The following is a 118,671-nucleotide window of genomic DNA, read 5'->3' as shown; positions in this document are numbered from 1 at the left end:
GGCTAGGCGGCTCAAACTCAACAACCATGAATAGGGACCGAGCTGGTAAACCTAACTAATATAATCTAAACCTAAAAATATTGTTTTTAATACTGACAATTGAGTTCTATTAAGATAAGTCAGATAGATCAATTTTTATGATCAGCGTGATCGGACAATGACTCAACCCATTCATCAATGGCATTATGTTTTCCTCACATATCCAGCTACTACTTTTTTTCCTCGAGTTCCGGATACCATGAATCAATCGAAAGTTATTTATTCCATTCCTACCTCACCCTAGTTTTATTAGAGCCTCAGTACCTGCTCAAAAAGAGGGCCGAGTTGAGAGCAGGGGCGGAGTTAAGGGCAGCCTGGACAAGATTGAGATATGTGCGATGCGCGCTGCAGGCTAGAGATGTTCTTCTGGAGGACGACTCTGCGACAGTCATTGGATGGCTTTTACAAAATTCAGGTGGGGTCAGCGACTACCACTTGTTGGTGAGAGACGTCCAAGCCATGGTGGGGGACGAGATGATTATTCAGCCGAGACATGTGTTCAGAGAGATAAATGCGGTTGCGGATTAGGTGGCGTTCTTTGTCGCCAATCATTCAGAAAACCTTCTATAGGTGGGAAAGGTGGAGTTACCTAGTGCCCTCCGCAATGTTTTGTTTTTTGATTTTTCTGGCTGTATTCATACATGTTATGTACGATCCTTCGTTTTAGCAAGCAAAAAAAAAAAAAAAAAGGCTGAAGCCACTTAGAATCAAACCCCTGCACTCTGGTCTCTGATCTAAGCAGCAAGTGAACCTACCAAGTAAGTAAGCATTCAGTAGTAGATGTATGATATTTCACCATGGACATCTTCTCACTTCTCCCCTTTTTTTTGTTTTTGGTGTTCAGTATGCATGCCTACATTACTTGGGAGGGAAACAAATAAACCCTAGTTTCTCTGAGGTGGAAAATTTGTTAGTATCCTCGTATATTCTTATTACACATTAATTAGATAAGCTAGTTTCTTATCTTCTACATTTGGAAATAAGAGTTTTGTTGCCCAGACCCAACAGGCTGCAACCCTTCTTCCTCAAAAGGCTCCCTGCTACCTCTAGGGTAGTGGCGGCGGGAGGCTGTCAGTTATTTGACTGCATGGTTCCTGGAGCGGAACTGAGAGCTGCCTGGGCGGATCTTCGACACGCTCAGCGTGTGCTCTCAGCTAGATCAGTCATCTTGGAGGGGGACTCGGCTACGGTCATTAGTTGGATCCAGGGGGGTTAGAGGGCCGGTGCTGTCGACCATCACTTGATCCGCGATATCGGGTTGATGATGAGGGACGGAGGGGTGGTCCAGGCGAAGCATGTGTTTAGAGAAGCCAACGGGGCTACGGATTGGGTGGCCATGTATGTGGCTAACCATGCCAGTAGTACCCTAAGGGCAGGGGACAGGAAGCTGCCCTGGGAGCTCCGAGATGTTTTGTTTTCCGACTTTATTGGATGCATCCGCATACGCGTTGTATAGATCACCCGGTTTAGCCAAAAAAAAAAAAAAGGGCTCCCTGCTCAAATACGTTAAACTTTTTTCTCCTCTGAGGCTGTATTCAATTTTAATGATAAGAAATCCTTTTCGGAACTTTTCCAACAGGATACCTCTCTTGGAAAGCCCAAGGCCTCCCCACTATCATATTTAGACTTTTTTTTACATAAATATTCTCTTAAATAATAAATTTTATATAAATATATTTTAAAAATTAATATATATATATATTCGTAAAAATTTATGTTGCTATTTTATTTTTTTTATTTTATATATACATTCATATTATTTAATGCCGTTCAAAAAATTAATTATTTTAAATTAGAATAACTAAAATAAATAGACATGCAAAAAAAATTTTTATAAGATGATTGCGATGAAAAAAATTATTTTAAAATTATATTTTATTTTTAATTAAAATAAATTTAATTTATTAATAGTGCTGGAAGATCAGTGGACATTTGTGTAAAAACAGTGTTTAATAGAATACAGAAATAAATATAAATTTTAAGTAGAATACAGAAATAAATATAAATTTTAAGTAAATATTCATGTAAATTTAAATTTTTTTAAAAATATTCGTATAAAAAAATCTATTATATATATATCTCATAATATATATATATATATATATATATATATATATATATAGGGGTACACCGCTGCTTCATTCTTTCTTACGGGGTTAATATCCCTCTTCCATGGCTTCTTGATATTCTTGCTCTCGTTCGAAACCTCCACTTGCTCCCCCTTGAAAACTGCAATGGAGAACCCTAGAATAACTAACGGAGGTTTCGAAGAGAACACCATGGCCATACTCGACTCCTCCGGCATCAAAGAGGCCCGCGATATTCACGACGATCGTAATCCCTCTCCTCCTTTTCCATCTCTCATTCTTTTTTCTTGCCTGGTGACCTTTCTTTCCCCTTCTTCTCAGGGCTCTCGTTCTTGGAAGCCGTCCGATTCGCTTCTCTTGCCTCCGAGTCCCCTTTTGCTCCTTCTTGGTATCATCTCCTTCGTCCCCCTTCTCATCCCTCTCCTGTTAACTGAAAACCCTTGGATTTTAGGGGGGAATCCCATGTTTCTATTATGTCAAGAATCTTTATCAGCTTCTTTTTGTTTTTCTTCCTCCTGTTTTTCCCCTTCCGAGAAGGAGAATGTTTGATGCGATATTTCAGATTCTCAGAGACAGCAAATCTTTGGAACTGGCCATGGTCAGCTACCAGCTTCTAAACGAGTTAGACCAGGTGTTTCTTGTTTTTTTTTTAAATTTTATTTTTGATTGCAACGATGCTCAGGTGATGACGCTAAAATCTTTGTCGTTATTTTGTATAGCGTTACCCAAGAGTCTATTTTACGTGTTCAGATAAGCCCAAATCAACTTCTGGTAGAGCCGGTGAGCTTGTTGTGGTTAAAGAGGTATCAAATTGTCGTCTTTCGTTGTTATCTATTTTTCCTTAGGAAAAGTAACCAGATTGTCGTACGAGGAGTTTCTTTGAGATGTTTTATGTTTTTTCTTTTCTTTTCTTTTTTCTTTTTGTTTTGAAGATCAGTGTTTTCGATTTCTTGTAGCGATCATTTGCTGATGATCTGAGTTTGCGTTTGCAGGCATGGTCCCCGTTTATTGTTGGCCCGGAAGCTAGCCATGCCGAGGCGGTGGCTGCTGGTAAAAGTTTAGATTACTTGTTCGACTCTTCGGTGAGTTGAGTCCCATGAAGTATAAGTCTGTGATTGCAATACCTATGGGTCAAGGTCACGGTACTATCTTTTGTTATGTTTCTGGATATATTTGTGGGTCAGTGCTGTTTCATGTTGCTATGGGTTGTCAATCATCTGGATATTTGATGTCAGCTTAATAGCTTCTTTCAATCTTTTTTCCATAAATACTGCTCAGAGATGAAGTCAGTCAGTGAACTATGACAAAACTGATTTCCTTCTTTATGTTCCAGTAGATTGGTCTCTTCTCCTAGAGAGGGGTAGCTGGATAAGATAGGGCTTATCTGGAACAATGGATTGTTAATGAATTGTTGCTCAAGAACTTTGTTTGTAAGAAAAATTAAAAGAAACACTATTTATTTCTTTCCATTTCCTGCTAACTTGCTTTTCTATGGCAAGTTGATCACAGCATTCATCGAAGTGGTTAAATGATTATAAGTTGTGCTGGTAAGCCAATTCCAATGCAATGATTTCAGCACCAATACCACTTATGGGCACTCAAGCTTGGATAGGCTTACCCATTGGGAGAATGGAACATATTCTAAGTTCAGTAGTGGGTTTCAGGTATTAATGTAAGTGCATGAGGAATCAAAGTTCTCAAAAAGGATCAGATTAACTTCCTGTAAAATAGGTAGAGAAATAATATGCTGGATTGATTATGAAGCAAGTTGTGCAACCTTAGTAAAAGATTCAGGGTACTGACTGCATGGTTGTTTGGATGCTAGTCATCCAGGAAATATTAGCAGCCAGCAATAGACCAATGAGCTGGCACAGTATGAGTGTTTTATGGGCACATAAGATGAATGCAACAAAACTGAAACGTAGACAAGGACATTGTTGTGAAATAGCAACAAAGAAATGATAGGCCTAGGACATTAGTGGATGTTTCAAGGTTGCAGTAGATGAAGATAGTATCAAATGATTGGATAAGCATGATCATGTGTCTCATAGATGTAAAAGACATCTAAAATGAGAACATGCAATGGTGTATAAGAGTCCAAAGGATCTGAATTGAAAAAATTGGAGGTTTTAGGAAAACATGAAAATGCTTGCTGTAATTGTGGATAATACTCTTATGATGAATGAGAAAGAATGATTTAAGTTTGGAAGCAAATATGTTGAAGGTTTGTCGACAAGTGCTGAGTTGTAGGGGCTTAGAGCTATGCTATAGTCACCAAAATTAGAAAGTAGTCATTCTAATACAATATGTATAAGAGTCCAGGATTGTTGCCTGCTGTATGTCTTTTTCTTGCTCCTACTGACACTGGTATCTTGTTACAATAGGATCAGTGTTGTGGACAAAGCAATTACAGGTTGCTCGGGTGGGGCAATTGTCTACTTCGTTGCTTTGGCGCGCTACTCTTCTTTTCTTTTTCCAGGCAGCCTCGAAGAGGGCGGCTTTGCTTGTGCACGAAGGGTGGGAGAGGGGAAGAGTGGAGCTCCAACTAGAGTGCCTAGCCGCAAACTAAGCTTTGGTTCTATTCCAGCCAAGCAACCAAAGTCAGGGAACCCTGGTGGGAAGAGCGTCAAGGGAAGAAGTGGGGTAGAGGAATTGGTCTACTCATCAAGCTCATGAGTTGAAGACTGCAGATTCTCCCCGCCTAACCATGTCAAATACTTTTTGGGGTCTTACTCATAAATTAGGGTTATTCCAGATAATAGAATAATCAAAGCATCATTTAATTCCCCTTTCCTATCTCTCATCTTACCATTACAATTCATCCTCTTAAACGCTAATAACAGGATTTAGAGAGGGAATGAGAATGAGTAAGACAATTAACTTAGTAATTATGAGTTTATATATGCCTAAAAGAGTGAGAGTGAGAGTGGAAGCAGTCTAAATCTTTGAATCATATTTAATGAACAGAGCTACTTATCCGCTTTTTGCTGAAAGAAATTGATGACTTCTGCTGCTATTATCTTTGTGTACATAATTTTATCAGTGAAAGTTTTAGGCGCATCATCAACTTGAAGTTTGATCAAGCCCCTTTACTACTTTTGCTGTGCACCGATTTACTGTAACCTGAGGAAGATGCATTGACAAATGCAACCAATTTTTTATCTATTCCACAAAAGCAACATTTTTTAATCTATTGTACTTGCATTGTTCTACTTTGTCTGTAGATCTTCTGGTTGCATCTTTCAAGCTCTTCTCTTTTGGGGTGCATGTATCATATGTTGGTAACTTTGATCAATAGCACCTAGGAAGCATAGTTTCTGTAATCATCAAAAGTTGGAATTGTTCTTACCTTTTTCTCAGAGAGGCCTTTATTTTATCTTTCCAGGACTTCTAGGTGATATTTAGTCTTATATGATTGATATATAAAATAGTAAATTTTTCCATTCTAACAATGGGTCTTTTTTCCCCTTATTTCCAGAGATTTTCTGCCCTGGTAGAAGACATGGCTCTAGCAGTCAATAAAACCGATTTTCAATTGGCAATGAAGGCAAGTATACATGCATTCTAATGATTTCTAGAAAACTGCATGAATTTAGCACAATAAGATTTTGCTCTGGTAGAGGTCATGGCTTCGGAGTCCACATAGGTCTTTGTTTTCCAAGCCTTTCGCCTTATGTACAGAGAAATGTGGCTCTGAGATGTTTCTTCTACAAATTTGTTCTAAATTTATAATAATTTATATTTTACAAAATTGAAGCAACTGTATCAGATTTGAGTTATAAAGTTTGTGATTATTTTTGGAACTTTTTTTTTCTCAAGTCATTGCCTTTTAGAATGCTTTTAATTTTATTTATATTTGCAAACAGTCTTTAACACTTAAGTGTTTTAGTTCTGTGAGTTTTGCTATAAATGATGGCTGGAATGCAGTTAACATTGGGAAAATGTTTATATGATGTTTGTGATGCATCATAGAATAATTAAATGTTTGTGGTATTACACATTGATCTCAAATATTGAAAAATGTCTTGCATTTCCTTAAACTGCAAGTCATTATCCTAAACACTATGAGTTCCCATCTACCTCATCTTTCTCTTGAGTTCACTTCGACACACCATTGAATTTGCATGATAGATATCTGCCCCTTGCAGACTTCCGCCTTATTGCCGCATCAGCACAATGGACTTTGGGATGTGCCTAAAACTTATAATAGAAGAAAGATCTAGGAAAAGGTTTTCCAAGGAAAAAAATGTTAATTAATAGATATGATGAAATGATAAGATCCTTGCTCCAAAACGCAGTGGATATGCTGTTTTCTGTTATTTAGATGTTATATGGATTGTTATTTTGTAACTGTATTCGAACTAATATCTTTTTTTTCATGTTTTAGTCTGTAGAGTATATGCTGTTGTTCCAATATCTTGTCAATGTTCTTGAGGCAGATTTCTTACCTCGTCAGACTTTGTACAAAGGTAATAGACTTCCAGATGGTATTTGTGTTGTTCCCTTTTTTCCCATGTTCTATTTTGTTCTCTTGTATTCATTTCCTTTTTAATTTTACTGCAGAGACATCAAAATGGGTCCTTTTCAGGGAGTCTATACTAAATATGCTTCTGGTATATTCTAGTGTTTCAGAAGTCATCAGAAAATTATGAAACTATCCATCTTAACTATTTATATTAAGTGCTATGTGGTCTGTTGTGTTTTATCTCTTTTGCATAAATTATCCTGGAGTAGTTTCTAGCAATATCAGTGAAATGGATTTATTTAAATTTGTATGTATCTTGCAGGGATCACGAAAATTAAACTTCAAAACTTTAGTAAGGGATTGCATGTCCATTATGTATAGGCGATGCCATCATCATATTGCAAAGAATGTTCAAGATCTGAGATTTGTGAAAGATTCTTGTGATAAAGAAGCTCATATTTCCAATGTTTCTCTAGCAATTGCATTATCTGAACTAGAAAAAGGAACATGTGTTGCTGTGCAAAAACTTATGACGCTGGTGGGAATTGCTGTGCTTACATTTGAGACTTAATTTGGAGCTTCTGTTTAGAGACTGAACCTTTTATATCATTTTTAGATTATGGAGCTAGATTTAATAAGGAAAGAAGCAGATCTTCAAGGACTTACTACTAGAGTTGATGGCTTCAGGTGGCATAATTTCCCCCTTTCATGCTGGTGGCATTTTTGATTGTTCTATATCTAGTCTGTTGCAAATTTGATGTTTTGACCTTCGGATTTAGGGTTCCTATGTTGGAGATCATTTTGGATGAACTAACCTACAATAAAGACTATATATCCCCCTTTCTTATGGTAAGTCCAAGACCATTAACATCTCCTTTTTGCATCTTGCCTCCTATTCTTTGTCCTCAATTTACTATTGTTTGCCGATGCTTTACCTCTTAAGTTGCAATCTTCTTTGTAAGGGAGGGACTGGTTGCTTGTTATGGTTAACATTCTTATTTTTTTTTTTTGTTTTGGTGAAAAGTTAACATTCTTATTGGGAACATATTTATTTTTCCGCATCTATTAAATATTGTAATGGCTAACATGATTGTCCCTGTTTATGGGACAGCGGATGTTGGTTTTTGCTTATTGCATTAGCTTGAAATGCTTTTTGTTATGCTCAGGCCAACAAATAGGCAAGGGTTGGAATCAATGAAAAATTTCTTTAGAGACTAGTTATGGTTTTTTCTCTTTCTCTCTCACTATTCATATTGTTCTTGAGTGCTTAGTTATGCTTGTTGAAACAACAGATATGTCATTTGTGTGCTCTTCATGCTGTGGTCTATGGGGTCTTCCATGCCTTGCACTTGACCTCACCTTCTTCCTATTCATGAGAGATAAGGAGACACATAGTCGATGACTCAAACACAAAGAAAGGGTCATCTGATGTTCAAAGTTGTATATTATATTTGATAATTTTTGACTGTTCTCTTGGCTTAAGGTTCTGCGTCCACATGTGATCGCTATTCTTCTTTTTTAAAGCATCTGGATTATATATTTTTTTGCCTGAATGAAGCAGATCCTTCTCACTTCACTAGTTCGCGTGGCAGAAATTCATCAGTTGTGTGCTTAATTGTATTGAGAGGCTGCTTCATGTACATTTCGATTTGTAACCCCTAGAGATACCACTCATAATAATGCTAATGCAAACAAGCCAAATGAAAGCCATGTCAAAGAAGGCTATGCTGTCAAGAACCTTAGAGACTAGAGAAAAGGCGTGATGCAAATAAACCAGATGTGGGGTTCAAAAGACCATAGGGGCTGGCTCAAGGGCAAAAGCAGATAAGGCTACTAACAAGTAAAATTGGCTTATAAATAGTTAAGCAATTTACAAGTCAAAAGCATAATAGCCAAACAAATCATATGATCACCAGTGTTGTGTAACCTCAAAATGGGGATATTATTTGAGGAAGGTGTTTCCACTTTCCAAACCCACGAAACAACTGGTGGCCCACAAGAACTGGAAAAAGAGCCAAAATATGTCAAAAAAAGAATTGGTCTGGGTTTTGGTACTGGAAGATTGGTACAAAATTAGCTAAGAAGTCTCTTAGAGAACTAAAAGATAATGAACAAAAATAATGTGCTCTTTGCATCGTAACCAACAAAGTAGTAAATTAAAGACCTCAAGCAAGGATATGACTGTAGAAGATTCTAAATACTAAATAAGCATGATCTGTATTTAGTGCTAAATTTTGTAAATAACCATCAATCAGATTTATCAAATCAAGGAACTGATCACAAAATTTGTCATGTGATCTCAAAGCTTAACCAGCCTTTGCAGCAGGACTTGGAAATGAAGAGAAGCTAAAGTAAATACGACAAGCCCTATTTTAACCCTTTGGTGGCTTGATGATACAAATATGTAGAATAACTCCTGTCCTGTACTATCAACAGAAGCAATGTTCTGTGCTTTGAGATTGTGAAGGCCAGTTCACTGATCAGAAGCTATGGGTGAGGAGTCCTCAACAGAACATAAACAATATGTGTTTCTTTGTTCAATCTCAATGAACCGATAGGTAACCAAGTGGTCCATAACCTATAGTTTTCATTGTCGTCTGATGACACACACATCGACAGGAAAACAAGATTCTTTTCTTGAATGTTGCACTAGTGTCATGTGATGAATCTTTAAAATGTTAAAATTTAACGAAAATGATGCTTCGAACCATGAAACTCAGAGAGTGTGCATTACATCTGTTAAGGGCATGAAATCTTTGCGCAGGCATGATACAATTTCTTTACAGTGATGACTTAGTTGTCATGGTAGACTTTTGGACAAGGGCTTCCTTAGTATAATGATGGTAATAGCATTCACTTCATCAAAAAGCAGTTTTGGTCCTTGACTTTATTGAAGGATGTATGATAACATCTTTTATATGGAAAAAATCTGTTTATATCCAAATTTTGTTACATATCACTGGGTTTGCTATTAATTTAAGGGATTGGTATGTAGATTGTCTATACCTCTTATGCTCGTATGTGTTTTTTTTTTTCCTCGTGTTTTGTAGGTTTAACTTATTCCTTACATGTAAAATCAGACGAATCGTATTGATTTTAATTGCATATATTTCTCTTTTGTGCATTGACACCAACAGTGTTTTCACAAAATCTGCTGTCTTGATTTTTTATTTTTTCCTTCCTTTTTTTCTTAGTTTTGTATTTGTACTGTTGGTACACAGGTTTTCTCTGAACCTAAATGGAAGTTGGAAATAATTTTGCAGTACTTTTCAAAGTATACTACAAAGGTATGCCAACTCAATCACCTGAGTTAATATAAATAGACTGATGAGAGCCATAAGATCTTAAATGATTGCTCATGCACTATTCTGCATCTTTTTTTAAAGTGGCACTACACATGGACATGCATGCACATATTCAGTGTGTGCACATGCCTGCCTGCCCCCCTGCACACACATATGCATATCTCAAGCCTGTGTGCTGAGTTCTACTAACTTTTTTTTATTGTCATGCCATTATGGAGGTGTTAGTTTTGTTCTTATAACACTAAACTGTCTTAAATTGCTATGGTTCTTTCATCATTGCTGAGTTCAGTCAATAGAATTCGTATAATGGAACTATCATTGTTTAATAATTGAATACATCCATGGTTTGCCATACTAGCTGTACTGCCCTGTATCGGGTTTCCTGCCACATTCCGGGTGTACTACCCATACTAGATGTACCGTACCATACCGTGGTAGATTGATGCTCAGTACAGGCGGAGTGTAGGCACCATGAACCAACTTGTATTGACATTGTACTAGAATGATAACAGTATGGGTATCAAAACTAGTACTACAAACCTTGAATGCATCTCTAGTAGGATACTGCAAACTATTGTAGGCCTTCCTTCATCCATGGCCTTTTGAGCCTTGTCATATACATTCCATTTTAGTCTGAGGACCTGTATGAATGTGTGTTTAATCCAACATCGGCTATGCTCTAGGTAGATCATGGATACTTATATAAGGCCAAGGAACGTAAATAATATCTTTCAGATAGCCTTTTTAGATGAGGTCTTGTATTATATTTAGTTCATCAAACACTTATTAGGAGTGTACCGGCAAAAAGTGGAGTGCATTTACCAAAGGGATTGCGCACGCCAGTGCTTCCTCTAATGTATGGAGCACCTGTAGTAGTATATATCTTTCTCCATCCAAATGTGGACCCCCATACTTCAGGAGGCATAAATTAGCAAGATAATCAAGTTTTGCTGACATTATGTCATTTCTGTTATATCATCTATTACAATTAAATATCCATTAGGATTTCAGTCATAGTTAATACGGAAAGTTTAATTTTACTGCAACCCCAATTCCATCTCTATTAGGACGGTGCCAAATGTTTAACTGTTTACCTATATGTCTTTAATGTAGATAATGCCCGAGGAATCAACTCTATTAGTTAGATTCCTACGGATGTCAGAGATGCAATATTTGCAGAATCTGATTACAGATACTGATTTTCTCAGAGTAAATAGGATACCTGGATATAAATGTTAAAGAAATTCTGGAGATCTGAAATCAATCTTAGATCATACATTAGTGTTGTTTCGATCTTTATGATGACTTTACTGCACTAAATTGGTAATGGAGAAGATTCTGAAGGCGCATATGGGCAAGCTGGCAAAAGGAACAAGTAATGGACGATACAGATCAACCATTTGAATGGATGGTCAAATTTTGCTCGTTTTAAATCATTTAGCTGAAGACCCATCTTTTAAAACTTCAGCCAGGGGTCTTGTAGTAGATTTGATCAGGAGTGTGCTGAATGTTGTTAAGGTTATATCGGTGGCATGAGCGGTGATGCATGCCATTAGGTCTGCTTTACTGATATCTTTTGAATATGATGATTCTTATTACGATAACAAAAACAAAAATTGCCACTTATTATTAACAAACTAGTGCTTCCTTGAGTGGATAAGGTATGCTGAGACATTGCCTTTTTTCTGTTCATTTATTCCAACCATGAATTATTTTTTTTTCTAATTTATGACCTTGTTATGACAATTCAGTTGCTTTTAGCTGTAATGCCTGATAGCAGAAACTCATTGAAGCATTGTTTCCTCTACTTCTGTCTGTCACTTTAGTCTTCTGTTCGTACTCGAAGGTCAAATGAAACGTCATATGATGCAACACTGGAGTCTGTTCTGAGTTTCTTTTCGACTGCCACAAGTACAAAAAACATTGTCAAGAAAATTTCTTCAGAGGTGGCTAAACTTCTCTTGGCACATGCTTTTCAGGTAGTGGCACTATTAACTTCATTAGGAACAATTTATATTACCTTTTGCTTATAAGTTTATTTTGTATAGGCATGTTGCATTCAGAGGAGCTGCACTTTCATCTCTTCATATCTTTTTTCATGCTGCCTTTTAGACAACTTATGAATTGTTGACAATGGAAAGAAAATTTGGACCTGATTCATGAAGAGATATAAATTAGACATCGGGCTTGAAGCTTTTGTTCTTTTTCTTAATGTTTATGATTTTTGCATTTTTCAATTAGTTTTTGTATTAAGTACTATTTATTCTAATGGACTTCTACTAGACATTATTGTTCTTTTACCTTAGTGGACTATGAACATGGAGTGCAAGTGATGTATCAAGATATAGGGGCTGCACAACAAGAAGCTTCCTCCTTTTTCCCTTTTTAAACCAATGTGCAGGAGATATGTGCAAATGTGTCCATGGATTCACTGATTCGTACTCCAGGCTGCTTGGTGCTGATGTGTCCATATATATATATATATATATATGCTCTAAATCTCATGTAATGGCGTTAATTTCTAGTTTCATGGTTTTTGGAAGGCTAAGAAACTGGATGCCAGTTAGTGCTCAAATGTTATGGCTAAGAACTGGATTACGGTTAAGACTTTTTTAAAAAGATTGTTTAACTCCTCACTGGTTCAAGTGACTATTGCTGGACCTAACATGCAAAATTAGAGTACCAGATATATTGGTAACTTGGTATTTTTTGGGTTTTCCATGTGCATTTCATAAATGTAGACGTAGATTGATAGGCAACATAACACCAGGAAATATAACCTCACCGATATTATCTTTACCCACCATTCACTTAAATCTTCAGCTTGACTACTTCACAGAGTAGCATGCGATACAATGCTTCTCCTTTCCCTTTGAGTAACTTTCTTTGGTTGTTATGTCCCAAATTTGACATTATGGGTGGATGGGGGTTAGTGTGAGTTTGCATACAGTTGATATCTCCCAATGCTTCATCAGTTTCCTTATCTATAGTAATCTTTTATTCCCTCCTAATGCATTTTTCTTTCATAATTTTGGTTCTTGCAAGTCTTTTTCATGAGTCATATTACAACTTTTAGAAATATGTTTTATCTTATCGCCTTTTGTCAATGCTTTTGTTTGTTGGATGCTAGGAAGCGCTAGGCTCCCATCTTTTGCATCCATGCATTTGTGATTTGCTCTTCCCTGCTGCTTTTTATTTCCACTTCTAGATAGTATGGGCCAATGAAATAACATAATTGACAATTTGACATCAAAACTTGGTCACAAGTTTGGCAATGAGGAACAATGAGGCTATAGGAGACGGTTCGGAGTTCAGGAGAAGCTGAAAAAAATTGTCAAGAATTCAGAAAGGAATTTGGATGACTAGAATTTGAGAAAAAATAATGAAAATAATGAAGGTATGATAACTGAAATATCTGTATTCACATTCCAACAAGCATGGGAGATGTAAATACAAGGACACAAAAACCAAAGGAGAGGAAGAAAACCAGCAAAAAGATAGAGCATGAAGTTGTAAATAGTGAAAGGTTTCTTGCACTAGTTGTGAATCTGTGAATAAATTGTGTAATATATCTCTAAGTAACTTGTATACAGAATAATTTGGAGAATTATTGATAGAGAAGATAATTGAGAATAATTTGGGAATTCTTTCAACATATAGAGAATATTGTTATTATGTATTGACGAGGGAGTGAAGAGGTGTGCAATGACCAAGATAAATTGGGAGAAACTAAATGAGTGGGAATGTTTAAGGTTTTAGGAAGGATTGCGAGTAAGATGATGGTCCTTGACAAAATGGTGAAATTGACTGGCAGGGGTAGAGTTTTGGATCCTATTTCTATACTTTGCTGACAAGGTGTTGGCATGATACAGGGTGTGTATGATTCTGTCATTCACAGAACCATGTATCTTTGTTATCATCTTAGGTTTATCCTTGTGTCTTTGTACTGGATTACATTCACTTGCATCACTTTGGTATGCTGACTATAGGCCAAATAGTATAGCTATAAGAACGTAGTCTGGTTCCCTCCTCTAAACTTGTGCATAGCTGGTCCCAAAAGCTTGTGTAAATCTATTCCTGGCTCTTATTCTCTTTTCTTTGTGCACTCACTTTTAGTGTATATGCATGCCAAATTTACAAATCATATGTCATAATTAGACAAGGTTTCATTCTATGATAGAAGGAATGCTAGAAATGATGGTAAGCCTCTGTTTTTCTTTCTTCTTTACAAAAATTGTACCATGTATCGTCTCATAGAACTTAACCAAATTGTGGAATAAAAGATAATTACCCCATTAGATGTCCTCTAGATCCTTGTGGAGCCATCTTAATGGCATAGAAACCATGAGGAGGGCCTCCATATGGTTTTGATATGAGTATCATATCCTTGATGGCGATCCTTCGCAGGTTGAGAAGGTTTTCTTGGCTAGGTTATTTTATTTGCCGGTTTTTACATAGGACTGTTAGATACATCCTATGCATCTGATTATTAGCATGTTATATGTACCTAAGTTATATCTATGGACAATTTTAGACCCTCATAACCAACATATAGCAACAGTTATGCACAAAGCTATTCCGCAATGATCACCCCAAGCCTCTTGCAAGTGCTTGGTACCGCTGCAGGCTTTGGTGGTCAATGTTTATGAACATGTTGCATAGTGCGTGGAGCATATGAGCCAGAATTCAGTAATAATAGAAACAATATCAATATATGAGTTTCCTGCAGCACCAGCAATACCTGTGAACACCTACGGTATTTTGTTCTTATGCAGATAATATTATGTATGCTCTTACTTCCTAGGATGCATGACTCCATTGCTTACCAAAGTTTGGTCCTTCTGAGAGCTTTTAATTTTTTGAGAAAACTTAATTGACTTTATATAATGTTATGTATCCTCATACATTCTAGAATGCATGATTCCATTGCTTACCAAAGTTTGGTTCTTTCGAAGAGCTTTTATTTTTTTGAGCAAACTTAATTAACTTAATGTGCCGTTTCCAAATTGGAATTGCAATTTTTTTTGGAGATATGGTATTGATGACGGACTTAGAAATGCACAGCAATTTGTAAAATTAATTAATTTCACAATCAAATAGCAGAATCATGTAGCGTTTTTTTTTTTTTTTTTTTTTTTTTTTTTTTTTTGAGGAAAAGGGAGGACACCCACCTGCATTATAATTATCCAAGTCTAGATTTTTGGGATGAGAACTACCCAAGAATCAAACCCAAGACCTTTGGTTGCTAAGTTGAGGGATGTGACCACTAGGGCAAGCCCTCGCAGAATCATGTACTTTTAGGTGATATTTTCACCCTTCAATTTGCAAATCTGGGATGGCATCTAACAAGTACTTGGATCGAATCTTTAATGATATTGAAAATTAATATTATTCTTTAAAGTTGTTGTGGCATGTTTTTAATGGTACCTAGTTCTTAATGCTCTACCTATATAACCACTATATCTTTTCAGGCCTGTCTCTCCCTACAACATTGTTCAAGACATAATGCTTACTCGACTGAAAGGATTGGAGGCACTCTTAGCCAGATAAGCAACAAGCTAGTTTCTGCTTTCCAAAGTCTCAGAAAATATGATGAGTAAGTCTATCATTCTGGTACTTTTTTAATTTAAATGAGTCTTCATATATATATTTATATAATTTAGATCTATTTGACCATCTGGCTTCACACTATAATGACCTACCAAATAGGTCAGTTTCTTCCCTCCTAAAAAAAGTTATATTGCTATATGTTAAACCTTCAGTGGGAGTAAAGAAATGGTTTTCAAATCTCAGGACAAAACATGATCTTTATGCTGGTAAATTTACTTTTGCAATTGGGGCAATGATCTACTGATTTATTTAAACTCAGCCAAAAATTAGCATGAATTGGAAGATGATTAGTTCTAACCAGATAATGAGTTTTCATGTGCCTATTTAAATTGCAGTATGCAGCTTGATGGCATCAAGGAAGTGAAAATTCCATCTGAATTTTTTTTGTCCTTGTTTAATGCTATACTTGCTTTACTCCTAGGTTTATTGTGCCAAAAGTGAGGATACCTTTCCAAGTGTCTCAACATTCTATTTTCAATGCATATTTTCTTGTTCTAATATTCACATGTCCTTTAACATATAGCTACCAACATAAATCCTTATTTGCTGATAATAAGTCAACATTTTATTGATCTATGATATATGATAGTCGTCTGTTTCTCCTGCAGTAATTTTTAGACAGACTGCTTTTATGAACTTATAAACATACAACCACATTAATCATGTTGCATTTGTTGAGTTACATCCTAAAAGTAGCTCGCCATGTAGAAATGCCTTGTTGATGCTTATTGCCTCTGCAGGTCATTAAAATGCTTACCAGTACCTAACTACTGCTACAGTGTTGATGATTTGTTCAATTTATGACTTGCTGATTAGCTGAAATTTAGTTGACTGCTCCAGTCATTTGGGAAAAAAAATCTGTAGTGATTGGGTAATGCATCCTGTGTTGAAACTTTCTGAGGTTTCAAACATGCATATTTTTTTGGATTGTGTTAAAGCACAGTTCTCGTAAATCCTTTATAAAAGGACTAAAGTGGAGTGGTTTTTGGAAATAGCTATTTTGATGATTTTCTTTTTTTACCACTATGATTCAGAAACCTGATCATCTAAAATGAACCCTCTCCGTTGTTTTCTATAAGGCTTGTTGAGGCTTCACTTGAAGTCCATGAAAAGCATAGCATGACCAAGCATCCAAAATGCTGCATATCCATGTCATGCATCTGTTATACAAACTGTATCTTCTGTCTTTGTGATTGTTTCTCCTCTGTTCACTGAATATGACAGCCCTTTCTAGATAAAGTGAAAAGGTATGAACTGAAGTAGTTGTAGTGAAAGAGTTCTTTGAAATTAGGATAGAATGGATGCAAAATCCTTATTTTCATGCAGTAAGTGATAGATGGTTTTTGAGACTCACTACTTTTATGAAATCTTCTCTCATTGAACTACTTTCATTTGTCTAGACTGAAAGCTGCATGAGTTGCTGTATTTCAGATACTGCTGCAGGTGGCATGTTTTTAGCAGTGGGACTTCATTTACTAGTTTAAGCAAACTTATGGATAATTGGTCTTGAAATCTTAAACAAGTTCATTGTGTGAAATGTTGCTGATAAGCATGCTTGTGAATAGACACGGCATATGCTTATGCTTACTCTTGAATCACATCAGATGTGACTACATATTAAGGTTTTCTATGCCAAATGAAGTACATTATTTTCTCCCAGCTGGCATGTCCTTCTTATAGAGCCTTGAGTGGTTCCCTTGTAGGTACTTGTTTCTGATAATGAATACCCCTTTAGGCATGTCTTGTTTATGTAATGCTGCATCTGGATCTTGGCTTCCATTCTATGATTTACATAAAATCCTAATTGACATAATAAAACAAGAGATTATAAAAGTAAATTAGTGTTATTTGTTACATGAGACGATATAATCATAGTTGTTGAGAAATTCAACTAATCAAGAAACATTGTTATCATCTCATGATCTGAACTGGTGTTCTTTGGTCCTTGGAGAATGTGTTATAAAGGTGCCAACACGTGATCATCCTCAATAGTAGCCCAGTATATGCATGTCAGTTATACGATGATGATGTGGTTGCTATGCTGCGAAGCACAGCACAACATGATATTTTTTATAAACCAGTCATCTAATTACACTTCACACCCTTTCCCTTAAAGCTGAAATAATTTAATAGAGGTTTGAAGTGGAAGGAGGAAAGTCAAAAATGAATCAACAAGCTTTACTTTAGCTGATATGTGAGCCAAGGATAGCAGCCAAGTCAGTTATGTTGATTCCAATTAAAGCGTTTTTCAATACTTAATCTATTAATTGAACTTGTTCACCTCATTTGATCCTTATACCTATGATTACATAAAAGTTCGGTATACTGGGAGAAGTCCTGCAAATGGTTCCAACTTTTTGCATGGACGCCGCTCTACTGTAATAGTATGTTACATTGGTCCTTAGGAAGATGACAAGAATACAAATTTTGCTTCTTAATTGGATTATAGTGTTTGATCAAATATCAAAGAATCTTCTGCAAGGAAAATAAGTTTTGAAAAAAACTTTCTTATTGTTATCATAAATATGAGATTTCTTTTGATCAATCACCAAAACAATATTTTTACTATCTAATAAATCATCCCAACTCAAACTAAGAAAAGACTGCCTTCTTGGGTAGCAGATTTCATATATTCAACAACAATCACAATCACCAGTTAGCCACTAATCAAGAAACTTGTAGCCTGCCCATCAAAATATCGGTGACCTATACTAGTGCACAGTGTCCTTCCGTCAGGGCATACAGTGAGACATGAGAAAAGTGACTCGAAATGAGGTTCAAATGAAGATATATTTGTAGTCAGCTTGTGAAGTAATAAAACCAAGTGCGAGTGCAAAGACTCTATTACAACTACTAAGGCATGACCACTACACATTTTGTTGTCACAAAAATCAGTTGCTCCAACTCAACCTAGTTCCAAAAAATTCTAGGAGAAGAAAGTAGAGATGTATGATTCACCAGTCATTACCAAGATCATTCAGCTGGGTGCGAAACAAGATTTTTTGTGGATGTTTGCTATTTTATCCAATTCCAATCAATCTCATCCATGAAATCTGACCAAGACTTGGGTTGCTGTGGGGTTAATTTACTTGGAGGGATGGGGAAACTACCTTTTCTATATATTTACTTTTTTTTCTTTTTTACTATGTGATAAACTTTTAGCAGTTGAGGTCAGACCACTCATTCACTTTGGATGTACTTCTATTTATAATTAAATTGGCAATTGAAGCAACTCATAATATCAATTTTGCCTTATGGGCAGGAGTTATATATATAGACTATTTGACTAGTTATTAGAAGACTTATATGAAGCTCTAAGTTATGTCATCTGTGCAGAGATCTGGAAATGACGGCTTTTGAAAAGGAAGCTCTGTTTGCTGCTGCAACAATTTTGTCACATAGATCCTAATGTTTAGGTGTTATTGGAAGTGTTCTTTTTGTCAAAGTGGCAGCGAGACCTCGCCCAATTGAACTTCTTCTGAGCTGTGCAATGTTTGTTACTGAAAGTAATGAAGCTTTTCTGAATTGACCGGGTGGAGCTTATAGAGTTTAGCCTATGGTTCATTTTGATGTAGTGGTTGATGCCATCTTTGATTCCAGACCCTGCAGATTCTTGTGTGGCCCTGCAGATTCTTGTGTGGCTGTAGCCCACTGTAGTTGCTGTCCAATTACCTGGCAAAAGCCTATTTTTCTTTTCGGCTTTCAGTTGTATGGGTTGTATGCGCTAGGTTGGCAATTATGAAGCAACTTAGTTGGGATGATTGTTGTGGATTGTGTAGCCAGCAAATTGTTGTGCATTGCTGCTAGGGTGAATATTTATTCAGATTGTGGGACTAGCCTCAGGGTACCCCCATTTAGAAAAGTAAAATTTTGTCAGAGAAGCAGAAGAGCCAATTGGAAAAGGGGGAATACCAATGAACAGGCATCCAAGGGAAAATCAGAATGATTTTAATTCAAAACCCAAGCAATCTACCATACATACCAGGCTGTCGAAGATCTTATTATTAAATTTACTCGTGGTGGGGAGTTTTTATTAACATGTGCTTGAAATCACATTGGAAGTTTTGCTGCAGAACCTGCAAAATGACCAAACAAAACCTTGAAATCTTTTGGTTTATGTTGATTTACAAATGGTGCAGCGAGATTTGGGTTGAGGTTGGTTCACGGTTGAGCACTTCAGTCAATTTGAACGTTCGTTAGCCCGAGATACAACAGAGACTTGTAAAGCCAACACATTAAAACCATAAATTATCTTAGCCTGCGTGCGTGGGATCTGGTATGTTTGGTTATGCTGGGAAAGACTTCCTGAAGGTGATTGTTGTCACCAGCAGGGCTGCTGCAGGAGCAGCAAATGTGCGTCCCGGATGCCAGTTTTGCCTTTGTAGACGGATGCATCGTACAGGGAAATTGGGTAGCTCAGGTGAGCATCATCGTACAGGGAAATTGGGTAGCTCAGATAATCAATAAACGTTGTCAATGATGATCTGAAAAGTCGGTCCATTATACAGGGCGGATCAGGTGGAATGCTGATGGCGAGCATTTATTGCACTTGAAGATTTCCACTTTAAGACTTATAGTTGTACCTTTTTAAGTGAAAAATGCGAAACATAAATATCTCTCAGGGCACGTTTGATTCGCGAAAAAAGAAAGAAAAAAAAGTATGGTCAACGAGAAAGTAATGAAATGTCTCTTGTTTGATTGAAGTTTTCAAAGGAGAGAGGCGGAAAAGTTATATTCCTATGAGAATATGATTACCACATTTCATGCGAAAGTCTTTTCCATAAGAAACATGGAAAAATTACTTTCCATGAGGTGGCGGGAATCACTATATTTTTATTTTTTTTTCAAAAAGATCCTTCAGCATTAAAGAAGCATTAAAGAGGCATTAAAGACCTAATTTTTATTAAAAGTATAATAGGAATTATACATAATTTTTTCAAAAAAGTGGATGGTCAACCAAACATAAGCACTTTGTAAATTTGTTACTTTTCCATTATCAACCAAACATGCCAAAAGTACTTTCCTAGGTATCATCTTCCTAAAAATCTACTTTGCAGAAATCATATTGCTAGAAGGAAAAATGCTTCCCGCGAACCAAAAGAGCCCATAGAAGAACGAGCTGCCAGCGAGAGCTTCAATAAGCAAGTTCCAATGACAGCCGTGTAATTTTTTTTGTTTTTACGGGATTTTTGCCGCTGCAGCTCTACTCTTTTTATGTTTTTAGGCTCGAGGCTTGATCTCTCGCCTTAGCAAACGCACGAAAGGAAAGGAGAGCAAAACAAAGCAAGTAATACGTGCCAAGTTATCAATCTGCTAAAGTCGGCATGGAATCCCATCTTTACCAGAATTTGGTGGGTTAAGGGTTTACCTGGAGTAGGGCTACCCCCTGTGGCTCCTCCAGGCCCTTCTATTTAGTCTTTTTTTAATGAAAAAAAGGAGAAGCAAAGAAAAGTAGGCACTTCTGAGGAGTCTTAAAAAGCTGAACTGTTTCTTTGACAGCGTGCAGGTTCCAAATACAGCAATGACATAAAAAGTTTCCCCCTTAACCGCTATAAGCTTTCAGTCATGAGTTTAACTAAAATACAATCAGACTATCACTGTTGGTGAATCATTGCCACAGACTTTATAAAGACCAATATTCACTTTTATCCAGCACCTCTACCTTGAAAATTGGAAATAGATATCTTTCATCCATAATATGTTTTAAATTCATGATCTGCATAAATTGGGATTGCTGCTCATATACTGCAAGCTCGCCAATTTTGAATAGACATCCTTTGCACCTACAAACAATAATCAAAAGACAAATTAATTAATTAGCCCAGACAAAGTGAGCGGATTGTGACTTATTTTTATATTCTTTTTTTTCCCAAAAAGCAGCAATGGGGCAACTGCATATGGATATGGTAGTATTCCAGTAGGTCATTTTACAAAATGACTGATCTTACATTTTTAGTCCTTTATGGCTTGCCATCTTCAGCCACCTCGCAAGTACCACTCCTAACAGATCCATCAACTTAAGTCAGATGCGGTTCAGATATCTTCAAGTTGCAATATTAGTTGAAGTTAAAAATCAATGAAAGCCTCCCTTAAATCAGTAAACTGTGAATTCCATGTTTAATTTCCTACTTACCAAAAATAAACTCACCTTGATTGTGATGAATCAAATTGCATTGTGACAGGGCCATCATTCACCAAGTTAACCTGCATATTCGAGCAGATTTTAGAGCTTGTAGAACAAGTGAACGTGACAGTATCCATCATACCAAAAATAGTGTACTTCAAACCACCTTCATCATTGCTCCGAAAATGCCATCTGTCATGATTAATAACTCATCATCAGAAATATAACTGTAGCAGGAAAATCATTTAAAGGTAAACATGGATGTGCTAAATAAATTGTTTTTCCGATATCACAAAGACAGAATAGAACAGTCTCAAGAGATTCAACAAAAAGGTGCCAAGAAATTTATAGCAGGCAATTTTAACTATTAAGGAAGATCTGTTTACATGAAATACTGGACCAAGAAATAGAGATATTTATGTTGATGACAGCAGCAAATCATCTGGTTGTGACAGCATTGATTATATTCACTTTTCATCCATATTTAAGGGAAAGTAGAAGAATATATGTGAGCAGATAACAACTGAAGTCAAGCCAGCCTTTAGTACAAATATACTAGAGTTGGTTCTTCAAAACTTGTGACACAATGTTTGATCCATATCCAGGGAAAATTAGAAGAATATGTGTGAGCTTATGAACAACTGAAGTCAGGTAACCCTTTAGTAAAAATACACTAGAGTTGCTTCTTCAAAACTTGTGATATGATGAAGATTTTTCAAATAATTAAATAACCACTTTAATGCAATGAATATGCACATAAGGAGAATGTATATCATTATCATATGAGGTCATTGCAAGGCTCAGGTTATTTCAACCACATGAGTAGATAATGGTCAACACATGCAAAATATTGCCATACTTATGAATAATATAAAGCACAATCAGCACTATTTTTTTTTTTTTTAAAACGATCAGATAAACAGGTTAAAATTGTTAATGTATTGCAAGCAAACATAAGATTCTTTACCTTTGACTGCATCTGCAGCGTATGATTTGCGAAACTTTTCAACTAATGATGCATAAAAAAGTTTTGCCTTCTGAGGTGGCATAGCCACATGAAAATCTGGCTTGTTACCCTTTAAGATGCCATATAAGGTGAACTGACTCACTGAAAGATAAGAAGAAGAGATGAAGGGAACACATTGAATAATTACCATTACATACATGAAAGAATATATCCAACAAGACATTCATTAGCTTAGGAATATGCTCTGCGAGTATACCTAATAGAACTCCAAAACTCTGCTGCATAACCTGCCAATATGATAAAATTAACCTTAAGGCAATTACGTGTAAAGCCTGCATGCTCAGCTTGGCTTGATAAAAGTTCTGTGCAGTCTCCAACACATATAGGATAGGTATTTGATTCATCTACTTACACTTTGATCCCATGCTTTTCCACTCCTCTCATTCGGGAATAGCCTCATATTCAAGACCTTCCTACAGCTGTGGTTGCACATAAAAGGATACTCACAGGTTAACTATAGTTACTGTCTATCTAAAAAAATATTACAAGTTTAACCAGAAAAAAAATGTATTATTATGATTAAATTAATCTGCATACCAATGCTATGGCAAAAGATAAACATCACTGTAAAATTACAGTAGGGCCATATCCACTAAAAATTATAAATTTAAGGACTTTCGAAGAAGAAATTAAAAAATTAATTATGCATTAAAGAGTCAATACAAAAAATCATATTGTTGTGGGATGGGGTTCCCAGTTTAGTCCCACATCGGCTAATCAGCGGAAAGGTCTGTGCCTTAAATGGGGGGCTCAATAACCTCTCCCCACCGAGGGCTCCTCTACGGAGGGACAAAACCGTGAGGGACGCCTAAGCCCCCTGTACGAGCTCCGCGCCTGCAGGTGGGTGCGCACCCCGTGCGAGCTCCGCGCCCACGGGGCCCAAAGCGGACAATACCATATCGCTCTGCCGAGCTGAGCTGCTCCAGCACTCTCTCGTTCAGGCGAGGGCCCTTTTGTAAGACAAAACCGTGAAGGTAGGGGTAGTACCTCCGCGGACCCCCGCGCCGTTAGGGCTCGGGACCGTCATTGGGCAAAGACCCTGGGCGACCTCCCGGAGACCCGAAGCGGCAATCCCAGAGCGGACAATACCTCGGGAGGGACGCAGATGCTTTCCCTGCTCGGCTGGTGTGTGGGCTGCTGCCGGGGTGAAACCCCGCAACACATATACAAGCATGAAAACGGAAATTCCACAATATTAAATTTGCAACTTAAAAAAATGCAAGAAATCAATCTCCAAAAGTTCTCAAAGCACAAATGATGAACAAGAAACTAATAAGAAAATGCCTTTCAAATGGAATTTTAGCCTATAACAACCTCATAAAAAGGAACAACCAAAGTCAAATAAAGATGCAACAGCCCATAGCTATGCCTTATTCTTTATCCCATGCTAGAAGGTTGGTGTGTGCTTCTATATGTAGGAACAAGAAGAAGGAAGAAGAATTTAACAGCTTTATTTTATTTTTATATAGAACAAGGGGAGAGGGCATTGTTTATGAAACTACATGAAGAATATAGCTATTTCAAAAGAAAAAGATATTGATAAGATTATCTAACTTTGTAAAGAGTTCTGATTAGGCACATGTAACTGCTTTTGCTGGAAAGAAATGAACAAATGCTAGGATCATGAAAAGAGGTGACTTTAATAGTCCTGGAAAGAGTACAGGACAAGAAAACAAACATGGATGAAGGTTTGGAGATTGTACTTCGGAGAGAGATATGAGTCACCACGAGTCTCTAAAAGGATAGAACCAAATTTCACTAGACCCATACACCAAACTTATCTGAAAGTGTGTACAGGAGCGTGAAAGCATAGATTTCAGAATTTGAAGTAAAGAAGCAGCCAGAAAGCAATGGCAGGTTGAGTTTCCATAAAGGTAGCAAGCATGGCATCTTTAGTAACAAATTTTAGCTATTAAGTTATAAGGTGTCTGCAATTTGATAGGTAGCAGATACGTGTTAGTCAACAGCAAATGCCCAAATAATAACTGCCTTTCACCTATTTAATAGCTTTAGCATGTAAGTAGCTTCTATGGTTCGCACAAACTAATTTGCTTTGTAAGAAAAATTACATCATTGGAACTTGGTGAAGGTCATGGAATGGATAGAAGGGAATGCTTGATCTAGTGAAAAATATAAGCTGAAAATTATGGAGGTTTTGGCAGAATTACTAGCAAGAATACAAGGCCTTTGTTCTTCTTCTTTATTTTTTATTTTTTTTTAAAAGAGAGGGTTCTCCCCTCCCAACTATTTGTGACTTGGAATGATGGTGGGGATGATTCATTTTGGATCCCTTACAGGTCCTTTTGTGAATTCAAAATTTCTTGCTTTCTACTGAAACATGAAGAAACCAGGCTTTTAGGCATGGGATGGGATGCGAAGGATCGACGTTGAAATCAGAAGGATGTTGGTAGTTTTGGAAGTTGCATGCATGAGGTGAATGCTCACATGGAGGTGAATCGTTAATGAAGTGCTCTACATAGCGAAAATAAAGTTTATCTATTAGAGGTGCTGGAATTGGAGTTCCATGAAAAGAAGGACCATAAGGCTGTTGTTGTAGGTGTACAGCAGCCATTGCAATTTCTGCAGCTAGATGAATCCAATGTTCTTTATTAAATTTCAAGCAACGTACATGCATGTTCATCTTTCTCTGACTTCTAATCAAATCAACTAATTAACATTCTAGTTCAGATGGTGCACTGAACAAATTCTTTACTTTAAGTCTCTAATACATTTTTGAAATTCTTCAAATATAAAAGTTACCTAAATCTTGAGATTCAAGACAAAAGGCCAACATAAACATAAACATATATAAAAGCCGTATGGTTTTATTACTCTTTTCTTGCTATTGATCTCCTTTTTTTTTCTTCCAGATGTCATCCTATCGCCATCACCTCTATCCTGCATTACACATAGACAGAGCTACCATAACATACCACACCATCAGAAGTTCCCCTTCACCATATCCTCTGTAAGCATTGTTCTTAAACTTCTTTCTGCATAAACATTTCTATCTCTAATCTACCCGGTTCTAAAACACATTCAACCTAACATCCTCACCTTTAATACTCTCATTTTATGCAAAACACCAACACTTCATCCAAATGCTTTCCATCTACTTGATGCATTTTTATGATGTAATATGTAATTCGAACTTTGCAATTCATTTCCAATTTCCATGGAAAGTGCATGCAGAGAGATTGCTTCTCTCTAAGCCCTCCATTAGGGCATAATTAACCTCTTCCGCACTTACTAATTCACTCGTCAGAAGCATCGATGCGGGACTAAACACGAGCTCTCTTCACTCAATCAAACTATTTGGGCTGCAAAGATTGGTTGCTAGTGAAATTAAAAAGGGAAGAAAGACTAGAGCAAGGAAAGTAAAAGGGACGGAGAGCTTGCACATGTAATCGGCATCGGAGTCGGTGTCGGATTCGTGGATGCCGACGAGGACGAGGAGGCCCGGCCCGATCTCCGACACGACGCGCCCCTCCACCTGCTCGTTACATTGCGTCGAGATTTCTGGTCAAGACCTCCAATCCAAGAGTCGAGAGAGGTTCAAATAAGTGCTTACCTCGACGCTGGCGGAGAGGACTCGCTGCACCACAGCCCTCATCTCCGCCGCTGCCTCCTCCTCCTCCTCCTCCAACCCCCAGCGATGGTCGCAGATACCGGCGGCAGATTCACCCTGACGCCCCGAGCTAAAAGCCTTTCCTGGCCGTCCGTCAGCTGAACAATCACGTGGGGTGATCTTTAGAATATTTTATATTTTACATTTTTTTTCAAAAATATCATAGTCGATTTTGATGTAAATATATTTATATTCTAAGCATTTATCTTAATTTATAATAAAATAATTATATGTATAAATAATAATATTAAAAATAATATATAATATATAAATTTATATTATATTATAGGTTAATCGGAGCAGAGCAGGTAAAGTCTAGATTTTTTGTTGAAATCCGGCGGAAATTTTGAAATCAAACTCGGGCCGAACTAGAGGCAAATAGGGCTATAGCCTATAGATTGTGTGATATTTTATATGGCCAAGTCACTCCAGAGATACTCTGTAGATGGGAGAGAAGAGCCGTGTTGAGTGTTTGGAACTTTTTATTTTTTAATTTTATAGGATGTATTTTACCAATATATATAAATTATTAATTAAAAAAAAAAGGGAAAGAAAGAAAAAGAAAAACTCGAGCCCAACTTGCCAATAATCAGCTCGTTTGCCGGTCCTAAACTGAAGTATTCAGACTGGAGCATTTTTACGTATATAACCCCGACAAAATAAGAAACTATAATCCCAGCCTGGAGATTCTCGTATTGGGTCAAATTTCATGGATGGGTTCGGTTGGGCCTGGTAGCCCAAACCCAGGCCGAACAAACAACTCCCTGTTCTGCCACCGAGCTGCGTTTTCTTCTTAAAGCATCGAACCCTCCATCCGTTCGACGTTTTGCCACCATGCGGAGCCTTCTGACGGGAGTCCTAAGGCGTTCCAAGTCTTGGATCACACGATCTTCTCTCCGCCATCCTCCTCCTCCCCAGTTTTCTTCTTCTTTTTCTTCTTCTCGCAAACCCTACTACCGCGGTGGTGGCTTCTTCTCCCACGAGACCTTAACCCAGGAGGCTATTCCAGGCGATTTCCTGAAATGGGCAACGGTGGGCTTCCATCGAGGGTCGAGATTCGCCACCGGTTACGCCCCTCTTCAGGCCAAGCCCTTGGACTCCATCATCGACATCGAAAGGGCCAAAACTCGCTCGCCCGAGGACCTCATTTCCATCTGGGATGATGTAATTCCTATAAATCCCCCTTTCGTTCTATTTTAATTCTATGGATGATGTTGTTGTCCCTTCCGTTAGGATTATGGAAATTTAACGATTTTTTTTATTGGGAAATCTAAAATCAAGGCTTGAAATTGATCAGCATTTCGAGTACCATCTATTTGGTAATTTGTAGATGTGCCCTTTATGCTCGAACATGTTTACTAAGTGTGCTAGATTGCATCTAAAAGGAATTATAGTCAATTCGGTTCGACTTTAATACTCACAGGCATGGAGGCCACTGCACATAGGTGACTCCTTGCCTCTGAAAAAATCTTGTGTTGAGCTAATTCAAAGCAATGTCTTTTTTTTTTTCAATCCACTTATACTTTTCCCATGAATTTTCCTTGATGGTTTTTTGCAATTGAAAGGTCTGATCTGTTAGTGATGTCTCTCTATGGGCTTTGGCTCCATCACTTTCGTTGAATCAACTACAAATTTCTTTGTTAAACCTTTATTTGAAGGATTTGCAAGATTTCTATTTCATCTCGCATGCTTATATTCTGCTAAAACTCATCTGAATTTATACAGATTATATGCTTCCCTTTGTCATTATGTTTTGAACTCTTTACCTTAGTGATGTCAGTGAAATTTTTATAATGAGTCGGTACCTTAAATCTGTTAATATCATTTAAGCCATCCAAGCTTAGTCACAGGGAGAATTAAAGCTAAAGACTTGGCTTCCCTTGTGAATTAAGAAGTCCATATAGGCTTCCAAAATATTTCGCATCCTCCTAGGGTGAAATTGATCATCCAACTAGCAGCATTATATCCTTTTGAGATAATAAGCATACCATTCCATGCAGTTCATATCAATATTTCGTGATTAATTGAGTAATCTTTTGAGTTCTTGGTCTATAGAAGCTTGTTAACTGTGCCTATGTAACCTTCATGTGATGTAAGTTATGTCATGTCGAGTCTAGTTTAAGGTAGTCTTGGGATACAGCATCACATATATTCTTTCTCTAGATGGAAATTACTACAGACAGGATACTCCCATGTGTATATATATAATAAGCAAAACTTAATAATCTTGGATATTTTCTTGTTTATAACTATACATTTTAATAGAGTTCACATAGCTTTTACTTGTTTAAATTTCATACAACATTCTAATGAGTTGCGAAATTCCATCATAGGGATTCTTGTAACAAATTCTAGTTAGACTTTTATAACTAAGGCTGTGGAAGGACTGATTTTTTCCTTTTTTTTTTTGAAACTCCAGTATCATTTGGGAAGAGGTCATGTAGGTGCATCCATGAAAGCTAAGTTGTACCATTTAATGGAGCAAAGATCAATTACTTGGTAATTGTCTTATTTTGTTTTCTACAATGTATGCAAACAGATATGCTGTACTTATTCCTCCACATTCCTTTTTCGCAGCCGGCATTTCGTTATTCCTTTGTGGAGGGGGAGTGGCTATACCAATATGTTCGTTCAAGGTCTTATTTTTGAACCTTTTTAATGCCTTTCGTTATGCTGTATAAAAGTTCTATTGTAAGTTTTATCAACTCACCATTCAAAGAAACCATCTTGTCCTATGCCTTCTGTTCTTTTATCTCTGCATGTAGCCTACTTTTTTTTGTCATGACTGAAATACATGCTCTGATGAGATAATGTCTTAGCACGAGAGGTGAGTAATAGAATTTAAATGGAGAAGAAAAACCTTTGACAGAATCTTTGGGCATTTAATTTTGTAGGAAATTTCAAAAAGGACAGTGGGTTTAAAAATAAAGTAGTAAAAAAGAAGGGGACATCCCAGTGCATAACTTGCTGAGTGTCCACATCGGAAGTTGGGAGTAGTCATGAATCATGTCTTGATTGCGTCATCTAACATTGTGAGGCTGTGCAACGGGGGGTAAAAAGGTTTGGAGGTGTGAAAAATCTAAAAATGGCCAGAAGCCAAGCACCCGTAAGTCAAAGAAAAGCAATCCGATGCACATGGACCCATTTAGTGAGAGTGAAAGAGAACTTCAGTATAGAGGAGCAATATATCAAGTGGAAAATTGAAGCCATACAAGAACAATCTGTTTACCACTTGGAGTGGAAGTGTAATGCAAGGGTACATGAACCAAAAAGAGGGATTCGTGTTTCTGAATTATGGTCATATAGATTGGTTTAGATTATATTTTTCTTGATGTTTGAATCATGGTAAAGTATATTTACATTTGGTTGTTTCATTATGATTGTCTTATCAACATGCATATAATTGGTTGGTGATGCTCCTGATCATTGTGTATGGTTCTTTATATTCTTAGCTTGAATGTCAAACATCCGATTGTAAATATGCTTCTAACATATGATTGTAAATGTGCTTTTAACATTATTAAGCCTGTTAGATAAGATTATTCTTCATTAAAACTTATTATTTGTATGAATTTATTGAAAAGTGGTTTTATTTCTATTTATGTAATTGATTTCAATACCTCTGCTTCCTAAGTTCATTAAAGAAATAGAATAGATACAAGCAAGAGAATTTGATTGATGTTATCTTCAGGCAGTACAACTAGCACTTGGAAGAGTATGAGAAGAAAAAATGGCAAGTTGCCTAGCTTTTGATATTTGTGAATTGTGATTGGTTGATTACATTCTAAAAATGGATGGTTGACCAAACACTTGATCCAGATGCATTAAATGAAGAGCACCTGATTCTAATCGTTTTAATGAGAGATGAACCATCTTCAGGGCATCTCAGTATGGAAACTTGCTAGGTGAAGAAATTTACCATTGATTAGCATGACTGCAAAAAAGAAATGGGGAGCAAACAAGGTCTTTCGTTTCCTTTGGGAACTCTACGACTTGGTCCGAAGGAAAGGGTTTGGGGACGCCCTTGAGTACGTGGGAAGTGCCAGAGTGAGCTCAGCGGTCAGCCCCTGGAGAATAGGTCAAGGTGTGATGAAGTAGAAATAAATTTTGAAGAAATAATAAACAATGTGTTTTTTGTTGAAGAAATGACTGATGACAATACTGAAAAGCATTATGCTTTTTTCCCTTTATATTCATGTTTTCTTCTGTTTTTAAATTGATGTTCGATAAGATGTGACTTTCTTTTCTTTAAAGTCATTTGTTTGCGTAATGAAATGGTCCATCAAGCTGTTCAATCTTCTTTAACAACTTCATGTTCAGAATACTAACAGTCCTGATTGCCCTGAAAACCTGTGTCTCCATGAATGGGTTAAAGCATCGAATGTGGGACAGGCATACAAAGTCTTCCCAAGTTATAGAAATTTAAAAATACAAAAATTGTTTCTTATCTGCTAAGTTACAAAGGCCACAAAGCTGCCTTTCCTGTTCATGTCATAATAATGATATGGATGTCTATAACTTGCCAATTTTATCAAAATATTCTTCTGCTTCTTCCAATTGTATTTTATTACTCCGCTTCATTCTATTGTTGCCCAAAATATCAAATACATTGTTTCAATAAATAAGAGTAGAACCAATCATTTTCAGGTTACAATTATGATAAAGTGTTAGAGGAACCATCTTATGACATAGTCATTGATGCATATCTTGTGGAGGCTATAACATAAAACAATGATTATCTAGAAAAACTTGCTCAGTGTGTAGCTTCAGTGGGAAAAAAGTTTTATTTTTCAGGACACATCTACCAGAATGTTTAACTTATTGTGCATTTGTGCTTGTACTGTGATTTTCCAGTGCAGATGCCACACATCCTCTTCACTAGCCTTGAGGATTATAAGGCAAGAGGAACACAAGCAAGTCCTTATTTCACTGTCACCCATTACACGGAGTTTGCAGAAAGCAAAGACGTGGTGCTAATTCGTGGGGATGTCGTGTTTACCAGCAAGCTCAGTGACTCAGAGGCAAGATGGCTTTTGGAGACTGCTCAATCTTTCTATCTAAATGATGTGCGGTACAAGCTTGTCGAGCGGTTCAACAAAGAGACCCACGAGTTTGAGTTCAAGGATGTTCTTCAGACACTTGAAATGCCCACACTGTGATTCCTACTTGACCCATTCTGTTTCCTGAAAGTTCTCCTTTTTCTTCATAGCAAAGAAGTTATTAATGGAGACCAAATCGTTAAGGAAATGATAATTTCGTTTTCTTGCAATCGTCCATTTTTGTCTTTGACATCTGTGCCGTGGCTGAAAATGGAGTGTGGTGTTGAAGTTTGTTATGTTGTTTGAAAGAGGTAATTAGCTTCATTTTTGCCTATTTTAGTTTTAGATTTTGCATCATTATAAGAAGGGATTAAGGTTAATTATTCTTTATTGTGTTTTTATGCGATCACAATTAGCATTCAAATTTGGTCTTATAGTTGTCTGTGCGGATTGAATTTTTTCTTTATTAAAAATGCAAAGAACTTTAAAAGTAACTGAAATATTTTTTTCATCCTTCTGCTGGAGGAACTGGTCCGGCTAAGAGGAATATTTTCCCATGCCGGACACCGTTGGAGCTGAGGTATAGTGACAGTTTCCTAGCATGTTTTGCTTTGAACCTGAATTTCTTTGGCATCATTTTTTAGCATAATTTTTCTTTGGCTGAAGTGCAGTGAAAACTTCGGTTGAGTAATGTTGGTGAGGATTGGATTGCTGGACCAGCAACTCGTATGGTCGGTTCCTTTCTTTTTATTATTATTACTTAAAGACAGATGAAGGGTGGGAGATCTACCAAGTACCAACACTATAATTTACCTGGGTCCAGATGTATTGTGTGATAGATTCTTGAAGGTTTCTTCTAGGTTTTTGATATGTGCAGTATACACGACAGATATATTGAACCATAGATGACTGAATTCTCTGAGTCGCGGTAAACTCCCAGAATCTAGGTGCCATTTCTCCAAAAGCAGCACACTTCCAGATCCTAGGCGCGGGAAGTAGGTCAATAATATGAGTAATTGCGGGACTAGTATACTATTCGTGATTAAAGACTGGTCGAGTATGGCTACGGAGGAAATAAAGAAGAATGGATCATCTGTTTGATTTTTTCAATTTGAAATTTCCTGCTTCGTTTCGGTATTCGGCTCTTTTCTTTTATAGTCCTTTCCCTTCCTTTTTTTTTTTCCACTTCTTTTGGTTTTTGTACTTCTAATCTTTTCTCAGAAACGTGCAGTGAGGACAAATCCAGTTCTTCGAAGAAAGACACAAGCCTACACGACTTATATTTAAAATGTATCAGCTTTCGACGTTGCACATGGGTGCGCTCGAAGCTATATAAATATTAATATTAATATAAATATTAATATTAATAATAAAAAGTTTAGCTCCGTTATTTTTAAAATTTATTATTTAATATATAATATGAATTTGACTATTAAAACTTTTAACTTATTATAATTTATTATATTATTATGTTACATTTCACAAAAATAAAACAGATATCATTCTTGCGTGTTGCATAGGCTATATACTTGTTCACATAATTTGTGTGCCTGAACACGAAATATTGGTTGCTGTGATATTATTATTTTATGACAAATATTATATAATAGAAACAATAGTTGTTATTTAATATTTTTATTATTTATCTAAAAATAATATTTAATTTAAATATCTGTAGAAGCTAGTAAGATTTTTTTTATTCAGTATCAATAACTATACTTATTTTCTATTACTTTTCATATTCTCCGGCCAGACGGAGTAAGAGGCGTGGGACCTTATTTCTGTTATTTAACCGGAATAAATTACAAATGATACCAAGGGAAAGATAACAGAGAGACAACGGCGTTATTAAAACCACCTGCCTGACGAAGTTCATCACTGCGTATCCTTATCGGCTTATTCTCCCACCATCCGTAGAGACTCTTTCCAACCGCCAATGGGCTCACGAGTCGCGACTACCTTACGAGCTACGGCTCTCCAAGAGAGTACAAAGCCATAAAAAATTAGAAAGGAGACGTTGTGGTCTCCACCACAGCGACCCACCACTTCCCTCTTCCTCCTCCACCTCCTCCTTTGTCCTTCGGTCACCGGACCTTGAAGCCCCTCCTTCCTCTCACTGATCCCGGCCATGGAGAAACCGGCGGGCGACGACTCCGGCTTGTGGGCGGAGTACCAGTCCGGGTTCGGCAACCACTTCTCGTCGGAGGCGCTGCCGGGGGCGCTGCCAACGGAGCAGAACAACCCCCTCCTCTGCCCCTATGGCCTCTACGCGGAGCAGATCTCTGGCACTGCCTTCACCGCCCCTCGCAAGCAAAACCAGAGGAGGTACCCTTGCAACCCGCGCCCGACCTCTGAATCAGCTACTGCTTCGAATTCCTTCTAATTTTAATTCCTATGATTTCTTTATCGGAGAATTTTTTTTTTCTTGGTCGATGATCGGTGTGAAAGTACCCATTAGTCCGTCTCAGTTGGTCAGAATAAAATTGTTTTCTATTTCTTCTTCTTGTTTTTTTTTTTTTGCTAAAATTCTATTTCTTCTTCTACAGTCAAAGTTAGAATGGGTGCTTTGCGTTCTTGATGATTTTAAATTTTTTAATGGTATAGATAAGCTTTCTCGTGTTAAGATGCCCTGTTTAAATGGTTCATTAACTAGATATCAGCTTGGTTGGAATTCTATTTCTTGTTTCCACTTTAGATTTCCTGGTTGATCCCACTGAATTTAGGAACACTGAGTGTTCGATGGATTTTTTAACGAAAGAAAAAGAGTTTTATATAGTTGTTTGAAGATTTTTATGGATCGGTGTTTTTTCTTCCAACATCTTTTAGACATGCTATTTCTATTGCCATAGTGTTTTTCTCTTTTGGATAACTTTTTACAGGGCTTTTCTTCCTATTTAATGATATGAGTACTTGTTTTTTTTTTTTATAGAAGAACTGTTTCTAAAATTGTTCTGTCCGCTGTTTGAATGGAAAATATATACATATAAACATGCACACACCTATTTAGGCACACAGTGCTTACACGCGCACAGATGAATCTGTTTATCAAAATCTTAGGGATTTATTCTGCAATAATATATCTTGTGAGATTGTTCTTTTGGATAAGTGTTTCTGGATGCTGATGTGTTAATTTCCTTGTCCTTTTACAGCTGGTTATATCGTATAAAGCCATCTGTTACTCATGAACCATTCCACCCGCGCGTTCCTGGCCATAAACACCTTGTCAGTGAGTTCAACCAGTTAACAAGCTCTGCTACACCTACTCAATTGCGCTGGAAGCCTGCAGATGTTCCTGATGCTCCAACTGATTTCATTGATGGCTTGTATACCATCTGTGGAGCAGGGAGCTCTTTCCTTCGTCATGGATATGCCATTCACATGTAACAGAGTCTTTCAATAGTTATGATTTAAGTGGCAAATTTTTTTAGGTTACTATTTAAATATCCTAGAACAACCTTTACTGGCATATGCTACATCAAGCATATAATTTCCTTGAGATGTCTGTTAATGAAGATAATGGAGCAGAATAACACTTTGGGTTTGTGGGATATTCATTTTTATGCTTCTTGTAGTGTTACCTGAACTTTTAAAATTTTTGATTTTTCGACGTGTCTACGCACTTGGATGCCTAGACTCTTCAGGACACTTATTGACAGTCTAGGCACTTGGATGCCTGGACTCTTCAGGACACTTATTGACACTTAATATTAAGAAATCAAGATATCATCATAGTCACATATCAACTTTTAGCAGTTCTGCTTGCAAGCTTCATCTCTAAAATAAAGCTAGCAACAAGTCAATCAATTCTATTGAATTACCAAGCAATTAGTCTAAAAAATTATACACCATATACATAAATATATATGTTTATAAACACATCTTACAATATGGACAAGTCGTAGTGTCCAGTTTTATGTAGGTCCCTGTCTCCAACTCTTTGGGCATTTGGACACTTGACCCCTATGTCATGTGTCCTGTCTAGGTGACATTGTTTTTCTGGGATAGTCCACTATTTATTCACTCCTCTTTAGTATTCATAATCTCTCAATGCAGATTTGTAGTTTGAATGTTACCGTGGGTTGTGGGGAGATCTATTTGACAAGCTGCTGATATAGTGTATAAATTAGCATTGTTCTCAGATATTAATTTTTTTCTGGTGGTGCACTCTTCTTGTCCTTCACAGACAAACTTGGAGAGCTACAAATGAATTCTGTTTCTACTTTCTAGAATAACTTTTATAAGCGCCTCAATTTTGCACTGCACTTGGAAGGTAAAGATCTTTGCAAAATCATTATAGTTCAGATCCTTTGCGTTGGTATTCGAAGAACTACAAAAAAGCTAAAATATCCCAAGCCTAATAGGTTCTTGGGCTTGATTCCTAGAGAGCCCTCCTCTCCCGCAAAAAGAGCCTGATCCCTATGCTCTGCAGGAAAATCATCTGACTCCAAACTTTAGCATGAGCTTATAATACCGGGATTTCTAGTTACAATGGAGTGGTTCTCTTGAACTAGTTTCTGAGGAAGAAAAGAACAGAAGCAAAAACCTAGGATTTTAGCCATCTAATTTTGTGTAAGGGCCAGGGAACCTCTGTCCAACCTCAGCGAACCCATAATTTGTTTGATCTTGAGCTCCTGTATGGATAAAAAAAGTTAAAACCCTGATTGATGGAGTTATATCACTGTATTTGGTAATGTTATTTGTTTGTAGAAACCTTCAGTGCTTAACCACAAGATACAGATGCATTGTCAGGTATCAGTCAACATGTTCATGGTTTAACATTGTGTTCCATATTAACAAAAATATCGGATTGGTTCTGCTTATTTAAGTGTCCTGCTATTTTAGTTTTTTGAAATGTTGATATTCAGGAAAAAGGCTTTGTGCCGTCAAAGTGGGGTCTGGATATCTGCAATTAGAAAGGAGAACTCTTGCTGATATGTATATGCAAAAATAGGATTTTATATTTGTCATCGAGCTAGATATTGTACATTAAATTATGTTCTTTTTTTTTCACTTGTTCATAACCTTCGATATTCTTTGGAAAATCATACCTTAAACAATTGAATTACCAGCATGCATTATGCGTCTAGATACTGGATATTATTTACTAGTTCAGTTTGTATTTTGCTTGTAAGATTATTGGAGAAGCACAAGAATATCCTATATATGATATTTAGTGCCTTTGATTTAGACATTCGGATGATCATTGTGTACATGTAGGTATGCTGCTAACAAATCTATGGAAGGTTGCGCCTTTTGCAATGCTGATGGCGATTTTTTAATAGTCCCCCAGAAAGGAAGTAAGTGTTCTCTGACCACTGTGATCTTTGGTCGTTCCTGTATGACTTCTTGGATCTTCTGCTTTTGTATCATCTCATGTTCATGAGTAGGCATTGCTGCTGGTGCCTCAGATATTGTAAGAATGTCTGTTCTTATATTTTGGTTTGTGTTCTTATAATCGGAACTTATGAGTAGTGAATTTATCAGGAGACAAAATCTGTGTGTAAACACCAGCAGGAAATGATAACCAAACTACTTCTGCTCTTATTTCTCGAACACCATAGAAACAGAAATACCTATTAACTGAAACATGAAACTAATCCAGAATCCATAGTGGCATTGCAAGCAGATCATATTGAAACTCAAATGTGAGAAATGAAAAGCATTATTTGGCTAACAGTGATCCTGCATCTAGGTTCATGTATGCCTACTGCTGCTAAGACACTTCACCTGTCTAGAATATCTCACATCTTCTGCATATAATGCACCTATGTATTGATGTTGGAAGCTGCCTTCTGTGCATCTACATGAACATGTTTATGATACGAAATAAATCATCTTTGTAACTAAAGACTACAGCCGTAGTCTTCAATGCTGCTCTTTGTTGTGTCCTACCTTTAGTTTTGATATTAATTGACTCTTATCACCAGTTTATGTTTCCCACACTTGGATTTGTGTAATGTTTCAGTAAAATATCAATTACATCAACATTCTTTAATTTCCTCCAGTACCACAAGTTATGGGATGACATCTATCTTTCTGGAGACAGTTTTCCTTTTTTCCCCACTTCCTTTTTTAGTAAATCTATGTAGATTCTATGCATATGGAACCATTATCATCTCATCTATAGAGTCCTGGTAACTATTACACGTATCAGCACATATTTAGGAACTCAAATGGGATTGACCCTGGAGTCTGATCTTCCCAAGTGCATCATCTCATCTAATTTGGTTATGCCGATCACTTCCATTTAATCTCTATTAACTTTTCTCTATCTGTTCCTTGGAAAATGGAAACAACTTTTTTAGTAAATCGGTTCCTTAGTCCAGAATATTCAGATCGTCAAATTTAAGTAAAATAATAAACAATGGTGTTAGCCTTTTGCAGTTACATCCTTGGACAAATTTTAGTGTTCTTCAAGGGCCAAGAATTCAAAACACTGAAACATATAACTTAGAAATCAAATGTACTTAATATTTCATCTATATTTGTGCACTCGATAGCTTTGTGAAAGTCTTCAGAACTAACTCCCTTTTGGTTTCTGATAATAAGACTCACCAGTTTCTTTGCTTCTATATTTGTGCGCACGATAGCTCTGTGAAAGTCTTCAGAACTAACTCCCTTTTGGTCTCTGATAATGAGACTCTCACCAGTTTCCTTAAGCATCTAACAACATGATGAATTCTAATTTCTGCATGTACATATTTCCATGTAAGCAGTCACCTTATGCTTCCTTGGACAAGATGACTTGCTATTATGTTATGTTCCTGATTGGCAATGTGCTGGAGGATTTCTGGATTTTATTAGTCAGAAATCTACTTCGAAGAAACCCAATAGCGACCTCCCTCAATCTTTTAACATTTCAAATCTTCTGTAGGGTAAGAAGCCATGCCTGTCTTCTTTGTTGATCAAGTCAAGAAACTCATGAAAATATTCAATTTCTATTCTCTTTAGTGGATTGCATTTCTTGTGCTACCAGTAATGACCAAGTCATGGTAAAGGGTTATTGACTTCCCAAAACTTATATAGTTTTCTAAGCTCAAAATCTAGTATATCTTACCATCATTCATAATGACATCTTGAAACCATGAATTGCTTGTTTATTATCTATATGAAAAATGCCGACTTTTGCACTGTTATTTCACATTCCAACTCAAAGTTTACTTCAGATGTGTATCAAACTGGCTGCAGCATAGCAAAATCATAAAAATTGCAGCTACACCTGTTTTGTCTGTTCAAGATGAAAAGCTTGCCAGATTATCGTGCAACTATTCTTACTGATCCAAATGATTAACTAGATCCCAAATTTATATCTTTGTTTTTATACCATTTTCTTGTTTCTCACACCATGTTTTCTTCTTACCAAGCCCAGGATTATTGATCACAACTGAATGTGGAAAACTGCAAGTATCTCCTGGTGAAATGGTTGTTCTCCCGCAAGGATTTCGTTTTGCCATTAACTTGCCTGATGGCCCCTCACGCGGTTATGTTGCTGAAGTTTTTGGCACCCATTTTCAACTTCCTGAGCTTGGCCCAATAGGTAAAGCTTTGATGTCTATCAGAGTGCAAGTGATATTCGAGACATTTTGATCCATCTCATGTGGCATCTTACATGCCAACAAGCCTGTGATTGATTCCTGAATGTTCTTTAGGTGCTAATGGTCTGGCTTCTCCAAGGGATTTTCTTGCTCCCACAGCTTGGTTTGAAGAAAGTTTCCATCCAGGGTACACAATCGTGCAGAAGTTTGGTGGTCAACTGTTCGCTGCAAAACAAAATTTTTCTCCATTTAATGTGGTTGCTTGGCATGGAAATTATGTACCATATAAGGTAACTTCTTCTTTTTAGCATGCTGACTGATAATATATTTTATGATTTTCTCTCAAAAAGATCAAAATCAGGAGTAATTTCTTCATTCTAGGTGGTGAGTTGGTCCCTTTCTGTTATTTTTACATCAAATTCATATATGTTGAAGTGAATTTAGAAGATGACGAAAAGTGGTGAATCAATTCAGTTCAGTTTCTTCTTCGGCAATATCTTCGAAGAATGGTGAATTCTAGAAGTATCACGAACTAATGGAATGGATAGGACGCAATAAATATCATCATCAATAAATTAAACATATGTAGGCCATTATGATTCGGAGGGGGTTATGGAAACACTCTTCAAGAACCAATCTAGCTTTTACCTATAATTATTGACCATTTGGGCTATTTACATGCTGTGTGATTTATGAAAGATAAAAGGAGCAGCAAAAAGATCAAGAGATGATTACAACTATGCTGGGAAAAAGTATTTGATGATATATCATAATATGTAGCTGAGATTTAAGTTCTAATTTTGATTTAGAATGGATGACCAAGACATATTGAATTATGTTTTTTATTGTGTTATATTAGAAATGTTATCTGAAAACTTGGGGAACGTTTGAAGATGTTCTCAATATATCTTAAATGACAAAAATTATAAATCTACAATCTGAATCATATTATTAAATTATTTTCGACAGAAATAAGGCTTTATGAATTTGAATGATACATGATAAGTAAGGTCCAAATGTGAAGTATTTGAATTTTTTAGAGATGAGGATGATGGAGGTTAACATGTTGTGAAACTGCATGTACAATTTTAAAAATAGGCTCAGCAGAGGGAGGTCTAGCACTGCACTCCTGGAGTACGGAGTGGCAGAAATTCAGCTAGACTGGTTGCTGTGAGCAGAAACTGCAAGTGGCCTCAACTAGAGTAGTTTGATTTAGTTTGGCATAGGGTCAAATAAGATAAAGGGGAATCTCAAGAAAACTTTGATGAATATTGCAAGAAAGCATTGGAAGAGGCATTTTTTGACAGGGGAGGTAGTGTCAATAGGATTGAATGGCTTCGAAGGAAGCTGCTGTCAAAATAATACGATACGTTCTCAAAATAAAATGGGCTTGCTTTTTATGCATTCATGCCTGTGGACACATTAACTTGCCAAGACATGTACTTCAATATCTATTTTGAATCTTTGATGTTTGTTGCATTGATATTACATTTATTACAACAAACTTAGATCATTCGTCTGTAGTTTTTTTCCCTCACAGTTCTCTCATTAGTGACACCTGCTGCTGCTTTTTCAGTATGACCTGATTAAATTTTGCCCATATAATACTGTTTTAGTCGATCATGGAGATCCTTCAATAAACACAGGTAGCTTGACTCCAGGCAATGTTTTTACGCCTCATTTTACGTGACTGAATATTAACAGAGTATCATATTTGGTTTATACTGTTTTCTCAATAACCTTTATTGATATCCTGCTTTGCAGTACTGACAGCCCCATCCGATAAGCTTGGTGTTGCATTGCTTGATTTTGTGATTTTCCCACCTCGATGGTTGGTTGCTGAGCATACCTTTCGCCCTCCTTATTACCATCGCAATTGTATGAGTGAATTCATGGGTTTAATCTACGGGACATATGAGGTATTGCTTTGTAACTCTGTAATATCCATTGATGAAATGAAATTTTATTCTTTATAAAGAAGTTACAGTTGCTAAGCTTGGCCTCATTATAGGCTAAAGCTGATGGATTTCTTCCCGGAGGTGCTAGCCTACATAGCTGCATGACACCACATGGACCTGATACTAAAACATACGAGGTGATGTCTGCTTGTGGAAAAAAATAACTTCCAGGCTTTTCATTTCCTGTTCTGGCTTTCCACTGTCTTCTTGATTTACGTGACAGGCAACCATTGCTCGTGCTGAGGATGCCGAGCCATGTAGAATAAGTGGTACCATGGCCTTCATGTTTGAGTCTTCCCTTGTCCCTCGCATCTGCCCGTGGGCTCTTGAGTCTCCAAATGTCGATGCTGACTACTACCAGTGCTGGATTGGACTGAAGTCGCACTTTTCATGCAACGGGAGACCAGAAGTAAATGGAAGTTTCACTCCGAGTAGTGCAAGCTGTGACTAATGGAAGTTCTGCTTGGTGATAAATGTGGTGTGGTGCATGATCATGGAAGCTATGATTGACGCGCTCCTGTTACTGAATTATTCAAGGAGCTATGCTGTACATGTCACAGCAACATAATATCCATGGAAAATAAAGATGTAAAATAAAAAGATATAATGCACACTGAAAGTATGAAGTATTGCATATTGAATGAAGCCCCACATAATTCTGACAACCGAGGAACTTATATCTAAACTAGTTTTGATTCAACATCCATGAACTTATCCGGTCAACTTTTATGCAATAAATCCAATTTGTCTACTCAACCTTTCAAGGTCTTTATTGCTGACGTGGTCAGAATATGCTATTATTGATATTAAGTTCTTTTAGTTTGTGTTTGGTTATAGCAATTTAGGTTTTAGGAAGAAAAAAATAGGGAGAGATACATATTCCTGCTATTGCACTTGTCAACCCAAGTCTTTTAACATCTAAACAATGGCCCTATAAAGTAAATTACTGATAATGCAATGATATGTCCAATTCCTCTTGCAAATTTCAGTATGTCTAGCAGTCAAGATTGGTGTGATGCACCAGAGGAGCGGCGAGTGACTGCTTTGATTGGACCATTCTTCGCATGCTATTTTAGTATTTGTTGCTTGCTACATCAACAATAGAGAGTAGCCCAAAATTTCTTTTTGGAGAGTTGAGATCTTTCACTCATCTTAATTGTCTATCTCATTTATTTTTTTCATAGAAACTACGATATAAGAGTAGCAATTTACTTGACTTGAATAGATTTTAATGGGGCAAATTTTATCCTAATGCTTAATTATTTAATTAATTATTTTTTAGTTTAAAAAAAATGATTTTTTAAAAAATAATATTTTTATTTGTTATATTTTTATTGTTATAAATTTGGTTTGTCATGCTTTATATTTTTAGTTTTTATTTTATATAATATTAGAATTTTTTATTTATGCGATTTGTATAAAAAATTAATTTTTAAAGTTAATCTGATCTAATCTATTCAATATATTATAACTGGATAAGATTTGAGATATGAATTAGAATTGATACTAATAATGAGGACTCCACTCTTAGGAAGAAGAAAAAAAAAAGAAAAAAAAAAAAGGACTCCACTGAAGTGCTCTGCCCTAGCGGTATCCACGAGAGCGGTCCGGACACCACCCCACCGCCTTAAATATCCGAGCCTAGTGATATGCGACCCTCTTCACCCGAATCTCATTGCGCGGATCGCAGCACCGCCTCTCCCCCGTCCCTGAAACCCCTCTTAAAAATTAAAATACCACCCAAAGTGCCAAAAGAAAAAGGGCCCGTTGTTCCGGCCACCCCTGTTCCTCTCGTTCCCAAACTCTTCACCCCTATCCCCGTTCTCTCTCTTTTTATCCCCCTCTCATCCTTCATCGTTCCGTTCTCCAAGCCAGTGGAATACCCTTCACTCCCTCTTCTCTTGCGTACTGTTCTTGCTGGCCGCCATGGCATACGAATCCGATGCCGTCGTCGACGACGCCGCCGAGGTTGAGAAGCTGTACGAGCTCGGGGAGCGGCTGAACGAGGCCAACGACAAGTCCCAGGTGCCTTCGTCTTCCTCTCTCCTTCGATTCTTGCGGCTAATCCTCTTTTCTTGCTCCGCTTCTTTGATTTCTTCTGACTCTAGGGTTTTGATTGGGGGATTGGGGTTTTGGGTGATAGCACGCGAGCGACTACGAGGGCATCATAATGGCGGTACAAGGGAAGAGCATGAAGGCGAAGCAGCTGGCAGCGCAGCTCATTCCGAGGTTCTTCAAGTTCTTCCCAAACCTTGCGCTCAAGGCCATGACCGCCCAGTTCGATTTGGTCGAGGAGGAAGAGCTTGCGGTTGGTTCTGATTCTTTGGCTTCTTGATTTCTAGGGTTATGCGTATTTCTACAATTCATTTTTTTTTTCAATATACAGCTTTATTGAAAGGTTTCAAAGTTTTAAATATTCTTGTAGACTGAAAGAAAAACTAGGTGTGCTAAAGAATTCAATCTGTAATGATGTGGAAACTTTTTCCAGAGGTTGATACATGCTTTCTGAGAAATGCAGTCTTGCTTCATGTTCCTAATGTGGCTTTTGAGATTGCAAAATAGGAAAAAAAGGAGTAGAAATTGCATTAGATTTAGTTTGCGGTCTCGATTTCCTATTTTAAAAAGAACTGTTCGTCACTGAAATCAGAGCTGGCCTTCTTTTACAGGTATCGCCTAAAAGGTGCACTGTATATAGTAATGTCTAGTGCGTGGGAGCCTTTATTTTGCATTCTCTTTAGAGCTATATTTTCGTTTCATGAACTCTGATGCACAGGGGATCAAAAGCCTTCAAGCTTATTGTTATCTATTCTTGAACAAAAATAACATGAGGTGGCCACCAGAGAAGAAAATATGGGGCGGGCATCTTATTTTGCCGCATGTTGATCTTAAGGAAGAAACTCAAAAATCAAGGACTTCTACTAATAAAGCTGCCAGTCAAAAAAAAAAAAAGAAACTGAAGAAAGAAAAGAAATTGTGCACGACATTCACTTTCTTCTTCATCAAGCCTCTCCATCCATTCTTTTCCTCATCAAGCCATCTTTTCTGTCTATGAGATTTTCCTTCTCTTTTTCAAGTTCTTTTCTTCTCCTCTAAATCTCTGTCTTTTTTAGAATTTTTGCATTTAAGAGTTCATGAAATCTAAGGAATGGTATGTATATAATTTTTTATGCCAGATAAAGTTAGAAAATTATGTACTATGTATAGGTACTAATGAACATCATGTTTTGGATATTATTTATCAATTTATCTAGAGATATGTATTGGTTTGTTGGATGACTAATTTGCTTGGTATGTATCATCTAGTCTTGTAGTATGTACTGAAAAATGCATATTTTGAAAACTGTGTATCAATTTACTTATAGGTGTGTGTTTGATTACTATTGGATGTGTATTAAAGAAGCTTATAGCATTTATGAGGAAGTTGATGAGTATGTATCACCTAGCCATGTAGTGTGTATTGGCGAATATAATATTTTGGAAACTGTATATCAATTTGTTTGGATGTGTATATTGGGTTGCTAGATAACTAATTGTTAAGTGTGCGTCACCTGGCCGTTTATTGTATAATGGTGAATATAGTATTATGGTAACTATTTATTGATTTATCTAGATGTATGTATTAGTTTGTTAGATGACTATTTTGCTTGGTGTGTATCATCTGATTATGTAGTGTCTACCGATAAAAGCATGTTCTGAAAACAAGAAAGAAAGAGGATGATGCGAGTGATTTTTTTTTTTTTTTTTTTTTAAATCATGGGACTGACGACTCCATTAGTAGGAGAAATTCTTGATTATTGAGTTTTTTCTTTAAGATGGGCACCAGGGGAAATATGACAAAATAGGAAGTTTGCTCTATATTTCCTTCTTTGGTGCCTGTCCCATATGATTTTTGTTCTCTACTCTTAATGGCTCGACATAAAAAAGCATTCATTGCTGCAATGATTAGAGGAAAAAAAAGGTACATTGGCAACATCAACCAAACGACAAATATACTCCCATGCACAAAAAAATATTCAATGCAATATCTGGGGTATATTTGTCATTTGCTAGTAGGGGCAACTCACTAAGTTACTCTGGCAGTAGCATTATAATTGTGCAATATATATAATTGTATATGCATATATGCAAGAATTGAGGAAGATAAAATCGTGAAATGTTTTATGCTCAGCTTTTGGTTGAACTAAGGATTTCTTATCTTCAAAGTCACTAATATGTACCCGCAGATGTGCATTTGCATGTGGACAAGTATATATGGACTCAAATGCTGCTACAAATTGGCAGACAATAATAAAATCTCGGAAGTAAATTGACATAGTATGCAAGTTCCTACTTCCCTAAAGTGTAACTATGGTCATAACCATCAAGGCTATTCCTGTATATTTGTCAGCATTATGAATCCTATTTGCCAATTATTCTTTTTACAAGCTATCTCTAACATTACTAGAAGATATTTTATATCTACTCACACAACTTACATTATGTCAACTTAGGTCTTCCATTAGCTGGTAAGACATTCATATAACTTAACAATATAAGCTCTTCTTGTATTTACGCACTGTAAATTCTTGCTGTGATCTTTATTTGGACTCATAAGTTCTTGGCCTCCTCATGATACTTTTTCTGACAATTGTTTGTCCAAATTAACAATTGGTATGAACCAATCAGTGGTAATGTTAACTCCTTGTTACCTGTGCGAAGAATTTTACTTCATTCTCTTCTACTTGGCATACATCGCCTACAGCACGTCTTTATATCTTAGCATAGGCATACCATCTATTTACTTTTATTATTGACTAAGTGTATGCAGAGCATGAGTAACTGGAAGCTCATGGCTAATTATTTTAATCATTGAATTGTCTTACAGCTGTGTTTCTAATTGAAATATTTTTTAAGGGTTTTGTCATCCCATTTCCCTGTGTGCTTTCCCTGGTTTCATTAAAATTAGTTGTTATTCATCTATTTACAGATTAGAGTGCAAGCTATTCGTGGGCTCCCTCTTCTTTGCAAAGATACACCAGAACATGTTTCTAAAATTGTAGATGTTCTTGGACAACTATTAACAGTTGGTACTTCCCCCTCCCCTCATTTCTGTAGCTTTAAACCATTGTCATTTTGTGGTTATGTGGTTCTTTTTATGCCCTAGAGGAAAACGTGGAGCGTGATGCAGTGCATAAAGCCATCATGTCCCTTTTAAGGCAGGATGCAAAAGGTAATCTGCTTATCGTAATAACAACCAAACTGATAACCATGAGTGATTAGCTTTATTCGGCTATTTGGGTCTAGTGATTCTACATAACTTTATTTACTTTGCCTAGCTTAACCTATGCTGCTTTTCTATTATAATACTGTCCTTATGAAAGCATCTTCTCATATAATATGTAGATCTACTTCCATGAGAATATTTGTATTTTTAGATCACACTCATTAATAAAATTCTTTGCCTTTTATTGTACATTTCTTTCAAACATCTTAGATAGGCCTTCAATTTTTCTTGCGGGGAAAGAAGTTAAAGCTAGCCACATTGTTGCAAACATAGTATTAAATTCACAAGTAGGTTTGCCACATTGTTGCAAGCATAACATTAAATTAACAAGTAGGTTTGGTTTTATAGAATGTTATCATTGAGTATCATATTTGATTAAGATCCAATTGATAACATGATTATTTCATAATAAGAATAGTAAAAGACATGCAAAGATGAAAGGAGCTTATAAAATTAGGAAATAAATCATGACCTTCCTTACATATTTGATGTCAGCTTTCAACCCCAAGGTAAACTGGTGGATTGGTGCTATATTCGTTGTTTAATGAGAAATTGATGAAATATATTTTAGAAAAAGGTCAAAATAACAGATCTTAGAATTAAGTTTGATGGCAAGGAGAAGCATGACAAAGTAGATACTCCCCGCCATATCAAAGAGAGATTATTGTATTTTCACTGGTAAATAGCTATGTTGGTTAAACTAGTATTAGGCATGAGAGAGGGATTAAGTGTAGGGCTGCTAATGGGCTCGGTCCAGCATGTGGCCCATCAATCGAGGTCAAACTTGGGCTCTGCCCAGGCCAGAAAAGGCTTCAGGATAAGGCCAGGCTCAATGTTGCAAGCCAAACTGATTTCAGGCTGAGTTTGGACAAGCCTTAGCTATGCCCAGGCCTGGTCCATAACCTACTCCATCAGCCAAAACAGGGCATCCATGGTTTGATCCGATATAACATATTTATATTATTATCTAATAAGTAAATAATACATATTGGAGAGTCATTTTGGGTTTTCTATCTTGAGTGGATGATCCACATTAAATAAAGAAAAATATCATCTTTTCGCTATCCTCTCTTCCACTCCCGTCTCTTCTTATTATCTCATCACTCTCTGGTTGCTTGTCATTGTCATAGCTCTTTAGCCATCTCTGCTGTGGGATTGACAGTTGAAGGTTGGCCATCCACTATAGCCATTGGAGCTCCAGCCCACATATGCTGCTGCTGTAAAATTGTCAATCGCTCTCATGAGAGCCCCTACTAGCCCACGCCACTATAGCTCCACCATCTATCATTTTTGTTGCCTCTAGATGCCTATGTCATCACGCTAGCCCTCTTACACCTCTTCCAACTCACTGCTGTTGGAGCCCTCTATTCGTCCAATGTTGTCTTCAGCCCCTGGCCCCTCCTTGCCTCAGATGGCACCATCTGACCTCTCCTGTGCTGCCTCGCTGCAGTTGGACTTTTTCTTTGGGTTGCAAATGAACAATCATGAACAGCTCGTGTTCGATGGTGGTGGCTCGTTCAAGCTTGATTCTGCTGGAAAAAGAGCTAAGCTTGAACATATTTTATAGCTCATTCATAAACAACCTGAGCTTGAGCATCTGAAGTTTGCAAAATTGAATGGAAGATTGTCTCAGATTGATAAGAAGTCCATTCATTCTTGGTTAAAAATTAAAATGATAGATAAATGAAGCTTGAAAGTATTGTGTCAAGCCCAATGCTAGAGTTGAGCTTGATTACCATTTCCTTTAGCAAGCCAAGCCTGAGGAGCCTCCTACTCAGCTCAGCTTGTTTGCAGCCCTATTTTTCTCTTCCTATGATGCTATTGCCTCATGTGCTCTCATCTCATTCCACTGTCGCTGGAAACTCCACCTCTCATCCTCCCTATTGTTGTGATTGCTAGAGCATTGCCATTTTGTCATCCTTCAAGGTTGTTAACTTATGCTTTCTGTTCCATGCCCTAGAGTCACTTCAGTCTCTGGGCCAACTCGGAGCTGGGCCTAGGCCTATCAAGATTGGGCCAAGGTTGGGGATAGGCCCAATTTTTGTAATAAAAGTCAAGCCAAGGCTGGGCCTAGGCAACTTGTAAAACTCTAGGTGGGGCTTGGGCTTGAGAATGGCTGGCCTATGCTTGACTCGCTGCTAGCCCTAATTAGGTGCAAGAATGATCAAGCAGAGATTTGCAAGATGAAGGGCATAAAATGACCTATCAATTATTTGAATAGAATGTTATTAGATGATCAAAATAATAAAATTTCAATATGGTTATTGGATTTCAAGGAGATGCAAGATATAGGGATCCAAAAATGACATTTTGGATATAATATTTATTAAACTGATTTGATATTGATGAAATTATGATAGCGATAAAAGATATTTGATTCAGCATATGGTGGAAATGTTAGGTGGGTGCATGAACTGGAATGAGGCTGGACAATAACACTATTGCCAGGAATTCCTGACAACTGATGCCCATATATCCACGTTTTTTAGGTCTTAGTAGGATTTTAGTTGTAGCAACTAAAACAGAGTCTGAGCTTGTTGTTGCAATTTAAACAATAACTGTATGCTCACAGTTGTGTGAGTAGAAATTTCGGTGATTCCATGCAAATATTTTCCTTTTGGTTTAGACCATGGTTTCCAGTGCTTCCCTGTTGGTCCATGCTGGTCAATATGTACCTTGCTGGGCCAGTTCCAGCACCTAGCACTGGTTGGCATGGTACCCATTCAGTCCTGAAAATGGGCCTTTTCGAAAAAATTTTCGCTTTCATTATGGAGTTGCACCTGCGCTTGACATGGCACTGCTTATTGCTAGTTGAGACAAATATTAGAGCATTTTAAAATTGAATTGCGTCAAGCTGGATTTTTTTTTAAAAAAAATTCACTTTTCTCCTCATATCTTATTGATAATTTTTTATTTTGTGCAGCTTCATTGACAGCTTTGTTTAAGCATGTTGAGCTAGGCATGGAATTAGTCCGTGAAAAAGTTATTTGTTTCCTTCGGGACAAGGTAAATGTGTGTCAACCTGCATGTCTGCTTTGGGAAAATAATTTGTAGTGTCTGAGTCATAATTCTAAATATGTTCAAATCAGGTGCTTCCTTTCAAAGCTGAGCTTTTTAAGCCTCAAGTGGAAATGGAAAGACATGTCACTGATTTGGTGAAGAAAGTAAGTTTCCTCCATTAGAGTTGTGATTCTATTTTGACTTATATGTTGGAATTCTTCTTGGATAATTATAGTGTTTCATGCCAAGTTCATCATTGGCCAAAAGTGTTCTAACAAAGAAGTTGTTGTATCTCAGAGTTTACAAGATGTAACTGGTGCTGAATTTAAATCATTTATGGATTTCCTGGGGAGTTTTAGCATATTTGAGGATGGTGCTCCTCCAGAGCATATTCAAGAACTGCTTGAGATTATTGAAGGCCAGGCCGACCTTGATGCACAATTTAATGTAAGTAATTGTGATGATTGAATAATGGAAAAGATGAGATGTTGTTGATAATGGAGTTGTCAACATATGGTATCCTGATCAATCAATCTCACCAACTACCATAAACCTTTCTTTTTCTCAGAAACACAAGTCATATTATCCTGCCATGAGATGTGTTCGAAAAAGTTTTGCTATATAATGTGTCGTCTATTGGGATAAATACATTTGTCACAAATGACCTTCGCCTTGTACTACGTTTCCAGCAAGGATGACAATACTTATTTCTGCCTTTGATTCTTCTACGTAAGACCATTCTGTGATTAGGTATAAAAGCATGGCCTGTCCTAAGGATCGTCTGGCTGTCCTCTCTTCTTTTTTTGTGGGCTAGATGTTCTTTTTGTCTGTCTGTTATACTCTCCTTTTTTCTCTCTCTTCTCTCAGGTCTCCTCTTTTTCTTTTGTTTCTTATAGCATTCCTTTTATATTTTTTTTTTCAATTTTCTTAATGAAAAGCTAGTGGGTGTTCCCTCTTTTGCTTCTCAAAAAATGTTCAATTCCTTTGTCTTAAAAAAAGGAACAAGAATACATTTTCATCCCTGAAATTTGCTATTAGCTCATTGTTTGCCCCTTAACTAATTATTACTTATATTACAGTAAAAACCTATTTACTTTATAAGGACAATCTGATGGCTTGGTAGAGTTACTCTTCTGAAGTGGGCTGCTGTTCTCTTAAATTTTCTGTCAAGTCATAGTCCTCTCCAGCTAAGGAAAATAGGTAGTTCTTAGTACCGAGGATATCAATACTGGACATATTGGTCCATATTGGGTGTATTGACTCTTACTAGTTGGGAAACGATACTTGGTATGCCCCCTGTACAGGGTGTTAGTGCCAAGAACCGAACTATATTGACAATATACCAGCTAGGTACAGGTATGGGTACCAAACTGTACTAAAAATTTTGCTTAGTACAATGTTGGAATAACTGTAAATTGCTCAATTATGTTTGAGTTCAAGGCTGAATCGAAGTCAACAGCAAATCTTGGAATTCAACCATATGCATTAATGGTACTTGGATTACACACTAGTTGCTTTGCTACATTAAGACTTGTGCTCTGACAATGATAAAAAGGAAAAAGATCTGGATGTTTCTGTTTACATTGCTCAATGAAGTGTCAATTATACTGTGCATTTTATGGTAGTTTGTAGAAGAATATGCTTCTTTTTTGTCTTAAAGAGAAAAAATCATGTACTTGAAAGGCCTTGAAGGTTAAATATGATGCCTTTGATTAGGAGATAGGAAAAAATCATTGAGGATTTTAATGAGGATTAATATGAAATGATTATTCAATGGAAAGGGTTTATCAGATACCTAATTGATAAATTTGTTTAGGTGGATGAATGGAATTGGTATAGCATCTTTTGGAATGTCAGAGGTGAAATGGTTTTGAAAATTGGAAGCCTCTTGTTAGTCGTACATTTAGGTATATGATATTGATGGGGGCTGTGGGATGAATCCATATCTTCCCCAAGTATGTTTCAATTGCATATATTTTGAAGAGGATCAGCCATGTGCCTGGTATTCTTAGTTGTTCCTGTAAGCCAAGTGAAGAATATAGGCATTGATATTGTGCTCACTTGTGGAACTATATAACATTGTGGCCTCAATTACAATGGGATCTACACCAAAGCCAGCAGCAAAGGAATCTTCATTGACACAATAATGGCCAGGGACTGCAATGTGGAACTGCAAAGACATGACAACAAGTTTGATTAACTATGTCACACTACAGCTAAGAAAACTATTAAGAGCTTGAAGTGCTGAGTGATCTTTGGGGCAATTTCGAAGTCTGTGATTTTCAAGGGTAAGATTGTCTACTGCTGTTGGCTCTTGTAAAAGGAATCTGAAAACCCATTCTTCTTCAAAGTTTGAAAAAATGAGCAGGATACTCTACTCACTTAAAGAAGAGGTAATTCTTGACCTGATTGATGCATTTAAATTCAAGACAACATTGAGCGACACTATGCTTGAGCATCTGCTAATATGATTTTGGGTGTGATCGGTGGCAACAAACAAATCGTGATGTTTCTGATCGCGAATAACAAAATTTATGGCAGATTTTGCATTCTCCACCTTCTAATGATGCACAACAGGCATGTCTATGGGGACACACGTCCTGGATCGCTGCCAAGATCCAAGAGAACTTTACATGTGTCTCCATTGCTTCTGGCATGTTCTTGAATCCGATACACAGCCTAGACAAGTTGTGGACTAGCAGCCTTGAAAGAAGTCCTAAAATTTTTTCTTGAATAAAGGTCTGACTGTTTCTTTGCATAACTAGAGTTGTTGAAAAAGGTGGAAGAATGTTTTATTAGTGTTGGGATTGATTGGGGCTGCACTTATTGAATCACTTGCAATAAGTTCATAATTGTGGAAGAGAACTGGTTAAAAGAGATGAGATTGAGTCCCCTTTTTTGGTAAATTTCATTCGTTTGTAGTTGAGAAGGTGTTTTTAAGCAAATGGAGGAACCTTATAAGCTTTAACAACAAGCATGTGATTGCAAAACCAAATCTATTGGTTGCAGATCTTCAGGTTGGTAACAAGATGTGCTATAGTTGGTTTTTGACTAGGGACTGTGGAGCAGAGATGCCGAGTCACTTTGCAGACCAAGGCTGCACTAGCTCTCACTACACATTACTTAAAAACATTTAGCTGTCAAAAAAAATGTGAATGAAGTCAAACAGAATGTGCTAACCCAGATGGAGTATCCATTTCATATGATTCTAGTTGGCTTTTAGAATACATTTTATTTAATAAGCCTTCGTCTCATAATATTAGTAACCTATTATGATTTCCAACTTCTAAAAAAGTGAAGACAGAAATTTTGAAGTTCATGGAGTTAAAAAGCAAGAGGCTTCTCTCCCCATTCTTGCAATCATCTGTCAAAAACTACTTGGAGTAGTAGTATATAAACATCCTCAATGGCTAGACATAATGTTTTTTTTCACTGACGTGCTATATACAGCTTTATGAGGACCTGTAAAGCTGATCCCTATTAGGTGGCACAGGATCTGGTGATTTTGGATTATGTAAAATAGAGTACTTTTATTTGCATGGGTTGCTTTTCCTTCCTTTATTCATCTATTTTACCGTTTCTTTCCCCCATTTCCTGTTTTCACGTTTTTATAATTTTAAAATCTGAATAAAACTTATAGTATGCAATTCTATTCATGATCGACTTCACTCTTAGCCCCCTAGATTTATGACTGAGTGCTGATCCTGACATTATTGGTTCTGATAATTCCTGCCTCCAAGAATGTAATCATTCCTCTTTCTTTGAAAATCCTTTGATCAAATTGCCTCTTTGATCTCTAGTAATTCTGCAATATAGTAGTCGTTTCAGTGACATCAGGATTTATATTGCTGTTCGGTTGCCAATGCTTGTTTTGCTCAAGAACAACTGCTTATTCTGCAGACTGCAAGGACTGTTGAAGCCCAGCCTTCTTCATAACATTCCTTTAGCTATTATCATTTTTGCCAATTATGTTGTAGCTGATTTAATTAATCATCCTCATAGGTGAAATAAAATAATCATGAATGGTTTCAGTTCTCTTCCCCAAGTGATCAAAGATTTCTTGGCTACCAGATGTAGCATATTCACCTAAAAGAGCTAATACATGGTTTGCTGTACCAGACCGTACCACATGGTACACGGCATTATGTACTGTACCAATAGGTTCCGAGACGATATGCCCCGCTGTACCGAGTGTTGGTATCAAGGTATGTGCACTTGGTACCAGGTGTACCAGTTGGGTACTGGTAAAGGGTCTAGTATTGAGTCTGTAAACCTTGGCTAATATAGCACCATTAAGATATGGTTTTGTCATGACTTGATAAAAAGGTTTGCAGTACCTGTATGTACCGCCCAAATCGAACATACCGTATTACACCAGTACCAAATTGATACTTGGTATGAAGGATGTATCGGGTGTTGATACGCTGAGCCGGCTCCATACCATTCATACCAACACTGTACCAACATGGAACTAGTACAGGGTCCAATACCTAGATTGTGAATCTTACTTTATAATATATTTTGTGTACATGTTGACGCATGTTGGGATATTGCAAGAAATCTGCAATTGTTTTCAGAATACTTAAATGCTAATGTTTTATATGTGCCTACCATATAATGTTTATCATGACAGTTTCATGGGCTCCTACCAAAACCGAAATATCATGCTTGCTGGACTAGTCCTGAATTATGATCATTTTCAAACCTGTGTTTGCAAGTATATAGCTTTTGTGGCATCAGAATGTGCAAGTGTGTTAAACTTTAGTTTCTTCTGTACAGCACCTCTTTTTTGTCTTTGATGCTCACTTAAAAGATGTCTTTTCCTCTTGCCATTTGCATTAGGCTTGTTTTTGTTGACTTTTACTTTGGCACTGCTTGGGTTCAGGTTGTTTATGCAACACCTGATTTGTGCAATTCCTAGTTCTGTTAGAGAAGAGTGTGAATGGTATCAGTTAAATCTTTATTTTCAAAATATTTAAGGAGTTTGTGGGTTCTACTTAAGCCCAAATCCTGAATCATTATCTCTTACAAGGATGTACCGCATGTATTATTGCAGGTATCAGATATTGATCACATCGATAGATTGATTTCATGCATGTATATGGCTCTTCCTTTCTTCATGGTATGTGAGACAGGCTATCTTTTGTTAGTATGGCTAAGAAAATAATCTGCTGCTATGGTTCCTGACCTGTCTAAACTTTGATTGCTTTTTTTCCAGAGAGGTGCATCAAGTAGCAAGTTTCTCAACTATTTCAACAAACATATATTACCTGTCTTTGATAAGGTAATATATGGACTCTTCTATGTTCACAGATAATGAGAGTTATGTTGCACAGATATGTTCTAGTTATGCTCTTCAAGTCATACATACTCCACTTTTCAGATACTACTTAACTCCCACAGATTATTATTTATAAGTTTATCTGAGTCAATTAGTAAGGATAGAATTCTAATGATGAATCTGGCATCTGGCAAATTATTATTATTCTTGTAACTAAAGCCAATCGAATTAATAATTGTCAGAGGTTTGAGAATGTAGTTTTTTTCTCCCATGGGGTGAGTGGGATCTTAATGTAGAACTCTTGTGTTATGCTGCTAAAATAAGCATTTGTATTGTACAAATCAAGTCCTTTTCTTGATCTTTTTGATCATCAAGGCCCTGTTTGGGGGAGCTGTTAGTAGTAGAGCTTTTGGAAGTAGAGCTGTTGGAAGTAGAGCATTTATAAAATGCTGTTTGCTGTTTGGTAACTACATTTCTAAAGTGCTGTGGCACTTTAACATGTGTTTGGTAAACAAACTGAGAAAGTACTTTTGTGTGACAAAATGACCATAAAAAACATTACTAGTATTATATAATAGAGCATAATAAAATATAATATGTATTAATACATAAATATATGATATAGTATAATATTAATGTAATGTAATATAATATTATTATAATATAGTACTATAACATTATGTATTATAAAATAATAATTTAATATAATATTAAATTATTTAACATAACATATCAATGTATTATGATATAATATAATATAATATTATATTTATAGTATAATACAATAATAAATATATAAAATATTATAATTATTAGTGTAAATTAATTTTTCATCATTCTAATGACCATTTATCTCTCTAACAAATAGAGAGAAAGGAAGAAGAAGATTGAGAGGGAAAGGGAGAAAGGAAGAGGCGGGATAAGGGTTTTGGGGGGAAAAAGTGATTTAAATGGGGGCATTATGGTCCAAAAAACAGCTTCCCGACAAAGCTGAAAACAGAATTTTCGGAAAGCTCCAAATTGGAGCTTCTCCCCAAAAGCTATTTTCAGCTTTCCGCAAAAGCTGAAACAGCTTTCCGAAAATTTTACCAAACACCATTTTTTTATCTAAAAGTACTTTTGGAGGGTCAGAAAGTACTTTTTGGTCCTTCAAAAGCTCCCCCAAACAGGGCCCAAGTCCCAGCACCTTTCTTCAAACTCTCATTGGACCAAGAACTGGGACTGGAAGATAAACCTAACCTGAGAACTAAATACTTCATGGAAAGAGAAACTTTGCCTTGCAACTCAATAGTCAATTTGTGATAACCTTATCTCCAGTAATACAAAAAGATTTCTTAATTATTGTAGCATAAGCTCCTACAAAATCTCGGGAATGAAAAAATTGCCCACAAATTGCATGTTATATGGGGGATCTGTTTACTTGAAAACTCATTTTTGGTCTTCTCTCCATAGCATCTGATGCAAATTATCATCCTTTTGAGAAGTAGAATGAGAAAACAGTAATAGGAAGTTAGCTCACCTATACCAATTCTTGTAAGTTCTTCCAATTTTTTTAATAAAATCCTGTGAAAGGTTAATGAGCAAATCTGCATCTTTAATGCTGGCTCTGGTTATGCATTCATGGTCATGCTGCTACTGTAATGAGATGTAATTTGGGGCTGTGGACTGCTTTTGTATGGTATGATGAACATACAGAAACACTTATATATATCTAGGTATTTACATCTGTATGTGTTATTTTTTGTTTAATTAGAAGTCGATATCAATTTGGCCTATATTTTCCACGAGTAGTGCTAGTTGTTGTTTAATTTTTTTTACTCATTTTTCAAATGTAGTCTTTATTCCATCTAATATATCATCATCATCATCATCATCATTATCATTCTTGTCAGTTTCCTGAAGAGAGGAAACTAGATTTGCTGAAGACTCTTGCTGGAAGTTCACCTTATGCAGCAGCACAGGATTCACGGCAGCTTCTTCCATCTATTGTCGAATTGCTGAAGGTACATGTTTTGCACCGCATGATCCAGCAAATTAAATTTTCTTCTGCTATCTATTTTGTGCTCTTTCCTTTATAAGGATTTCTTGGACTGTGTTTTTGTTGATTGCACAGTTTCCTATTTTTCTGGTATTTTATGCTTTTCAATCAAACCATTTTTTTTGGGTCCTTCACAAATTAGGTTTTTTTTTTGACTTGACTATTATCATTTATTTTGTTGTTTGCTGAAGCATTACATTTGTGAGCAATATCTATCATTTGATGCCATTCATCTGTCACTATTCAGTTTGTCAGACATCTGCTGTGATTGCTCTATTCATGATAATAATTTCTAATTTTATATTTATTTTTGAATTTCTACAGAAATACATGCCTCGTAGAAAGACGGAAGAATCTACACTTAGTTATGCTGAGTGTTTGTTGTACACATTTCACCACTTAGCTCACAAGGTTATTTATCTTCACTGTTGTTTTAATTGTTATACCCACATGTAGATCCTTGTATTTTTATTGAGATGTATGTGACACAGACTCCAAACTCCACAAATAGTCTTTGTGGTTACAAGATTGTGACTGGCCAGCCATCAGACAGGCTTGGGGAGGATTTTTCAGATAACTATAAAGATTTCACCGAGAGGTAATCACATCTTTTACTTTTATTCTATTTGCGCAACTGCTCATTGAGCCTATGCTGTCAATATCTTTGACTTATATATTTACTTTTAGTCGATCCTGTCTTGACGTTAGTGCTAACAGGAAAAGCTTGTACACACTTCAAGCAGTTTAATTTTATTTTTAGGCATTCAGCAGTGCTTCTCCCATGTTTTTCTTTTTCTTTCTTTTTTTTGTTGGTGTTTCGCGCGCGAGGGGGTAGGTGTGTTGTTGGTTGATTTCTGCTAATATTACTGGTGACTATTAATATGCTTACCGCTCATGATGCATATTTACGTTGATATAAGTACGAATTTCCCGCAATAAACTTTGCTGTCATTTCTATTTTCTGAATATGCACATTGGAAAGATGAGCACTTCCATCATTCCTTATTGTTCTCCTTTTTTATGCATGTAATTACTCTTGGTTATTCCTTTACTAAAATTATGTCCATCATCAGCATAAAAAACTGTTAAACTCGCAAATGTCCTCTTTTATTGCTTTTTTTTTTTGTTGGGGGGGGGGGGGGGGGAGTTGGGGTGAGTGCGAAAGAATTGCGGTGGGAAGTGGATAGTGAAGATAGGGTGGCATTGGGGACAAACTAGGATAAAATTGTTGTAGAGTCAATGGAATTATACAGATGGAGAGTGATTTGCATCCTACAACTTAGCCTGAGGACGTTTTTTTATTCAAAACAATCACTTTGAAGATATTTGATTCTTTGGAGAGATGTTGGGTTCTAAGGTCAACTTAGTAGAAAGCAGGGTCGGCGGAACCGTCCCAAATCGTGTGGTTCCGGCAACGAAAACGAAACCCATTGTCGAAGGGGGAGAAGAAGGAAAGAGAGAAAAAGAGAGAGCGAGCAGGGGAGGGAGGGAGGGAGAGGGAGAGTTGTCGGAGGCCGGCGCTCGGGCAGGAGACCGTGGCCGGGTCTCCTGTTTTGAACGAAACAGAGGTTCGGCCGCTAAAAAATTTCACGATTTATCGGCAGACGAAATTACGAAATTTGCCGACTTTACTTAAAAATCGCAAAACTTTTTAGCGGTTGGGCTTCTGTTTTGAACGAAACAAGGGACTTAGCCGCGGCTTCCGCCTCCTGCATGGGCGCCAGCCTCCAACAGGCCTCTGTCCCTCTCTCTCCTTTCTCTCTCTCTTTTTCTTTCTCCCATTCGTCCTCTCCCCCGCCTCCTTTATTGTGTCGGTATAGGCCTGGCACGGCATAGCATAGGCTCGTACCGTCCCGTGCCACTGGGCAACCGGTCTGATGCCTGGTACCGGCACAGCAGATCATAGTAGAACATGTAGGTTACTTTTCCTTGAGCTTGATTAATCAATATCACTTTAGTTCTATGATTTTTTTTTAATAATTTTCACTAGGATATGCCTGAGCTTCATCTTTCTTATGATTTCCCTATTGCTTTTTCTATGATGGTTGGAATGAAGTTAGTAGTTGGAGCTGGAAACTACTTCTAGTAGGGAAAGCTTTTCTTTTCCTTTTTCCTCTTTAGACCAAGTTTTTTGGGGTGTCTATAATTACCATATAGAAATAAAAAGTTACATAGTGAATATTTTAACAATGTCTTGTCGTGTTGACTAAAAGATCAATTGTCTTTGATGATTTGTCCACTTGGAAATTTGAATATTATTCAGAAAAGGAAGACAGATGAGATTTCTCTTTCATTGCACATTATAATTCTCAAATCTCTCCCCCTCCCCCCTCCTCCTCCTCTTTGTGTGTGTGACATGCATGCATGCACGTGCTTGTTCGCTCTTGCAAACAAGCATGTGTGACATGACATGACATTTGCACATTTAGATGCTCTTACTGTACTATCAAGGGTATTAACAACCCATAGGAATCAATAGAAAAGGCAAATCCTGATGAACACCAGATCCGGCTCTTTTATTGATACAGTGAATATATCCGCTGGACTCTGTTTTTCTTTGACAAATAAGCTAGGAGTCGTTGGCATTTTCCTACAAATATTCGTAAACCTCTTTGCAATAAGAAAAACTCTTTTATGCATCAATCTAGGATGTAAAAAACACCGTCTGTGATGCATGTTGACTGTTGGTAACCAAGCTAGAAACATTTACAGCAGACCTATCAAAGAAGCATGAACACACCCACAAACATGAGTTAACATCATATACTAAATCAGACAAAAATAGCAAGGGAAAGAAGCTTAAAAGGTATTGGGGAAGTTTGGGGGTGGAAAATAAAAAATTGAACTCAAATAATTAAGAAATTTGATTTTCTGTTCAGTATCAGCGTTATTGATTTTGTTGTGCTTGATTGTTTTTCTTGCCTTAAAACTTTTTTCCAAAACGAGTTGCCTTAGTAGTGTATCTTTAGAAAAGGGTCTCCTGCTAAAAAGGCATATATCCTTATTTTGTGTATCCCCCATTTGATTTTCATATATGATGGTATTTTTCACTTTGCAAAAAAAAAAGGTCGACTTCCTCTTGACTTGCTTTAAATTAAGTTAGGTTAAACTAGCTGTTAATTTATAGAAGTGCTCGTTGCAATCCCTGTGAAACCAAAATGTCCCATTGCTAATTAAAAGCATAAAATTGAGGCCTATCTAGCTTTTCCATGGAAACTTAAAATATTCTTTTCCCAGAGCAACATTTTCTTGAGATCTAGGTTCAGTAACTTGATGAGATACTTCTACTTGAAGGAGAAAATTTTGATTTACAGAGCAGACCCCCACTGCCCCGTTCAGCCAGTTTATATGAGGACTGTCATGCAATCTATTAGACTGATGTACAAGCAAACGCAATCTTTTACTTGTGTAATGCTTTCATAAAATTATTGTAGTGAAATTTTCTTTGTTGACAGCCTTGATGGTGGTGATGATGTGATGCAGGTTGAGCTCAATCGAGGAAATTGCGAGGGCGGCTATGAAAAAGCTAACTCAGCAGATGGCAGAACATAACAAGGCAATGTCTGCAGTTAAGACAGAGGAGGAAAAGGCTAAGATCGTGAGTCTTCTTGATGGTCGACAATTGAATTATCTAGCTGAGCCTTCATGCCAGCTTATCTGATACGATTATGAAACTTCTGCAGAAGATGGAGCAGCGGAAAACAACCAGTGGATTGCGGATCTGCAATAATATTTTGGCAATGACGCAGGTATTGTAAATGTTCATTTACATCATCACGTAGAGGTGCTGCCTTTGTATCAATTCGACTGATGCCAGTTATGTTAATTTCAGCCATTGCATGCAAAAGCCCCTTCATTTATTGGAGATAATAAAATCAGTTTATCATGGAAGGAACCAGAGAAACCATCACCAGCTTCATCAACTGCAGCAGGGTAAGATAAGAGTTCTCCATCTGTTGAGCGACTCTTGTTATGTTTTTATTCGAACCTCAAATTTGTGTTGCTTTTGCAGGGTTAAGCGAAACGCAGCATCTATTAATGGTTCAAGCACGAAAACAACAGCCAACAAGAAGGGGCGAGCTGCTCGAGTCATGCAAAGCCAGCTTGTGAACAGAGCTTTGGAAGGCTTGTCTCGGGGTGGGAGAAACAATGGAAGAGGAAGGGGTTGGGGAGGCCGAGGAAGGGGAAGGGGTTACCGTTTGTTCAGATGAACACAGTAGCTGTGAAGGAGGACGGTGCCTAGTTTTCCTTCTTGAACTTCAGATCAGGCAAAGGGGGATTCCTTGTTGCTTCTTTTGCTCATCTGATTGGAGCAGACTGAAAAAATTGATCCAGTCCACACGGGGCTGGGCATATCTAAAATGACCGACCGTACCAAGGCTTTGTATTGGAGAGAGGCTGAAGGAAATTCATAATCTTTCTTGTGGTTCTTTGGAGGCTCCAATCTTATTGTGTGCGTTAATTTTCTGACCATTTGTTGGTCAGCTTCATCTTGTTGGACATCTCACACAGGTTTAGCGGTTGAATATTCATAAGATTCCCTAGTTCTTTTCACCATGGTATGTTGTCAAGTGTGGAATGTAAATACTATTATTGCTAAATTTCATGAAAATTAATTAGAAAATATTTGTGATATGGATATGAAAGATATGAATGTGCTGATCTATTTGAGGACATGATCTGTAGACAGTGAGATGTCCAGGAAAATTCAGGAGCAGAGCATGTTGTTTAGCTTTCAGGAGATTTAGTTGCGCTGATGAAATATTGGGCACTCTCAATCATCATGGACAAATATTTGTGAGATACATGCCAAAGTTTGTAATCCATAAAGTAATGACGAATTTGCCTATGGATATTGAAGTGAGAGGACTTAGTCTGGAGTCATTTAACAACTATGATGTTGCTAGAAGTCCTCTCTGATAATTCATATGGTAGATGACCTTGAGATGCCAATGATGATCTGAATTATTGGTATGAGATGCAGGATGTTGTTTGTAGATTTTGACTTGAAGGTTGGATGAAGGTTCAACCTCTGAGCATTGCGATTAACTGGATTAACTAGCATCGGTACTCTCTTGAGCTGGTTATTGCCACAAATATCAAGATTATATTTGACTTTATCTGGTAAGATCAATATTTCAATTAATGTCAACAAGATTAGCAACTTTGAAAGGGGTATTATCTTACGAGGTAATGCTCGTGAGCAGTCTGACGAGTAAAACGAGGCAAATATATCAAAAAAAGTAGGCCAAAGAATGAGTAGTCTCTTGGTCTCTCCCTAATTGGTGGTCTCTCCCTATTTGACCTTGCGCGTCGTGAAGTTATGACCCTTTTTTTCTACCTCATAAATAAATGTTGTCAGCATGCTCATACTACTTGCATACAGATTAATCCTTTAATTAGTTCTTAACCTCGTGAACAAACGCACAACATATATCACCTATAATTACGAGGACATGAATAAAAATAGGAATTCAGAAGTGGTAAATGATGATACGAACCTCCTAGTTTAATTGTTGTCACATGGTGAGGTGATCATGAATAAAATCCACCATCGTTGCCCACCGAGGTCATCTTTCAGTTAGTGATTTTGTTTCTCCATGCTAAGGATTCGCTATTTGTCCATGAACTGAATTCTGTACCGGTCATTTTTACTTGTATATTTGATACTTCAATGCAATTGATGAGTACAGGATTGCTTATGATACTAGATGCATAAAAACTTAAATAAAACTCACAAAATTGAAGTCATCAAATATTCACATTTTTTAAATCAAAAGCATCTACCATTGTTTGCTCAATAAAAACCAAAGGGTTGTTTCTTTGCATGTGATTCAATTGCATACAATTCAAACTTAGACTGTTGTTGGAATTGCAGCTGCAAACACTGTTTCTATTTAGTCCACAATTGAAAGCTGCAAATGCAATTACAGCTATTTTTTTTGCATGATGCTAAAAAGATATGATAACCTTACAAACAATGTAATAAGATTACCCCTTAAAATAACAATATTTATTTTTTATCATAATATAATAATTATCATATTATTTTTGTATTTATAATGGATAAGTAATATTATTATTGAATTGTTATTAGTTATAATAACAATAATTACTATAGTAATTGTGTCATTATAAAAAAATAAATATTATAATATTTTTTTATATTATAATTATAAATTTATATTTTGTTGGTATATTAAAATGATTAATATAATATATTAAAATCATGTACTACCGAAATTCGGTTGATGTAGACTCTAGTAAAGAGACACCTTTAAGGGCTATTACTACTTCAAATCCTGGAGTTGGAGCTGCGCGTAGTTTTAATTTACAGAATTTTGACTCATTTCCTATATTTCAAATGCAGCCTACAATTATAATTGCTCCAAATAGTTGGTCGACGCCTGCAATTTAACTATAGTATTTGCAACTACAACCTATCTAGTTGTAGACAAACAAACAGCCCTTAACATATTCAGATGTACTAAATTGGCGCTTCACCACCACTTGTCTAATTGAAAAAAAGAAGAAATTTTGCAACATAAAATAATTAATTTTGTCCATTCAAACGTTAGGATACTACAACATTTTGGATTTACTCATCTTTTCAAAGCCTATCGTACAACATATCAACGTTAGTTTCAAACTTCTCGCTCTGTCTGCATTCATATTAGCAATAACAACAAAAAAACAATCAGATAAGTCGGGCAAGATTGTCACACGCACCTGTTACAGTAACAAAAGTTCTTTTAGTACCAGCTACTACAACAACAATCCTGGCCAACAAACATTTATATGACCACGCTCGGTTTTTGAGACAGTAGGATTTTCACCCACAAATTCCCATAACAACCACTGACAGCAACAATAGCTTAAGACCTAACCAACAAACTCCTGATGCCAGTCTCACTAAACTGCACCATGGTTCCCCGTATATGTACAAAAACGAATGGCTCGTTAACCCTGCTCTGAGCCCACCACAGAATTTACAGTGCCCGCCTGAACATTTTTTCCAAGATTTGTAAATTGCATGTCATCCTTTTCAGCTTCAGGACTTTGATGACTACTTCCTTCTTTCGCATTTGTAGGTTCTTTATCATGTTCTGAAAGTGGGAAACCCCCGACTACAAGTGGATCATCGTTCAACAAATCATTTGGTGACTTAGATCCCTCAGAAACATCTTCCTTATCAGCCTCCGATGGTTGTTCCTCTTTAAACTTGTTGGAACCTTTCTTGCTCAGTACACTCTTCAAACTGTGAGCAGACTTTCCAGCCTGTTTTACAATGTTCTTAGCCATTCCCTTCAAGTGGCCCTTGCTTGGGCTCTCCATCTCACCCTTATCAAGCTCTCCACTGCTTCCAGAACAATTATCATCGACGACAAAATTAACTGATGTCCGCTTCTCACCAAGCGGCTGGATGTTGGGCCGTGGAGCTGGAGCAGCATCCTCTGCATGCCCTCTGGGGCTCTCTTTCCTTGGACTTTTATGAAATACAGAGCCTATTTTTTGCAGGCCCTTCTTTATTGTTCTGAGTTGATGAAATTTATTCCCATCCACCTTTTCATCATTATTGCTGCTGACACTGCAATGAGACCCAGATGCTGATGAGTCTCTGGTGTTGGTGCACTCATTGTCCTCTCGATGGAGTTGTGTTTCGGGGTACCGTACACGTCCTTTTCTGGGCTCCCACGTTTGGGAAACATCACTGCCAGGGTGATGTACCCATATGCCAGTCTTCTCTTGCCCTTCAATGTTGATAGGCTCATACTCATCGGACATCTTCCGATAATCTTCTAAAGACTCATCAGTATTCTGGTTTTTAGCCACACAATCAGATTCAGGTGTTGCAGTTTCCTTCATCTGGGGTACCTCATCATCACAAACATCCTTATTCGCCTGTTAAAAATTATGTTTCCGGCTGAGGCCATCAACTTTGCTTTCAGAAGGGTGTGTGTGTATGAACGACTACAATAAACGCACCTTATCGAGCTCATCTTCAAGTACAGTTATTCCTAAGTGCAGCCTTCCCATTTTAATGTTCTGCAGGGACACCCACTTATCATGTCTTTGTCCACCCCTTAACTTGCTGATGTCTACTGAACAATCTCTGCAATCCATATAAGTCATAAATAACCAAGGTTGCAATACACACGCAAATTAGACAAGAAAATAACATTATACAAACACGTTCGAGCATGCTTAACACTAAAGCATAAAAAAACAATCATGACGGTGTATTCCGCCGCATAGCAGGAATTTGAGGGTGAAGAAATCCCTCATCATTGATGCAATATAACTCGTCTTCAAGGATCATGCAAGAAGCTTAAGTTAAGTGGAGTTGATTAGGTGAACAGGGACTGGTATGACATCTGATGAAAAACTTAAACACTATGTTTACCATGTTGAGACATTCGCTAAAACTTATACTGCCACATCATAAAACATTAGGCTCAAAACTATCAAACCAAGTCAAAAATTAACTTCAGGAAGGAGGAGCTTTGCTCATCTTCTGGTCGATATTAGTAGGTTGCATGAGGTACATACACATGCAGTCTGTATATGTAATGATCCATAAGCTTCCTCGGATTCTATTTTTCAGATAGAAGTAAAAGAGCTCTGCATTAATCTGCTCATATGTATGGTCAGTTCCAGTTAGCGGTGTTAAATGATCTGAACAGCTCAAGATCTGCTCAGAAAAAAGCTCGGTTTAGGCTTTGTTTGAAGCTAAACAAACAATGCTTCAACTAGCAATCTAGGCTCGAAATCAGTTTCAAGCTGAGCCAAACCAGGCTTAATCAAGCTCAGCTCGATTAGGCTCAAAAATACACACATAATTAGATCCAGTGATTCACAGTATTAGATTAATTTCAAGCAGCTTGAATGTTTATTTATTTTAGAACCCATTAAATATTAATTCAGATTTGTATGAATCTTTAATTCAAGCTTGAACTGAGCTTGGTTCAAGCTTGACTTGATCTCCAGCTGATCAATTAGGCTTGTGTATGGCTGGGTTTGAAATCAAGCTCGAATCGAGCTTGAAATAATGGTAAACAAATCAAGCTTGAGTTCAACTTTCAAGCTTGAAATTAATTTCAAAGCCAGCTTGATCAGACCTAGGCTCAATCAAGCTTGGCTCTAATACACCCCTAGTTCTAGTGCTCATTTAAAAAGGCAAAATCAATATAATGTAATCTGTCATTTTTCTTATTCTTCCAGAACATGATTTTGCACTCTAGAATCTCTCTCTGTCTATGTATGTTAAGATAGGAATGAGGAACAAACCCAAGCACGTCATCAAAAATATGATCCTTATCACGAACTTGGAGAGCAAGCAAATTTGGTGCTTCCCATGAACTAATGGGCACCCTAAATTCCTCATGCCACTTTGGAGCCAATGTTTTCCTTTGAATCTTCGTCTGGAATCTGTAAGGACCAAGCTGTCCTTTCACATATGGGTCGGAAAGACCTGCATAATAGCTTGGGTCAATTATAGAAGACCACTTCCTACACTTGCACAAGACAAAGGTGGCTGTTTGACATGGTGCAAACAAACTAAATAAAGCCTACCATTCAAATCTGATGGTTTCATATCAGCTCCTTCCAAAATCTCCACTTTCACATACGCAATAGGAGGTCTTTCATCTATGGTGAACCAACCTTCTGAAATATTAAAAGCATCATGTGTATCAGAAACAAATTTAAATGTGAACAACTAACATAAGATAAAACACACACAGAAAATTAGCTACAATAGCAGATGTACAGTTCATAATGACATGCATTCCAAGGCTCTTGCCACTTCAGCATGCATAAAAAAAACTTTTGTTGGTCCAGAAAAGCTGTTGAGAAAGATGGCTGACAAACAGTATTGGTAAACAACCCTCCACAATTAGAAGAAAAAAAAAAAAGACCATAAAATAGAAAAAAAAAATAGAAGCATTAGGTACTTAAATTATGACATTTTTGCCATTACAAAAGCAGCTATTTTCATACCCTTTCTACCAGCAAGATCTCATCTAGAATGACTAAACTTGAGAGGTACATCAGTTAATGTTCAGTCAGACTTATTCTTTCCTATGCATGATATGAGCCAGATTACTCAAATAACAAATTACATGCTTTTAACAACAACGACCAACCAAGATGTCCAAATGTATGTCATTAAGATGAACATATAGAGAGGTGGAAGATGAGCACAATAATTCAAGCTTTATGAGGTTCTCTTATTGTAGGGCCATGCTATGGACATGCATGAGAGCAAATACACCCAGAAACAAGTACAAATTACCAGAGAGATGATGAAGTTATCTTTCCCACAAAACAGCAGCATGAGACCACCAAAAAGGAAAGATCTGTTTTTGCTTTACCATCTTTAATGTGCAGATTACCCTGTCTGATGCCAACAATCACAAGTGGAAATCATTTGATCCACCATGTGATAACCTTGGGCACTGTAACTTAAACAAGTGAAAACAACAGGGAGCCCCAAACCATCTCTAGGAAAGGATATGTACTTCTCTCACAATACCTTTCTGTGAACCTAATAGCCATAAAGCATGTAAGATTCCACAAATATCCTGACTTAACCCAAAATTAAGTCTTAGAAGTACGTTGGTGAGTTTGATGTCATCAATCCAAATATATCCATCTATGTAGCAAAATTACCGAGCCATTGCAGCCACAAGTCCACATTCTTTATGCTACCAAAGTTCTGAAACTAAATAGCTAAGCTCAAGTTTAGCTCCTCCATATGTATCAGAGTAATGGATTTTATCAGCAAGATTTTCTTAAGTTCTTCAGCACTTGCACCTTGACATCTTGAATAACTTCAAAGAGTCGCTGGTATTGAACATCAAAATAATTGGTTCTTTTAAGCTACTTCCTTGCTAGCATATGATAATGTCGTATACTCAGCCTTGGAATTGACAAATGCTGATGTTGGGTGAAGCAACGATCAGAGTGTTATTTGTGCAATCAATATTTAAACGATTGTTGTCCACAAGGCCAGTTCTAGAAGGCACCTAGAGATCAAATCTAACAAAAATAATGTATTAAAAAGAAACAAATCTAAAGATAGTTATAATCCAAAAAGAAAAAGAAAAAAATAAAAAAGAACCACAACTTAAGCAGTAAATCAATGGGTATTACAAATTGGCAACTTCCAATACTACTTTGTAAGTCGAACCCATCCTCCATACTCAAACATGATGCAAAACATTAAGCACGTGTCTGGGGGCCAAGGTGGTCATGTAGAATATTGTACAGCCAAGGTGGTCATCTTGTAGAATATTGTGCAGTGTACCACATCTTCCTCATACACAGATTGACAAGTTGTATAATACAAGGATAACTCTTATTCTATTGCACTTGCCTATATATCTATATACTGGCCAATACTAGTGTTTCTCTTTTTGACATGCATAATGAAGGCCAATAGGTAGTGACATGGCCTTCTACCCTGCTTTCCTACTCTAGACCCATGCTCAGTCATCATGAAAAACCTTATTTCTATCTAAGATGATCCTGGAGCTCTTTCCAATTTCTTTTTTTTCTTTTTCTTTTTTCCTTAATATCATATTAAAGCCGAATACAATTTTGATGTAGTAATTTGGCAAAAAAATCGTTCTATATCATTTCAAAGGCTAGACCATTAGTTCTCTTTTGCTTTTAAATTATTTGATTTATGCTGTTCTTGCTTCTAAGTTTCTATAGAATCTTGGAAATCTAAGAAATTGTGTCATTAGAGACTAGGTCAAAGGAACTCTACAGATAATGGCTTCAAGGTTGTTAAGGAAGGCCACCAAATGATTCAATTGAAAATGCAATTCATCAATTATGATTAGTTGACGAGTCCAGGAAGTTTCTAAACATATCTAACTGAAGTAATATGACTTTCACTTGAGGATGTCTAATAATTATCCTGCAAATGATTTGCTATCTATCTTTAAGTATCTTCGATAGCCTGCAAATGATTAGCTATCTAAACATGACCATTGTTAGATATCTAGCATGCATACCCCAAAAATGGTTTCCACCCAACCATAGTATGTCATACCGTACCGAACTAGACAATATGGGATGTACCATACTGTACGGATTCAGTTTCGGTATATGGTATGGGGGGGCATACCAACACTTGGTACGTTGAACCAGCCTCTATACTGGGCATATACCGACACAATAATAGGATAGCACTAGTACGGAGCCTGGTCCCAAAACGACGTACCTTGCACCAACCTCTTATGGCCATTCACTATGGACATAGATGGTGGTCTATGTCCATCAAAATCTAGTATATGAAGTAATACCAGGAGTGACATACATATATGTATATAACATGCAAATTATGCTCCTCCATTAGTTTTTATCATGAATTGGGAGCTCATTTGTGTTGTTTATGTGTAGATATAGATGTGTGATATTGATATATATAATGACTTATCTCAAATTATGTAGTGCACGTATAACTGATATAAAATATCAAGGATGATAGATCATGCTAGATCTCTTTAACTTAATCAAAACCATATTTATTTGCTTAAAACATGTTTACAAGCTTATGCATAGCAGTTAAAATTGCCTAACTTGATTTGGGAAAAAAGAAAACTTCGACAAACTTTGGCGTATATCTATGTCAATGCATCCCAAGTGTGGCATAGATGGAGTGTGAAAAAATACATACAATTTATCATCCCCTAGCTTGAAAATGCATGATATTTTAATCCTTAACTTAAAGGCTTGATGCACTAACCTAACCATTCCTTCATGAAATTCGTATCCCAACATTAAGGTACCTCTATCAAAAGTCATGGAAAAACAACTACAAACATAACTTGCATGTACTGCTAGCATTTACTTAGGTGATGAAGAGTCGCTTGCAGTCTCAAGAATCAAAAGACCGATTTATAAGCCAACACTCAATGCATTTTTTTCTGATTTACCATGATTCGTATAAACAGACCAAAGGAATGTGAAGTAGATAATAAAGGCGTGTAATTGACAAAACCAAGCCATTAATAACATTAAAATAAAAACTTGAGTTGTCATCCTTTTTCTTATCTCGGAATTGAGTTTTCTTTTGGAGACATATTAAGACATTAACAATATTTTCACCACCTCTTTCGAGCTCATGCCAGATGCAGCAACTTTTTCAATAGATCACCTTCATGGAAAGTAGAGATGTGTCACTTTTTCAGCCATGACAAATCTCACTTCCAGAAATTTGATATGCTAGTCCAAGATGCTTCACTTCAAAAGATCTTCTATAATGGGCCATGATCTCTTGGTCTTATTCTTTTTATTACAAGCCAAAGCTCAATAAAATATTTAAAACATGGATAACCCATTAACTGTAAAAACAAAATGTACCCATTGTCCATCACAATCCAATATGATAACTAGGAGGATTATAAGTCACTAGTCAATGCCAGAACAAAGATCAATGTATAAACACCCAAAAGAATATATAAATTTTATATAACCATCTCAGTCCCTTTTAAAAAATATCCTTGTAGAATATCTAATCACGAGATGGTTGTCCCATCAAGATTTTTTCTTTGCAGTTAGATTTTGTTATGATGAAATAAGCATTACAACATTTGACAATAAAGGACATATAAATAGGGTGGTTCTTCAATCCATACTAAGCAGCCAGTAACTTGAGCAGCATATCTTGCAAGAGCATGAACCACCAAGTTATCATTTCATTTAATATGAGAGAGAAATTTCATAAAATCAAAGCACAAACTTTTGAAATATTCTACAATTACTCCCACATTAGACAAATCTAAAGTCACCAAAGATATAGCTCTGCACATCTTCAGAAATTCTCTTCTAAACATATATGATGGAGGTCTAAATTTTCGGACAACAGAACCTTCTAGAAAAGCCAATGCTTCTGCATGATCCACCAATGCAATATTCCAAAATTTATAGGACATGGCAGCAATTAAGTTCCCCTTGTTGTTTCTAACAACCACACCAGCACCAGCATCATAGATCCAAACAAGAGTTTTAAGTTCTCCAGCAAAAAAAACCCACCTCAATTATCAGAAATTGTTAAGACCTGATATACATTGTTGACCCTTTTCCTAACAGCTTAACCTTTTGATTTTTGGTGGTTAGTTAACATGGTATGAAAGCCAGATTATGGATTTAAATCCCCATTCAGGCCAATTTTTCTTCATACCACCTGTTTATTATCTTGAGTGTTTTTTCCTCTTGACTCATAGCTTTTTGTTATTTGAATTGTTTGACTCATTATGAGTCTCTCTTGACTTGTTCATGCTTTCATGTGCGTGACCAGGACCGCATGTTAGGGGGATCGTTAAGGCCTAATATACATTGTTGATCCCTTCCCTGATAGCTTAACCTTTTTCCATGTAGTGGTTAGTTAACAGAAATATTTCTACCACTAAAGCAAACTAGAGACTAAAAACGAATTAGAAGAACAAATCTATGAACCAAATTTAGACGACATCCATGACGTCGATGATGACCAAGAAGAACGTACCGACACTTTAGGATGCATCCGAACCACAACTCCATCGGTTGTGACCGAATCAACTCGGTCTGCTATGAATGTAGTACGGTGTGCTCTCGCCCAACCCACGGAATAGGCTGACTGGAGGCGTACTTCGATCTTCCACACTTATCTTAAGTGCGGAGACAAGAACTGTAAAGTAATCATTGATAGCGGGAGCTGCATTAATGCAATATCATCAAATATTGTCTCTCGTTTGGGTTTGACTCCGGTTCCTCAGACCCAACCTTACAAGGTCTCCTGGATCGATACGTCTTCTATCCAAATCAAAGAACGGTGTCTCGTCCCAATTCAAATTCTTTCGTATAAAGACACCATCTGGTGTGATGTAATTTCGATGGACGTAGGTCACCTAATATTGGAAAGACCTTGGTTCATCTTTGGTCGTTCTAATTCTTGTTTCTTTATATTTGAGGGCAAGAGAATTAAACTTAATCCCCTACGGTCTAGGACACTTGACGAGGGCAAGAAGACAAGTGAGACAAAGGGCAAGAAACTCCATATGCTGAGTCCGTCCAAATTTGAACAGGAAATCTCTAGTGATTCTATGGTGTACGCTTTACTTGTCTTCGAAAACCAACTGAGTCCGCCAAACGAGCTTACCATCAGAGGGTCAGCTCATCCTTGAGGAGTTTTCTGAAATTTTCCCTGAGGACCTCCTGGATCACCTGCCGCCCTTGCATGACATACAGCACGCTATTGATCTAGTTCCGAGAGCTACCCTACCTAACCTACCCCACTATCAAATGAATCCTTCTGAGCATGCTGAGCTGCAACAGTAAATTAACGAGCTCATCCGAAAGGGGTTCATTCGTGAAAGTTTAAATCCGTGTGCCGTACCTGCACTCCTAACTCCAAAGAAAGATGGTATGTGGAGGATGTGTCGACAGTCGGGCCATCAACCGAATCATGGTCAAGTACCGTTTTTCCATCCCTCGGCTCGATGATATGTTGGATATGATGGCAGCCGCCACTATCTTCTCCAAAATTGATTTAAAAAGTGGGTAGCATCAAATCCGGATCCGTCCAGGTGATGAATGGAAAACGACTTTTAAAACAAAAGCTGGCCCGTACGAGTGGTTGGTCATGCCTTTTGGCCTCTCGAATGCTCCTACTACTTTTATGCGAGTGATGACACAAGTACTACGACCTTTCATAGGCAAATTTTTAGTCGTGTACTTTGATGACATCCTCATCTACAGCCAATCAAAGGAGCAACACTTCGATCATTTACGACTGGTATGTACAGCCTTACGGAATGCCAAACTATATGCTAACCTTAAGAAGTGTTCGTTCTTTACTTCGTATGTCAACTTCTTAGGTTACATTGTCTCCTCAGAAGGTTTGTCCGCTGACCCTGATAAAGTCACTGCGATAGTCGAGTGGCCTGAACCTAAAATCCTCACTGAGGTTCGCAGTTTTCATGGGCTGGCTACTTTTTATCGTCGTTTCATTAAGGGGTTTACCACACTTATGTCCCCAATCATTGATTGCCTAAAAAGGGGCGACTTCCATTGGACTAGCGCTGCTGCTAACGCATTCCATGATGTCAAGAAGCTGATGACGGAGGCGCCAGTTATGCGTTTGCTTGACTTCAGTAAGGCGTTTGAAGTGGAGTGTGATGCATCTGGCCTTGGTATTGGTGGGGTGCTCAGTTAAGAACGCCATCCCATAGCATACTTTAGTGAGAAGTTAAACGAGGCTAAGCAAAAATACTCTACCTATGATAAGAAATTTTATGCTGTAGTTCAGGCTCTCCGGTATTGGCGCCACTACCTGCTACCCAATGAATTCGTACTTTACTCCGATCATGAAGCTCTTCGCTACCTTGACTCCCAAAAAAAGTTGAATTCTAGACATGCCAAATGGGTTGAGTTCCTTCAGGAATACACTTTTGTCCTTAAATACACATCGAGAGCCTCCAACACTGCTGCTGATGCACTGAGCCGGCGAGTGGCCCTACTCTTGACCATGTTCGTACATGTTACAGGCTTCGACAGACTCAGGGATGACTACTCCTCTTGCCCCGATTTTGGAGAACTCTACAAAACCATTGTTGATGGACGTGAACCCTCAATTGATGGATTTTATCTTCAGGAAGGTTATTTGTATAAGGCAGCGAAGCTCTGTATCCCACGGACATCAGTAAGAGATTTTTTGGTGTGGTAAGTACATGCCGGTGGCCTTTCCGGACACTTCGGGCGAGATAAGACCATCGAAGAGGTAGAACGTCAATTCTTCTGGCCTAGCCTAAAACGGGACGTTGCTAAAATCACTGGCCAATGTTGAATGTGCCAACTAGCCAAACACCGGAAACAAAACATTGGTCTCTATACTCCCTTACCAGTACCTGATCGTCCTTGGCATGACATTAGCGTGGACTTTGTGCTTGGTCTTCCCTGTACCGTCCGAAAACATGATTCTATTCTTGTCATAGTGGACCGTTTCTCCAAAATGGCCCACTTCATTCCGTGTTCCAAAACCTCGGATGCTTCCAAAATGGCCAAACTCTTCTTTGATGAGATTGTTAAACTTTATGGCCTTCCCCACACCGTGTCTGACCGGGATGTACATTTCATGAGTTACTTTTGGAAAACTTTGTGGCACTCGATTGGTACGAAACTTAAAATTTTCTACTGCTTACCATCCACAAACTGACGGCCAAACAGAAGTGGTAAACCGAAGTCTGGATAATCTTTTACGGTGCCTTGTGGGTGAGCATACTCGTAACTGGGATTCAGTTCTTCCTGTCGCACAGTTTGCATACAATAATTCGGTCAATCGGTCCATAGGCATGAGTCCATTTGAGGTCAATCTTTAGATCTTTTACCCATATCACCCCATGTTAGGATTTCTGAGTCTGCACACGCATTTGCACAACATATTCATGAGTTACATCAGAAAATCCAAAAGCGCATCCATGCTAGTAATGCTCAATATAAACTACAAACTGATTCTCATAGACGGGACGAAATATTCCAACCTGGGGACTATGTTATGGTACGTATTCGGCCGGAGCGGTTTCCGCATTGGACCGTTAAGAAACTGCAGGCGCGTAGCGCGGGGCCATTTCGGGTATTGCACCGAGTGGGCACGAATGCCTATGTTATTGACCTTCCGTCTGATTTTGGTATCAGCTCTACTTTTAATATTGAAGATTTGGTTGCTTACAAGGGTCCACCATCCATTCCAGATGACCCTTTTGTTGAGACCTTTCTTGAGCCTACTACTTTCCATATCCCTGATTCCATACCATCTCCACTTCTTTTGCCTCTCCCACTAGCACAGAAAGAACTTATTGATGTTATTTTAGATGAGCAAACCATTTTATCCAGTGCTGGTAGCATTCAGCGTTTTTTAGTTCGTTGGCGTGGCTGCCTAGAGTCTGATTCGACGTGGATCACACAAGAGGAGCTTCAGCGTATTGATCCAGACCTTTTGGAGTATTACCAGAGCTGCACTGCACCGCGTTCGTCGAGGTCGACTTCTTCCGACCCGAGGAAAGTTGGTGCGGACACCAATACCGGACCACCTGTGACGCGAGTCTACGGTCGTCGCAGGAGGAGGGCCCAGCCACTCTCGTTATGGCTGGACTGATTTGATATTAGTTTATTTTATGTTGATTGGGTTTCTGTACATATTGTTATGTTATGTTAGGATTTTATTGGGATTAGTTTATTTAGAGGGACCTTTGTATTTTGTACCCTATATATGGGTCTATGCATTTGTTGACTGATTAACGAGGATGAATGTTTAAAAAAAATTGCTTCCCCTCTTCTTCCCTTCACTGTTCTTCTTCATCCTCTTTCCTCCTCCTCCACTCTTCTCTTTCTTCCTCTCCAGTCCTCTCTCGTAGAGGTACTGCATCATAAAGGAAATAACTACTAGAGATTTCAATTCATGGATATTATACAAGACTGACAAAATCGCAAACTTTCAAGAGATTTGGGGACTAAACTTTATTTTTGGGATGAAGTAAAAAGGATCAATATGAGATTGCCAGATCTGCAACACAGCTCTAACACTAGAAGGATGATGGAAGAAGAAATCATTCGGACTCATTGTTTTTGAATGCAGCTACATAGACTGTCTAGTCATCCACTAAGGTTTAGGCAGCCCCTTAGCCACCCTACATAGGATCCCACCACTTAGGCTACCCATAGACGCAAGCTAGACATCTACCTAAACACCCACAATAATTCTGTCTCTTTTTATAGCAACAAATATAAACTTGCACTCTTCAACTAAACATTACACACCATCTTTCCCACATTTGAAAATCCCTTGGAATCCCATCCTTCAAACTTACAACTGACATTCTCAAGCACACGTATACTCCAATCATTAAAAAGCCTCCACTTCCAACCAGCCATCATGAAAACCCTCCAAGCTTCCAAATTACATTTTTGGACAGAAGGAGAGCTCACCAAATTAGCTCCACATAATTTAAATCAATACCTTTAGTTCATAACTATTGCAATGGTAAGTTACAACAGTCTGATTTAATTTATGGTATAAAAATTACTTGAGTCCATTTAGAATCAAACTGAGATTTAAGGCATAGATCATGATTAAAAGATGAGTATCAGTTTATATGACCTATGGTCATTTTGCTGCCTGAGGTCCATAAATAGTGCTCTACCTTGATGCATCATAAGAATGTCCAAAAAATGTTATATTGTTGGTTTCTTATCATTTTACACCAATTAATGGTGTTGATCCTTAAATTTAATAGATCACGTGCATTTCCAACTCATGATACTTAGGCTCCAATCCACCTAAAACTCTCTCTCTCTCTCTCTCTCTCTCTGGGTGTACACGCACGAAATAAGGTGCCTGATAGAAAAGGACACAAAAGAATCAAATTTCTCTAATGGCCAAATTCAGCATTTCTCCTGATTTGAAGAACTCAATTTGCCAGATGAAGTAAATATAAAAATGGTAATTATAGAGTTGATGCAAGTTATATATTTCTCACTAATTTTTAAAAAGAGAAATCATAGTGTTGCAGGCAAAACTCAAGGAAAACAAACTTTGATATCATTTACCTGCAGGTGCTGAAGCAAATTTCTCCACATCAATAACCAGCATATTAGGCTGAAAAAGAGTCAAGTTAGTTATCTCAAAAAAAAAAAAAAATTGTAAATTTGGATCAATTGTTTTTGCAAGACCAAAAGCATAGACGAAACCAAGGGTCAGGGAGACAAAGTATAACTAATATGTGTTTTCTTCCAGATCACATGGTATATTAGGAATTAGTTTCATATCCAGAGTATGAACAAACCTAGCTATTTAAAAAGGGGAAAAAAACTAGGTTAGGACCAGCTATGAAGAAAGCATAGCTTAGACCAAAAGCATAAGCTAGGGGTCAGGGGAAACAGAATATCACCAACAGATATTCCTCTTAAAACTGAGATTGTATGTGGAATATTTCCATGGCAAGCAAGCTGGGTGATGCCAACTAAATCTTGACTGTTGAGGACATGTATCAATTATAACCAACTTCACAAATTCTCCCTCAAATCTGAAAATTATTAAAAGAAAATCTCAACATATTCGAGACTTGATAACTTCACCGCGAAGTTCATAATATACATGTTATCATTTATTGAATGGGCTCAACCATTAACTAACATGAAGAATCATATCCCACTTAAACAAAACTTTATTAACTAGATTTATAAGATCAAACTGATATTGTAATGCTAAAATACATCAAAAGTTAATACTTATCCAATAGTATGGGTTATCCCAGTTTTATTTTTAAGCACCGAGAGCTAACCTCAACTAATGTCTGACCAAATGCAACATCCAACATCTTATCCTGCAAAGTCAAGCAAATAGAGAAATTGAGAAAAAGTTGGCTGGCTTCTAAAGTTGAAGAAAACAGATTGATGCTTCTACAATTATATAAATTCTTACAAGCCATCCTGAAATTCCTGGAAGTTCCGTAACATCTAGGCCATGTCCAAATATTGGTTTTACCGTCATCTGAAAATATGGAGGCTCAACAAAGCATACTCTAACGCGTCCAATGAATGGCCAACTTCGAAGAAACTTCATGCCCACCAGGACCTAGATGAAGAGTTATTTCAGAATAAAGAATCTACAAGAATATCAGTTGTTGACCATTCTTTATGAAATTTTAATATCGTAAAAATCCTAAGAGCAAAGAGAGGTGACTGTTTATTTCATCCTTATAATTTTTCCCTCCAATTTCATCTATGACATTTCATCAATAAATAATTGGAAGGTCTTACAAAACATATGTAGAAACATAAACGTTATAATTTACAAATTACATGTGAAATCAACAAAGACAACAAATTATCCTATTGAAGTTTCATACTGGTTCAAGCTCCAAGAAAATTCTTCCTATCAGATATGTACGTGGACATTAGTATTACATGGATGGATGTCTACCTAGCAAGTCCACATGGCACACTTGCACGTATTGAACAGCTATACATTTGCAGAGACATGCATGCATGTGCAGAGTTCAAAAGCCTAAAAAGGTGACTCGAAAGTCAGCTGAGTTGAGTCAACTTGAAGACTTGATAATAAATTATAAATTAAAATGCTATAGTATAGGTATAGACTACTGTTTTCAGTAGCATTATGATACATGTACATAACAGTTAAGAAAGGAAACACATTAAGGTTTAAATAATAGAGTATAACCCACAAGAAAGCAAAATCCCGAACTATCTATTTTAAGATTTTCTAAAGCGAAAAGGCGGAAAATCCATCACCCATTTCATTAATTAATGGAATGGAAAGAAAGGCCAATTGGCCCAAGAAGGCTTAGGTGAACCTAAACCCTTGAGGCAAAAATACAAGGATGATTACATGACTTGCCTCATCCCGGATGGATTCCCGCGCCTTCGTTGAGACCCCACAATAATGATACAGAGACATATCAAAACAACATCGATCTTCACCACCCCATATCATACAACATACTTGGCTTAAAAAAAAGGAGGTGGGGACCAGAAAACAGGGGAGCTTGTCAGCACTATATACTAGAGTTGTATGTGCTGCTAGAGCATTGAAACTCCAAGATCTAAACACTAGGCAGATTTCAAACCATGAGAACACAAAGTTAACAGAGGAGAAGGGGAGAATAGCATGGAAGAGGGAAATACATGGTAACTTACTTAGAATGAATTGAGCTTGGATTGATGGCAAAGAGTTAAGGCTTAGGGTTTCAATCTATGGGGTGGTTGGTTGTTGGGATGGTTGGTGTCGAGAAAGTGCGATGTCAAGCGGCTCTAGCAAGTGGCAGAGGCCCTAAAGTGATCAGCCGCACGGTGTTACCATTAAGGGGCAGGATGCTGAGCAGAGGAAGCTCCCAAGACAATGGGAAGTCAAAAAGTTTTTCGAATGGAGCATTGAATAGAAAGCTTCAACCCCATGCCTCTTCAGTTTCTCAAAGATATAATAGCCCCATATAATATATCTTACACTTGTATAACATTAAATGAAATGTGGACTTTAAAAGCAACTAGTTGAATTGTTGGTATACCTATCATCCGAGACTCGGTTGAGTCAAACAAGTTGAACCAAGTAATGAGTAACTTGTCAAGTCAACCGAGTCAAAGCGACCCAGAAACCAAGTCTTACACAAGCCGACTCTTCTGCCAAGGAAACTTAAAAAACTACCAAGTCAAGTTGACTAGGCTGAGTTTCAAGTCAACTCCACTTAGTAGATTTTCAAGTCAACTTGGCAAGTTTTTGAACCATGAGCATATGTAGGCATGCAAGCATGCACACACATATGATTTTGGAAAGTATGTGGTCAGTCACCACAACTTCAACTCTGAGTCACTGATATCTGAATCACAAATTTGAACTTCTGAGTCACTGATATCTGAATCACAAATTTGAACTTCTATGACTTCTATGGATGTGTCTATGTACTAATGTCTAAGAAAAGTTCTTAATAATCCATTTTAGACAAAAAGGATAAGCTCCTAATAAATTTCAGTGCAACAGATTATTTGTTTACCTTTCCCTCGACATGCATGCCTGTCACATGCATGTTTGCTGTTATGCCTAACCCTACCCTTTTCCTCAGCTGCACTGCAAGTATTGCACTCATATCGTCTGCAGATAAAAAATTCATTCCCAACTCTAGAACCTGCAATGACTCATCATAACTTAGGTGGTTACAAAAGAATAAACTGAAGCATTATTTAATAGCACACCAGAAGATAGGCTTCATTAATACAAACCAAATGGTCATCATCTGCTGTATCACGAAGAACCCTAATATCTGTAAACATAGGTGGGGTCCTGCCCAAGTAAAGGTGCTCAACAGCTGCTTTCTGCTGCAAATATTAAAGTATATGGATAAATTAGTTTCCATATGGACCAAAAAAAAAGAAATTAATATTGTAAAAAAAAAAAAGATAGACCAATATGAGATTCAGCAGGAAAAATGTTATACAAAAGCCATTTAGTTAGCATGCCAGGGCAACTATTATTTTAGCATAAAAAGAATGAACTATTTTGCATACCTGTACTTCTAAAGAAAAATTGCTAACCATGTTTATTTCAAAAATTTCAGGTATTCACAGTAATGAGCAGTAGCAATGGTTACCTCAAAATGACAATGGTTTACATATAATAGGAAACTATGGCCAAAACTGGTACTGTGGCAATATAATAAGTTGCTACATAAATGAAATTTCTGATGACTTATAAATGTTCCAAAATCAACAAAAGAAAACGCCATACTACTGTCCAAGGCTTGAACTTGTCCAAAAACCATGGTATAACTGGCAAGAGAAATTGTTGCGATGCAATCTGCTCCATGCATATAGGCCAAATCTTTTCAACTGCATGATTTAACCACCGTACTGATTCTGTGTCGGAAAGGAGCTGACATATAAATCAAGTTAAACATAAGCCACAGCCATGCAACTTGGATATCAACATACAAAAGATATAGAGAAACAATTTATCTATGTACTACTGTCCCTATAAAAAATTAAGAACAACATGAACATAAAGTATCATTCATCGAAACAATGCAAACAAATGAAATATCAACAATGGGTGATACATGACATACCCTTTGCTGGTTAGCATATTTTCTTTCCTCAAATTGTATTCGCCTCCGCAATCTCAATGAATATCGTTCATTCACCTATAATGAAAGAATAAAGAGTTAAACTAAAATGAGTAAGCACTAGTTAGCCACCAAAATGCCTTGATCATGCACATTCAAACACACCATTCTATCAAAGTATATCAAATAAACAAACCAAAAAGTTGAGATGTCAATAAAAAAATTGAGACAATCAAGATATAAACAATTGCTTTTACCGGAAACAAGCTCATTACCAATGAAGAAGAAAATCATTACAATAAAGAAGAGAAGGGGAAAAAATGAATATAAACTAACCTAAATGATAAAATGACCAAAACATTGGTGACTCAACGTTAAATGCAGACAATGGGTATTCTTTCTTTTTCTTTTGAGTATCCAATTCTTCATTTCAGTTTTTTTCCTTCATTTCATCTTTTTACATTTTAAAGACGTACGAAAAACTAGTCAAACAAAAGAAAGCCAAACTAGTAGTTATGTTCTCTATTACAAGCTTACCGAAAAAACAGTAAACTCATATTCACAAACTTAATAATCAGAAGAACTTTGATATGGTCTAATGAGTAAGAGGTCAAATTTAAGCTTGTCCTTGAAAGATGAAACCCTTAATGATATTTGACATATACAAGCACATCCAAGACTTTCTCTATTTAAACTGATAAGACATTTGACTCAAAGTTCTCCAGCACTGCCTTTTCAGTAGTCTATTAACAAGCAATACAAATATTAGCATAAATCAAATACCGAAATACATGAGTAGAACAGTTGCAAAGCCACTTAACAACCTAAATTAAGAAAGAACTGGTGTTTATGTGTTTAAATAATAGTAAATAACCAGTGCCATCATATCGAGCTCAATAGCCTATAACAGATAATGAAGACACTTTCCTATATGTTTATTGTTTAAATCTGAAACAAAAAAAGATAAAGAAAAGAAAGTTGTATGAAAAAATGATGCTTATTCATCAGATTTATGATAGATCATCAACAAAATCTTAGATAAACATAACTAAATTTCCTTGCTCATGGAGAATGTCTGATACATCCCATGTCCATCTAATCACTTCAAATGAAAGCATTTTGCCATCATTTCAGATAAATCTAGATTTACGCTGCCCTATTCTTTTCCCAGCTGGATCTGTTTTCTTTTAGTCATCTTCAAGCCAACAATTTCTCCACACATTGTTGCATATCAAACAAATGGTGGACTTCTTGATAAAGGAAAACATGTCTGAAGCATCTAATACACATTTAAAGTTTTATGTTTGCTTTCAGTATCTCACAACACTCAACCAAAGGTGAAAAAAAAAAAAACTATGCAAACCTGTAAGAATCATCCATGCTCAAAGGTCTTTATGTATTAAATTTTCTTAAAATATCCACAATTTATATTGTAAATTCTATGAGCCTTTTTGGGAGGGGGGGTTTTGTATTTAAAAAATTTGAAGTTCATGAATTTTTAGGTCGTGTGCAGAGCTTCACCTAATGTCACTATATGTTTTTTCCAATTCCTTTCTGAATTTTGTTTTCCATGTAATTTTCTCTTCCCTTTTCCTACTTATGACAGGAAATCGAGTATCTATCCTATTGACGCCTCCTACATATCTTTATTATACATCCTAAATCATAAAATTTGTTCTTTAAAAATAAGATTCACTGTTTCGGTACCGGACCCTATACCAGTGCCACAATAGTACTATATCGGTACAGTATGGTATGGAGTCTTTTCGACATACCAAATGCCGGTACGCCTTCCGTACCAGATACCGGTACCGAACAAGTATAGTATGGTATACTCCATACCGCCTGGTTCAGGACAGTACGACGAACTATGTTTAAAACTATCCTTAATTGATGGAATACCTATACCAACTACAATGTACTAATTCCTCATTAATCCTTTGTAGTTCTACCACATGGCTACCTTTGCATTTCTCATATTTGTTGTACTCATCTTGCATCCAAAAACTCTTTTTGAGCAGCAATGGAAATACACAACATTGTGCGCTTTAGTCATTTTCCCTGAAACTACTTTGCATGCCGGGATCATATAACACCTAAAGCACCTCCCTACTAACAAAGTCAGCTCCAGTCCTAAAATATATGTCTCCACCAATATCTCCATCCTTTTGTACAATAGGTCCAAGATGACAGCCATATACTCTTTGCTTGCATCATTTACTCATCTTTATTACTGCAAAAGCTGCTTCCAGATATAATATGCCTCTAGTCAACTAATTCTAAGACTCAAAATCCTCTCAGCTTTGCTCATAATTGCAAATTAGAATAAATCATATCCTTATGCAATATCAATATATCATCTACAAGTAAAATGTACCATCATGCTACCTCTCATAAAAATTAACCATTAGCCCATCTTTAATATGGAAATATATGGCTTTATTTTTGTCCCTTGGTAATGTTCCTTGTGCGAAATTACTCTGGACAATTTTCAGTACCCATCGCATGTGTCCTTAACAATTTCAAGTGTTCAACATACCCCTTCTCTGCATTTTTCTTTCTTAATGTCCACTTTTTTTTCTTTCTTAATGTCCATCAAAGCACCTGATATTGAATGCTATCACCTGCTTTATCCAATTAAAAAAGATCATGGGTAAATGCTTCTCTTTTGACAATGGATCTGTGATTCGCCCAAGGGAAATGCCAATATTACTTACCTTCCTAACATAAATTCAAACTGGTCTTTAAACTTGTTGCAAACTTTGAACCACATCTCAATTATATGTTGCCCACTTGGACTGGATCACTAGTATCCCAGAAGACAACACCGCTTTGCTAATAACCTCTGGTAATGTCTAAATAAATTATTGACCAATTGCCATACGAGAAAATTCATTCATGAGGTATGAAAGTAAGTCAAACAGGTTACATAATTTTAGAATTATTAATCTGACACGATTATCATGTAACCTCCAACTCGCCTAATTCATCGATGAAAAGTCGAGGGAGAACCTTAAAAGATCTCCTCTTACAGTTGCAATAAAAGCATAAAAACTTTCATCTTTCAAAATCCATAGCACAAAGTTAAGGGAATTGAAAAAGATTCAGCGTATGGAATGACAGAATGAAAACTTACCACATAAAGATAGAGCAGCGCTGTAAAGAAAACTACAGGGTGGGCCCATCCCAAAGAGACGCACACCCAGAGCAACACGAGCACTAGGGTGATGTGATGAACGATCGAAACCTCAGTTATATCCATTCTCCTCGATAGAAACCTCCACTAGGGTAATAATTTCTTGCTCCACTTCATAAATATATACAAACGATCGAAATCCAATATGAGTTCCACAAGAACAGAAGGCCAACCAAGAAACCTAGACGAATTTAATCACCAAATCTTGAATATGAATCGATTTCAATTTCGAACAAAAATCATCAAATCTCTTCATAAGAGTGAATAACCCTAGAAAAATCATGGTACCGACCACGTCTAGCCAAGGGCATGTCAAATTCGGTAGAACTGGGAACTCTCAGCCGTTACCAAATCTGGAAAGGACAAAAAAATGAAAGATGGGAAAGGAAATTTACTTGACTTTGTGGAAAGACGAGAGAAATCGAACATACCAACACGGAAACAGAGGAAGGAGCCGGGAATCTGGAAGAGGGATCAGACTACCCAGGGGATCTCGGAGGTCGCCGCGGAGACCGGGGGGGGGATATATAAAGAGAACCAAAGACACGTCGAATGGGACGCGGGGCGGTTTGACTAACTGGTCTCTGAAACGTATCCGATCGCGTAGTGGGCCAGCTTACGTGTCGGCAAGATAAGGACACAGGGAAGAAGCGTAAGGTTTGGATTAACCTCTGAAGTTAGATCACTATTACGAATATTTTAAGCATGAATTACCCGATGGAAAAGGATTAGAGAAGCGAAATCTTTGAATTAGACGAAAGTTTTGATAGCTGAGGCACGGAGTTCAACGTGGCACGCCGTTTCGGTCGGCATTGTGAGCGAACCGAAACCAGGACGATGGGCTGTACTTGGAGGAACTTCGCCATCGGTGGTGTCACTGTTTATGAGGTTCGTAAAAAGGCTGAAAGGAGAGTCACTGTTTGTGAGGTTCGTAAAAAGGCTGAAAGGAGATAGCTGGGACCCTTCCACCGTACCCTTACACGACTCCGCGCATCAAGAATCTTCGTGCAATGGATGTGCTTGGGGTCACGGGCTGAACTGGAACTTGAGGTGTCCGTATTATGGCTGGCGGCAGCCGAGTTCCCGACCCGGCAAGAAAAACAACCTCGCTTAAGAGTGCAAATGGATCGGATCGGATCATAAGTGACTCCGACTTAATGCAGTTTCTTGTACGGGTCCTAATTTGGGACTCATACCAGATCCAATAGAAGATCGAATCGGATTAGGTCGGGCCCATGGCTGTAATTTTTGATCCCATGGGTCATTTGGGTCAGATCGGGCCGGGTCCATATATAACCTAAACCTGATCCAAAAAATTCAGATCAGGATCGGATCCATGTCGAGTCCATCGAGAGAACGACGAGCATCATCGACGGCAGCAACGGCTTTGGCGGCAACAGGGCCGAGGAGGAGGACGGCGAGGACGATGATGAAGAGAGAGGCGATGTTGTAGGCGAGGAGGAGGAGGAAGGCCCATATGAAGGTGACCATGAGGCAACGCCAGACCTTGGGGACAATGGAGAGGACCTTGAGGAAGGAGAGCTTCTTGGCAGTAAAGATGGAGGCGACAGAGTAGATGACGACGGAGGTGGAAAGGAGGGAGAGGACAAGGAGGGCAAGAAGGTAGGCGGCCTTGAAGAGAAGGAAGGCGGATCATTTGGACGAGAGGAGAGAGAGGGTGGCGAATTCAGAGGGGGAGACTGAGGGGCATCATCGAGAGCATCCTCGCTGCGGTTGATCTTGGAGAAGAGGAGGTGGGAGATGTAGATGTCAGCAAGGTAGAGGATGGAGAGGGGGAGAGCGAGGGTGAGGGTGATTTGGGAGAAGAGACGTCATCATTGATGGAAAAATTTAAATGCGCACGTGGCTCGAGACTTAGCCGCGTGCGCATTTGAAATTGAAAACGCCTGTTGGGCATTTTGATGGGAATAAAAACGAAAGTTTGCGAAATCATCGCGGGCGCGTCCACAGAAGGCGTGGACGCATCCGTTAAAAGACTAAATTGCCCCTGCTTAAAACCCCTATAAATACCCCTTGATTTCATCCTATTCGGGATACGAAAAAAATAAAAAAAAATACTGAAAAAATTCTGGAAAAAAATTCTCCTCTTAGCCACTTGTGATTTTTATTTTTGCTCTTTTATATTTTATTTTATTTCTTTTATTTTGTTCTTCGCTGGATCTGCAAGTCCGATCGAGCTCGTTTTGACTTCTTCCGAGACGTACGGAAGAAGTTGTAGGTTTGTCGTATCTCAGAGAAGAATTGTCGGGAGACCCGTACGTGGGAGCAAACACTTTTTTGGGACAGCATCTACGCACTTCGACCTGCCTTCAATCAGGCTATTTTCTCTAACTTATATTTTAATTTAATATTAGTAGATCGGTAGGATTTGCAATTTTGTTATTTAATTTTATTAAATGAATAGATTTATTTTGTGCTAGAATAGATTTCTTTTGTGTTAAAATAGAATTATTTTGATGTCGAATAATATATATATATATATATATATTATTTTCTATAAAGATTTTCCATTAATTGTAATTTTAGATTCATTTGTATATTTAGGTGATATATTGCTAACAATCCAAAGAAGTGTTTGTTTATTTTTTTGTTAGTAATATATAATTCAGTAAATCATTCTAAAAAAATAATAATTTGTTTAACCTTCAAGAAGTTTATCATACCTCCATTTGGACGTCTCAAGGAGTAATTTACAGATCCTATTCAAACAAAAAATTTGGAAATTGGTTAATATATAATAATTAATTAGTTGAATTGACTTATTAGATCTCAATCAATTATTCTAATAAAGTAATAAATCAATTCTAATTTATATAATTCATTGAATTGATATTTTAGATCTCAATTACAATAATTGATTTGCTACACAAAATTAGTAATCTGTTATTCTAATAAGGTAACATATCAATTCTAATTTATATAATTCACTGAATTGATATTTTAGATCTCAATTACAATATTTGATTTGCTGGTACAAAATTAGAAATCAATGATTCTAATAAGGCAATAAATCATATAATTTATTGAATTGACGTATTAGATCTCAATTGCAATAATTGTTTTACTAGCACTAAATTAGTAATCAATTATTACTAATTCGAAAAAAAAATTTAAACGGAAAATTCGAAAATTGGTTAATCCATAATAACAAATTTAAGTTTGCACGTAGGTTTTTCTAAAAATTGAATTTGTGTGATTTCTAGTGACTATATCCACTAACTAATAGTGTCAAAGAAAAGCTTATCAAAAAGGCATACGTGCCTAAGAAAGGCTGGTACTTAAGTAAGCCTAGTGCAGCACCACCGATCTGGAGCTGATCTAGTTATTAGTTTTTGAATATATCAATTAGACATCCAAAGTTCAATATAAATATTAGTGCAATCTATTGACATAAATTTTTTGCCTTCAATCAGGTTTTTGTCCTTTCTCTATAACCTTGAACCTATGGTCTCAAACACTAGTGACCACCTTAGTGCCAAACTTGAAAAATTTGATGGCCATAACTTTAGGAGATGGCAAAATCAAATGCGGTTCTGGCTTACCACATTAGGGTTGATCTTAGCCATACGTGAGAGCACCACTGAAGTTGATAACGAGTCCAACCCAACTACTTCACGATATGCTACTCGTCAAAATGCAAACCAAAATTCATCCTCCTCCCACACTGAACCTCCTGCCTCCACCAGCGCATCCTCTAGGACACCTGATGAAATAGACTATCATTGCATCCATAGAATCTTAGGTGCCCTTTCTGAGAGGCTGTATAATATCTATTATACAGCCAAGAGTGCCAAAGAACTCTGGGACACCTTAGATAACAAATATGGTCTTGATGATGCTAGGGTAAAGAGGTTCAAGGCCTCCGACTTCAATAACTTTAGGATGGTGGACTCAAAGCCTATGAGTGACCAATTTTATGATTTTGAAATTCTGATCCACCAGCTTAGGGCTAATGGAACCAATTTGGATGAATCATTCCAAATAGCATGTCTGATAGATAAACTACTTACTTCCTGGTCTAATTTTGGTAAGACTCTGAGCCATACTCAAGGAGGTCTCACCCTAACCCTAAGTTTTGAACTCTATTAGAATTGAAGAGCAGCATAGGCTCGGGAATAAAACCTCTACTGGACACAAGAATAATGCATATAATGTAGAGGCCCCACCTAAGAAAATCCAGAACTGACCCTTCCGTAAGAATTTCAAAAAAAATCCTACAACCCTAGAAACCCTAACCACCACTACAATGGAAAACCTATTCAATCCCAGGAGCAGAAGAAGAAGAAAGAGGAAGGTGGTGTTCGTTTCTGTTATGTGTGTAGTTGGACCAACCATTTATCTCCCCAGTGCTTCTGTAAGAAGACTACACCTCTTCAATTCAAGAAGAAGGGTCCACACACAACCAGTGCTCAAGTCAACATGGTGACTTCCAGCGCTGACTCCTCCGAGATAGCTTTCAGGTCTGTTTCCTTCACTCCTGAAATTAACATGACTTTACAAGCACTTGATTGGTGGATTGATACCGGAGCTGGTATTCATATTTATTCGGATCACTTCTGGTTTTCTTCTTATCATGTCTCAAGTGGAGGAACTGTGATCATGGCAAACAACTCAGAGGCACGTGTGCTAGGAGTGGGACGAGTGGACTTAAAACTTACCTCTGAAAAAGTCTTGTCCCTGCACGGCGTCCAACATGTTCCAGTTGTTAGAAGAAACCTCATTAGTGGTTTCTTGTTTGTCCAGTAAGACTATCGTCTTATTTTGAGTCCAATAAAGTTATAATTTCTCATAGTGTAATGTTTATTGGAAAAAGGATTCCTAACTGAAGGATTGTTTAAGTTGAATGTAATAGCTCCTTCAATGAATGAAAATCCTTTAATTATGAATATAGAACCTCCTTCTATTTGGCATGGTAGATTAGGTCATATAAATTATAATTTAATTAAGCAACTTATGAACCTAAATTTAATACCAAAAAGTGATCTTAAGAACAATGAGAAATGTTAAATTTATGTAGAAGCCAAACTCCCCAAGAAGCCTTTTAAATCTGTTAATAGGGATTCAAATCTATTAGAGTTGATCCATAGTGATGTTTGTGATTTTGGTAGAACTTCTAGAGGAGGTAACAGATACTTTGTGACCTTCATAGATGATCTATCCAAGTTCTGTTATATCTACCTAATTAAAACCAAGGATGAGGTGCTTAGCAAATTTAAGATTTTTAAGATCGAAGCTGAGAACCAACAGGAGAAGAAAATTAAAATTCTTAGATCAGATCGGGAAAGTGAATATACGTCAAATAACATAACTCAATTTTGTGAAGATCATGGAATCATTCATTAAGTGACTGCACCCTATTCTCTCCAATCAAATCGAGTAGCAGAAAGGAAGAATAGGACTTTAATGGATATAGTTAACTCCATACTTATAAGCTCAGGAGTATCAGAGAATTTATGGGGGGAAGCTTTAGTTTTAGTCTGTTATATCCTCAATAGGATTTTCTTTAAAAATAATGATCTAACCCCATATAAAGTTTGAAAACATAGAAAACCTAATCTTAGCTATTTGAAAGTGAGGGAGTGCTTGGCAAAAGTGAAAATACCTGATTTTAAAAAAAGAAAATAAGACCTAAAACAGTGGATGCGATATTCATAGGATATGCAGCCAATAGTAATGCCAATAGATTTCTGGTGATTAATTTAGAAGAAAATGATATTAGTAACAACACCATCATAGAAGCTAAAAATGCAAAATATTTTGAAGACATCTTTCCACTTAGGATTAGAGTAGATAGTGGTATAGCTAGTAGCTCTAATAGAATAAGGACAAGTGAAATAGAATTAGAAGCAGAACCTAGGAGGAGTAGAGATTTAGGGTAGAGAAAATATTTGGAGATGACTTCTATAACTTTTTTTATAGAAGACTCTCCAACTACCTTTGAGGATGCAATGAAATCCTTGGATTCATCTTTTTGGAGAGAAACTGTGGACAATGAGATACAGTCAATTATCCAAAATCATACTTGGGAATTGACTAATCTTCCTCCTGGCTGTAAAACTATAAGGTGCAAATGGATCTTTAAGAAGAAACTTAGGCCTGATGGCTTTGTAGATAAATTTAAGGCTAGATTAGTTGCCAAAAATTTTACTCAAAGATCTGAGGTAGATTTTTTTGATGTCTATGCACCTGTAGCTAGGATTACAACTATTGAGGTCCTTATAGCATTAGCCTCTATCCATAGATTAGTAATTTATCAGATGGATGTCAAGATAGCTTTTCTAAATGGAGACTTAAATAAAGAAATGTATATAGACCAGCAGAGGGATTTGTAATTCCAGGCCAAGAAAATAAAGTTTGCAGACTAGTCATATCTCTCTATGGTCTTAAACAAGCACCCAAGCAAGGGTACTTGAAATTTGATGAAACCATAATGACATTTGGATTTGAAATTAATAGCACAGACGAATGTGTATATCATAAGAGAGTTGGATACAAATTTGTAATCTTGCGCCTCTATGTAGATGATATACTGATCTTTGGGACAGATCTTCAGATAGTTGATGAAGTAAAACAATTCTTAAGTCATAAGTTTGATATGAAAGACTTGGGACAAACTGACTTAATTTTAAATACCAAAATAATTAGAAGTGCAAATAGAAATGAGTTATCCCCAAGTTATTATGTTGACAAGATACTCAATAAATTTAATTATTCTGATTGTTTGCCTGTCTCTACTTCCTTTGATCCCTCTACACACCTTAAGAAGAACTTAGGAATTCCTATCCTTCAAAGCCTATATGCTCAAATCATAGGTTCACTACGATTCCTAGCAAACTACACCAGGTCAAACATAGCATATGCTGTAAATAGACTTAGTAGATATATTGTTAATCCAAAGAGAGATTACTGGACAATATTAGAGAGGATCCTTAGGTATCTTAAGGGTACCAAGTTCTATAATTTGCACTTTAGTGGGTTTCCTGCTGTTCTAGAAGGCTATAGTGATGCCAACTGGATCAGCGATACTTTATATGTTAAATCCACCACAAGATATGTTTTCTCCTAGGAGGTGCTGCTGTGTCTTGAAAATTTGTCAAATAAATCCTGATATCTAGGAGTACCATAAAGTTTGAACTAATTGCCTTAGACACCACTAGCACTGAGGCTGAGTGGCTCAAAGATCTACTAATAGACCTTCCTGTAGATGAGTCACCTTTACCACATGTCTCCTTACATTGTGACTGTAAATATGCAATAGATAAGTGCAACCAAGAAAATATCAATGTAAAAATGAACAGGCACTTAAAAGTACGTCATAAATCATTAAGATACAAAATGAAAAATAACGTTATTGCTTTAAATTTTGTAAAATCAGAAAACAATTTGGCTGATCAGCTTAAAAAAGGTTTATCTAGAACAGTGATTCTAGAGTCATCGAGGGGGATGGGGCTTAGCCTATAAAGATAGATCACTATGGTAGGAACCCAACCTTAAAAGGTTCAATGGGTAGAAACAAACCGGAGTGTAACTAAGAGGAGCACTGTTTTATGTTTTTCTCATCCCTATAGCGCTAGTGCTCATAAAAGCAAGCGGTAGGATGAGTTTATTTGTATAACTTTTAATAAGTCCGAGACCCAAGAGGCAGGAGCTTCCTTGCTAGTTTTCTTATTAGGACTCACCTATATATGCAGTCGTGAGGCCGTGGTTATGGAAAATGGATGATTTCCTAAAAAGCACATGAAAGATACTTGCGCATGGTCATAATAACGCAACCCACTTAGAACCCAGATTGGGCTGTATTATATGTGTTGTTGATTTAATCTGAACCATGAACTGAGGTTCAAGGTTAAAACCACCTTGACTCCACAGATGTAATCAATTGTTACTAAGTAAGGCTCAAACTGAAAGGTACCTACACCTATTACATAATATAAGATATCCAGCATTTTATTTTAATTTTAAAATTACTTAAATTTTTGTGGGGATTGGTGGAAAAATTTAAATGCGGACACGACCCAAGACTTGGCCACGTGCGCATTTGAAATTGGAAACGCCCGTTGGGCGTTTTGATGGGAATAAAAGCGGGCATTTGTGAAAACATCGCGGGCGCATCCGCAGAAGGCGCAGACGCATCTGCTAAAAGACCAAATTGCCCCTGCTTAAAATCCCTATAAATACCCCTTGATTTCATCATATTCGGGATACGAAGAAAAAGAAAAAAATATTAAAAAAAATCTAAAAAAAAAGTTCTTTCTCCTCTTAGTTACTTGTGATTTTTATTTTTGCTTTTTTATATTTTATTTTATTTTATTTATTTTGTTCTTCGCTGGATCTGCAAGTTCGATCGGGTTCGTTTTGACTTCTTCCGAGACGTACTGAAGAAGAAGTTGTAGGATCGTCGTATCTCAGAGAAGGATTGTTGGGAGACCCGTACGTGGGGGCAAACACTTCTTTGGGACGGCGTCTATGCACTTCGACCTGCCTTCAATCAGGTTATTTTCTCTAACTTATATTTTAAATTTAATATTAGTAGATCGGTAGGATTTGCAATTTTGTGATTTAATTTTATTAAATGAATAGATTTATTTTGTGCTAGAATAGATTTCTTTTGTGTTAAAATAGAATTATTTTGATGTCGAATAATATTCCCTATATATATATATTATTCCCTATAAAGAATTTCAATTAATTGTAATTTTAGATTCATTTGTTTATTTAGGTGATATATTGCTAACAACCATGATAGCACGATCTTGGACGCCTCGTGGTAGATCCCCACTGGACCTAGGAATTGGAGCTTCTTCGGCTCCAGATCCATGCTAGGGTTAGGATTAAGGTTTCCCTGTGTGGGGAGATTGGGAAAGAATTGGGGGGAGAGAGATATAAGGAGAGAAAGGAGGAGTATTTTGGGAACAAAAAGGGAATGGTGGCAGACTTTGGATTTGAGGGATTGCCCTTAGCATTCTATATAAATTACGAGGGACTGCGGCTTTATTATGTTTGCCAGCTTGTAGTATAAGTCGTTTGATATCAATCTAATGGCTAGCAAATTTTAAGCGGTTTGTACTATCGGCCCACAAGCTTAAATAATTTTACAGATTCAGATCTGATCAAGTCGGGACAGGTCGTAGAATTGAAAATCCAAAATTACCTAAATTTTAAATAGGTCGGGTCAGAGCAAGCCTGAATTCAGTAAATCCATATCTGATCCAAAATATAAAGATCCGGCTCGACCCCATGGGTCTTCCAAAATGGGTCGGGTCGGATCGGTTGAGTCACGGGTCAACCCGACGGATTTGCAGCCTTAGTCTCGCCTGACGCCTTATGAGTTTGGTTTTCATTGTTCCATTCTTAATCCACGGTAGAGAGTAAAAACAACTACCAGAGATTGATATAGACGTTCTTAAGGACACTGTAGCGTTTGATTAGCCCTATGAAATAGTGCAACCATCATAGATGTAGCTCATGATATAAAGAATGTGGACCAAATGGATTTTGAGTGTAAAAATCTAGACAAAATGCTTATGTCGGCAACGTATATGGTAGAAGTATGGTGGCCTTAAGATGACTTTTTCTATGTTATTTTTTTTTGTTTTTTAAAGAAAGATGGAAAGGGGCGTGCGTGGGTCTAAGTGGTTGGGAATTGTTCCAACGAGGACTTTGAACCCGTAAGCTATGCTGGAGTCTGCATGTGGGGTCTTTTAGAATATTTGAGAATGCCGTGTAAAATGACTAATGAAGTGGTCAAAAACATGCAAATATTTCTCAGAAATTATCCTCCAACTTGATAAAACTTAAAGAAGAAATATTTTAGAAAAGGCCAGGGAAGAAAGAAATCTCATGGAAAGTTACACCTGTTGAAAATTATGACCACCTTTTTTTTTTACCACTTATTTCGTTTTGAAGACTATAACCTCTTCTTATTTTAATCTTTTATTTTCTCTCCGGTTAGGCTACACGGCCTACACCACGGTGGTCGAGTAGGCCCTCCCATCCCACCGCCCACCCAAAAACATTAGTTTAATAAACCTTGACAAAAGCATAATGGCAGAAATTGTCTCATTTTCTATCTTTCGTGTATAACTTGTATTCTCTCAACTACATATTAGGAAGCCTTACATTATGTAGTGTAGAGTATATCATCGACAAAAAATTAGATTGCAGCAGATTAGTTTCTTCCTTGCAAATCAGATTCTAACTTCAAACATTAGGAACATAGCTGAAAATGGGCTCGAACCAGACTTACTTCATGTCAGGCTATGAGCTAAATTTGAAAAAGTTCAGATCAGATTTGAGCTTAAATATAAAGCCCATTTATTCTTTGGGCTGAGCTCGAGTATGTTATTGGCTCAGCTCGAGTCGGAGCTCAAACAAGATCCGAAACGAAGCCCAAATTCAGGCTCGAATTCAAGTCCGGATCAATTTATTTTTTTATATTGTCATTTAGAAAGAATAATAAGAAGTGAAGAATAAATTTAAAAAAAAAAAACTGAAAATAATATATTATATATCATTTGCTTGTACTATAGAAAAGAGTCTAATTTTTAGCTAGCAATATTATAAAATATTAAATTTTAATTGAGTTTGGGCCATATTTCTTTTTGGCCCAAAAAGATAATTTGAGCTGGGCCAATCAGATTCTGGTTGGGCCCGGGCTCAGATTTAGATTATGGGAGCTCAACTTAGGCTTGAAATTCAAAAAAGATCAGGCTGGGTTTGTATAGGAGCATGGCCCGGCCTCACATGATCCACTTCCGTCCCTAATTGAGAAGTATCTCTTTTTTTTTTATAGATAATTTTAATAAAGTGGAAAAAAAAGGGAAATAACAGTTTTCTAGCGGGTGAACTACAGAAAATTGCCTTAAGATTCCGTTACCGCGAGAATGGGGTAGTTCTATATACACCCCCCCTATTGCTCAGGACACCCCCCAAAAACCAAAAAAAAAAATACCCAAACTAACCTTTAGTGTAATTACCATATTGCCCTTGAAATTTTCTCATACACCCCCCTTCCTCCTCCTCCGTTTCGTTTTGAAAAGAAAAAAAAAAACACCCCTCAAACCCCCCTTAAACCCCTCCTCCCCCGTTCCCCCTTCTCCCTCTCGTCGCCGGCATTCTCCCGATCTCCGACCACCTCGCCGGCTTCTCCCGGAACCACCTCGCCGGCTTCTCCCGAAATTTTTTTTTTTCACGGTTCGTACTCCGTTCGGCACTGGATCGCCGAACAAAAGGCTTCTGTTCGGCTGAACAGTGCCGAACAGAAGCCTTCTGTTCGGCAACCCTCAACCGAACAGATCTGTTCGGCTGCACAGTGCCGAACAGATCTGTTCGGCTGCACAGTGCCGAACAGAAGGCTTCTGTCCGGCACTGTTCAGCCGAACAGAAGCCTTTTGTTCGGCGATCCAGTGCCGAACGGAGCACGAACCGTGAAAAAAAAAAATTTCGGGAGAAGCCGGCGAGGTGGTTCCGGGAGAAGCCGGCGAGGTGGTCGGAGATCGGGAGAATGCCGGCGACGAGAGGGAGAAGGGGGAACGGGGGGTTTTGGGCGTTGGCGAGGTGTTTTGGAGGGGAAGAGCGGGGTGGGGGGGGATTTGGGGGGTGTAGAGAGCAATTTAGGTGAGGGGGTGGGGAGAGTGGGGGGTAATTTAGAAATTTTTTATTTTTTAGGGGTGTCCTTAGCAAATGGGGGGGTGTAGAGAGTATTTAATTTTTTTTTAATTTTTGGGGGGTGTCCTGAGCAATAGGGGGGGTGTATATAGAACGACCCGCGAGAATGGCACCTTTCATGCATTTACCATATTTTTGGACGCTTTTACCCCGTAATTATCGCCCGACTTGATGACTCTCGCCCGTGGGCCCACAAATCACCGATCCGAGTTAGACCAAAGCTGGAATTCATAGGCGGCTGCTTCTCCGCCACCGTCTCCCCCAACGGTCACCACCTCCTCGAGCCTCCAAGAAGACACCGTCACCGCCAGCCGCCGCCCGCTTCACGAACGACAACAACTTGGGTGGCGCTACCTCCTTCACTGACCCCAGCATCGGATGCGACGCCCACGGCCTGTCCTCGATCGCGGACGCGGCTCATGGCTTCCACAAACTCCTTATCTGTAGAAGCACGAGCCGCTGCCACCTAATCGGCGACCCCCTCCCACTTCCTCCTCCACAGGCATTCGGGGTGGACGGCGGAGTTGCTGAAGAGGAAGGAGACCATGGAGAGATCCAGCTCGGCCTGCAGACCTAGCTAGACTTCCATTCGGGGGAGGGATGGGGTTAGAAACCCTTGGAAAATAAGTGAATAAATAAGGAACGATATCTCGCAAATACTACCAATTTTATAGTGACTAGCAGGAAATTCAAAAATAGGTTTTTATTTTTTTTCCTTTTTTCTTTATTTTTTTGTAACTGTGAATGAAGGCATACACAGGACAAATAAAACAAAGTAGCAATGGAAGAGGACACCGAAACAAGGACGGTGAAGTTTTGTTGAGGGGAGACCCCTGGAGTCTCTCTTCACCAGCCGGACTAGCTCCTCGCTGATAAGGACCCTTTTTTCTCTTTTACGTATAAAAGATTTGTCAATTGGGTCCAGTTCTGGGATGAAGTTTCCTGGAAGGTGCGCTCCCTTGTTTTTGTTTAAATTGCAGTCTAAGCGCAGCTGACGTGACCTCATTCGGCGCCCACCGCTTCAGCGGCTCCCACCAACACCATATTTTTCGCTGCACTGGACTTGCTGTAGCCGTATCGGAAATCAGCGTTCTCAGCCCGTATCGGCCCACTCTTCCTCCACGAGATCCGTGAGGTTGGTGTTTTTGGTCGCATCGCCGATCGCTGGTCCCGAAGCTCGCAGATCTCCCTTGGCCTTTCCTTTGGCAAGGGCCATGCGTAGGCTTGCGAGGACGCCACCTCACACGGACTCCATTCCAAGGCGAATTCGTGACCCCTTGGCGAGACCTGTTCCTATTGCATGATCCAACCTGTCTCCCCCCCTCCCTCCCTAAGTTTGAGAGAGCTGCGGTGGTGCTGGAAGAAGTGGGGTGTCAAGAAAAATTAATCATCGATTACTCTCGTCTTGCGGGAGTCGAGCGATGGCTTCGGTGGAAGAGGCGACGAGGAGTTTGGAGGATGGATTTCGGGGAAAGGAGGCTGTGCTTCCCCCGCGGCGGACGGGCCACGGTATGTCGTCCTCGTCGCTGCTTCGGAGGAGGTCGGATCGGTCGGTGCTGTCCAAAGTGAGAAGCGAACCTCTCAGGCGTCTGCTGGCCAACCTCCAGGAGGTCTTCCTTGGGACCAAGCTCTCCCCCCTGTTCCCCGCCGTGCCCCTCGCCGTCGCCGCCCAATGCTTCGATTTCGGCCGAGTAAGTTCCATCCTAAAACCATTCCCCTCTCTCTCTCTCTCTCTCTCTCTCTCTGAGTGTTTGTTGGTTGGTAACAAAAGCCCTACCGTCACGCCGCACGGATTGGGATGTATGATTAGATACCAAACGGAAGCGACCACAACCACACATCTAGAGCTACAGGCGTGTTAGATTTTTTTGCCTCTTCCTTCAGAAACAGACTCGGAGCAGCTCCGGTCTTGGATTGCCGTGCCGTGAGTTCAGTTTCCAGCTCGCTCCGTCCTAGTTTGTGGAGGATGATAGATTGATAGTGGTACATCCGGCCAGCTCTAACGTGACTCGATTTTATAGCAATTAAAGCCACTTAGCGGATCGAGGCAATTTGGATGCTTGAACGCATCCGTTTGGAGAACTGATTTCCGCTCTGCAATGTGTTTTTAATCCACGTCCTTGATTAAGCACAGAGGTTTCAATTCTGAGATGCTGGGTCCATAGGATAGAGATGGCTGGAAAGAGAATAGAAATAGCTGGTTTTTGTTTCATCCGTTTGATTGAAAATTTTTTCATTTTGATTCTGATTTTAGGTTAGGAGAGAATGAAAATGTTTCAATCCCTAAAATCTAATTCCTCCACTCTTTTAGTATTCAAATTTTGTTATTCTATACAATTTTCCTAGGGTACAGGTTTGATAGTACTCAAACAGGTGGTAGGTGGAACATGGATTTGTATGATGAAATGAATTAGAGGCGCCAAATTAATAAGGGAAGACTTCAAAGAAGATAATCACGGGTTAATCTTGGCAATAGCTTCCCTAAATATCATCAATAGTATTTATTATTTCACCATAAAAATATAATATTTATTACTTCTTATAGTAATTAATTGTAGCATTGATGAATTCCCAGTCAAATCATAACATTTGCTACATTGATAGTTGATGACAACTTACCTACGAGTCCCGTCAAGGCCATGTCGGTCCGGGGCATTCGCTGTCTAATCGTCCTACTGCAAGGCCTTAGACCCACAACTGCGGTATATTTATAGGGCATATTACTAGAGGCGCCGCGGGACGGCCCCATCATTCCTAACCACCAGCTACCAGAAATTTGTACAGCTTGGTACATAAGGATCTTGTTGTTGTTCTTGTTATTATTATTATTTATTTTTTATTTTTTTAGATTAGAATATAAATGTATTTAATAAAATTAAAAAATAAAATATTACGAACTGTCTGAAGCATCTTACAATTGCCGGTCATAAAATATTTTCGGAGTGAGTAGCTACATAAGCGGCCACCTAATTCACAGCCTCATTAGCTTTTTAAAAAATATGCTTAATCTGGAAAGCTCTTTCTTCATCGTAGTCTAGATATTACGGAGCAGTAGATGGTCTCACCTCTTGGCCCTCTCTCCGGATCCAACTGACATTTAGAATTTACTTTAAACCTTTGGTCGTCGTGCAACTAATGCTCGATCAAAAGTCTCGTTGTTTGGCCTATTATAAGTAGACGTGTGTTTCAGCTTAGGACACACACAAAGGAATTTTTAACTGCTCTTCTTTTTTTTTTTTTTAAACAGTCAATTGCTAACTTCTCAAAACTCGAACAGATGCCACGGCAAACTTATTTCCTCGTCAACATAATGCAGAAAAAGAAAGTTAAATCAAAATGACAAGCCTGTGTGCGAGATCCACAGGAACATAGAATAGAAATGATCCAGAGTTTGTGGCGTCCATAGAAAATGTAAGAGCGTCGTCCGTCTGCTTGTCGTGTGGTCTCTTATTCGAATCCAAAATCACATGCCGGATAATGGGGAAAGACGTGGGTGAAAAGAAAGAAGGTTGACGTTTAGTGGGTGTCCTTTTATTCCCCTCTCTCTATTTCTCTAGCATGTAGATGCTATATTTTTGTGTATTAAATTACTAAGTTTGGTCTTCTTTTTGACATAATAATTTAAATGGAGAAAACAGGCTTGGGTCTTTGCGTTGAGTATGGTAGGCCTCGCTCCTCTTGCCGAACGGTTGAGCTTTCTAAGCGAGTAAGTTTCTCATCCCTTTCTCCCAAGACAAAGAACAATCTCCTTTACATTATTTGTTCTAATTAATATCATTTAACTTTTAATTTTGCAATCCAGGCAAATCTCGTATTATGGTGGTCCAACAGGTAATTCCCTAATAACTAGTTTATAGTTTGTCATTTCCAGAGCTATAATCTAACCTTTGGTGCAATTCATTTAGGATATAATTAAATATATAATAGATAATTTACAGATTATGTCTCGTACGGTATTCTCCTCTAGTGAATGAGCTGGATCAAATATTGCCCTAATCCAGCTTCAAAGAAATGGACCGATTTTTTTTCTGATTTTGTTAGTTGTACATACACTTGGCAAATATGAGCTGCCATTGTACCCAAAAAAAAGAAATGGAAAGAAATGAATAGATATCGTAATCTGAATCCATGGGTAGGGTTCAGGTCAAAATTCTAGATCCAACAGGATCTATCTAGCTCTGTACTCCTTGAACTCGGACCTAACTCAACATAATTTGGATCCACGTTGCTTGGTTTAAGATCTATATAATTTTAGCGGGCCAATGTAAATATCACCTATACATTACTAACATGATGTGTTTGCTAGGGTGGTGGGGGTGTAACACTGTTTCAATTTAGTCAACAAGATATAGAGAGCAAACTTGTACCATCTTAAAAGATTAAAAGATGAAAGGAGACGCACACGGTGTGATGGTTCGTAAAGAAATAGAACAAGACTCGGCAGTTGGTTTTATGACTATGCACGTACACGCAATAAGCCTCATAGTTGCACTGTGCAGTTGGTGGGCTCCTGAACGCCACCTGTGGGAACGCACCCGAGCTCATAATCGCACTGCTGGCCCTCCAAAAGGACAAGATGGAGGTCCTCAAGTGGTCCCTCCTCGGCTCCATCCTCTCCAACCTCCTCCTCGTCCTCGGCTCCTCCCTCTTCTGCGGCGGAATAGCCAACTACACCAAGGAACGCCCTTTCGACCGGGTAAGCGTAATCAGAGACCACCTTAGACTTCAAACAAGAAGACTGCAAGCAGAGGGATAGCAGTAGTAGTTAACCGAGTCTCCGGACATTCTGTCTTCGTTCGTGTGATGTTTTCAGAAGCAAAGCGACGTGAACTTGAGCCTTCTGCTGCTGGGCGCTCTGTGCTGCATCTTCGCGCTGGTTTTTCCACGCTCTGCGAGCGTTGGAGAGGGCGATGTCGGGGCGGGAGCGGCGCTGAACCTTTCCAGAGCGTGCAGCATCGTGATGCTCGTTGCCTACCTCGGATGCCTCTTCTTCCAGTTGAAGACCCATCGCCAGCTCTTTGAACCGCCGGAGGTTAGATTTTTGAACCCAGTTTCTCCTACTACTTAGTGCTGCATATGGAACGAACCGGTTCCAAATGTTGTGGAGAGATGTAATTAGATGGTCTATGCCATCTAGTTCAAAATATCTAGAATATTATAATATGACAGCACCTAACTCTGGAAGTAATAATAATTCTAGACGTGACAAAATAAGGTGCATATCCTAGTAGCGTAGGTCAAGGGACGAGTTATGACCTGTTCTTCAGCTTGCTTTGGTGTAGGTTGATTTGATCTCGATCTGCCCATTATAAAGTATGCTTGGTTCTCTCGAACTGAGAAACTAACAGGGTGTATACCTGTTTCTCTGTGTCAAGTCATCTTGTTCGTAGACTCTAAAAAAATAATATTCGGTGCAGAAGAATTTGGCCATGTTCTTCTGACTGTTCTTGATTTAGTCTAACAGAGACAAGGGATGGTTATGGCATGAATATGAGACATAAAACGCAAACAAGTAACGCAAAAGAGAAGAAAAACCAAATCAAAACTTTTACGGATCCACTTTTCATTTGCTGTTTCATTGAAGAAAACTTCGTTCGAACTCCAAACTGCAAATTGGACGAATCAATATTAAAGGAGGTAAACAAGCAAAGTACCTAGAGAAAGTTTTTTATTGGATGGAAGAATGTGATAGAAGAGAATAATTAGAATGCGGATAAAACTGAGGGGGAAAGGGTATTCCCAAGCCAATATTTATCAATTCCTGGCTCTATAAAGCATAAAGCAGGTGAATCAAGTTGATGTGCAGTTTGAATTTTATGCATTTATTCAATATGATTCTTACATATATAAAAATATTAAACAGTTGTGTGACCATAATTCATTCATCAGAATAACAGATAAGGTACGAGTTGGGGCTTTCCCTGGTGGTTATACACCCTGCTTAGCAGCTAGAGGTTTCAAATCTTGGTTGGTGTATCCACTAGTATTGGGGCCTAGGTAATTGTACTGCAGGAGGGTCTTCCTCCATTTCTCTCAATAAATAATGGATAATAGCAGTAAAAATAGCAAATATTTGAAATGAGGAATGAAGGATGAGGATGTTAAGAACAATTTATGCAGCACTTGTAACAATGAAAATGAGTAAAATTATTGAAGAATGAAGATTATGTTGATCTCGAGAGCTGGCCTTAAAACAGAGTGAACTGAACGCAGTAAGTGATAGTTGCTCATGCGGATATAGATGATTTCTTGCCTTAACCATGGAAGAACAGGTCAGCGGCTTATAAGGAAAGATTGTAAGTCTCTGTCCTAATTACCGACCTTCTCTGTGCTAGAATGATGAAAACCAGCATGTCCTATGGGTCAAGATAATCTGTAACGTTCCTATTTTAAACAGGAAGAAGTAGCTAATTAGTCACGGCTTGCCACTCTCTTCCACTAGGAAGTAGGAATGCTGCTGTATCACTACGAGCACCTGTTTCCACTTTCCCACCATCGTACCATGAGCATCACTATTATCCTAAGTGCTCTTTTTGAGAATTGTGTGGGTATACCAATAATTTCAAATAAATGATGGAATAATTACCCAGGCCAAAAACATCTAGGAAACACTTCCTAAAGTTTGAACCTAGATTTGACACCATGACCATCTTCATCAAAGCTACCCCCTGCCACCTATGTGAGTGGGATTTCTTCTCTTTTCTTCTCTTTCTTTCTTTCTTTGTTTTTTTTTTATTTCTGAAAAGCTGTGTGGTTATGATATCTAACACCTTCAATTATTAACAGGATGAAGCTGATAGCAATGATGATACTGTTTCAGATACACCAGTGATTGGTTTTGCTAGCGCTTTTGCTTGGTTAGTAGGGATGACTGCTGTGGTTGCATTTTTGTCAGATTATGTTGTTACCACCATCGAGGTATCAAATTGATCAACTATTATCTGTGTAATCTTTCTTTTTGAAGGTTGATCTAAATCCTTTAAAGTTCCTAAAGGACCAAGATTTTCCTCTTCTTTACTTAGGCAGCATCAGAGTCATGGGGCATGCCTGTGAGCTTCGTTAGTGTTATCATGCTGCCTATTGTTGGAAATGCAGCAGAACATACAGCTGCAATCATCTTTGCTTTCAAGAATAAGATTGTAAGACTAGCTCTTACTTATGGTTTATGACATTTTCAATGACGTAAAATATGCATAATCCTCTGAACTGAATGGGCATTATGCAGGATATCACTCTGGGCATCACTCTTGGTTCATCAACTCAAATATCCATGTTTGTGGTGAGACTTTAAGCAGCCATTTCCTGAAAACATAGTTTATTTTCCTCCTCTTTGCTTGTTGTTTAAAGGATTCGCAAATATTTTGTTGAACATGAATAGGTTCCATTAAGCATAATAGTAGCATGGATAAAGGGTGTCCACATGCATCTTGATTTTGGGCTCTTGGAGACTGGATCACTAGTTATGTCAATCCTTATAACTGCCTTCACCCTTCAGGTAAATCTTTAACCATTTATCCATTATTGCTAGTGATTGTTCAGTGTAATTCAGGATTTATCAATTTCAATTGTGTTTACCCAAAAAGTGGAAAAAAAGGTATCGGTCCAATGCCCGAGGCTCCCACCATTGCACGGGGTTTGGGGATGGTCAAATATACATAGCATAAGGCTTGCATGTAAAGAGGTCGTTTCCATATTTTGAACATGTGATCTCCAGGTCACAATGAAGCCATCTGATCATTGCACCAAGGTTCACCTTCCCAAAAAGTAAAAAGATGAATTTGCTAATTAAGATTAGGAAATTGACAAGATGACTTAAATGTAATTAAGTGCAATGGAGTTCTGTTAATTAAGCTACTAGATTTGCTAATGGTGCTATGGAGTGCAATGGTGCATCAAGGCTCACCTTCTCAAACAAGGAAAACTGGATTGTTAATTAAGATTACGAAATTGAAAATGTGACTTACATGTGTTTGAAGCAAACCTAGTAGCTTAATTAACAGAACTGCATTGTACTTAAATGGTGATGAATTTGTTTAAACATAATCCACTAATTTCAGTAAAAAAGCTTATTATGAGAGTATAAGAATAAAACTAAAGAAATGAACTGACCGGATTATGCCAGGCGGACAGAACCAAATCTATGAAGATTAAGATGTTCAATGTAATTCAACTAATTGTTGGAAGGCTTTCCAACTCATGTAAAACAAGATACCAGGGCCAAGCTAGCGGTGGAGTTGGCGATAGAATAAAAAGTTTCCTGATTTCAAGGAGTGCTACCCAAAATGATAATTTCAGCAAGAAAAACTGCCAGCGAATGAGCAAACCCTAATGATAATGAACTTTATTGAGAGATAATTATATCACTTAGTATGTGACTTCACTCTCTTTGTAATAAGGAATTCTGCAGAGCTGCTTTCATTATACAAAAAACCATTGGCTTGCATTGCAAAAACAAATCATATAAATCCAACAATAGAAAAAAGTTCTGAATTATCTCGTGGGGGCTGAATTTTGTTCTTCAATGGCCAAATTTGTACTACTTGTACATGTCGTTTAGCCAACTTAACTAAAACATATCACTATTAATGACGGATTCTAGAACTTTCATTCTTATGATATCTAAAGTAACTTTTCGTAGGTTTCAGTATGTGAATACTTGAACATATTCTGAAGATGCATTAAACATGCATCTTGAGGCATTTTTCCTCTTCCATCCACCTTGTTAAGAATTACAGTTTTTAATGTTGGCCAAGAGAAAAGCTTTTCTTGTTTTGCAGTGGTGGAGCTTGTTTTTCTCAAACTTTCTTGTCCACACTGTATGATGTTCTCTCATCCTCAAGGGAAAACCATCAGTTACCTTGCCTTATATTGTTGGTGCAAATAATGCTAATTGTGTAATAAAAAAAATCATTCCCTCTTCAAGTGGGATCTCGAGTGACAGTATTCTAGCCCAAACATTATAGTGGAACAAAGAATATGAAAGCAATTACGTTTGAACCACAAAAAAGATTGGTTAATCAGCCAACCATGTGAACCAGCAATTTATGATGAATTCAACACCAAAAATGAGGTGTGCAAGCACCAAAATGTCAACTGCAAACAAAATAACATATTCATGTCTTGACACAGTGTGAACTGATTGGTTAAAGCTCAAAGACAGAACTAATGAAGAATGCTACTAAAAAAGAAGGAAGGCTATGTGCGCCTAAAGTGGAGAAAAATGATCTACCATGTTAACTACCAAGTATAAAGAACTTGCTATTGGTAAACTCAAATAAAAAGGATCTTTGAAAGCTTGAGCGCAGGCAGTTCCTCAGGCATGATAAGGGATGTTACACATAATTGGGAAAACTTGGAGGCATGAGTTAGTTGCATAAGATTATCACCATCTAGGAGATTGCTTAGCGCATCCGATGAGGGTGCCCTCTTAACACGAAGTTCCCTTAAAAAGCTATTATTCACATCCACTCCGGTTATCTGTGGATTTCATATCTCCCCAATGTGTAGCTCATGAATCACTCATGATTTAAGGGATAAGTTTCCCAAGATATAAACAATTTCAAATATTTACTTTTTTATCTAAATATATGTACTTGTGTTAAATACATCCTTAGATATCATTATATGGGAAAACATTTAATTTCATTATGAAATCACATAATCTCCTAGATGTCATTCATAATGTTGAATTTAGATATAGTAGAGATTAGGTTAATTTTCATGTTGTTGATGATGCAATATTCCTATTTAGATTTTTTTTTTTTTTTTTTTTTTTTTTTTTTGCAGGATGGCACTTGGCACTATATGAAGGGATTTGTTCTCTTACTTTGCTACGTTGTTATTGGTGCATCATTTTTCATCCTTAGACCCTCTTTAAGTAAGTTTTAACTAAACAACTACTTGAGAACAAGAACTTAACATCTTCTACACGATTTATCATGGCATTCCTAACTTTATTTTTTTCGCTTTTGTTTCCGATTCCAATGACAGATCAAGCAAATGCCATCAACTGGGGTGTCGAAACAATACCAATGAAATCTGTGAAGGCTTAGGACACTAGATGGCAAACTGGTTTTTTATGTACATAGTAGACTGCTTTAGTTTGGTCCTTTCAGTAATTGCCGGTAAGTTCAATAAAGAAATTCCTTTTTCCAAGCGTCATTTCTGAAGAGCATAAAAAATGGGCATTCTTTATCTCAGTCAATATCTACATCTCTGCATCCATGCCTCTGTATGTTTCGCTTGCTGAACCATTAACTTGTGAAAATCTCAAATCTTATTTCATGCATTGGTTTAAAATCTGTGCTCCTTTGATAGATAATGTTAGATTGCAGAGTGTCTTGTGGCCGTTGAGTAATAGAAAATTGACATTACAGTCCTTTGTTTTGCGAGAAGAGTCGGACTTTATGTTTTTGAGATTAAGTAAAACAAGAAGTGGAGAACTGATTAACAGAGATGTGAGTGATTTACAAACATCTATTTGATAAACCTGGAGATGTAGTTCAGCTTGGTCTAGCCTATGCTAGAATTATGCTCGACATTAACAATTAACCAGCTCTTCCCTTGGGAGAGATCCAAGGTTGAAACCCTGGTGAAGGCATCCTGTGCTAAATTAATAAAAAAGTCCATTTAAATTTAGTGACATCTGATATCAATTAATAAATTGGGTGGTGGAATCCCACCTCTCATTTACATCAAAAAAGATAACCGATATCAATTATAGATGGTGCCTTCTGGAATCAAAAATCCCCAGTTACAGTTGTTACGAATACCATAAATGATGGATCCAAACACAATCATATTCGTAGGATTGAGCAAATAGGATTTTGGTCTGCTCGTTGGCATCCCTCTTCTTATGAGGGAGGACCTGGATTTGAACTCAAGGTGGCGGCATTCCCACCATATCAAAATAGTGAAAAAAATCATAACCATTTGGAATAGAGTTGATTTGTAAACAAAAAGAATTTCTTACCAAAAGAACAACAAGAATTAAATTTGGAGATTTGCTAATGACTCAGAGAAAACTAGCAAACAATGTCAACAGGAAAATTTGATCAAATGCTAGGGAAACTCATCATTTTTTTAGGAAAAAACTGGTGAATTAGATAATCAACTCTAGGAGTTGGTCGCATAAAACAAATTTATGGTTTTTAATTAATCAACAAGTGACAAGTATGTTCCCCACACATCTTCGTTTGTCTTACAATCAGCATTTTTATATTTCAAATTTGATAATAGTTGTCTTTCTAGTTGGAAATACAACTGTTTTAGGTATCTTTGAACACCTTCAAGGGTTAACCACCCATGAGATAGTGGCTCAAGGAAGATGGCTAAGACTTTTTTTTCCTTTTTAATTATAAATATCCCTTGTAATAGTTGAAATCCTACTGATAATATATTATTATCACCAATCATAAGGTGTTTAGTTCGAGGACAATGTATTTCAAAATTTCTGGATCTGAATTATTAGCTGTATATAAGCTATGTATGAGCTGAATTGTTAGCTGTATATGAGCTGTAGAAGCTGTCTTCAACTATAAAATATGGGCTATAGCACTGTTTGTGGACATATAGAAAAGAATACATCCTTCTCTCTCTGTGTCTCTCGTTCCTCTCCTTTTACGTTTACATGGTATCAAAGCCTCCAAATCCTGGAGCCACCTTCGAGGCTCATCCACCAGGGCGTCATCGTGATTGGGTTAGTAAACTCAAGTTGGCATCTTTGCTACCATCTTGAGTTTGAGGAAGATTGTTAGCTGTATATAAGCTGTGTATGAGCTGTATTGTTAGATGTATATGGGCTGTACATAGCCATCTTCAAAGGTGGGCTATGACACTATTTGGAGACATATAGAAAAAAATATATCCTTCTCTCTCTATATCTCTCATTCCTCTCCTTCTACGTTTACATGAATAATTATATTATGGGCAGATCTCCACTCTTTTTTTTCTAAATAGATTGATCACAAAATGCACAAGCCTAGATTATACATATAACTAAGACAGGTCGAAGTTGGATATCTCAAAAATATTATCCGTATGTAATTGTTTTCTGAGAAAGATTTGTATGTAGTTGCTGTTACCAACTCCTAGCCACTAACACATTGCGATGTTATGTTTTTAGATGCATCTTTTTAGATGTATTGCTTGTAAGTGCCTATCATGTGTCATCACTTTTTTCCCCATTCTTGCGTGGATAGCAGTAAATACTATGAGAGAAGTAGTGGATAGTAATGTGAGGACCTGTGCGGGCGTGTGTTTAGTCCCACATCGGTTATTCGCTGGGTAGATCTTAGATATTTATACAGGATCAAGAAACCTAAATACTACCTTCCGACTAAGCCATGTTGGGCGAGGTTCTGAGTTGTTACAAATGGTATCAGAGTGAACCCGGCCCATAATCTATGTTGACTAAGGAACACTACAGCACGAATTCATTGGGGCTGACTATGGATCAATCGTGGTGTTTGTGATTAGATTTGAATAGATTTGAACCCTTAGCCTGATGAATAGATTTTGGCTACTTATGCAGGATCAAGGAACCCAAATACTATCTTCCGGCTAGCCATTTTGGGTAAGGTATTGGGTTGTTACAAGTAGGTTGCATGAAGATTAGAAATCAAGAGTTATGAGGCCATCCTATTGCGACGAATAACGTTCGTGTAGCATGCAATTCGAGTGGCCGCTCACAAAAATAGGGTGGTCAGATTAGGGGTGGCAAAATATGACCCGACCCGCCAATCCGACCCGTGTTCGACCCGCCATAAACAGGTTTGGGTTTGACCTAAACAGATTCGGATCGTAAACAGGTCGACCCGTTTAACCTGTTTATTAATTGGGTCGGATACGGGTTTTAGATGTCTGACCCGTTTAAACTGTTTAACCCGTTTAACTGTTGGGCAGGTTAAACAGGTCTAAACAGGTTAAACGGGTTAAACAGGTTAAACAGGTCTAAACAGGTTAAACGGGTCTAAACGGGTCTAAACAGGTCGGGTTGGGCAGGTTAAACAGGTTGGGTTGGACAGATTAAACAGGTCTAAACAGGTTAAACGGGTCAGGTTGGGCAAACAGGTTAAACAGGTCGGATCGGGTTGGGTAAACAGGTTACCTGTTTATTAAACAGGTTAAACGGGTCGGGTCGGGTTACCTGTTTAATAAACAGGTCAGGTTCAGGTTTGTAATTCCTGACCCGTTTAATAAACAGGTCGGGTTCAGATTTATAGTTTTCTGACCCGACCTGTTTATGCCTGACCCGACCCGATTGCCACCCCTAGGTCAGATGGGAATGCTTTACCTTGCCGCTCCACCCTCCGCTCGGTTCCTAGCAACTTACTAGCGTTAATGTGGTGTACGCGAGATGATGGACCCCACCTGGGCCTTACCCTGCATGCATGGCACCAATCCGGGCTATCGCAGTAGTCCAAGTGAATGCCTTGGGAGGAGTAATAGTTTTAGTTAACATTTCATAAGGAATTAAGTGTATCTACCATCTACTTATTGTTGCTGCTAAAAGTCCTCGAGCATGAAAAATCTCCAAAAAGTTGGTATTAGGTCCTTGGGAGGGCAAATTATATCCTGCACTGCTTCGTGTGCACCAACGTAGCCGCGTATCATGCTGATTATATCGTCTCATTCTTGTAGGTCAATCATCGAGAGAGGTGCATAGTGAATAAGGTTTGAGATAATTTGATTGACATAGTGCAAAGCCACACATAGCACCTAATATTGCCATTCAACGCCCACAAGATGTAAATTTGAAAATAATAGTATTCCCAATTGCCCAACCGCAGATCCAACACCTAATGATGGCTTTATAAAATACAATTTAGACAATTTATTTCTCAAAATATGATAAAAAAATATATTAAACACTTTTCATTTTGAAAGAGTAAAACCGCTAGCACAAATAAGATGTCTTTTTTTTTCAAGTAAGAATAAATTATAAATTTTTTTTTGAGATTGGAAATAAATTATTCTTATGTCTAATAATTTAAAAATCTATGTTTATCTCATTGAGCTTTATTTTTATTTAACACTTGAATCTATAATTTAACAAAATGTTAGTCCATTAATCTTAAATGGGAATTAAATATCATATAAATAAAATTTGAAAATAAGTAAAGTAATCTTAAATGACGTAACAACCATATAAAGACATAAGAAAACTTTTGTACCCTCCTCCCTTTGCAAAAAAAAATATTTGTGCTCTTTCTCTCTATCAAAAGATAATTTTTATTTTTTATATATGATAAATAGTTTTACTGATGTTATTAATTTAATTAAATGTAAATGTAGATTTTGTAAATTATTAATGAGTATTTGCCTGATGGACATAAATTTTAAAAGAATTATTATATTATATTCTTGAAGTAAATAAGGTGTCTTTTAGTTGCTCTGGCAGAATAAATTATTGTTCTCAAAGTATCATTGCCCATCACAGAAACGACAGTTTCTACTTGTATGAATTCAGTGCTTGGGGAGGGGCAGCTTTCTTTAAACGGTTCTGCAAACCAGCTTTTCCCTTTTGACATGTTTGCCCCCTAATTTGCATATCAAAAAGGACGAGGCCATCGCCTCCTGCACGCAAATCCACTCCTATCCAAAATCAAAGGGAATATTAACGCCACCCAAGGCTTCAAACGGTCCTCGCAGAGACTGTCTATAGTATGCCGTCTTGACCCATTCGTTTGGGCGAACCCAATACATTCAAACTTTGCCGACGAATAAATGCTTCAGCAGGGACTCCGTGCTCTTTCGCTTCTGTCACGGGGCAGGGGGAAACAGCTTTATGCCTTTATCTCACTATGAGCAGCTCTTACCTGGCATGGAATTTGGATTGATTGGAGCTAGCCTAATGTGTGAATGATTCAAGCTTGAGATCTGTCTAACTTGCTCATATTTAGCTAATTCTTTTGATTAAAACTCAATGTGTAAAAGAATTCGTGAATGATCATGGTAACACAGTTATTTATTTATAAAAATGCGTCTTGCATTTGCCATTGATAATCTCAAAAACTGATGTTGGTGGATGTTTAGCGTTGCCGCTCGGAATTGGCCCGACCAAGGCATTGAGATGGCTGGATCATTGGAATGCTCGATTATCTCTTGTGCAGATCAGGAAGGTTGACTGGGGTCGTTGCACGCCTCTATGATGGTGGCGCAGTGCTCGGATGGCGTTTGCTCCAATACCGCATATCCTTAAAGTGGTGATGGATGCTAGAGGCTTAGCTTAAATCGTTGACCGAATTATGGATATGACATGAAATGGTAAAGATAAGAAAGTTTACCCATTGAAGCGTGTTCGATGGAAGACCTTCCGATGCTTAAATCAAACACGATTTTCAAAGAACAGAGAAAGGCTTGAGAGTAGTAGAGTAGCAACATATGAGGGTCGAAAGAAAACTGACCTAGAATTAGAAGGCCTTAGGAATGCAAGATATAGGCGAGGGCTGGAGTCCGTCGCTGAACGATTCAAGTATATGCGTGGGGTATTATGGTAACATCTTGCATATCTTGTCTGTAAATCACACCCGTGCTTTTCGTCCACGCAGATTGCTCGCGATCATTCTTGTTTGGAAATAATTTACAATCCTAAACGAGCTGAGCTATTGCCTGTTGGCGAAAGAGTTTAAAATATCAAAGACTCTCCACACACCTTCTGGGTTGGCTACATGGCGAGCTTTGAGTGGTCAACCTGCAACTATATGGCGAGCCTCCATTGGTCGGTTTGCCACATTGGTTGTGGTCGACTCCGAGATGTATCATTTAGCATTCTAAAATTCAACGAAAACCTTGCTCTCTAGCATATTTGCAAGGGAGTAGAAAAGGTAGAGGAAGACATATATGTATGTATGATAAGTTTTTTGCTTTCTCGTTATGACTTCAATATCGTAGTCACAGAGCTTGCTTAAACAGTAGCTATTTATAGCACTGTAATATCTCGAGGAATTACATTATCATTGAGGGATATACCTACAACATCTTATAGACAACAATCAAACAAATTAACAGCCATTATGTATATGATATAAGCATGGCGATAGCATTGTAATAATGAAGCAGCAATTGCTTTTGATTATTTCGTTACTTACTTGGTGATTTTTATTTTTAAGTTTATGTTTAATCCACATATTTATTTAAAGGAAAAAAAAATTATTTGGCGATCAATTCAGATAATACTGTCACGCCCCCGCCTCTGCGAGGCACGTGAGGCACCTAGTGCCTACGTGAGGGCCATATGAGGGGGGACCGCGGGGCTCCCCTGCCAGATATTGTCCGGTTCCGAGGCTTCACGCAAGCGTCCTTCACCCCTTTCCGATTTTGTTTTCCACCCAAAACGCGTCTGCAGGATTAGGAGACACCCGCCTCATATGCCCAGGCTCTGGAACGAGTCTTTCCGATGTGGGACTATTGGGCCTCACACCCTTCCCACCATCAGACAAGAGTCGTCCTCGGCTCTGATACCAAATGTCACGCCCCCGCCTCTGCGAGGCACGTGAGACACCCAGTGCCCACGTGGGGGCCACATGAGGAGGGACCGCGGGGCTCCCCTGCCAGATATTGTCCGGTTCCGGAGCTTCACGCAAGCGTCCTTCATCCCTCTCCGGTTTTGTTTTCCACCCAAAACGCGTCTGCAGGATTAGGAGATACCCGCCTCATATGCCCAGGCTTTAGAACGAGTCTTTCCGATGTGGGACTATTGGGCCTCACAAATACTACTATTGTCTATTGCCGGTAGCAACGAGAGGATAACATACCGTAAAGGAGAGAGTGTATATGAACCTAGCGTCAACGATCTTTCTCAGGATTTCCATCTCTGATTACCTATTTGCCATTCACTGGTTACGAAATAATATTTTTGAAAAATGTTGGGATTATCCATTAGGGTTCCTCTACCTAACAATCCTTTAAAAATCTTCTTGAAGATAAAAAATTCAATGCAGCGCTAAGGAAAATTACTATCAATCATAGCCGCTCATTTCTATGGTCATTATTCATTCAGCGTGTATCTCAATAATTATAGAAATAAACAGCTGTGATTGATGGAATAATTTCTCACAAATGTAAGGCTCTTTTTTGCATGAATCCGGGGTGTAAGCTCTGATAAAAGCTATATTTCTTTAAGTGGGTCTGCAGAGCAGCTTTTCCCTTTAAACATGTGCACCCCTTAAAATGCAGCATAAGAATGACACCGCCCTGCCACCCTTCTCCTGCCTTTAAACCCCTCCGCTCTTTTCAGGGGACACTAATCCCCTGTCCCCAGCGGCCCTTCAGGACAGGCCATTTGCAGGGCCCCATCTTGGCCCATCCCTTGCGCTGTTCAGCTGTGCCTCCGTATGGCATTTCGCTTCTAAACTCATCCCGCATAAGGACAAAAGAAGCAGCTTTATGATCCCCAACGTGGCCGCCTGGGACTGTTGACAACCCTTTTCTTGAAGGGTACACGGTATCGTTTATTGCTTCGAGGGACACGTGACTGCTGTTTTTAAAAAAGGGCTGTGGAAATGGACAAAAATCGCGTACCGACGCTGATAACGACCGGGATGCGCCTTCCCCCTTTTGACCGTGGCTGGTGCTTGGCACGTGCGATGCCGGTCTTCAGAACGAGGACGCCAAGCGTGTGCGAAGCTTTTCACCTTAAGTCATGCCGCCCTAAATTCATGCTAGCACGTGGGAGCAACATGTGCCAAGCATAGTCCTCATAGGATACTCTCAGCTCATTCACCAACATACCTACTGCTTAAGGTGATCTTAGATCTCCAATGACCCTTATCTCGAGATATAATCTAATTCTCTATGATTTAAGATGACAATATTTGGTATGCTACTATTTTATGAGAATCTAAGATCATTCACTATATAATACCAAAACTGTCTCTCATATATTTTATAAAATATATTTATTAGCCCTATAAATTATTAATCCTATAAAGAAATATTAACTGTTATTATAGAATTAATATTTTTATTTAAACATATAATATATTATTTTTTAATACTAATAATTATTTTGATTAGAAAAATAAGGCAAATAAAAGTAATACATTAAATACTTTCATTATATAAATATAAAATATAATAATGTATTTCTACTAAAATTAAAAATTATCATTGAATAATAATATATTTATAATATAATGCATATTATAAATATAATATATATATATATATAATATCAATATAATATGATACATAAATAATATTGACATAATATATTAGCGATATATTGATATATCAATTTTTTCTACTGGATTGAGAGATATTTTTGTCCTCAATTTCTAGTCTGGAGTGATCTTGGATTTCTGGCCTCAACGATAGGTATTCCATCAGTCTGTGGTGCAACCAAACGCAATAATGTCATGAATCATTCTTAATTTTGGAATGATCACCTCATATTAAATGCTCTCTAGAGGCCTAGTTGCTTCTAACTTAGAAAATTCATAAAGAAAGTGTTCAAATGCTATCTAATTTCAATCGACTCTACTTTTTCGGAACCAACTGTCAAGTTTACATGGTAGAAGAGTTTGAGGTAGTGGCAGTCATGGGTGCCAATCTCCATATCAATTGTTTATGTATTAACAGCCAGGAGTGACTCCAATCGAGAAGACGTAATCATCACACACCATTAATATAATCCTTTATCCATCTATCTTTCTCCCTGATCTTCCCTTTAGGATATTTATTATCTTATTCAAAACACAATCTTAGATAGTTGATAATTACGCATATTAATCAGCTTGGACCACATGGCACGACACACATGCCATCTAATTAAAAACAATCCAATCCGAGACGTGTGCTTTCACCGAAAAGCAGCGAAGTCGTCTTCATGGAGACATCGACTTGTACCGCCAAGTAGTTGATAGCTATCCATATCGCTCCTCTTGGACTGGCCGGGCACGTCGCAGGTCGTAACCAGACCGAACCGCGCAGTGAAAACGTTTTACGGGATGCATAGAAGTACAGAGAACTCGATTCTAAAAAATCCAACATGACCTTGCCACGCTCTTAAATGAAAGCCAAACCGAGCGTTTGGTGGAGACAAGAACTGAACGTGACACCAAGTAGCTAGGGAGTAGCACAAATATATATATATATATATATATATATATTATCAGATGAGCAATTTGTCACCTCCTTCCGTCCCATCTAAGTAAGTGAATAGTAATTAGTAGGTAGAAAAGGAGCGGTCATGGCTGTTTAGTACAGAACAGCGGACCCTAGTAGGGGACCCCTTTCCTCTTCTCTGCTTCTCGTGCGCTATAAATACGAACCTTTGCAGCATCAATTCGTCCCCCAAGTAAATTGCATATGCTACATCAGTTCCCCCTCCTCTTTAACTTTTACTTACAGATGCATTTTGTATGTCCTCTCTTCTTCTCTTAGTTTCACCGTGCTGTGATCTAGCTTCTTTGTCCCTTGTGTAATTCTTTTTGCAGGCTTTAGTTGATAATTTCATGAGTGCTTCCATGACTCTGTGTGTTTTTACTCAGAAAGAGAGAGAGAGAGAGAGAGAGAGAGAGAGAGAGAGAGAGAGAGAAGTTTGTACGTAGGTGTTTGAGAGAGAAAAGGGCAAAGAAAGGAGTGGTTGTGGGTGAGAGAGAAACATGGTAGTGGTAAGATGGTTTTGCTCAAGACCGCGCAACGCTTCCATATGACACCGCATCGCTGTCCTCACCTATCCATGAATCCATCGTTGGCCTTGAAGAAGAAAGCTGGAAGGAGGGACATGATCCGCGAGCAAGAGAGAAGGAGCGATAGGTCAGGTCGTCGATGCGCTGGTTATGGCCAAGCTGCGCGATCTTAAGCAAGATCTTGCCATGTGACGTCTCGCCACCTTTCTCTTTTTGCACGGATGTGCATATAGAAGGGGCATAGAGACACACCCTCGAACACACAGAGACTCAGAGAGAGAGATCAAGGGGTAAGAGTTCGAATACTTTCGGATCTAGTTCATACCCTCAGCTATTTGTCTTTTGCAATGGTCAGGTAGCTTAAAACACTTGCACTCATGTAGATGGAGTCCTCTCTCTCTCCCTCTCTCCCCTCCCCTCCCCTCCTTCAGAAAATCAGCAGATATTATATGGAGATATGTAGACTTCTATGTTATGCTCAAATTTTGAAAGCTGTTTCTTGGTTTCTTGATGAACAAAAACTTTTTACATGTTAACATGATGTATTGCTCATCAAACATTATGTTGGTGTTTCACAAAGATCGCTAGCTATGATGTTCTTATGCCTGAAAATAGACTGCTTCTGCTCTTCAGTTTTTTTTTTTTTTCATTTTTTGTAATTTTACAGACTTCTGATCTACATCTCTCTTTCTCTCAGGGTGAAACGAAGTAGAGCACCACCAAATGATCTCAATACTCGAAAATCTCTTCCATTAGAGCTCACAAGGGAAAGACGGAAAGCTGAAAAGAGATACTAGTATATAGAAAAATAATTTTGGAAATTGGAAGTCAGAATTCTATAATGCGAATGCTAACCAACTTTTTTGTTGTTCTATCATGCATTTATTATCTGTTTTCAGAAGTTTCTTTCTTTTTAGCTGGAGAGACTGACAACAGAGTAGAGATGTGATTAGAAAGAGAGAAGCGGATGGAATATGAGACGGGGCGAGAAGACTGGGAGCGGAAAAGCTGTCCTAATAAACGACGCAGTCCGTTCGAGGCTTTCCTATCCCGTTCCATCGGCAGGGGCGCGCGCGGAGGAGAGAGAGGCCCGTCCCTCGAGAGATCGAACTCCCGAGAATGGCGACGTAACGGCTAGGATTTCAGGTTCGGCCGTGCCCGACTCGTATCTACTCTCCCTTCCACGTTGCGCATGTGCGATTCGGCACATATTCGATCGATCAACGCCGTGCGCTGCACGTTGCCATGTCCGTCCCTTCATGCTCCTCCTCCTCAAACCCTCCTTCCTCTCTCTCTCTCTCTCTCTCTCTCTCTCTCTCTCTCTCTCTCTCTCTCTCTCTCTCTCTCTCTCTTCTCTCTCCCTCTCCCTCCTCCAATACGATATTATTGGGTTGGAAATTAGTGAGGGCTGGAGTTTGGGCGCCCCCCTGCTTCATGCTAACGAGGGAGGGTCGTCATTTCTGGCCATTTCTTTATCTGAGGTTGAGGGCTCCTTAAAGCTCTAGTATATTTGAGAATGTTTATGACAGAAAAAAAAGTTGGGGAAAGAAAAGTAAGAGAAAGGTATGTGCGGTTGAAGTGATTTTTCTTTTCTTTTCTTTTCCGTGAAATGTAGTTGAAGTGAAAACTCTGGGTGGTTCTTGATGCTATTTGAATAGACTTATATCTAATGCTCATCGCTATTGTGGTATTGGTGGTTGGAAGGGACCAAACTCCATGTTTGATGACTTAAGTGTTTTATATATATGTATACGTATATGTAACTCTCTCTCTCTCTCTCTCTCTGATCTGCCCTACCCCTGAGGCATGGGATACTGTATGGTACGGTCGTCATTTAAAACCTTTATATTAATGCAAATCTTCCAATTATTTGTTTTTTATGTTTATTTATAATAATGTAAATTAAGGAAATATTATTTGAATTAAGTGTTTGTGGGGAGATTAGCTATTGCAAATTCTGTTATGTTGTATACACAATTTTACCTGTGGTTACGATATGCTAAGTGGGATGCATGAATATACATCCATTATCATACCCATTTACAAAAACTAATAGAAAACTTAAATGTCTTCCTTCATTCACCTCTTTAAAGGGCACCACATGTTCGTTTTATGTCACTAGTTCTCTAAAATGCCGTCACCGTTCCTGGCTACTTCTATGACTTTTTGAAGTTTTAATCAACTAAAATATGAACTAACCTTATATAATCTCTATTATGTTTGTTGTATTTAATGCCATTTTTCCCCAGTCTCTGCAAAAAGATGACCATGTCGAACGTTTTGAAGCAATATATACTGCAAAGTGAAACTAGTAGAACTCTTCTTGTGGAGAGAATTCCTGTGGCAATTTGTTGTAACTAACAAACTTAAAAACTTAGCAATATTCTATGAGGTGCTTGGAAATTGCACCTGCATTCTTTCCATCCAAGTTAATCCATGTAAAAAAATATAAAATATAGAAATAAATCTATCTCATCCTATTAACTTAAACTTTTGAGATAAGTGGTGATTTTAACATGATATCAGAGCACAGGTTCTGAGTTCGAACCCTGTCTCTGCACTCTTTAACTTTATTATTAAAAATTTCACATATTGTGCTCATCCATTAAAGGAAAGTTCGGCACACATGTGAGGAGGAGTGTAAGAAAATATAAAATATAGAAATAAATCTACCTTATCCTATAAATTTAAGCTTTTGGGATAAGTGGTGATTTTAACAATCCAGATTGAAGTGTCCAAGCATTGTCTTTTCCTACCTCGTTCTTCCTACCAAAGTTGCCTTTAGATGTTCTCAAAAGAGTTGTGATATATGGGAAGTCAATACAATTTTTTTTATCAAGTTAATTAGGATATATCTGGCCCCAGTCTCAACCATAAGACCTGAACTAAGGATGAGAAATTCAAAAGCCACTCTGAGTTGTTTGGTCATAAGATTTCAATAGCTTTTAAAGTCAAAGATTCTCATTTATCGTTATGAGCATGCATTTCATGGAGTGAGGGACTGATGTCATAGCAAAAACGAGACAGAGAGAGAAAAATAGAGGAAGTAGTGAAGGAATAGAGCTTGCTCTTGTCTTGAACCTATGCCAAACTTGATAAGGTGTGGTAGGAGCCCATCCACATGTTTGATAAATTTTGCTACAATAATTGTGAATGCGAATTACTGTACCAATACCTGGCCATCGCCCTATCTTGATATGCAAACAAGTAGTGAGAGTATATGCTTGTTTCAGCATCAACATGAAGATTGTGCAACTCATACTTGATTGAGAGAATCAGAGAAGCATGGACTCGCTGCGAAGCAGTTGTGCACAAAGCTGTATTCATGCTAATCTTCTGAATGGATACGAAATCTTGGATGTGTCATACCTGAATTGAGAAGGGGCAGCAAGGACAGCAAATCTAGGCCTACAAAGAAATATCCATGCACTTGCATCAAGATTCAAGAATTTCCCTACGTAATTTGCTGATAATTACAAGATAGTTCTATGAGCTTGCAAGATAGGGAGTTGCAGGAACCCACATGATCAATATAATGTCCAAAACCAGTGATAGCCAAGCAAATAGATTGATAGTTGATTTCGAGTTGTATGATACTATATCTCCAACTGTTTTGACTGTTATCTGCTTTTGATTCTAGACTCCCCAGATCAGGTCGTCAATTACTATGCCAAATCTTAATCTTAAGTGACACATGAAATTGATATGATTTTTTGAGAAAAACTTCTAATTCATATGATGGAGAGTATAAGAAGGACAGTAACAGGATTCTCAATTCTGCTGTTTGAAAGGTCATATCATGGGTGCACATTGATAAGAGTGACATATGGTTCCAGCTTACCAGAGGCATAGTTCAAAAAATCCCCAATAAGAGGAAAGTAAAAAATTGTTAGTTCAAAGAATATTAATCATGAATAAAGTACATAAAATCCATTCTCCGCAAAAATAACTTACAAATGGAAGATCATTTTTACATTGTGGTTCTCTGAAGAGAGCCTGCAGACTGTGAGATAAATTAAAACCAAGCATAAAAGTTGCTTACAATATAGGTAGTTTTCTCAAAGAAAAAAGAAAAAATAAAAAGAGGTTTCGCAGAGGTTGCCAACTGTTGATCTAGTGAAAATAGTCCCAAA

The 118,671-nt window shown here is 37.8% G+C and overlaps 7 protein-coding genes, 1 long non-coding RNA gene and 1 pseudogene across 22 annotated transcripts; 6 read left to right on the top strand and 3 right to left on the bottom strand.

Moving 5' to 3' along the window:
- Positions 1-2,176: 2,176 nt before the first annotated feature.
- On the top strand, positions 2,177-19,267 carry SNI1 (negative regulator of systemic acquired resistance (SNI1)). Of its 3 annotated transcripts, none has more exons than XM_008786220.5 (15): positions 2,177-2,373; positions 2,448-2,514; positions 2,664-2,757; positions 2,846-2,929; positions 3,119-3,208; positions 5,605-5,673; positions 6,514-6,595; positions 6,690-6,739; positions 6,914-7,129; positions 7,208-7,278; positions 7,371-7,440; positions 9,813-9,878; positions 11,723-11,875; positions 15,368-15,492; positions 18,843-19,267. In XM_008786220.5, exons 1-15 carry the CDS (start codon positions 2,274-2,276, stop codon positions 18,913-18,915), a joined length of 1,410 nt encoding a protein of 469 aa, XP_008784442.4. In that variant the 5' UTR covers positions 2,177-2,273; the 3' UTR covers positions 18,916-19,267. The 3 variants fall into 3 exon arrangements, with proteins under 3 accessions (XP_008784442.4, XP_038984953.3, XP_088578335.2); XM_039129025.3 differs by lacking the exon at positions 18,843-19,267 and adding an exon at positions 16,907-17,165 and having other exon boundaries at positions 2,178-2,373; XM_088722209.2 differs by lacking the exon at positions 6,914-7,129 and having other exon boundaries at positions 2,178-2,373.
- Positions 19,268-20,975: 1,708 nt separating this feature from the next.
- LOC103703379 (D-Tyr-tRNA(Tyr) deacylase family protein) lies at positions 20,976-26,397 on the bottom strand. 5 transcript variants are annotated; one of them, XM_088722211.2, is made up of 9 exons: positions 26,229-26,396; positions 26,059-26,150; positions 23,010-23,076; positions 22,854-22,929; positions 22,598-22,738; positions 21,797-21,822; positions 21,655-21,710; positions 21,455-21,506; positions 20,976-21,289 (listed from the first exon to the last, which is right to left on the bottom strand). In XM_088722211.2, the coding sequence occupies exons 1-8, from the start codon at positions 26,268-26,270 to the stop codon at positions 21,467-21,469; spliced, it is 540 nt and encodes a 179-aa protein (XP_088578337.2). In that variant the 5' UTR covers positions 26,271-26,396; the 3' UTR covers positions 20,976-21,289; positions 21,455-21,466. The 5 variants fall into 5 exon arrangements, 4 of the variants coding, with proteins under 4 accessions (XP_088578337.2, XP_008784440.4, XP_088578336.2 ...); XM_008786218.6 differs by having other exon boundaries at positions 22,854-22,884; positions 26,229-26,393; XR_015987273.2 differs by lacking the exon at positions 20,976-21,289 and having other exon boundaries at positions 21,773-21,822; positions 26,229-26,397.
- Positions 26,398-26,982: 585 nt separating this feature from the next.
- On the top strand, positions 26,983-31,554 carry LOC103703378 (ATP synthase F1 complex assembly factor). Its single transcript, XM_008786217.6, has 4 exons — positions 26,983-27,449; positions 28,705-28,784; positions 28,863-28,921; positions 31,140-31,554. Exons 1-4 carry the CDS (start codon positions 27,120-27,122, stop codon positions 31,442-31,444), a joined length of 774 nt encoding a protein of 257 aa, XP_008784439.4. The 5' UTR covers positions 26,983-27,119; the 3' UTR covers positions 31,445-31,554.
- Positions 31,555-33,239: 1,685 nt separating this feature from the next.
- HGO (homogentisate 1,2-dioxygenase) lies at positions 33,240-41,482 on the top strand. The gene is made up of 9 exons (XM_008786216.6): positions 33,240-33,649; positions 34,474-34,704; positions 36,542-36,621; positions 38,694-38,861; positions 38,974-39,149; positions 40,436-40,505; positions 40,624-40,778; positions 40,871-40,954; positions 41,041-41,482. The coding sequence occupies exons 1-9, from the start codon at positions 33,453-33,455 to the stop codon at positions 41,266-41,268; spliced, it is 1,389 nt and encodes a 462-aa protein (XP_008784438.4). The 5' UTR covers positions 33,240-33,452; the 3' UTR covers positions 41,269-41,482.
- An 869-nt stretch (positions 41,483-42,351) lies between these two features.
- Positions 42,352-61,032, top strand: LOC103703376 (apoptosis inhibitor 5-like protein API5). Of its 4 annotated transcripts, XM_008786214.6 has the most exons (16): positions 42,352-42,842; positions 42,961-43,125; positions 45,784-45,883; positions 45,961-46,026; positions 49,004-49,086; positions 49,170-49,244; positions 49,378-49,527; positions 54,137-54,202; positions 54,299-54,364; positions 56,254-56,364; positions 56,724-56,810; positions 56,891-56,997; positions 59,883-59,997; positions 60,083-60,148; positions 60,232-60,332; positions 60,412-61,032. In XM_008786214.6, exons 1-16 carry the CDS (start codon positions 42,744-42,746, stop codon positions 60,608-60,610), a joined length of 1,656 nt encoding a protein of 551 aa, XP_008784436.1. In that variant the 5' UTR covers positions 42,352-42,743; the 3' UTR covers positions 60,611-61,032. The 4 variants fall into 4 exon arrangements, with proteins under 4 accessions (XP_008784436.1, XP_088578333.1, XP_088578332.1 ...); XM_088722207.2 differs by lacking the exon at positions 49,378-49,527; XM_088722206.2 differs by lacking the exon at positions 54,299-54,364.
- Positions 61,033-63,131: 2,099 nt separating this feature from the next.
- LOC103703375 (C2 domain-containing protein At1g53590-like) lies at positions 63,132-83,782 on the bottom strand. Of its 4 annotated transcripts, none has more exons than XM_008786212.6 (14): positions 83,648-83,782; positions 83,509-83,569; positions 83,157-83,397; positions 80,024-80,098; positions 79,687-79,830; positions 79,182-79,277; positions 78,956-79,087; positions 76,870-77,022; positions 76,730-76,771; positions 75,996-76,044; positions 65,973-66,065; positions 65,688-65,871; positions 64,386-64,512; positions 63,132-64,301 (listed from the first exon to the last, which is right to left on the bottom strand). In XM_008786212.6, the coding sequence occupies exons 3-14, from the start codon at positions 83,280-83,282 to the stop codon at positions 63,360-63,362; spliced, it is 2,163 nt and encodes a 720-aa protein (XP_008784434.4). In that variant the 5' UTR covers positions 83,283-83,397; positions 83,509-83,569; positions 83,648-83,782; the 3' UTR covers positions 63,132-63,359. The 4 variants fall into 4 exon arrangements, with proteins under 4 accessions (XP_008784434.4, XP_038984951.3, XP_008784435.4 ...); XM_039129023.3 differs by having other exon boundaries at positions 79,182-79,274; XM_008786213.6 differs by having other exon boundaries at positions 83,157-83,327.
- Positions 83,783-84,533: 751 nt separating this feature from the next.
- LOC149753540 (uncharacterized) lies at positions 84,534-93,228 on the bottom strand (annotated as a pseudogene).
- Positions 93,229-95,103: 1,875 nt separating this feature from the next.
- Positions 95,104-105,065, top strand: LOC103703374 (vacuolar cation/proton exchanger 1a-like). Of its 3 annotated transcripts, none has more exons than XM_088722204.2 (12): positions 95,979-96,595; positions 98,182-98,412; positions 98,543-98,610; positions 98,707-98,735; positions 99,404-99,600; positions 99,718-99,936; positions 101,691-101,822; positions 101,927-102,043; positions 102,130-102,183; positions 102,283-102,399; positions 104,691-104,781; positions 104,895-105,065. In XM_088722204.2, the coding sequence occupies exons 3-12, from the start codon at positions 98,564-98,566 to the stop codon at positions 104,954-104,956; spliced, it is 1,065 nt and encodes a 354-aa protein (XP_088578330.1). In that variant the 5' UTR covers positions 95,979-96,595; positions 98,182-98,412; positions 98,543-98,563; the 3' UTR covers positions 104,957-105,065. The 3 variants fall into 3 exon arrangements, with proteins under 3 accessions (XP_008784433.1, XP_088578330.1, XP_088578331.1); XM_088722205.2 differs by having other exon boundaries at positions 96,263-96,595; positions 98,182-98,423; XM_008786211.6 differs by lacking the exon at positions 98,182-98,412 and having other exon boundaries at positions 95,104-96,595.
- Positions 105,066-113,359: 8,294 nt separating this feature from the next.
- LOC103703372 (uncharacterized) lies at positions 113,360-116,214 on the top strand. The gene is made up of 2 exons (XR_603435.4): positions 113,360-114,828; positions 115,236-116,214. It is a non-coding gene; the product is annotated as an uncharacterized LOC103703372 (long non-coding RNA).
- Positions 116,215-118,671: the final 2,457 nt, after the last annotated feature.

Source organism: Phoenix dactylifera, chromosome 5 (assembly GCF_051530095.1).
Source record: "Phoenix dactylifera cultivar Ajwa chromosome 5, Ajwa_hap1_PhDact_Kaust_v1.1, whole genome shotgun sequence".
Lineage (NCBI taxonomy): Eukaryota > Viridiplantae > Streptophyta > Magnoliopsida > Arecales > Arecaceae > Phoenix > Phoenix dactylifera.
This window is presented reverse-complemented; position numbering and strand designations above follow the sequence as displayed.

Bases quoted from the DNA above. Each gene is read 5' to 3' on its own strand.
- SNI1 (XM_008786220.5), top strand. From the start codon at position 2,274: ATGGAGAACCCTAGAATAACTAACGGAGGTTTCGAAGAGAACACCATG. The intron at 2,758-2,845 runs GTGTTTCTTGTT...TATTTTGTATAG, and splicing joins TTCTAAACGAGTTAGACCAG to CGTTACCCAAGAGTCTATTT. The intron at 7,279-7,370 runs GTGGCATAATTT...CTTCGGATTTAG, and splicing joins ACTAGAGTTGATGGCTTCAG to GGTTCCTATGTTGGAGATCA.
- LOC103703379 (XM_088722211.2), bottom strand. From the start codon at position 26,270: ATGAGGGCTGTGGTGCAGCGAGTCCTCTCCGCCAGCGTCGAG. The intron at 26,151-26,228 runs GTAAGCACTTAT...TGTAACGAGCAG, and splicing joins TCCTCTCCGCCAGCGTCGAG to GTGGAGGGGCGCGTCGTGTC. The intron at 22,930-23,009 runs GTAAGTAGATGA...CTGAGCATGCAG, and splicing joins GAAAAGCATGGGATCAAAGT to GCTTTACACGTAATTGCCTT.
- LOC103703378 (XM_008786217.6), top strand. From the start codon at position 27,120: ATGCGGAGCCTTCTGACGGGAGTCCTAAGGCGTTCCAAGTCTTGGATC. The intron at 28,785-28,862 runs GTAATTGTCTTA...CCTTTTTCGCAG, and splicing joins GAGCAAAGATCAATTACTTG to CCGGCATTTCGTTATTCCTT. The intron at 28,922-31,139 runs GTCTTATTTTTG...GTGATTTTCCAG, and splicing joins TACCAATATGTTCGTTCAAG to TGCAGATGCCACACATCCTC.
- HGO (XM_008786216.6), top strand. From the start codon at position 33,453: ATGGAGAAACCGGCGGGCGACGACTCCGGCTTGTGGGCGGAGTACCAG. The intron at 36,622-38,693 runs GTAAGTGTTCTC...TACCAAGCCCAG, and splicing joins AATAGTCCCCCAGAAAGGAA to GATTATTGATCACAACTGAA. The intron at 39,150-40,435 runs GTAACTTCTTCT...CTGCTTTTTCAG, and splicing joins GAAATTATGTACCATATAAG to TATGACCTGATTAAATTTTG.
- LOC103703376 (XM_008786214.6), top strand. From the start codon at position 42,744: ATGGCATACGAATCCGATGCCGTCGTCGACGACGCCGCCGAGGTTGAG. The intron at 49,528-54,136 runs GTAAGTAATTGT...GTATTATTGCAG, and splicing joins ACCTTGATGCACAATTTAAT to GTATCAGATATTGATCACAT. The intron at 60,149-60,231 runs GTATTGTAAATG...TGTTAATTTCAG, and splicing joins ATATTTTGGCAATGACGCAG to CCATTGCATGCAAAAGCCCC.
- LOC103703375 (XM_008786212.6), bottom strand. From the start codon at position 83,282: ATGGATATAACTGAGGTTTCGATCGTTCATCACATCACCCTAGTGCTC. The intron at 76,772-76,869 runs GTAAGAATTTAT...TTGACTTTGCAG, and splicing joins CAGGAATTTCAGGATGGCTT to GATAAGATGTTGGATGTTGC. The intron at 64,513-65,687 runs GTTTGTTCCTCA...TATGGATTGCAG, and splicing joins ATTTTTGATGACGTGCTTGG to AGATTGTTCAGTAGACATCA.
- LOC103703374 (XM_008786211.6), top strand. From the start codon at position 96,326: ATGGCTTCGGTGGAAGAGGCGACGAGGAGTTTGGAGGATGGATTTCGG. The intron at 101,823-101,926 runs GTATCAAATTGA...TTCTTTACTTAG, and splicing joins ATGTTGTTACCACCATCGAG to GCAGCATCAGAGTCATGGGG. The intron at 102,184-102,282 runs GTGAGACTTTAA...GAACATGAATAG, and splicing joins CTCAAATATCCATGTTTGTG to GTTCCATTAAGCATAATAGT.